The sequence below is a fragment of the Falco rusticolus genome, chromosome 9 (assembly GCF_015220075.1).
Source record: "Falco rusticolus isolate bFalRus1 chromosome 9, bFalRus1.pri, whole genome shotgun sequence".
In the NCBI taxonomy this organism is placed as follows: domain Eukaryota; kingdom Metazoa; phylum Chordata; class Aves; order Falconiformes; family Falconidae; genus Falco; species Falco rusticolus.
In genome coordinates, this window is record NC_051195.1 from 25,452,645 (window position 1) to 25,582,038 (window position 129,394).

Below are 129,394 nucleotides of genomic sequence, written 5' to 3' on the forward strand. Positions count from 1 at the left end.
AATACATGTGTAAAGGCTTGAAGTCTCACCTTACCTGCTCAAGACATGAAGTTTAAAACGGTAGAGAAGTGGAATGGTATTATCTACCATTTAACTGCTGTAAGACTAATGCTGCTGACTTTCTAACTGGTGACAGAAATTGGTTTCTTCATTGATAGATTTCCGATTCAGGCTTGAGTAATACTTTACTAATTAAGGTGCTTTGGTAGTTTGTTTTTAAAAGCAGTTCTCCGATGTTCGTGTACTCAGCTTTTCTTTTTTTTTTTTTTGTGTGTGTGTCCAGAAGTTGCCATCACTGTTGCCCATCATACACCACCACCTTCCTAGCATAGCAGGGGAAGTGGAAAGTTCAAGGACTGAAAGGAAACTGACTCCAAACGATCTTTCCTCCAACAGGTCTGCAAAGGGAAATAGGTTAGAAAAGGAAAAGCCGTTTCTTCTCTTACTCCTGTGAATAAGATTTTATTCACCGAGCCTAACAATCTCCATACATAGGAAAGACAGACTTCTAGTGTCTTCATATCAGCAGTCAATGGGCTCCACTGAGTAGTCTTAGTAACACCGCTTGTGTTCCTGCGCTGATAAAGGCACTTGTAATCCCAGGGTTGGTATCTGAGGACTTTTTAGTAATGTGTAAAAACGAAACTTTAAAAAAATTCCCATAATTCTGTGAAGCAGATGCTCATGGAAATCTGATAAAGAAGTTTTCTTAACCCTTTCAGGTAAGAGAGCCAGAACAGGGAGACATGTATCACAGGTTAAAAATCAGGCTCCTAATAGTGCAGAACAAGATCAGATACTGAAAAAAGATGTCTTCCTGACAAAAAAGCTAAGCTAACCTTGATGGTTCTTCCCATGAAGAAAAGGTGAATTAATCTGCAGGGGTTGATACCTTTTCTGCTTAGTTTGTGGTTTGTTTTTTTTTTAAGCAATTTCTCTTGTGATGAGAGCAATGAGTGGAGGGGAGAGATGACTTATGAAAGTTATGAGTATTTTCTGCCCTACCTGTAAAAGAGCAGCTGTGGTGTGAGACAGATTACGAGTCAGTCTGCAGCCATTGTCAGAAGCAGTTTTAGTTTCCCTTGCACTGACTGCTCTTCCCCTACAAAGAGGCAAACCAACGATGCACAGGCAAATCTGCTGGAGAGAAAACTTCAAACCTCCTATATCTGGAGAGAAGAGATAACTTGCTTTCTAAGCCAAAAAAGAAATGACTAAAACACTGGGAAATTTGGGAGTGGTTTTGGCTTATCTTGTAAATATTTCTGGATTTTGCGAGCACAGCCTTTTGTAGCCAAGTGCAATATGCTGAATGCTAGCTGGGTAACAGCATGCTCCATGCTTAGGACATAGAACAGCATGTATTTGTTTACTTATTCAAATAACACTAGGGGTGAAGTTGCTCAAAAAACAAAACAATTTTGCTAAAAGGAACTAAAATTTCTTTCAAGTACATTCAGCATTCTGTGATTCATTTAGCCAGCCAGCTTTGAAAATAGAAAAGTCATTTGTTCGTTTAGTTTTTTTGCATTAGTATACATTATTTTACAGATAATTTTAAAAAACACTAAAAGAGTGAAAATAATTTTCAATTACATGACAGAGTTCTCACACTCAAACCAAACTCAATAATGATTATTTCTATTTCCAGGTGCAGCCTATACAACCTTCTTGGAGGAGAAGCTTCTCGTAGCTTCAGTTGCTTGCCCACATTATACTACTGCATTTCACAAAACAGATGTTCACAGACCACATTTACTGTGCTGCCTCCGTTGCACACCAGGCTAAGGGTATGCTGGCAGTCAGGGTATTGATGGGTAATGCCAGCGGGAGGAAAGAGGGGGCAGATTCAACAGAGCAGGTAAAAATTCTACTATCTCAACACGGTATTATATCTGCCAGTCGGTAATGATTTACTGACTTACACAACAATACTTTGATTGCAGTCTTCCAACTGATGCAACTGTTACAAAAGCTTGTAGGAAGGAACATTTTGATCAGCAAATTTTTCCTATGGGCTTGAGGCATTAATTTCCTCATCCTTACTGGCACATAAATATGCCACTTCCACCCAGCCTAGCACTTGCATTGGTAACTCCTACGAGCCAAGACCAGCTGTTTTACTTTTGTGCAACTGGCTAACATGAATGCAAAACAAAACCCCAAACAACAACTAAAACCCCCAAGTTACATCATACCAGTGGCCGCACGATCTGGTGTTCCTGCTACAACAGTCTTCTGCGTTATCAAACCAGTGTCTGTTCTTGACGAGGGTCTGTCTTGCTCTAAGCCCTGTTCCTTGGTGCTTTTGATGCAGCTGAGAATACGTATTCCCTCACAAGGGAAAGTTCCTTTAACAAAAGAATTTAAACCAGAGAAGTATGTCGCTTGGAAAAAAAAAAATAATTCCAACATATTATGTGAGAAAGTGGTAACATCATTAGCTGAGGCCACGCCCTCACAGACGGGCATAAATGGGGATCTCGGTAATGGGGGTAAACTCAAGTCTCTACAGGCATTGCCAAGGCTGCTTTGGTATATCACAGCATTTGTTAGAGGGTGATTTCTGCTGTGTATTAGACACAATATTCAGATTTGCTGAAACTTTTAAGTTTGCAGAGAGATGGATGGGTCATCCACCCAAAAAGCTGAAAAACAGCGAAGCTGTCAAACTGAAGAGACACTTGTGAAGCTGGAAGTGCCCTGATCATCACAAAATAAGCAAAATGACTTCAGAACAGAGAGCGACACATTGCTGTTTCAGTACTACATGATGCCATTCCAGGCTGTTTGCCCTCCTTCATTGCCTTACATCGTATCTTTAACTTGGTGCTTCAGTTGCATCCACAGTGTCCAGAAACAAACCGGGCAGGACCCAAGCACAGTGCTCTGGGCTCTCCCCTGGCTGCACCACTCTGCCATTTGTAAGCAGCTCGCGATTTACCTCGGGGGAAGCCGCAGGAGGCTGCTGACCCCTTGCTGCAAATAGCTGCTTTGCACAGCTGCACGCAACTGCAAAAAAAGGCCTGCAGAAAAAAAAAGCCGTTTCTGATGATAGCATAGAAATGGGTTTGATTAAAAAAAAAAAAAATAAAAATCATAATTCAGAGGCCAGTACATCCCCGATTGTGTGTCTCACGTACAGAGACAAGCAACTGCCTGCACTGGAGGGCATATCTACATCCAGAGACCTAATGCTTCAGCACAAGCCGCTGGGTGATTTACACCAGGGTGCTTCAACCAAATAGTAACCATGAACTGCTTTAGCTCACTGATACCCAGCTGCACCCTTCCTCCCCTCTGCACCAGGACCACACCTGCCATTCTGTCAGACAACCTGACCCCCCACCTCTGCCACCCACTTCCCGTGGGCTGCACTAACAAAGACCTAGTTTGCTGCCTACCCCGCAGGGCCCTTCCCACCTTGTTCGTGTCATGCCCAGAAAGCTCTCGAGATGCTGCTGCCATGTCCCTCTCCCCGGCTTGGTAGCTTCCCCTCTTGTGAGCTTCAGCTTTTGTTACTCACTTCTCCTCCATCCCTCCAAGCACCAGCACCTCCTCTTGCTTGAGGTGAACCTCAGATCCCAAGGCAGTTGACAGGTTCTCCTAACCTTTACAACTAGCAGCACAATTTTTATTCTGCTTCTTTTTGTTGGGATTTTTTCAGGGGAAGGCTTGAAGAACACTTATTGCACAGTCCCTACACGTCTTTTTTTCTTCAAGCACACTAATAATCATGCAACTAGCTAAGTTTCAACCAGCACCAATAATACTTAGAGGAACAGAAACTGGATTAATTTTTTAGGTTTAAACAAGCACTAATTTTCCAGGATATCCTAGAGATCAGACGTCCTCTACCTCCCAGGTACTAAAAGGTACGATAGACAAAACAGACTGTGGTCTTCTTCATTGCCTGTATTTCATTTAATCCCAAATTCAGACACCTTTTACTTTAAAAACAGATCCCAGTAGAAGAGCTCATCTGACTGGAAACAATCATGTATGTTTATTTTGTCACTAGTTCAACCCCATACGGTTTTCCCATCTCAAATTCTGTTGTGTCCTGCCAAAAATCACTTGCAAGTATCTTGTGACAGTCTAACAGGAACGTAAGTGCTGATAACAGTGAAACACCAGGACAGCTCTGCTGAGGGTGGAATGCACTGCAAACACCCCACTTGCCCTGGAAGTCAGATTTTTGTACTGCCCGTGTGCTAGTCTTCTCTACCAAATCTGATCAAGCAAATACTCTTTGTTGTCTCACTCTTCAGTCAACATTAGCAATTTCCCCCCCTGACAATTCAGTCCAAAACCTTTACTTTAAAACACAGACCCTTCTTCCTATGGGATGTAATCAGACTTTTTGTCAAAACCTTTAAAAATTGGGGTTTCTTGGCATGGGGGGAGACAATGAGGAGAACAGCATGTGTTTCACAAGAACAAATACTTGAGTCCAAAAGAAGCAGATCACAGCACAAGCCATCACAACTGAGAGGAAGGAATCCCACTCATTCTGCTCCGGCTTACATAATTACCTGAACATGTTTCAGAATGAGAAACTAGATTAACATAGCCTAGCTTGTTAAGAGCTCTCATAAATTTATACTGAAACAAGTGTTTTGAATACATATTAAATCTGCAAACTCATGGATCTTCCTCAGGGAAGCCTGCTCCTTCATCCTCACCATTCCCAAAACAAAAAGATCCAAGTATCCGGGTAATTCTAGGTTCTCAATACAACTCATCAATAGTGCTGCAATAGAGCTTTGCTTGCTCAAATTTCCAGTTTGTACCAGTTATAGTAGAAATTCATCTATGCAGTTGAGTTAAGACTGTTTTCAGACTCCTCAGGTAGCTCTGGATGGTGAAGCAGGGCAAAGAGCCCTCCCATCAGGATGACAGCAATTGCACATAAAACCCATATAAAATCAGAAAAATTCATAACAGTGATGCTTAGAACAGTGCCAAAGAGCGCCCCTATGGCAAAAATACTGGAACAGTGCTAGAAATCAATCTCACTATCATTTGTCCATTACCTTAATTATGGAGGAGATACACAGGAAGAAAACAAAGGTTGGGACTAGCAAAGGCAGGCAAAGTCTAGAGGTAAACAAACAAATTACAGTACTAGCAGATTCATATGATGCTTCTGGTGGGGAAGGAGAAAAAAAGTCAACTGCAGATTTCAAGGCAACAGAGAAATACTTCTGCAGTAGGCTTTTCTCCTTCAGGAAAGGAAGAATTTGACTTACAGTGCCATTTTCCTCTAATTTCTCTTCTTTAGTGACTTCTAACTCTCCATCCTATTAATTTGCTAATACTTTTCCCAACCAAGTGTATTCATATCTGTAGTATACGCTTCAGAGTATTTTTTCTAGCCTTTTAACTACAGCATCTTACCTATTACGCATTTTAAATTTCAAATTAGTATTTTGAAGTTAACATTTTATTTTGTGCTTCTCTTACCACTGCTGTGATCAACTTAACCTGACAGGACCTGGAATCTTACAGCTAAGGCCAGGGCTACCAGAATTGTGCTTTCCTTCTTCAACCACACAGCTTCAATTCGTGCATCTTGCGTAGTCCATACATACTTTCCTGTATGATTTCCTAGGGTTTCAATTTTTTTTTTTTTTTTTTTTTTTTTTTTTAGGACTAGAGGATTTTAATCTTAAAAGAAGTGCTATTTCCTATTTGTTTACTTACCATTATATTACTATAAATGATAAGAACGCAGCAATATTTAAGTGACAGATATTCCCATATCAAATTCCCTTCAAAAACTGACCAGGGAGAAAAAGATGGAATCTTTTCTCTGAAACAAACCAACCCCACAAACTGCCCCGAGCTCCGCTGCTTCAGCAAAGCGCAGTTACACTGTCGATGTTACACTTCCCTCTACCGTTTATCCTAAGAGGTGCAGTTACCTCTTAGTCTTCCTTAAAAAAGCCAGCATACAACCCAATCTTTAGTTGCGGGCAAAACTTAGCAAATAACCTTAATGAAAGTTTCATTTTGTTCATGAAAAACCAAAGGCACTGAGCAGAACTACCCCCACTTACCTCAAGCCTAGTATTTCATACAAATATCAACTACAACATGCTAACTGTTGTAGTTTATAGTCTATGAAAATGTCAACTTCCAGCTGCCAAAAAGCTTTAAAGACCACAGCAATGCAATGAAGATTAAAAAAAAATGTCAAGAACCAAAGAATTATATGGAACTAGCTAGTTATATGTGTCACAAAACAGTGTTATGTATTTCACATCACTGATTTCAAGAAATTAATTCCACAGATAACATTAAAACCGTCAAAACAGTAGTGGTCTTTATTTCCATCAGACAAGTTAACACTTCAGTTAATATTAATTTGTTTTAACATTTGGGAGATAAGGAAATTAATGGATATTATAAAGTGAAATAAACCCCCTTCCAAAAATATACTGGATAATAAATGTCTGAATTTTATACGGTCCCTGTGATAAGCCCTTTACATTATGTGATATCACATACAGTTTTGCAAGACAAAAACATTTATGTACTGGTTTTCAGCCTCTGATTTGTGTGCCCTCATGGTGTTTAAGAAAAGCAAGTTTATACACGCTACTCAGTAACCTAAGTACATAGATTTCAAAGGGGTCTCAATTCAACTGGGAAAAAAACCCATCTAGAGGTCCACAAATCAAAAAAAGGCAGAAAATACCTTATTGGAATAAACATTAAAATCTTAGTGTCCTGGAAGAAAAGTTAACATTAGCTTAAAACCAGAAAATACATTAGTCAGTGTTTTTCTAAATTTAGAAACTGGGCTTTGAATAATGCAGTTATCAGTTGCTTTTGATTAAGAACAAGTTAAAAATTACAGACTACAGAAAAAGTCTTCAAATAAATGAAAACAAAGTCCTCCCTTTGTCATTTAATGCCAAGCATATACCATATAAATCAGATTTTCAAAAGACAGCATTTCATTTTAGTGTCAAGCCAATAATTTAAATTGTAGTTTGTATATTTTTAAATTTTTTTAATATAAAGGAGAATTAGTCCTGCAAAACCAGCTAGCAGTCTGTTTGTGTTCCAAGTCATGACTACTGAAAAACTACAATCTTAAACCCCCTGCGCCCATCAAGTCTTTTTGCAGTCTTGCCAAGAAACTCATGTAGTCATGAAAAGCTTGTAAATTTTTTTTTTCTTTTGGGGGGGCACACACACAGGGCAGGGGGATGTTAAATAAGAAAGTGTCTCATCTAATGAGGAAAAAAGGAAAGGCAAAACAATCAATGACTAGTTTTCACAGTAAAATGCATCAGCTTTGTAGTTTCATTTGAAACCAAGAACAAATCATGAAACGTCATGAAAATAAGATAAAAAATCTCCTAGAGTGATTACTAAATAAAGTTAAAATTAGGCTAATCAGTAAACCCCAGAAGAAAAGCAGATGCCTCATATCGCAGGTCCTACATTAAACAGTATCCACTTTTTAAAATAAATCCATAAAATCTGTATGTTTGGCCGCTTTGCACATTTTTCCCCTAAAAAATACAGTGTACAGAACAAAAAAAATCTCATTAATCCCAGTATGAATTCTGAAGTACAAGCTCAAAACCCAGAAGTTAAAGATCAGCTAAAAGGATTTTAAATTATTTACAAATCCAGCAGGTAGAACTACCATAATGGCTTCATTTCCATCCTTGTAGTGGCTTTCACTCTTATCCAGCAGCATCTGCAGTAGGAATCTCTTCAGATAGCTTCATCACTGATCATCTGTCATTTTAAGCAACTCTAGAAGAGCCCCAACAGCTCCAAAATAACCCTTTAAATGAGGCAAAAGCAAAACAAAACCAAATCAAATTCTACAGTAAGACATAAGCACGAGCATGTAAAGTCTTCAGTTCTGTTAAGGCAATTAAAAGACCTTTCTTGTAACATCAAACCTGCTGTGCCAGGTATTTGCTGTATCTGAATTATGATTTAATATTGCCTTGTTTAGGTCCAAGAAAGGGCCTTATACCGGGAGAAATCTTACACAGTTCTCCAAAACTGTCAAAACACAAGAAATGACAGAACCACTATAATGATGCTGTACTGAGGCAGGGCAGTTTCCATTACAAACATATTCATCTGACGGTCACCTCAAAATTATTTACAAAATAATTTTGTTTACAAAAATTAATTCTAGTTGAGATTTTTACATCAGACCACACAAATGAACATTGTTGGTACTGGGGTCACAAAGCAAAAATAAGAAATATGCAACGTTCAGCAACAAATTCTACAAGATTAGTCATCAAGCCAAGGAGTTAAGAAGGGGTATTTTCAAATGAATTTGTAATTATATTTATGTAGAACTTAAGTCTGTGCGGTCACTTCAAGAAATTCTCCGTTTTAACTTCACGACGTCAAGAATCACAAGATTTTTGTACTTACAAATAAAAGTAAGTTCAATATGTATTTCCTTACCTCATGTTCCAAAAACAGAGCTTTCAGCTGTCCTTTGGACCAGTAATCCATAGCATATGCTAGCACCTTCATAGAAATCATATTAATTCTGAGAAAGTTGCCAACAAATACTACCTTGTCGATATTCTGTAAAATTGAAAAGCAGACCAGCAAAAATTATCTTCAGTTGCATTATTTGTCTCATTCAACATGCACTTCTGCCTTCACTATAAAGTTAAACGGGAATTTTGGGTTACACAAACTCTCCAGGCTGGAAAGTCAACCCCCCGCCCCCAGGGTTACTGACTGCTAAGTAGAGGTGTTGCAAGGAAAAAAACCAGAAGTTTTATTCCAAAGGAAGAGAGAGGCTGTTATCACAGTTGGTGAGTATTTGTTTAAAAGCCTAGGCCCTTCCTAACATGAACATGATTATAAGTGTTGTTTTTTGGTGTTTTTCTTTTCTTTCTGTTTTTCTTTTAATCATATATGACATGGCTGCACTGAAGACAACTTTCTCCTCTGCTTGTTAAATGAAGCAACTTTCCAGAGATCACTATGATTATTAAATCCAGATGGAGAAGCTCTGAACTGTATCTGAGGAGGATTACAGTAGAGATGGGCAGAAGCATCTTTCACTGTCTATTATCTGGACTGTGGCTCCATTTTCAAAAAGCAAGTGAAACGTGGCCAACATCATACTTGATGTATTGCATTCCTTTGTTTCAAAGCTCACTTGAAATACAGAAGCTTAAGATTTCTGAATAATCAGCACTACACTATCTGTGAGAAAGCAATACGCTATCTTTACTTTACGTACATCAGTGCATGTAAGCAACAGTTCTAGTACTAGAAACAATGGCCATATCCACCTTATCTAGCCCCGTTTTGCCTGCTATGCATAAAAATGCTCTTCCGTTTTGGACTGGTGTACCATATGATGTTCACCATACACTAGAATTGGTCTAGAAGATTCAGCAGGAGAACAGATCTTTGAGACCTAAGCTTTTACAGGAGTCCTGAAGGAGCCCTAGAAATGTATCTTCTAGAGTCCTCTGTTGAAAACCACCGAAAATCTGCATAGAGGCTAGAATTACCAAGTGTGACCTCTCCACACTCTTACAGCTCTGTAAAGCCCAACACTTGGTTCTGCAGCAATCACCTTGCTACAGACCACAGTCCTGTTGTGTCCAGTACTGCGCAGGTGACATACCACAGAGAACATCCTCACTTGAATGCTCAGTATTGGAGAGTGCTGATACCCAGATGCAGTAATTAATTTACCCAGTCTCTGATGACTGAGTTACATGTCTGCTTGTCCTCACACCAAACACAACACAAGCTTTATTTAAATGATTATAGCCATCTATCTTAGACTCTACAGCTGTATCAGCATGCATTCATACTTGTTCTTAGGAACTTATATGGCTGAAAATAAGAACTTCTCGAATTGCAAAAGGCTGATATTAAACACAGCCAAGAACACTTTGCATCCTCTGGCAAGGCAGTTTTGTCTCTGAAGTAATTTCTGAATAGAGGGACAAACATGTATCTAATTAATTTCCTGTAATGCAACACCATCAAATTGATTAGAATCTACATTTGAACTTAATTTTCATGAAATTGTATTTTTTGCTGAATACACACAGAAAGCTACTGTTACCAGAAATTGAAGAAAGCAGTACTTAAGAGTATAAAAATTACCAAAAAAAATTAAATCTAAAAATACTGGTCATATCTATTAGCATAGCAGAGTGTATATCAACATGCAAATTTCACATATTTTTTTTCCCCCAACATTCCTTAAGAAGGTTAAAAAATATGTTAAAGATGTAAAGTTTCCTGGGTCTTTGAACTGAACTAAAAACAGCTTTAGAGTTTTCCAGGAGTTGGGAAAAAATGAAGAAATGCTACTTTTATCTCTTAAGTCAGCCTGGCCAATTTACTTTTAAATTGTTCATTACTGAAACATTCAAGACAGAAGTCTTAAGAAGTCTTAAACTGGTTAAGGGATAGTGACAAAATGCCTACTTAAACTAACCAAATTACAACATCCTGAAAAAGACATGCACTCTTTCACTCTGTGAGGTCTTGCTAAATTGTTCAACTACCCTGCAGTAGAAATTTGTAGTATAGATACAATATAGTATATACACCTATTTGCCAATATAATTGAAGAGAGGAATCTATACCAAAGATGCAATAAAATAACCTCTGCACCCATTTTTGCAAGAAGCCTCGTTCAGATGCAACTTGCATGTTCTGCCAGTAAGAAAAGTATAAACCAGGGAGATTGGTTTCTTGATGCAGTTCTGCTGTGCCTAGGACAGACTGTTTCAAATGATGTGTAGCCAAATGGTTCCAGACTATGGAATTTTTCTGCCCCACTGCCAACTTTGTGCAAGCAAACTTTGCTTTGAAGTTCTGCAGACAGAATATTTCATTTATTACCCAGCCGCATTTTTTCCTGCACATATGCAAGTCATTTGCAACACAATATAAAAGCTCCAATCACTGGGAAAAAAAACCCAAAACCACCCAACAACTTACCAAATCTCACGCTTCAGGGTATAAATTGATTTTGTCAAAGAACCTAGAAGTGAGCTTCACTGTAACTCTAATCTAATGCACACAAACTCCACAAAAGAATATATCATATTCAACATTTTTAATGCTCTTATTTAGGCATTCCATTCATCAACCTTGGTGAGAGTCAGAGCTGCATCTCCCAAAAGCAATTTAGGTGTCCAGCTTATTTAGCAGAATGATAGCATTACCTTCCCCAGCAAGAGCAAGCTATCTGGAGATTCGCTTACTTCCAATGATGTATCATGTTTGGAGTTTTTTTTAATAGCATGTAAAGCTACTAAATGTAGTTTTCACTCTCTAAAGCTACGTAATTTAGGTCGAGTGTTGGAGAAATTCTACTTTGACATTGTCTGTGAAATCCAGAATACTTCACACATCAATCCAGATTCCTTCACAAAATTCTATGGATCAAGTCCAGTTTTTAAGTAAACCTGCCCACAAAACAAAGATGTTAGGAACTCCTCCACAATGACTCAGAAGCATTAGTTTCATTAGTAGCCTATTCCCTCCTCTGAATGCATTGCACGTGGTCCCCTGCTGCAACTCTCCATGCTTTGATAGCCCTGTACAATGCTGCTTGAACTCCATGCCACAAGGCAACACTGTAAAGAAGCTGAAAGCAAAGAGAAGATTGAAAGAGAACCATCCTGACAAAGAGTCAAAGTCCCCCCCCCCCACTCCCCGAATGTCTGTAGCCGCTTTTCATGATGAAGGCAGGTTATCAGTGGCATTTGATAGGGACATGGACTAAGATTTGTGCTGTTCAACATATTTAAAAAATGGTCTAGAGAGGAACTTCAGCAACAAACATTATACCTATTGGCATACAAAGTTATTCAGGAGAGTCAGAATAAAAAATGAGCAGTATAGCAATGCTGAAGAGACACTCAGTGACCGAGTAATAAAATGGCAGATGGTTTAAGTTAAAAAAGTGCAATGACACAACAAACAGAAGGGGGAAGACACAGAGAGACTTCAGTATTCAGACAATGACAGGCTCCAAATTAGCCACTATCACTCAAGAAAGACTGTGGAGGGGCTGGTTTCTTAAAAATATGAGCTCCATGCTCACAAAAATAAAATATTAAGAACTGTTAGTAAAGGAACTCAGAACATTAAATGTATCAATATGCCATCACATAAATTCATTGTGCAACCACTGTCTGAATACTTCATGAAGATCTGATCAATCTCAAAATCAGAACCACAAAAAGATTAAAAAGACAAAATGAAACAGCAGAAAAGACGCACACAGCGTCTTCCACAGGAGAGGAGACCAAGTATTAGCACTTTCTGTCTTTGAAAGAACAACAGGGAGATATAAAGATTTACTAAAAAAAAAAAAACCCAAAAATGAAACGCACCACAAGCACTAGTGATGAATTATATTTGTTATTTCTCATAAAGCAAAAGCTAATAGGATCCAATAAAGTTTCCTTTATATCCTGGATATATCCTGGATAAAGTATCCTTTACATCCTGGATATATCCTATATATCCAGATAGCAGTTTGGTGAATTTCTTAGCTTTGTTTTGTTGGGGTTTTCTGAGCTGTGTGGGTGTGTTATTGAAAAAAAAAAAAAGCAGCACCTTCTTCTAACCACAGAATGCTGTGAAGCTAAAAACATCTATGCATTAAAAAGAATATTAAATAAATTCACCAAGAGCAGATAAAAGGGATTAGTTACCACATAATATAAAATTTGCAATTTGCAGCTCAAAACAAGTGCCTCATGTTTGGGGTTTTGGTTTGTGTTTTGGTTTTTTTGTTTGGGTTTTTTTGTTGTTGTTTGTTTGGGTTTTTTAACTGCTGGAAGCTGGAAAAGTGTATGGATGGAACAATCCGTTCATAATTATCATGCCTAAAGAATATAACAAGGACATAATAGGAGTTTGAGGCAGGATAATGAGCTCTGTTTTTCTTCCGTCTGACCTGATACAATGGATCTTATATCTATCAAACCACTGAACACAACATGCTATCAAAACAAGCCAAGAAAAATACTATTTAAAGAAAAAAAAAATCTGTCATGGTATACTAAGTTGTGTTAATAACTACAAGGTAATTGGGAGTATTAATTTTGATTACAAAGGTGTTAATATCAATGTATTACAGCTTGAGAGAAACCGAACAGCTCCAGGTATCAATGGATCAAGGAGATCTTTACAGCCAACTTTTCACCCCTCTTCCCTACCTTTGAAACTCAAAATACCTTACACGTTGCATCAAAGCACACACATAACAAATCACAAGTTTCAGAACACCATATTAAATATATGCATATTTAGTAAGGCCAGTTACACAGCTACTATACCAGCAATATGCATTGTTGTATTCTAATATCTATGTTGTTTCTCAAGGTTTTAAGCTCATAGTAAATACGCTATCTTACCTCATTCAATGCACACATGCGAGCAATAGAACCTATGTTGTTGGTGATGGTGACCAAAGTAGCTCTGGCCAAGTCCTCTTTACTGATGGAATCTCTCTTTTCTTTACTCATCATATGACCAAAGCTGTGTGAGGAAGATTATTCCTTTTAATAAGAGTTACTCAGGAGCGTTAAAAACCCTTAGAAATGTTATCATTTAAAGAGCTTTGCTTGGATTTGATATCCATTGATTTGAGGCAGATTTGAAATGAAAAGGGATTTCATTGGAAAGGCAGAAAAATGAGTGAAGACGCTTCTAAAATAACAGTAATTTAAGTAGAAGCAAACTACATCAAGAATTGCTTACACCTGCCTAAAAAAAAAAAAGCAAGAAGTAGGTGAGAGATCTAGACGAACCACATGATGAATTCTGAGTGACATTTCACATGGACACAGTGCATAGTCCAGGGCTTATGCACTCAGTTCAGCATGCACAGGAAGTTTCCCATGGAACTGCTTAAAACCAGGTCAATTAAAACGTACCTTGAGGCTACGGCAGACCCCTCAAGGCCAAACCGCTCATAGTCTCCTCCATAAATATCTTTCACCAGCTTATCCACATTGGTGCTGTCCCCTTTCGCGGCCATTTCTAGCGCTTCTTCAAACGTCTCGCAGCCAGTCAGCAGGCAGCACAGGCCCAGGAATGTTCCTCCTCCAAGACTGGAAAAGCACAGTTTTTTCAGACCAGCAGCTTGAACCAGCTTTTAGCACAGCTCTTCAGACTCTTAAATGCAACACTGTCTACATAGCTACCAACTGTATCTTGCAGCTCCTCCCTCAGAGAAGACAGACACTCTAATTTGTATTTAACACAAATGTCATCCAGCACGATTCTAACTGAACTACTCTTAAGTCCTTAATATTTAAATAGGACAAATGATGCTAAATAAAGGGTTAGCCAAGAATAAGGTCCAATCCAACAACACCGCAGATGGCTGTTTGCTATTTGTAGCACGCTAGCAAGTTTTCCTTGTGCAAGAATAATTAGCCAGCAGATCACTTAAGTCAGCAATGAAAGAATAAACAGAGATCAAAGCTAAATATCTACGCAGGGGCAGGCAGCCAAGACATATCTTGTTCCCCTAGCCAGTGGCAGGAAGCAGTCTGGTTGGTTCCTGTTCAAAGCAAGAGTAGCATCAGCCCTGAATGTCTCAGCCCTCCAAAGTACTCTTGAGCAAGGAGCAGTCACTATAGCATCTTGCATAGGCTCAACTACGGTATTTACCGACTATATTGATTCAGCAGGGAGTATCTGACTGTGTAACAGCTTGCTAACTCATTTCATTAAGATTCTACTTCGGACTCTTCAGCCTTAACAGACACGAACTTCAACTTACTAACCTCTACGTCCTTCCTCATTCTTTCTTAACCCTTGAGAAAGTTAGCTTATTTGCACTGATCAGAGTCACACCGACTGGAGCCATTGTAAACAAGAAGATTAGTGAGAGACCACACTTGCACTCCATGAAGCAGTACAGGAAGTCAGATAGGAACACCATTTAAGTCAGCGCTCTTGGATTATTAGGGAAGTTTTTCGGAACACGTCTAGTAGCACAGTAATATATTCAGTATCTGAACAGTAGGAAGCTCTGCACACCAGCCACAAGACAGTATTGATTTCATCACCTGTAACAAGTCAGCAACACACTGCAGTCATGTTTTTCCTTTCGCAGTGGAAACGATCAGAAGCGCATCTACAGGTATCAAAAGTGCTATGCTTGAAAAACAACCAGAAACGCAAGAAAACCAATACTGCTTCCATTCAAGTTTGTTCATCTGTATTGTATACAGAAAAATAGCTCATGGCTACCACTGTGGCAAAGATATGCCCTAGATAAGGCAACAGAAGACACATATGCAGTCATGTCCAGTATACAGGAGAAATTTTATTCATATGTAACGCACTAAAGAACAGAATACAGCTTTCCAAACAACTATAGCAAATGCAAAAAGCTTCTTTGATTGTTGTTTTGGAAAGGGATTTTTTTAGGTTTCTGTTTTAAAGATTACAAGATCACTAAAAATGAAATATATCAATTTAGTTTGCATGTAAGCGAAAAAAATGCGATATATTTATTGGTATTTTTACTACTAGTCTGGATGGACACATTTGTAACTGAAATGGTTTCCTGTAAGCACTGTTGCCACTTCTATAAAGTTAAACATGCCTCACACTATTTTTTTTGGCCTTGAGAACAAAATTCTGCATCCACACTACTGAACTTCTGAATTTCTAAACAGAACAGTCACATCTAAATCTCTTACTGAACATAGGCCAGAGACTGTTTCAACTCTGCTGTACCCTACAAATAATTTCAGAGAGCACTAGCTGACCTGGGCTGAAATTATGCTGAGGACAATTTAAGAATACAATCAGATTTTACATGCTGGCATTTCTCACCAGTATGGTCCAAAGACTAGTGCAAACAGCAAGGAAACAAGATCTAGTGAGATTCCTCTGCCAAAATTCAATAGTAATACTGGAGTTTTCCTATATCCTAGATATATCCTAACTACTAAGCAAGAGGTTTTTGTTTAGTCCAAACATTTTTATTTCACTGTTCTGGCTGTTCTGGGAAAAAAAAGCAGGGCATAGAAGATTAATTTACTGGGACAGCTTTATTGTGGTAATTTACAGCAAGACACAGGAGTAGCTATGAACACCAAGAATAGACCAAGGCAGCTCTGAAGTTGAAAAGATCAATGATTTCCCTGCTGTAGAACCCCTCTCTGAATGAATCCTAGGATATTTCCAGCCTTGCTACTGGTGGGCTTTTAAAAGCAACGGGAAGACAAGAACAATTTGGGGCTCCACCTAATAGTCACACTGTCTGGTTCTATCTGTTCGATTATTAAGGAGTAAAGAAAAAAAGAATTTAAATAACACAGAATTAAATTTACCTGGATCCTGTGACTCTCTTATAGTTGTCCTTAGAATACACAGCTAGGATGCTGACCCCTGAGCCTATGTTAACCAGCAGCATAGGATATGGATTATCAAGGCAGTAAGGCTTTTTCTGGCACTGTTCAGGATCTGTAGGATTTTCAAAATAATAGCACTCCGGCTGGCCATTGAAACCAACAGAATCAACATAAAGGAGGCCCTGGATCAAACAGTCCAATTCATCCAGTTTATGGAGTTGTAGATCAGCAATCTGGAAAAGAACAAGAAATTAACAAACATTTCCTAGTATAATACAACACTGGGAAGGACAAAAGGCTCCACTGAAGCACTTTGATCAGTTTAATAGTAACACATTATGCTACTTAAACAGTACAAAGATCTGTCTAAGCATGAAGTCCGAAATAAGAAGTTAGCTATCTGCCTCACAATGGGTACCTCACAAAACAATGACGGGCTGACCAGTAATATTGTTTCGTTCCTCTGCCTCGGAGATATTCCCTGCTCTGCAAGCAGGAAACATTTCCCACCCTCACCCCTATTTTGAAGCAATAGATTTCCTTCCCCTCATCCCCATCCCAAGACGAGCTGTGTTCTGCAGCTTTTGGACAGTATCTGACACATGCCTGCACAGCAGCATTCCTCGGGTTGCAAAGTGCTTTAACTCATCATCCAACTACATTTCCCAGCAGTTTAATTAAACTTTCAATAGAAGCATTATGATGAAGAAACTTCAGTTAAAGACAAGATAGTTACAAGCCTTACAAAGTGCACGTGTTTATGTTAATACGCATTAAGTACGTGATCAATTATGCTCAAAAGATTTACATTTTTTTTAGTATACGTCACCAGTAACCCAAGAGTGCTATTTATTTAAATTATGATGAGCACTTTAAAATGCCTTATGAAAAACAGGGTATTCCCATTGTTTGGTGAAAAACAATAGAAAAACCCCCTTAAAAAGAGCTTAAGAAGGACATTCCCTCTGAGACCTCACAGCTCACCCATGGCTGTACTTAAACAGACATGTCTACTTGCCACAGCATTCTGTTTACTAGAATTAGAAATCACATCTCTTGAAATAGGATACAGTGACAATCTGTAGAAAGTCTCCTTTCCAGATAACATTGAGCTAACCTGTGTTAGGGAGAGGGAGGAAAAAAAAAATACAATAGTAAAATGGCCTATCCAAACCCTGAGGTCATCTGCACTCTCATACCTACAAAGTAGGTCTTACTGTCCAGCAGAAAAAGCAACAGGGTATTAGGAACACAAGGCAGTTACACAGTACAGAGCTAGTTCTCAAACATTTGCATATTGCAGGATGTTTTTACAACAGCTCATGGAGAAGATTTACAAGGCTAACTACCTCCTATTTTTAATTCTGGAGGCTATATTAAGTCACTATAAAGAGGAAAGGTATTTCTGTGGAACAGGCACGGCCAATAGGTTACATTCTTTTGAGCTATTTAAATCTCTCCCCTTAATTTTTTTTCTTTACTTGTACATAGCTCTAACTCGTCTTAACTGAAAGCCATTCTACTCTTTGGATTTGCCCTTTTGTTATACTAGCTAGTCCTCAAATCCTGGAACCATAGAAAATAAACAAGACTAAATAACACCAAACCAAAGACCTCAGTATAGATAGTTATTCATAGGACAACAGAGACAGGTGGAGATCATCTCTTCTTGTTTCAGTATTTCTTCCTTTAACTTTTGCAATCCCTTCCTATTTTTCTTCTTGGTTACCACATGGCTACACAAATTACAGTTACAGAAATGCAGCACAAAAGACTTGAACCATTTGGCCAGCAAATAAACACAAATCAGGAGAAAAGTTTTTAAAGAAATATCACAAAAACGTTAAGGCTACTTTGCAAATATCTTGGATTTCAGCAATTTCTTGCTATTAGACTGAAGGGAAAAGCTCTAATCAAGAGATACACAATACAAGGCATTAACAAAACAAATGCTTCGTGCACACTTTCTCACAGTGGACATTGTATGAAGCCCACCAAGTCATCACCCATCAAAGGATTTATTTATTTTGTTAAAACTCAACTAACATTGCACATAGCTAGTCAGAATAAGGAAGGGTTCTATACTAACCATGATCTTTCTCTAGATTTTGGCTGTACAGTCTCAGTTTGCTCATCTTATTGTATAAGCTAGATGCAGCATGACCAAACACGATGTAACACAGATACAGCACGCACAACCACGCTACAAACCAGAAGCCTGCTATACAAAGACAAGTCATCAGCAGATTCATGGCCCCTACTGTCAAAACTTCTGTCCTCCCATAAGCCAAATAGCCAGCCACAAGCTGCTTTTGTCTCATCCACGTTAAACTTTTATTAATAGGTAAGCATGAGTGAGAGACTTTGCAAGACACAAGCAAGCAATACAAATCTAAGGGTAAAACACTGCTGGCATCAGTGCAAACACCCAGACAAAACCCTTGTTTCTCGTCTCCAGGCAGCTCACCAGTTTTGTAAGGATAGAACAAAAGAAGTAAATCAAAGGTTCTTTTTCAAGCACTAAGCATAATAAGCACTTATTAGGTCCAGCCCTCCACATATAAAAGACACACTAGATTTTGTTCTGGTTTTTATAGCTCTGTGCTATATTTAACAGCTGATACCCTATAAGCAGAAAAGCCCTATTACTGCTTTCTTTCATCTATGATATTCATAGCAGACTGAAAAACTATTCTCCTGCGCTGTTGCTGCAGTCTGGTTTTGATTTTTGGAAGGTGTAAGACTGGCATCAGTATTCCATGTCAATCCCCCTTCATTCAGAGAACTGTAAGCTCTGCAACCACCAGACCTCTGAGGCTCCAAAGAGCCCAGTGAGCCACCACTGTTCTTGTTTCTGAACACAAATTAGGGCTCAGTTGCAAGAAATGTAGTAATCCAGTCTTGTACAAGAAGCTGTGATAGAGCCAGGTCACAATTCCCAATCCCTTTCCTGGCATACAGAACTGCCTTTTCCCTATTTGTTTCTTTGCTTACAATGACTCAAGCAGCAAAACTGCATCACAAAATACATGTGCCCGTAAACATCCTAACTAATGCACAAGTAGGCAAACTTTTTTTATCTCGTGTCATCACCTGACCTACAACAGACTTACTTGTCCTCATCTTTCAGCTGGTTGAACCGCTTCTTCTCGCGGGAATCAAAGTTTATGTGCAAAAATGCAAAACAGAAATGGGAGCTGTATGCAGAAGCACATTTTAATTGGACCTTTTTCCTACAACTTTTTACAAAATGCATATGCAGATTATTTTCCAGCACTTTACAAGCCCCAAAGTGAGGGCAGAAAGAGTAACGGTCAACTTCCTCCGCTCTGCACTCTTGTAACTATATGCAGCATGCTGCCTCCCTAGAAAATTTTATGTCAGAAAGGTGTGCTATGAGAGAAGAACTGCAGAACGAAGTAGTATACAGGACCCTGGAGGGAAAAATTTATGAAGGTTACAGGGAAACCATATGTACATTTTTTTGTACAAAGACCAATTTTTCTGCATTATAGCCAGACAGTAGAAATACCTCTTTATTTTGAACTGTTTTTTAAATACCAGGGGAGAGAAGGGAACAAACCACTCTGAACCTCAAGGAACTCTTAAGTACCATCAAAAGGAGGGACTCGGGACTTGAACCATGCTTACAAGTGAGTGCAACACAGCAAGGAAGTTGTGAACATTTCCCCATGACAGTTCTCACCTGGCAAACTCCTGAAACCCAGCTGATTTCAAGGATCTACAAAAAGTCTTTTGTTGCTACATACAGATGCTACCCATTCACATTCAAACAAGGCAAAGTCTATGCAAATTAAGGGTAACCCCAACATCTGCTGACGCAAAAGAGAAGACAGACTCTGCACCAGCCTTTAAAAAAAGAACTAGTCTGGGATCCTCTGCAGAGGATCTGCCCTTTTGCCCAGCTAGCTGTAAGGATCTTTCCCCTCTCTTGGCAGGGAAGAGATGCACAACGCTTCTCCACGTTCCCTCCGAAGAGCTTCCTAGCTTCTTGCAGTAGTGGTAAGAGAAGGTATCATGGCTACTTCACGCATTCTCTGGATGCCACTTTCAGCTCTAGCCCAGTCTATGCACTACAGGCCAGCACCTACAGCCTGAGCAGCAGTGTCCAGCCTCCTCAAGCAAGTGAGGCGCAATGAGATTTTTGGGTGTCTTATGTTAACCTAGGGCTACACAGCTTACTCATCCCACAATACAGGACAGCGAGTTATTTGTTTTAAGATAAATACAATCTAAAAGTCATCCACAAGCATTCAGTTCATACCACAAAGTCAAGCCTTAGAATCTAATAACTGGCACAAGGAAATTACTCTCCAACAGCCAAGCTTACTCTTAAAGCATTTTCCTTACAGGTTATGGGGAAGGTCAAAGCCTGAGTTTAAGTTTGTGTTGGTAACACATTGCCTTCCTTCCCTGTCCCAAGTGTTCTGTATTAAGTGACTGAGTTTCGGCCCAGACCCTGCCACTACTGAAGACAGCAGTAAAATTTCTACCAAGACAGGTTCTTTAAGTGTCTGTTCAGGAAAGGGATACAAAGATCCCACCTTTGAGCCACTGCAACCGACAGGAATTTTACAATAGAGCAGGTTTCATAAAAAGATCTGAATAATCCTTTCTTTCCTCATCCCCTATGTATCCTTTACCTTGAGTTGCTTTAAAAAAACTAAGCAACAACCAAGGAATTTATTCCTCATTACATTAACAGCATACTTTTGTGCAAGTAATGTGCATGGGCTATCATGGAGGAGTCACAGAATACAGAGAGTTTTATGTTACAGATGCACAAGCAAGTCAGTCTATGTACTCCTTACTTTTACAGAAGTGACATTACTTGAGAATTTCCAGAATGGGAGGTGACAGTATGTAGTTGAGGAAAGGAGGGAGGATTATCAGTGAAGTTCAGCAACAGATTCATCCATGCCTGAAAATAAAGTCAGCCAGCCGTAAAGACCAGTAATTTGGAAAGGGGGTAAAATACAAAGAACAAAAAACAAGAACAAGAAACACACCCCCTAAGCTGGAAACAGTCCTTTTAGTGAATTATTTACTGATGCTCTTCAATGAGCATTAAGTATAACCATATGGTTGGTAAAATTATTTCTGCAGTCTAGTTTAATGAATAGAGTCAGTTTTCCTGCTTCTAGGGGAAGCATTCAGATTTTAAGAATCAATCAAATGATTTGCCAGGCTACTGCTATTGCCATCAGTCACCAAGCAGTTCATGGGGACTCTTCCACGTCTCCTCCCATCCAGCATTGTAGATCACACGAGAGGGAGGTCAGATAGCTAAACCTTGCTAAACCTAGCTAGCTTTGTAGATTTAGTTGCCTCTCTATGGCACAGAAGACAGGCTTAAGGTGAATAGAAGCCTCCCAATTTTATTTTATAATATACAAAAGCAGAAGAGATGTCTAGATCAAACATATTTAACTCATTTAGGGATTCAAAATTAAGACACTGGAGCAGGCAATTAACAAGAGGGTGTTTGCTTGTCTATTTTAAGGAGAAAAAGTTGTAATCTTAGAAGGATTCCTTCTTTGGGATTTGAATGCTGTTTTGCAATATGTGGGATCTTTTGTCCTAAATCTATGCAATCCTCAAAGTCCCATAAGCATTTAGAAATACCATCAGAGACAAGTAACTTAAATGCATGTACACAGGGAAATAAACAGAACAAAAGCATGTTATCTGTATCAGGTTCCTAGTGTTTAGCCAGATTTTTTTACGAAATTAATAACATTCACAAACTTACTTTAGTTTTTCCATATTGCTTCTAAATAACAGAAACACTTAAAGCCTCCTCCATATAAGACATTATACAATATGGGATCTTGCAACAGCAGGATTTTGATGACATGTTCTCTACTTCTACAGGTGCATTAGAGTGATCAAATATTTGAAACAGGTATTTCAATCCTTTGAGAGAGCAATCCTGAAGCTGTTGTCCAATGTCAATTTACAGTCAGCATAACACACTGAGGTAGCCAGCTGCTGTTACAACAGCTGATGAAGTGTGATAATTTAAGTGCCATTACCGAGGACACTCAGCCCTTCAAGAGAGATTAAGCAAGTAAACCTTCATGTAATGAATAGTATTTGCTTCTTTAATACTCTATGGCTGTTACAGCTTGAGCCAAGAAATACCTGCTGTAAAGGAAGGTGTGGAAATGGATAGCTGTAAGAAGGTGTCCAAAGCGCTCTCAGGTGTGAGTGCACTTCACCAGTTGCTCAATGCTACAAAACACTGCACCAGCCTTTACAGTGTTTTTCTTAAACTACCTATGAGTATTGCAGCACACAGAATGTTAACTAACACTGCAGAGAGGTGGGATTTCATGCCTGAGTCCACCAGTAACTTGCTATGTGACCTCATATTTTTGTACAATAACTAGTAAAACAGCCCAGACTTCAGCCGTGGCTTCCAGTGCTACATTGTATTGCAAATGAGATGACAGAGACTGGTCCCTCACTGCAAATTGCATGTTTACACTAGATAAAGCCAAAGCTACGGGGAGAAATGCCTAGCTGTGGTAGCCAGCGGGTAACTTCCAGTTCAAATGAACAGCTGTGGGAGTGAGGGACATGAACTTCCCTATTAAGTAAGCAACTCTAGCTGCTATTACATGATGCAGGAGAGATGAAGTTGGGAGCACTGACCATTCCAAATGGATAGTCAGCCTCTTCATAAAGTCCCAAAGTGACCTCCCATTGTCACTAGAGAATGAATCATCCCATGAACACGTGGAAGGACACTCAAAAACCTGAAATGAGGCCACACTGACTAGCACTAGAACTCACCTCCTACTGTGGTGCCAACACCCTTACATTATGCGAGACAAACCAAAACTTTTGAGGACTCTCTTATCATTAGGCCCTAACACATAAGGGACTTGCAATCAGCCTAAAGGACAAGAAGTCTGGCACTGGTAGTGGACTACTACAGCAATTCAGAAACTTGATAGTCCTTCATGAGACTAGCTGCTTCCATGTCCAGCGTTCACTAAAAAATGACTCAGAACAGTATCACAGCTGGAATTTACGTTGATCTCTTAAAACATCCTTTTTCCCTCTTAGGATCTTGGTCATCTGGTAGGTGAGGGGTATTTACAACGGAAAAATGTCTTGTACTGCAGGAATGGATGCTTGGAGTTAAAAATGAAGCACACAAAGCCAAGGACTGCTGTCAACGGCAGTTGGTAAATCAGTACGATAGCTCCCTAGACTGAAGCAGAGACAGAGGAGCAACTGATCTAACCTGTCATACCCAGCAACCATCCCCTACCCTCAAGAACAGCTCAAAAGCTAGGGACAGTCAGACCTGCCTGCCAAGTCAATAACATTAATTTTAGTCAGGCTGCTCTGGTACAGGCAGACTAATCATTCTTTTCCAGAAAAATGGAGATAGGTCCCAGTAGAGACACATACGTAACAGGCAACTGCCTCCCAAATGACTGTTTCTCTCTAACGCAGTTTGTACAACAGCATGCTCTGCCTCCGTTGCCACAATCAATTTTTGCAGTGCACCCATCTGGGAGCTAGGACTATTGCTGAAGTTTATACAAACAGCAGATCTACAAATTCAGATCTATATGAGCTTCCAGAGCTCCCTGCAGAGGTTATTTTTAAATGCTAAGGTATCTGGGACCTAGTCACCTCTTGAACTGCCCTGCTTCACATGACGTACTCCCAGAACTGAAATCAAAAGGTAGCTGCTATTGTCATGTTTCCATACACTGTTTCTCCTCCTGTCCCCCACTTGGTCTTACAGACTCTTGACTTAAGTCTGCTTGAAGATTAATACAAAAGGGAACCTGAATCTAATCTCCAGCCTGTATAGTTTAATTTCTGGTTTTCCAATAGATAGCCAGTTTGCAAGATGAGTACCTGTAGTCTCAGGCTTCTGGGTTGTCATAACACACCCTCAGTTGTTTATGAAGCATCTGATCATCACATTTGTACTCTAAAAAACCCCCATTTTCTGAAGACATCCTGCACAGTAATACTTCAGTAGAACACTCAGCAAGTAAAGTACCCTCCCCGGCCCCTGCCATGTTCTCAGTAATTCCAATTAACAAACAAACTGATTCTGGTAGTCTTAACCAGTTAGGATGGACAAACCCCGTAATTTTCTCTTCAAGTTTTAATAGAAGGACTCCCCTGATGTTTTACCAAAGTGCTTCCCACTGAACCCATACTAATTGTTCACATACCATTCTAAAGTCCTCCTCAAACTTGTAAGCTCCGCCTCCTGTGGCACAAAGCGTAGTGTGCAAACTGGAGAAGTTCTTTTCACTACCCATCTGTATGAACCTGTGCATGGCACAACTGGGAAAGCGGATGAAGTGCAGGTTTCCTTTGCGTCCACACATAGTCAAATTTTTCAGTTCAAGATGGACATCACGAATGCCAGTTTTACCATAGGCTGTATTGGAGGTCAAGTATTTCCTAATGCTTTTCAGGTTTTCCACCTCCTCCTGTTCCTCTTCTGCTGTAATGTCCTTAGGTTCGAAGTAGACCAGTTTAACCAGTGTTCCACCGATATCCATTCCGAACCATGGAAACGCTAAGGACAAGGGGGTTGGGGAGGAAGAAAGAGAAAGTCACTATAAATATACAGGTTAGCCATCACTTACAACATTTACTGAATGACACAATTCAGTGCAGTCACAGTAGCAACATCTGCTCCTGAAAGCTGGTGGTCACTTATATATCCAGTTAACATGTATTAAAACATCTCTACAAGTTAAGACTTCATAAAGCCTCAATTAAAAAAGAAAAAATAATCTCAAAATACTCTTCTATGGAGAAGCAGGTTTTAATAAAGGAAAAATATTTTTTTCCCAGGAAAACATTTTACTCTTCAGTCAGCAACTCTTGACAGAGCACATTTACTGCATTTCACCCAATCTGACTGCCAGCACCAATTCTTAAAATAGACAAGAGGGGTGGAAGAAGAAACAACCAAATAGGAGAACAAGATTTCTCAAGTCACATTCCTACTGCGTAACATCTACAACTGCCTTTCCAAGCCCAGCTGGAATTCCCAGTTACAAGGTTCTGCCTGGAGAGAAGTAATACGTAACTCTCTCATTATGCTGGGAGTCTCCAGACTTCAACCCACCAGAACTACCAGGTCTGTTGGAACTACATCACCTGCATTAGCAGAAAGACAATGAGCTGGTTTAAGTCAAATATTTACTACTGTCAGTCCTTTTTTTATTTGAGCACAGACTCCCTTTGCTGGTACATATGTTAGCCAATTATACAACTATAAAAGAAATGCCACTATTTGCTTCTTTGTGCATGTGTGTGTATATATATATATATATTGTCACAGGAAGCCTACATCTACTAAAGCCTCTGTTCTGTTAATAGCAAAATGACTATGTATAACATGCAGACAGAAGATACTAACTGAACCAGCCTGGTCTGCCTGCTCTGCTTATATACACCCATGCATTTTAAATAGTAAGCCAGGTAACTTTATAAGCTCTAAGAAGCAAGACTACAACACCTATACACAGGTACTGCAGGAGAAGGCAGCTAGTATTGTTTCCTGGAGAAATTAAATTAAACATACCAAGTATGTGGTTAACATCTAAGACATTTCTAAAACAGCAGTCACACAGTTGCCTCCTGGCTTTTTAGGGAGAATCAGGCAGGCTTGCTTGAAATGTTATTCTGCCAACTGCGGCATCCCATTTAGCATTGATACAAACTCCAAACCATGGATACTACCTGCATTACTGATTTTTCTGCCAGTGAACCCAAGTGTAAACAAGTTGGGACAAAGATTTTTAATAAGTACAGGAGGTACTGATCACACTGTTCTTCCTCGCGTAGTCACAGATCAGTATTAGGTTACTCAACTTCAAGCTGAAAGGAGCTTAGATTCTTCTTACCACAAGGGTCTCGGCACCATTCCTGTCTGGCTGAATAATTCAAAAGTCTAAATTTCACAATTAATATACCCTCCTCTCCCAAACTAATCCTTAAACATCAGATGTTTAACACTTATTTTGCTCCATTGCTATATGCCAAATAATTGAATCATCAGTTGCTCCCCACTTTCCCTAAGGAAAAGGCATGCATGAAGTCCCACAAAGCAGCCTGCTTACAGCTCAGTTTTTCTAGGAGCAGCTACTGTACCTGTTGTAAAGCCTAATTTCTTCTTCCATGCCCTACAAGCTACAAGACGCAAAGACACTGAAATGAAGCCTAATGTGAGGTTTGGGAAGATACATTCTATACAAATGCATAAGACCTCCCTGAAATGGGAAGAATTCAGAACAAGTGTTTTTAAAATAGGCTTTATTTTGAAGAGGAAAAAAATGTCCTGTAACTCAAAACAGTTTTGGAAGTACAAGGTAAGTATTTATGCAAAAGTGGTCTGATCCACACTTTACAACACCACAATGCAGTGGAGCTCAGGACACCAATCCCATTAGTGATTTACACAGATCTTTGAGTTACTGAGAACTTTAATCACCTGTCCCACTGGAACAGTAAGTCTCCTCCTTGGATGTATCTTAAGTAGGCACGCAGGAAGTTTAACTGTAAAAGCAGCATGGTTGGAGTGTGCAATACACAGCCAGCCTGTAGCTAAGTGTAAGCCAACTCCCAATATTCTATATTAAGGGCATAAAATCTGCTACAATATACCTGCGCCAACACTTGCTTTAAAGCTACAGTGTAGATTTAAACTTTACGAGAGGGCAGAAGTATTCCACTCTGCTATCAAACAATTCCAGCAATGAAAGTGTTAAGTACTAACAGCTGAGAGTTGTCCATAAATGACTGCCAAGACATTCACTTTTATATCCTAACATTTTCAGGAGTCTTAACTAAATCACTAACAAAGAGTAAGTACCATAGAAAATAACTATGAAGTTATTTCATGTCTGTATAGTTCTTAGGATAAGTACACATAATGCTCACATTTAAGAAGCAAGCAGAAATACCAAAGACACTTTCTTTTTTTAGTTCATTCTCTCTGTGAATCTAAGCTCTTTTCATTTTGTTGTAAGCCAAACAGAGAGCTACAGAAAGAACTTTGCTCTTAGAACAGCAACAGTTTCAACACAAAGAGCACAAGAGCAGTCCACAACAACCCATACTTCAGTTACACAGAACACCAGCTTAGTTTTCTTCACAGCTTCTAACACCAGTTATCTGTTGAAATCATTTGCAATTTTGACTCATTGACCAATTAGGCCAAAACCCAAGTCCCACTGAAATTCACGCAACTGCTGTACAACTGGAGTGACAGTAGAAACACTTCTGTATTCCAGTGATAACTTTAAAAAACTATGCACTGTATCTTCTGTTACTACCAGTATGCTCCAAAACAAAATGCACCACTGAAGCACCATCAGTTCTTCTCAGTATTTTTAGATAACCCACCTTAGCTGGTACCTATACACCTCAACCTCCCTGAGGCCACTGAATGTGGTGCTAATGGGAGCATGCATGCAGACTGCAAGGTGCTCCTGGGTTTTGCTGCCTCCCCGAATACAGGGAGTAAGACCACACAGAGGCCACCAAAATCATTAGGCCCCTCATTGCTACAACCAGGATGTATGAAGAAAGAAAGGTATTTGCACAGATACAGTCTCCACAGACTGGAGGGAAAATGGGCGGAAAACTGTGGAGGTTTTTTCTTTTTGTTGTTTGGGTTTTTTGTTTAAACTGGAAGCCCAGCACTTCATTGATAACCTGAATAAATGTCCAGTTTCTTGAGTTATTAGAAGCCAGGAAAGCAAGGAAGGGAAAGCGAAATCTCTCTCATCCACATCTTAGGCTGATAACAGTTATTCAAAATAGCGTGATTTACTATGAAAAAGGAAGACAATGGATATGTTGCAAAAATGGTTTCACAGGGTAAAAAATGCACTTAACTAAATTAGTCTGATAAGTCTGTTATGAACTGATTTCTCTCTTCTCAGCAATCAGTATGCAATACACCTACTGGATCAATGCAATCTATTACTGTGGAGAAAACAGAACTATTCTACTGTATTACTACACAGCAGTCAAAAAAATAACAACATATAAAACCTAGTTGTAGGCCCCACAGAACTGACACAGAAGCATCAAGACGAATCATGCATTCTTAAAAGCCTAACATAAATCAAAGACTCCACTTATCTTAAGAAAATTAATTCTCTTTATGTTAAACTGTACCAACTACTTACCAGTTTGTTATCTTGAGATAAAAATCTCCATTACTCCAAAGTTTAGCTGCAGAAGCATGTGACAATGCAAACAGAAGGTATCTACAGCATTGCATAATTAGGTAACCTGATGCGCACCAGCAGCTGTGCTATCTGGGGGAAAGGTTCACTCATAAATTCTATGATACATTTAACCTAGTTTCTGTACAGACCTTGAAACGTATGAACCCATAAGACTATTCCTGTAAGACATTATTACATTCAGAATTGAACACATTTGATTTTTAGAATCAAACTAGGTGTGAAGAGTAAATATCAAATCACAACCTGCTCCCACGGACAAGAGCTCAGGGGCAGCAAGAAAGAAAGGAACTCCTGGGTCACTGAGTAACATTTCCCCCCATTAAAGAAGACAACCAAGGGTAATCCTTTTCACGTGCTTAAACCACCACCACATAAGGTTAGCAGAATCTTTTTACTCTTCAACCTTTAGAAAGAGATTGTGCCTGAATTCTGTTGGTTAGAACTTTCTTCTTTCTACCTGGTTCCTAGATTTATTCATGGCCGATTTGTGGATTCTTCTTTTGCCAAAACCATTTCAGCTTGTGCATCTCTCTTACAAGACCTCTGTTCCCTCAAATACAGGTACAGTATCTCAATGTTTTATCAATAATTTGAATAGTGGTATCAATTCTTTGATATCTTAGTCATAAATATCTCTGATGAAAAATCCTAGGTTTAACTTTTCTTCCTGGATGCACATACGATTAAATCCTATTACTGAATTTACATTTTTCATTATTATTCCATTTGCATTGCTTGACACTTCAATGATCTAAGAACTTCCTGTTTTAATTGGGACTGGAAGAGGCGAGAGCATGCCAAAATTAGTAACAGGAAAAAAAAAATCAAAACAAGAGACATACGTAAGATGTGATAGTATCCTCACAGCTTCTGAAAGCTGTTTATTAGAAAAGCTGATAAGAGCTAACATATTTTGCAATAACTATTTTACACAGTTCTTTCGAGCAATCAAAACATGTAGTAAAACAGAAACATTTGTTTTCCTTGGAATAGAAATAGAATATGTAGCTTAAAAAATTAATTATATCTACTTCGTAATGGAAGTTTCTTCAAAATGTACAAGGCTAGAACTAAATAAATCATGCACACACATCAGGTGAAGCCTTCCAGTTCATTTTCAGCTGCAAGGGCTTATTGAATGTCTACCTCCTCACCAGGAAAGGAAGAAAACCCCCCCAAAGACAAAACCAAAAAACTTCAAGCCCGAAAGCACAGAGCTGTTTGTTAAACAGGTGTGATCATCTGCACATACATAGTCATATCACCACAAACTGATTTCTGAAGATAGCACTAGGAGACTAGGTCATTACCTAGCTTGTGTAGCTTCATTAAAAAAAAACAACATTAAAAAACAAATAAAAGCCAAACTTGCAAAGCTACAAGAAGTATTGATTAGCTATTGAGAATCTTATTCTTGGATCCAACGGCACTCAGCCCACCCAGCCTGACAGAAGTGATTCGCATGAGTTTCCCATTCCTGTCAGAAACAAGTTACCCTGTTGGTAAGGTGGATACGCAGTTTTAACTCAGAAGAAGCTGAACCACAACACACCAACTAAATCAGCTTGTTATGACCGGTCCTATTCCTTAGGCAATCCTCACTTCCACCTACACTAAAAGCAGCTGGAAACCTTCTTTAAGCAGCATGTCAACTGAAGAAATTCTTCAAAATTAAAAGATTGTGGGATATTCCAATGCCTTGGACAAAATTTCAGTAACAGATAATGTGTCACTTTTTCACTGCGTCAAACAATAGCAAAACCAAAACCATTTTCACTCTTGTACTCCTAACTAAAATATAGTATATAATAATAGCATTCCATATTTATCATCACCACAGATTAAAAAGCCTAGCTTTTGCACAGTTTCCACCTGGCCTCAGGCAGTACAACATAACCATGCCATAGCCAAACATCACAGGTCCAACAACCTAAATATTGGCCAAAAGTGTTCTTCATGGTGAAGCTACAATTTCAAGTGTTTAGAAATTAACCATGGCAATTATGATGCCTATTAGTTGTACACAGTCACACCGCCTCAAAACACACATTTTTTGTCTCCTAACAAGTACCAACAGACTCGGGGTGACATGCAAGATGCTGATTGGAATAGCCACCCCAAAGCTTTATCTTAATTTAAGAAAAGCAATAGAATTCAGATGTCCAGCTGGCTTCTTCCCTGTGTCTGATGTAGAATAATGCTGTGAAGCACCAGTCTAGTTAACTGCCATGCTGAAATCTTTGTAGTTACTTGGCTACAAAGCTGCTTCACAGGGATCGATGAAGGGATTTAACTGCTCTCTTTCCTTCTTCTGTTCAAAGATCACATTTAAAGTGAACAACACAAAACTAGCAGGCTTTTGAAATTTGCAGAATTCAGACTGCTTCAGTATTTTATTCTCTTCTGGAGCATCTCACAGCATAAGGCTTCATAACAGACACTCTTCTGTATTCATTATGCTGTGCTACAGAAAGGTAATGTAAACCCTGGTCTCACAAAGGGTCTGCACTAATGATTTGAAGCAAAAACTTGACATAACCCTAACAACCTTGACAAGTGGTCTAGTTCAACTGAGGAAAAAACAATGCAAAGACAAGCTTCTCAGCAGAAGCAGCAGGAGGGTGAGTCTAAAAGATCTAGAGTTAGTCCCCAGATCCTCTCTCACTGCATGCTAATCAGCAAACCACACTGGTTTCACAGGGAATCCTCCCTTCGCAGAGGGGAAGACGACTTGGGAATATAGAAGTCTGCCTCACTTTGATAGAAAGTAAATCAAGAAAACATATAATTTATAAGGATTTAAAGGAATAATTGCTGCAGGAAGATCAGTTTAATTTGTTGAAATATTGGGAAATGCCAATTATCTCATCTTTTCCACCATGCAAAGCAAATCCCACAATCAATATTGAAGTCTCACCTGCCATGGGGCAACTGCACTTCATTTTGCAATGTGTCCTTAAGCACAGAACAAACATCTGCAAAGTCCAAGACTAAATACAAAAACCAGTAAAACGGGACTGAATAGTATTCACTAGAGATGGATACAGTGGAAAGCTATGCAGTACCATTAGAATTTGAGTATAATTTAATATTTTTTTTAAGCTGGTGACAATGTACTACCATATTTTCCTGCAAGACTAATACTAAATAGCAAATTTATTCTTGTATAAGATAAGCCATATAAATTAATATGATCAGCAAGAATTCAGGTATTTTACTCAGCAAAGAAATTGCCCACAACATAGTTCTACAAAGCACTTACCTCACCTGCTTTTTTCACTAAAGCCAAAAACCCCACAACTGAAGACTCAGTTGTCATAGACCTTGGGCAATATAGCTAGTCACCTACACTCTTTACTCTGATGGGCTCTTTTTCCCCTCAAGATAGGAGGGAAATTCCAAATTCCTCACTCCTCCTTATTCAAGCGATTACACAAATCCCCGAACACCTTATTCTTTGCTTCAAACAAAACAGTTTACTATTATGAAGAGTTCAATATGCAAGTGCTGACCCTCAGCCACACCAAATCAAAATGTACACTAGCTCAAGTTCTGCAGTTCTTGTTCCTGAATGAAAATGTGAAGCTGGACAAAGACTACAAAACCAGTTTGTGACAGAGAATGATCTGGTCATCAATATGTTAAATTTGATAGAAGACCAAATTAACTATCAACAGATAGTGTTAGCCCTATGTGATGAATCAATACAAAGAACATTTTAAGGGAAAGTGGTACGTGTAGCTCAGCGAAAACATTTAAAAAGCCAGAAAAGGCACCGGCTAGTAAGTAGCCCTGTGAAAGCTGCAGCGCTTCAAGGCTGTTACTATTTTGCTCTGCTTACACACAAAAGATTTCTAAGTACTCATTTCAAAATTAAGAAAAAAAAAAATCCAGAGTAGCTGAACGCACACTGCTTTCTACTGAGCAGGAACATCTTTCAAGTTTTGGCAGCGGGTAGCTGTCATCCTGACCATCCTTGATTGCCCTTTTGGAACATGCTGAACTTGTAACAAAGCAGCAAACATTTGTTGGCTTTATTTAAAAAGCTAGTGAAGCGAGAGCGGCAAGGAACAGAATACTTGTTCCATGGGATTGCTCTACTTGTAGAGCTCACTATGGAATTCAATAGCTCTGTACTGACATGTAAAAAGTTGGCTATGATCTAGTAAATAAAAAATACTGTTAATCAACAAACCTTGTAGAATTAAGTACATTACAAATATGGATGCCTGGGACTCAGCCTTAAAACATGAAGCAGAGAGCCAGTTCACTAACACTTGGCAAACCAACTAACCAAAAGCCACAGGGGATGCCCATAGGCAACGTATTACCAATTTATCATGTTTGCAGCACAATTCCCCCCCTCTCCTACCCCCAGTCAGAATACTTTGCCCTCAGCTGCCAGGTCTACTTCTTTTCGGCATTCTGACACAGTCCGGGGATGTGTCACGCACCCAGCCCGCGGTCCCCCCCCAACGCACACGGCCCGACCCCCGCCCGGGCGTCGCTCACAGCGCTGCTTGGGCACGATCAGCTTCATGGGCGCGGCCGGGAGGCGGCGAGGCCGGCGGGACCCTGGGCGCCGTCCGACGCGGTGCTCGGCGCGGCACGGAGCTGGTGGCACAGCGCTGCCGCCCGCCGCCCGCGTTTGTGCCGGGCCGCCGCTCCCCGCCCGCCGCCGCCCCATTGGCGCAGGGCGGACCCGGCCCACGCAGCAGCGGGGCCGTGTCCGGGCGCCGCCGCCGCATTGGCCGGCACCGGGGGCCCTCGCTCCGCCCGCCGGGCGCGCCGGCTGTGGGGGGGTGGGGGGGGCGCGGGAAGGGAACGCCCGCGGCGCGGGAGCCGGGCGGCCGCCAGCCCCGGCGGGCGGCGCTCCGCAGGGGGCGCGGCGCAGGAGCCGCGGGCGCGGCGCCGGGCGGCTGCCGAGGCCCGCCGGGCCGGGCCGGGCTGCGGCAGCAGGGCGCGGAGGGGGCCGAGCCGAGCCAGCGCCGCCCCGCAGTGCCGCCGCGCTCAGCACTTACGTGGCCTGTGCCGCCGGCCCGAGTCCATCCTCCGGCGCAGCCTGCATTTCTTGGCCGGCGAGCCGTGGCTGAGCGGCGGCAGCTCCGGGCGGAGCAGCAGCGGGTGCGGCGCCTCCCCGCAGCCGCCGTTGCTCAGCGGCTGGCTCGAGGGGTGGAAGCCGTTCTGCAGCAGCCCGCCGAGCAGCGAGCAGGAGGCGGCGGCGGGCGGCGGCGGCCCCGCCGGGGCGGCGGGCTGGGCGCGGAGCTGCTCCCCCATGGCGGCAGCCGCTCCTCTTTGTCTCCCGGCTCAGCTCCGGGTGGGCGCGGCGGAGCCTCCGCTCATGCCGGCGCCCGTGCCCGCAGCTCGGTGCGCTGGGGATGCGGCGCCCGCCCCCCCCGGCGCCGGCGGCGCACGGCGCAGGCGTCCTGCCCGCAGCGCGCTGCAGAGGGGCGGCCGCCGCCCTCCGCCGGGGACGCGGCGACCCCCCCCGCCCCCTGCTACTGTGCGCGTTCCCGGCCGCTGAGCCCGGCACCTGCGGGGCTCCGTGGGCAGCCCCGGGCGAGTGCCGGAGCGAGGGACTCGGGGGGGGGGCACCCACTCGCCCGCTGCGGGCTGGCGGGGGCACGGTTACGCTGGAGCTGGCACCCGGTGCCGTTCCGGCGTGACTTCGCTCCCGTGACTGGGCCGGCCGCCCCCGTAACGGCCGCGGTGTCGCTTGCGCCGCGGGGCACCCACGGGCACACTCGTGTCACTCGTGTCCCCACGCCTCGGGGGCCGCCGTGGGCGCTCCCGGGTTGCCCCGTACCGCGCACAGGTACCTGCGCATCACCGCCCTCCCCCAAATTTCTGGCTGCCTTGTCACGTGTTCCCTCAACAGCTCAGAGGGACCAGCGTGACCTTGAACGCGTCTGACCTCATGCTTTTATAGTACCTTGGCTTTTCCCTGCGCAGCATCGATAACCTTGTGACTGGGATTGACTCTGTGACCACTGAGACATCCAAGCGTGGAAACATTTTCTGAATTAAATGTATTAAATATCAAGTGGACACAAAACAGAACTGGGTAAACTGTGCTGCAGCGTCGCATGCATACTTGAAAAGAAACACTAACTGAATTTTCCTCTGCACATGATGGTCATGTCTTTATACAAACTGCCAGTCACTGTAAGGATGACTGTCCTTAAAGTAAAAACAGGTCACATAATGGCTCCTCCTTACTCCTAAAATTAGCACAGGACACAGGCCCTCCGCTGTAAAACACCTACAAAGAATAAAGTCATTCTAACTGCCTCCAGAATGGGATACGGTACTAAGAAATTGCTTCAAGAAAGGTAACGCAACATTCTCTCCACTTTTCGGCTAGGACCAGAACATTATGTTTAGGTACCTGGGAGCAAGCCACAGAAAAACATGGGCATGCAGTTGGGGAAATGATGAAAGTGTGTTCGCAAATCCAGAACAAGCAAATTTTCTTCCTAAAAAACAGTACCCAATGTTCTGAAGATTATTAAAACGCTCTAAATTGTCCTCATGTTCAAATGCTTAAGCAACTGCTGAAATTGCCAGCCCAAAAGTGATTGCCCTAAGGAGGCTTCCTTGGAAAGAAGGCAGGCTACATACATTTATTTCTAGAAGATGTAGTACTTCCAAAACTGTAAAATTCTTTGAGAACTCCCTAATTTACTGAATTATGTTTAAACTATGTTTAAACTGGTTTTCTGGAAGGCTGCTGCCTGGACTGGTAGGGACCTTCATACCACTTGTTTGCAGTTCAGGCAGCTGTGGCTGGTTATGCTTCATGAACTTTCCTTGTTAATTTAGACCTCTCAGGCCATGAGGAATCCTTGATACTACTGTCCCCAGCTGACAATGGTTGTCCCCTTCTCCATCCCTGACAGAGAAACCAACTGCACATTCAGCCAGCCCGATGGAGAATGAGGGATCATTCCTGCAAACCTGTTTTTCTCTGCAATTGCAGCATAACTGAGAGCAGACATATGGACAGTTCCTGTACCTTGTCTGAAGGGTGGCAACTTTTTACCCTACTCCAACAAAAGCAAGACCACCTTTAATTGCACGCTTAAGACTCTTTGTGGCAGGATACCAGTCCTTCCACTGATTCTGCAATGGAATAATGTACCTGTTTCAAGTACTGTGCCCAATTCTAGGCGTTAAACTTTAAATGAAAACATCAAGTTTTGGTCTAGGAAATGAAAGATTTGAAGGGCTATTCAATTCTGGAACAGGTAATAGCAAAGGAAATACATCAGAGTTGCTGAGAAACAAGAAAGAATTCATACGTGATAACTGCAGTAAGGGAAATTCACTTTAGATATGAGGCAGACATTCCCTAGAATGAACTTAGACAAGCGTTAGACTGCACCAGACAACTCAACTGTCCATTACTGCAAGTATTTGGGAAAAGTTAAATATCTCTGAGGAACTGTCTAAGTAGAGCTGATCCTGATTTGGAACACTAAGAAGGCATGGCCTAGACACCTTTCTGAGGTTCTCTCCAGTCTTTTATTTCTGATTAAATATTCCCCTAGTATTTTACTGTAAATATTGCACAATTATGCCCAGGACAGAAGTGGACTAGACTGTGCTGAATAGAAGTAGTAGGTCAGGAAAATAGTCAGGATATGGTCCAAATCACTGACAAGTTCAGGAGCAGCGTAGACCAATACCATGTAAAAACAACAAATGTCACCTCAAATAATGCTGGATAAATTATAAAACTGGAGAAATGTTAAAGGCTGTACAAATTAATTGGCAGTTTAATATACAGGGACAGATTTACCTCTGAGTGTGCAAGTCTCCCTGTTATTCAAAGCTCTCCATCAGGACCGAATGAGAACACTTTCCAAACTTTGTGTTGTATAAAGATTGTTTCCAACCAATGTGCTGCTTTATCAGAATGATTTTAGACTCTTGTGCTGATGAGTATCACATGAACTGATTTCCGCACTACAAAATACCATCTTTTTCTTATTATTTTTGTTTACACTTGTTTAATTTTGGAGTGAGCTTTTAGAAAGGTATTGTATACCCTCTACATTTTTGATTTCAAATTCTTCAGCTCTTCCGCAATGTAAACTAAAACAAAGGGAATAAAATTAAGACTAGTTTTAATGTATTATGTGATCATCTGTACGGGTTTAAAATGAAGGAATCTCATGTCCTCAGGTGCATATAACATTGCTTATTTTGGGCACAAGCAAACTACAGTGCAATCCATTTGGCATTCAGGGGAAAAAGTCCTGGACCTTTTGCATTAATAAAGTAGAAAAAGAGAGCAGATGAACTGTTCATCCTGTTCTGCGTCAGCTGAAAGCCACAGGTAGAATCACAGCACCACATTTCAAGAACTCATTGCCTGATGTAGTGATGTAGACAGCCTGTGCTCTTCTAATATTCTACACAGGGACTAATTTGGTGATGTGAAGGTCTCACATTATACTCAGTATTTGAAAATCTGGAACATCTTAGAAAACATAATCCAGAAGAAATATGACAGAATTGATGATGTCACCTCCTCAGAACAGGACAAAAAGTAGAAATAAACTGTCCTGCTAGTCTCACAGTTGAGCAGTTGGCTCAGGACCTGCTGTCTGCTGGATTTTTATCGATACTATTTATGAGACTGCATCACAGTAAAACTGGCTGAAAGCAGGTATTGTTAAAAGGTACTGCACTCTCTTGCCTTCGTACCACATATACACATTCAGTGTGTTACTGCCCACTCTACATCCCTTTTATATTAATTTATGTTTATTTTATATATATTGAAGTTGTTGCAAATCAAGAACATACAACGTCTGTCAGTGAAGTCATGGCATGTATTACAGGTGCAGCTTCTAACCCTGTGGTGCAACCAAAGTAAATTTTTCATCTTCCTTTTATCCTGACTTTCCAAACAAACCCTGTGAGCCAGTTCAGTTTTCAGTCTAACTTGCAAGATAACAATCCAGCTAGAGGTGCAATACTGACAAACAACATGGAGGATGCTTCCAGTTCTTTCAATATAAACGTTTACTCAGGATTTCTTTCTGAACAGGAGTAGGTAGAAACTACTTGTTTATTTTGAAATATTTTCTTATGTATTTCGTTGTAGCGATCCAGTGGCAAAAGGACTACAAACACAGTACAGAACACAAACGGACTCAGAACAGTGAACAAGTCTGTTGTACTGACTCACTGCATATTACACATTGGCACGGCAAAGACTTCACGGATTATTCCATACCTGCCTGCACTTCAGACACCCAGCTTTCTATCACCTCTTATTTGTTTATAAGCACAGAGAGCCAGGCTGCAATTCCCTAACTCTGAGTCAGCTTCAGAAAACTAATGACTACCTTGTGGTTAAGATACACTGCCACAGGATGAAAAGTGCTGTGCTCCAGCCCTTACAGTTTCAAAACCAATGGGACTATAAAAAAAATAAATCCAACCAAAACCCCCCATCCTTTCAGGTATGTTATCATCAGGCACCTGGCCTGAAAGTTTTAGGAACCTATGAAGGTTAGCTCATCTTCCCTCATTCTGTGGGGGTCCTGTATCCCTGGTCTGAGGCTAAGCTAAAATAAGCATCAAACAGGTGCAGTCCACATGTAATTCCATTATCTAAGAACAAAAACAAATATCTTACACAGCACCAGTGGTGTTATTCTAATTTAAAGCCAGCCACCTATAAAGCTGTGGTCACATTTTGGAGAGAAGAGGTAACGAGGAGCATGTACACATCTCACATCTTCTCAAATTACACAAACTGTATTATGCAATGCAAAGAGTGTAATTAAACTTCTGGCATAGCTGCCTGCAGATTTATGTTCAAGGGGCTGCTGGCACTCTGCCATTCCTGTTTATATTTCTATTCAGGTTACTTCTATGTTCATTCTCTTTCTATATTACCAAACAGTCATACTTAGTTGTTATTCAATTTTCCCTCTTTGAAAATAAAGCAAATACAGTACAGCTTAATAAATGAACATAAAAATATTATTTTTTTTTATTTTTTATAAAAAAAACCACCTTGCAAAAAAATCAGATACTGTTGATTTGTTTTAGGTATATTCACATCTCAGACATACCAAAAGGAAAATGCCAAGTCTAGGAGTCCAGTATTTCTTCCAATTTCTTTTCAGAACTGGGAAAAAACCCCATACTTCTTTGGCATATGCAGGACCTTTGGTAGACACATGTTTTAAATGTATTTTAATGCTCTTTTTCCCTTACTTTAAATTGCAGGGTAGAAGACCAACAGTCAAACATAACTATATCATGACAAATTAAAGATGTGTAAATCAAATGGGACAAAACAGGTCTGAAACCACATAGAATTCTTATCTGGCAAATGCAATAACAGAGTATTTAAAAAGGGACCCAAAGGGCTCTAGTATTATCAGTGTGATCACAGAAAAGCTAAGCTTTACTATGACAACAGCTAGCCAGCATAAGAATTCTGCTTTCCCAACAGAGAGAGGGGAAACTGATTGCAGATGACAGAGGAAGTGAAGGTCATAAATTTAGTTGTATGCCTAAATCTTTGTCAAATGGAGGCCAAGAAAGATTGAGTTTACCAGTTCCTCCCTGCCCCACCCACCTCCTGGTGCAGGCCCTTTTCAATTATGCCTTCTGTCACACTTAAACATAACCTGTGGATTTAATGAAGAAAAGCCCTGCTCCCCTGCATAGGGTTGAAGCTTATCTCCCCTCCGCTTCTATCAAAGGCAAGATGGAGCAAGGCACTCTACCTAAGCAGGAGCTTGGCTTTGGCAGTTGAACAGCCCTTGAGGAATATTCTCTTACTTCATTTATTACAAGTAGGGCATAGGTAGATCTCCTGGCCTAAGCATGAAGCTGAGTGTCCAGGCAAGGCAGTATGAATGCTAACTGGAAAAAGTTGTCTGGACTAGGACACGACTTACGTATCTAACAACAATAGCCAAGACTAAGGAATAACAGTCAGAAGAGCACATTGGTGTAGTCTAGTCTTACCAGCCTGGCCATCCCTGTGGTCAGACTTTGCAGTGGCCCAAGTGGTTTCAACAGTTATCCCCTGGCAGTTCTGAGATAAGGTTAGAGATTGTGGTTGCCATCTTTCATCCCAACTGCAAAAAAGCACGGAGCAGTCACAAAACAGTGAGAATCTTTTCCTTCTAAAGCCTTCCCTGCCAATACCTCTTTCTCTGAGTCCAACTAGACAATTGCAACTTAATTCACAGGTGCATATACTCTCCACAACTTTAACCGATCCCTGGCAGAGCTGTTGGTGTCCTTCTTTTATAGGAAACAAACACCTTTAGTGCCTTAGTTCAGACATTTCAAATACAAGTCCCCAAATTAGTAAACATTTAAAATCTAGTCTTTGATTATTGCTTAGGAATACAAGTCAGTGAAGATAAAGTAAATGTTGGAGGTGAATCACTTTTTTTTTCCCCATGACCTAGCTTCTGTTTTGCAGAGGGTTTGTAAAAAAGGAAAAGCCAGGTAATAGATTCAAACTACTATGTATGTAAAAAACCTAAAAATCTCATGTCAAATAGACTCTCCTTTGCCCTCATTTGCCCTACCTCATGCCTAAATATTTGCCTCAGTGTACTGCTGCTTATCTTTAACTATTAAACTTAAATATACAAAATGTAATTGGAAAACATGTAAGTTCACAACCCACTCATTGATAAATACTGTTCATCATCATAAAAAATGGTTGCAACAAGTGGCAGAGCATTTAGTACAGAAAACAATGGCCTTTGCTCCTGACTGCTCCCCCATAGACAATTACCCTCATGTACGTATAAATACTGGTTTTGCTTGGCTGTAAATGTCTTCACTTTCTTTTCAACTCAGCATTTTTATATGCTGATACATAATGCCATCAAGAGGGAAGTGACAGTTTCAAAACAAGCACTTCAGACAACAACAGAATGGCTGACAAGTACAGAAGACTCTCTCTTCCTCATTCAGCACTGCCACATCTGAAGAGGAAGATAAACTGGTCCTCCTATCAGTACTCAGCTGCATGGAGATTTTTTACTTGCATTGGTCTGTACTCCCAGAGCTTAAATGCTGACATGAAATTCCCACGGATATCAACAAAAATTACTAATTAGGTAACAACAGGGAACCAGACTTTCTGTGACTGCATGTGGAAGAAGAAAAAAGGCATCTCTCTCAACTATTCTAGCTAGACACACATACCTCCAATGCAGACAAAACTGGCTTACACCTCTAACCCAGGAGGAAACACACAGTGTCCATCAGAGGGCTGAAAGGACAAGAGCTTTATTTTCCTTCTTCCAAACTAGTCCATAGATGGAAATCAGTGTAAAATGGAATCATACCACACCTTTGGTATTTCTCCTCAACCACCTTCAGTAGCAGGGAAGTGTATGTCTGAATGAGCACTGAAGCACAAGGCTAAGTCCAAACACTACAACTAATCTAGAATTAAAACTTCAGTACTCGAACAATATGACGTTGCTTTTAGACAGGTAAGACAAAGATTTGCTTAGGTTTTTGATGCTGAAAAAGCATTTAATATGTCCCTGTGAGATTAAACTGAAACGACAGACAATAAAAGTCAAATGCTAATCCTTTTAAAAATATCTTTTTTATCCATGTTTGCAAAGAATGAGAGTCTTGTGTAGGAAGGGGCCGTGCTGTAAGTGACAAATTTGCTCCTAAAGGCTCCAACTACCTAGTACCAAAGATGGGAAACAACCAAACATTATGCTAACATTGGGTTGGTTTGCCATAGTTACATCTTCTGTTATTTCTGGGACTGGTGACCTTTTACAGAAAATATTACAGTGAATGGTCTGTTCTGTGCTATGTATTTTGTTTTGTTCAAAAGGCCAATTTAGAGCTTTCAGCTTTTTACAAGGTCAATACAAACTATGCACACACAAAAAAATAAACACAGAACAATAATCATAGACATCTGTCTTCTCATTAGATACTTTGTGGAAAAAAAAAAACCCAAAACAAAACCCACCAAAACTCGAACTATAGAAAGTAACTTCAAGTATGTCTCCTGCATAGAAAGCAACTTACATTTCACTGCAGGAATCTTAGTGTCACCAAAATATTTGTTTTCTTGTAATAAAACGTAACTAATACAAACACACACTTGGTCTAATGGGAATTTAAGACTCAAAGAGACCGTCTGAGTCATCAAAACAAGGTCTTTGAATCAATGATTAACCTGAAAGGGTATAAGAAACATACATACCAAGTACCACTGAGCACAAAAGATTTTGTATTATCTCGTAACATATGCCTGAACACCTCGGGACAAAAGTATTATTTTGATACATATAAAGTCCTAATTAATACACATTTATTGTTCTTTTAAACTCAGAATGATAAATCAGACTCCTTGATCTCATAAACACTGCTAACCAAATTTGTCATATTTATCCCTAATTTTGACATGAAGTCAGATAAAGAAGCTACACAGTTACTTTTGGTGCCAGCAATTTCACACATGGGAAGAGAAAACAACAGCATTGTGTATCTCCTGTAAAACAGAGACAAAGATACCTTTTTTGCTTACAAAACCACTGTATAGCCACTGAAAACAAAACTGAAAGGGTTAAGACACCATCTCATACTTTTTGCCTAACTGCTCTAAAAGTAGCAAGCATAAATTAATTTGCTTTTCCTCCATTTATAAAATTTGCTTAAAATACCAAGAGACACGTATCTTATCTTCATTCCATCTCCTCTTTGAAGGGAGAAAAAAAAAAATATAACAAGCACACAAGCCAGAAAGGAAGGCACAGCCACCTCATCAGATGAAGGTATGAGGAAAATACTGCTGCAGTGGTTATAAGACATCAGTGGTCATGGACCGCAAATACCAGAATCCTCACTAATTATACAACATGATCTTGTCTCCATTCACAGACACAACTGCAATGTAGTATAAGCTGGAATTGGTACATCTGACCTAAAATCATAAACCAAGAAAGGTCATCTGATTTATGACCTACTCATTATTGCCAGTTTTCAGACCTTAGATCCTCCCAGAATATATAAAGCAAGCAATGCTTATATAAACCAAGTAATTTTTTGAGCGGATTGATTTCCACATTTTGAGGCAACCGCAAAGAGCACTGGATCGGCACATCATGACTGTTTTCATAGGATTAGCAAAGACTACCTAATCAATGAAAACATTTTTTAAAAAATTGTCTCTTTCCTGCAGAGGGAAATCAGGCTGGAACCCTAGTTTCAGTGAACTAGAAAGTCTGTGCTTAAAACAAAAACCCCTGATTCTCTGCCTCTATTCACCAACCAAGTTTAAATTTGATTATAAGCAGACTGATTTCAGTCACAGCACAGACTGGCATAAGGGAAAAGGAAGAAGACATAACATAGTTCTGAATTTAAATAATTTGCAGTTTAGTGCTCTGTCAGATCTTCAGACACTTCAAAAATTGTGAATAACTGCTCTTCTCACCTCCCATTTAAAGAAACAAAGCAACAATGCTAAAACAAAAAGTAGTGAGAGAGCCCAGAACAGACTTGCAGACAGGTCTCACCTGCAAAATGAAACCCACATTTGGATCATTTGACCCAAAATGGAAATTAAAATACCCATGCCCCACAACTGAAAAATTTATTTTCCAGTATTCCAGAGACATTCTCAGATTTTTAACTCATTTGCCCAGGCAGGGTCAGTGGTGAAACAGAAACCTGAAAGACTTCTGTTTGAAAAACATCCAAATATCTTGATCTTCTTAAAAGGAACTCCCTTTTTTCTCAGCCAGTCACAGATTAAAGAAACAGCTTCAGTTCCCCAGAAGTTGTATTCTCAGCAAAATTGGCTATTAATCTAGCAATGCTTTGGGTTGGTCGATTAGCAGTCAAACATTTCATTACGTTTCATCAGACAGAACATGCTGTCTTTATTTGATATGGCAAGGCCCTGTAAAGACTCCTTCATTCTGCTTATTGAAAACAGGATCCATTTAGGTTTTAAAACCAACCAAACAAAAAACCCCTTTGCTTGCAGTTTCAGCAAACTAACTCATCACTATTAGCTTCCTTTGTTGAAGCTTCTTGAGCCTATTAGAAACAAGAAACATACATTTTCACTCCTTTGACATTTTGCTGTTCTGCTTGTAAAATTCAACGAAAAGCTACCTATTTATCTCTGCATGTACATCCACATATGTCATTTGGCTGTTACCAGTGTGATCAAAGTTCTAGGCACACAGGTTAGTGACCTCAAAACATGCTGTTTGAAGTTCTTGTTTGACATGATTTGTGTTACTCTCTACGTCAACAGTTATTTCATCTGTTCTCTACTATATATACAACTGAGCAAAATAAAGATAACGGAAACTACTACTCAATGCAGTTTTCTTAAGACATTCTCCTGTCTCAGTACAGGAGTAACTTCAGCTATACTAGCAAATAGCCCACTTCTTAAGAATAAGGATTTTTAGGTATCTGCAACAAACACGAATAATTTCTAATGTTACTAGAAACTCCCAATTTAAGAATCATATAGTTGAGAAACATGGAACATCTCAATAAAATGTGCCAGAGTTTCCTCTTTGATACTTTACCTGAAAAGCATTTAGAACTATTACAATAAAATTGTGTCCCATATTTTCATTGATGAATGTCCAACATGGAGGCAACAGCTGACTTCTTTATAGAAGAATATATGTATAGCCAAACGAAATTGGGTTCCCAGCAATCAGGAACACTGAGCTACAATATGAGTTAATGACACAGAGGAAAGACAGCAATGAAGGGAACTGGGAGGGGGAAAGGGAAAGATGAGCAACGGACTTACCTAATCAGAGGCCAGAAATCCCAAGTTTGTGGTCTGTGTTCTCTTCCCATCATAGGCAGGCACCGGCATTAGCTGTGGTTTCATGAGATCAGGCCTGCATTGTGATACTACCTTACAAACTGCAGCCGAGGAAGGGGGAGGGCAGGGAGAGAAAAAGAAATAAAACAGAGACAGATGGTTACAGCCAACAATACAGTACTATATCCTTCCCAAGCAAAGATGGCATGGATCTTCCCATCACAGAACCATAGAATGGTCTGTGTTGGAAGGGACCTTAAAAATCATCTAGTTGCAACCCCACTGCCATGGGCAGGGACACCTTCCACTAGACCAGGGTGCTCAAAGCCCCATCCAGCCTGGCCTCAAATGCTTCCAGGGATGGCGCACCCACTTCTCTGGTGGCAACCTGTCCCAGGGCGTCACCACCCTCACAGTAATTTCTTTCTTGTATCTAACCTGAAGTTTAAAGACATTCCCCCTTGTTCTATCACTCCATGCCCTTGTAAAAAGTCCCTCTCCAGCTTTCTTGCAGGCCCCCTTTAGGTACTGGAAGGCTGCTATAAGGTCTCCATAGAACCTTTTCTCCTCTAGGCTGAACAACCCCAACTCTCTCAGCCTGTCTTCATAGCAGACACGCTCCATATCAACGTTCTCAATAATACTAATCAATTTATTAAGAATTTTGAGGTGAAAAGTTGATTCATAGGAATGTTCCTGTGACGAGGCTTTAATAAATCTCAGTCCCTGGATGAAAAGAAATACATACCACATTAGATTGTCCTTGTCCAAGTGCACTGCTAAGATTCTTGGTGGTCATGGCTGCTTTAGATACCCAGTAGGTAGCTACACTATCCATCTAAAACTGAAAACAAAACATCAGATAAAAAAAAAACTGGCATGTGTAACACATCCTCAAGCAGCACTGTGGCATAATTTGCAGAGCATAGCTACATTTGTTACACTTGAAATCAAGTCTTATGTTTATTTGTAACAGCAATAGCCATCTGATTGAAACAATAATAAAACTATAGCATCTATTTCTGAATTGCTTGTCTTGGATAATTAAACTGCCAAGAGTATGAGTCATCCAGTTTGAAATGAGCTAAAGAATGACTCACTTCTAACTTTATACTAATACTATCCTTAAATTAAAAGGATTTCTGCCTTACCCCTAAATTGTTGCATGTTTTGGTTCTTATCACAAAGCCAAAACCTGCTTTATATAGAATATTTGGATTAATTGTTGGAATAATCATCTTTTTAAAACACCATTCAACCAGAAAGATCTTATGGTGCTTTACAAATGTGTGTGTATTCTTCACTGCACCCACGTATATGATGAAGCTTGGTAGTATGACAGTACTTGGCAGCACTATACAAAAGCACCTGACTGGAACTGCAATCACATCCTGTAATCTGTCGAAACAGCAAGGGGACAAACAGCAAAGATGCACAAAACTGAATTACTAACTACGGCATTTTGCCATTTACATTACAGTTTCTGCAAAATGGGGTTTATTCTGACTAGAAGGTCAGATCAGCCAGTGCTTTGTAACACTCAACATTTCAGTGGAAACCTTTCAGTTTCTTCAGATTTCAGCTGTGAACAAACTTTCAGCAAGGGAGCCTGGCCTGTTTCAAAACTGCTTATCCTTGGCTGCAGCATGTTGTAATAACATCGGGCAGGGCAGCATCAAACTGAGAACTATACGCTGAACTGTGTTTGGAAATACTTTCTTACTCTGCAAGTCTGGATATGCCCAAAGGCTGCAATCCAGCCAGCCACCTACATATTTAACTCCTCGCTGAAGAATTGCCAAAGATGAAACTTCAGAAGCAATTTAGCCAATCTAAGACTACCTAAAAGAGAAGCAGCCCTGCCCTTTTGTCCCACCAGCATTTCTGCCTGCTCTTCTGCTGTCCCAGCACCTGTTTGACCAGCTACATCTACTTGCTGATTTGGCTGAAAATAATGGTGTAAGATTGTGTTTAAAAAATTAGCTGCTCATTAGTTCAGTCTTTCAGAAGCAACCGAGACTTCACGAGTTTTCATTATCTTTCATCTGCTAGTCCACTTTCAGGGAAGAAGGCTGTTTCTCTTCAAGGACTGCAAAGAGCACTGCAGTCTGATTGCATGGCATAAGTACAGGCTCTTCTTTTCAGAAGTATGACTTCATTCTATGCAGGGCAGGTATCTAGCGTGTATTAAGCTCCCTGCCTTCTGTTTTTCCTACAGGATGGGCAATGCCCAGCCTGAAATACTCAGAAAATACAAGCTTAAAGAAAAGAAAAGAAAACAAAACAGACAAGCTCAGACTAAAATAGGAAATGCCCTGGGCCATTTGCTATTGTCAAAGAGCCATTATTTTTAAGTCATTTAAAGATAAAGTCACTGCTTAAAAATATTTGTTTTCTAAATGTTAATTCCTTGCCTTTTTGTTGTGCTGTAGGATAACTGTGTTACCAAATACTAGACATTAATTTTGATATCTAAACTAACAGGCTAGTGAAGAAAACAAGGTTCCTACAGAGGGCAATTTGGTTACGGTTATATTGCTTAGCTGCACCTTGTAACGTAACTGCAAGAATAAGAATTTAACTTAGGCCTGAAACTATTCTGAGTGTTTCTCGCCACTGGCTCTACAGGAAGCTGAAGTTAAAACATCTGAAGGTCAATGGTGTGACTTTCCCACTCTAATCATATCTTCCCAAGTTCAAGGAGAAGCCCTGAATGCCCAAAGCTGTGATGACATTCTGAGGAATGGTACATTATGTCAGAGAACAACACTAGTCTCTGAGGTCAAGACAGACAGTTGACACTTGCCAAGAATAAGAGCAGCTCTGTCTTGGGTGTCAGAGCCAGAAAGATGAGTAATACTACATGGAAATACTGTAATGGCTACACTGTATCATATCCTGCTCCTTAGATTTAGCCCATGTTACATGAGCAGTAAGCTTCTTGCTCTTGAACCACATCTTTTTTAAGGTATCTTGTATTTTTGAGATGCCGAAGTCTCCAGTCTTCTGGCTTCTATGCAGAACTTTCATATACATCCATACACACACACACACACCCCTTTAGTGGAAATCTCTCAGTTTCTTCAGCTATCAGCTATAGATCTGATAAATATTTAGATATACCTTGGTATCTTAACCAGTTGCTCTATTTCAGAATTGCATTACTCTAGACAAGTATGGACTTCATGTTCCAATTTATTTATTTTGTTAAGTTTCTAGTAAGATGACAGAGCAACAGTTGAGAATGTAACAAGCAACAGAATGTCTTTAGTAAAATTTTCCGGGACTGTTCTGAGAGCTCTGGAACCATTAAGATAGCTATTTACAGTCTATATTTTATGCAATACTACAAAAGGAGAAACAGTATTCTCAAAAAAGTAATCCTAAGGACTAAAGCTTGAATTTCTTACATCACGAAGAATTTTCATAAGCAGCCTGGAACTGAAATAAAACTTCTGAAACTTCAATTGAAATAAAACTCAAACACATGTTTCATTTTAGGCAAGTCAATTCTGAGATTTTACCTTGAAATGATGGTTACTCATGCTGGTATTTATACAACTTTGTGAATGATTGAAAAAGAATCAACAACACATGGAGAAAAATAAAGTTTTACTAATAAGAACTGGAATTTATGCCCAGCCCTTAACCTGGAGGTTACAAGCTAACACAGTGTCTGCAAAAAAAATAATTAACATCATGTATGGCAACAAGTGGCAACAGGCCTAGCCCCAGACTCAGAGCTAAAAAGACATTATGCAAATATTTGCAGAACTTAAGCACAGGTTTAGAAATAAAGAAAAAAAAGAAAAAAAAAAGAGGGGACATCATTTCAGGATACCAAACAAAATCTGTTTACACAGTTCAAATACACTTCATGAAATATAAGCAGCATATACAGAAAACCACTTTCTGAAGTAGACAGCCAATGTTCCTGGACTCTCATCTGTCCTGTATCACCAATACTACCCCATTTTTATGTCCAAAGGATATAAGGACTTGAAATCCATAGAAAAATTAAGATGCAAAATCCTGGCTATGTGAAAACAGTGGTAAAACTCATACTGACTTAAGTACAGGATTCAGTGTATTATTCCATCTGTAGAGCTGTTTCTAAGAGTATGTCCTGAGACGTCAGTATAATGTTGACCAGGAGGGAAGACTATTGCACACCTAGTCAACACCATCAGTCTTCCTGCTTGCAGATTCTCTGTAAAGGTTTCCCGTTATGTGATTACCAGTAGCTCAAAAATGCCTGGTTTACATGATTCAGCAACCCAAATTGAGGCAGTGTACTGGGTCTGGCTGGAATGGAGTTAATTTTCTGGGGCACATCACAAATGCCCCAGAAACTGTATTTGGCAGGCAGTTCTACGGAAAAGCCACCTATGCAGACTTGTTCTTAAAAATAAGACAGCTTACAGTTTAAGAGTAGTCATCTTTTCTCAATAAATATACTTTCACCAAAAAAAAACCCCTTTGACTGTGTATGTTTTAATACTTTTTTAATAGTTTTACTACTGACAAACACCTGATAAGCAACTACACTATCTGCTACACGACTATGAAGCAGTCAGGCAAAACAGCTGATACATTTATAGGACAAATACTTGCATCACAGTGAGAAAACAGTTCTTACCATTTTCTCCAATGGAGGTCACTTTTGCTGTTATATAGCCTACTATGATATCGTCCTGTTTGGCCTGATCAGCTGTCTCGTGTCTAAATGCTTCAGCCCCTTTCATCAATAAAGAAGCAAATACTTAGTCATGACTGTCTTACAGCATCTGTTGCCAGTTACAGAAAGACCCTAGAAGAGGCAGAAGAAAAAAAAAAGCCATCTTTTTTTTTTTTTGCCTCCAGTTAGTAAAGGTTCAGTTTCCTTTGGTAGTAAAACATATATAAATATATACATACACACAGAGATACACAAAATATGTCTCAATTATTATTCATCTTGACAGCTATTAAATTTTACTCCAACGTGGCCGTTCAAATGACTAGCATATATCATAGAAACATTTAAGAAATATATTTTATCATTATTTATACTGTGATGATGTTAAAAAGCCCCTGTGAGGTTAAGAATCCTACTATATTAGGAAAACATGCCCTAATGGAAGGCCCTAATTATTCTACCTTGAAAAGCTTAGTGTTCATAATAATAAAAGTTTTAAATATGCATGGGTGGGTGAGGAAAATATATAGCACACTAAAAAAATCAACTGCATTACTAATTCCTCAGAATATTCAAGCCATTCACTTCCTTCAGTCACTAGAGCCAGTATAGAACGCTATGAAGCACCTCATTACACATGCTTCTGAAATAGCTGTTCAAATAAAAATAACATGAGAACCTAAGTATACTCATACACTTGGTAAGCGTAATGATCCAAAACACACAATTATGTCTTCAGGTACATTTTAAGCCTGTTGATCAGAGATAGAAGGTTCTGATTTCAAAATACTAGACCTGACCTTCAAAATGGTGACTACTTATATTACCATATTAGAGAGAATAATAAATTTTGAAACTTTTTTGTTTAATTACAAGATTTAAGAGTTTGGTTACAGCTGAAATGATCTCTTTAGTTCATTAGAGAATTATGAAATAATTTGAAGAGGGACAGAAGGAATAACCAGAGGGTTGAGGGAGAAGCAGGAAGAACTGGTGATAGCTTTTCTGAGTTGCACTCTTTCCAGAGACTGAAGTCTTGACTCATGCAAACTGAACAAAACACATCTCAGTAAATATATTTCAAATCTTCTCCTATGTAAGACAATACAGCTTCTGCTCAAGGAGTAACACTGTGTTTGCCATGCACAGCTTCATTTTCAAATGAAGCTATGAAGATTTAAGAATGATATGCTGAACAGATGAAACATCTTCATTATACAAAACTCTGACGTGGAACTAGGGGGCCTCACTGCACCTATGAGAAGCACACTCATGGCAGTACCTAAACAAGCCTTAACACAACCACATCTCTCTCTCCTCAGTGCATGACTTTTTAAACAACCATGACCCAGAGCACAGGAAACCCCAACACCTCACTTGCTGGAGGAGCCAGCTCTGGCCCTGGGAAGTTGCCAAAGGAGAAGTGTCAAGGCCCAAGTCCAGCACCAGGTGCCACAGCTTGCCTCCAGCTGCCTCTCAGCGATCCCCTCCTTCTTCCCCAGGCTCCTGGCTGACTATCTCACACTGGCACGTGCTACTCAAGCCCCCTCTTTGCTAGTGGGTCTATGATTCATTTTCCAGACTGTATTTTATACTCCCAGAGCTCCTCAGGTAAGTAACCTCTGCAAGCACCTTCCAGTGAAGGTTTCCTCCCACCCCACCCGCAATCCTGCAATTACTCAGCTAACCAAATCAGCCACGAAAAAGCCGCAGCATTTGCAGGACAGGGGCTAGCAGAAAGCCTCTGCACCCCTGGGAAAGGGCACTGATGCCCTGGCCAGCCCCCCTCTGCTGCCCAACCCCCCTCTGCTGCCCAGCCCTGCTGATCATCTGGTCTTGACACCGTATCTACCTTCAGCGTGAAACCTTCCAAGCCAGGGAACACCCACAGCCGTGCCCAGCTCCTCTGGCAGCCCGTGGGCCAAGCTAGGTGCCTTCTGCTAGGGGTTGGCCCAAGAACCTGGCAGGGTTGAGGCAGTGGAGTGCAAGCTGTGGTCTTGCTCCTAGCTGAGGCGGTTTCCACCAGCACTGCAGGGCAAGCGGGGCTGGGGGGGCCTTGCAGCAGGGCTGAGGTGCTAAGTCTGGACATTACTGTGAGCCTCACGCTCTGGGCACCTTGTTTCACGTAATCAATCTGATATACGTTCATGTCTGTTTGAAGGAAGAAACACTATGCTAGTCAACTTGCACAGGATGGCAATGTGAATGTTTGTTTGTTTCCAGGTGACTGCCTCTCTCCTGCTTGGTTCAAGGGAAAGCTTGAACGTATGCCCACTATAGCACACAAACTAGACTGACAACCCAAGCTGTTCTTAAGTTTGTGACCTTAAAGTTAGTCTTGCTGTTTCAGATAACATGACACCAACTTCTACAGAAAACCAACAAGACATGTTTTAGGAGGCACAAGCAGGCAACAAGCAAATAGGTAAAGAATCAAAAGTCAGCCACAAAAAAGTTATATTGAATGAACTGGGAAACATAAGACTAAAGAAGCAGCTCATTGCTTAAAAGAGATGATAAAGGAAAACATACCTATATTCCTAAAGAAAAAAAAAAAGCAAATGAACAGCCTGCAAAGTCATGAGTTCATAAAATCAACTGTATATGCATTAGAAATAATGTCACCTGAAGGCAACTGAGAGGAATGGGGCAGTGAGGGTACCACTGTATAGGTCCAGATTAAAGGAAGTGTGAAATGCATCCACAGAACTATGCAAATAACAAGATAAAAATGACAAGCACTGCCCTGAAAAACAGGGGTGAAAAAGGGCTGACATGGCAGACTACCAAGAAGATAACACAATGCACCATCTTCCTCCAAGACACCTCTGTGACAAGGAACAGGAGCTTCCTTGCCAGTCGGCTCCAAATGACCCCTGAAGAAGGACTTTGTCTCCAACCAGGACAGGAAGGCAACGCTGTCAGGGCATGGGGAAGCACAGTAGAAACACATGTGCTAAGGGGGGAACTGAATGAAGTACTTTGTTAAATCCCTGGGGAAGGTGAGTTGAGTACAAAGAAGCTGAAGCCAGTCCTGGTTTGGCTGCTGCTCAGATATGCTGAAGGATGATGCTGGGCCAAGTCCCAGCAGTGTTGACTGTCTCTCTCATTACTTGTGACAGCAATGTAAAAGATAGCTGAGATACGCTGTGTCGTGGGGCATCCTCTCACCACTCATATGAGTAAACTATCCACAGTTTTTGAATTCTGTCCCAAATACAAGGAGCATAAGTTTCTAAGGGTAAAGGTGAGAGTTCTAACAAGTAACTTATAAAAGAAACTTTTCCCCTTGGAGAGTGGCAACCTTGCTCCACAAGTTATAGAGAATTTAAAAAGAAAAATAATCAAATTTCTGAGATGAATGAGTTAACTGTTCTGGCAGCAGCTCCTTCTGTTGCAACGAATTGTCCTTGCACAAACCACTTTAAGGAGTATATATTAGTAGAAAGCCATAAAGGTTATTTACATAAATGGAGTTTCATCATCTCCCACTTCGAAACAGGCTGGATTAGTTATGCTGATCTAATGTTTTATTTGTCATGGTTTGTCTGAGGCTAGAAGTACATGTCAGATTGTGTTTTAGTTTGCTCTTTCGGTATGCTGAAGGTAGCCCTCTGAGATACTAGTTTAAATTATGCAGCATGTACTATATTATAAAAACAGTTTCATGTATCTAATATTCAAACAAAACCAAAATATTGATTGTACCATGAGCTTTCTTATGTCCTAAGTTAGCAAGAACAATTTTCTGCAGCCAATAGCTCCCAACTCTTTTAGGAATATACCTTGCAAAATATTCTCAGAAGATCTTCAGTTTTCCTTTACAACAAGTGGAAGAGAACAACTTTCAGGTCTGCTCCCAGACCTTTTCTCTTTTTCTCTTTCTTTGAGAGCCATCCTCAGTCCCCTCCTGGTATGAGAAAGGTGATTTGGCATTAGGTTAGTTCAGCAGTTGGAATTCACTGTTCTCTTCAGGATAGAAACTAAGATACTTTTCAGAAAGTTAGCAAAAGTCTTAGAGAATGTCTATAAGAGCTTTTCAGTTTTGCTTGGCAAACAATTTCAAATTCAATATTGCATCATTTTCTGCTGTTAAAGCAGACCAACTTTTGTAGCATGGCCTGCATCTGAACTGAAATCAAGTATACATCTTTTACTGATATGACAGCCTCAGTTTAAAGAAAGATGGGATTTGATCTTAAAGACAACCTCATCAAAGCAGCTGATCCAGGATCTGTGTAGGATTATTCTTTTACAGAATTGATTGCACTAGAGGGCATTCTTTTCTTCAAATGAAAGACAACATTTGGTTTTGGTAGTTACTGACTACTTTCAAGTTACTTTTCCTTTCATTTCAATTTTAAACAGGCAGACATTCCTTATTAAAGTTCAAAGAATTCCTGAGTCTAAACAGAAACTTATGGTGACTTTTCTTACCAAAACCTGCATGTTTCCACACGCTGTTCTAGAAAAGGATGAGCTGTTTGGCCTTATGACACTGTTTTGAGAATAAAGCCAAAAGATTTCTCTCATTGCTGTTTATGAAATTAAATCCCCATCATGTAAACCTGGTACCAAAAAATGGCCACCTGGAGAAGGTTTTAAACAAAGACACCTTACTAACTGTTTTCCACAGCTGTCACTCTATCAGTATTGTAACCCAGGGTAAGGAACAAGTATAGTCCAAACTTAAAACTGGAATTTCCCAATTCCATGGATCCCTGCTCTGATATAGCACATCTGCAGCTTGAGATGGTCACCTGGCCTCTTCCCTTTCACTAACTGCCAACACTGATTGTCCCGTTCATATACAGACTACAAAGCCTCAACTTGCTGCTCAGCCTGAAAAACGCCTGCAGAAATATCATCACTGTAATCACCCTGCGTATCGACAAGCTTGAACTTACATACATCCTTCTTGTCAGGCCTGAGGGCGGCAAGGCCCGGGCACCGCAGACGGCGAGGCGGGCAGGTGGGGCAGGTGAGGCAGGCCGCAAGCAGGCCGCAGGCGGGCGCGGCGAGGCCAGGGCGCCTTCCCGTGGCAGCCCAGCTCCTGCTGCCACTGAGGGGACAGGCCCAGAGGTTTCTGGGTGCGCGCAGTACGGGAGACCCAGTGCACACCCGCTCGCAACCCAGTGCCGTAGCAAAGCCCAGCCGCCTGCGGGCCAACCTCCCGCCGCCGCGCCCCGCGGGCCCCGCCCGCCAGAACTACCCTTCCCGTCGGGCCTTTCGCCGCAGCAACGTCCGCCGTCCCAGGGGGCCGCGCGCGCCGCGCTCTGCCATTGGTCGGATTTGAAAAGCAGCCGCGGGGCGGCGTGGCCCTGTGGCGGTTGTGCTGGGCCGGGAGCGGCGCTGCCTGCGCACGACGGGGGTCGGCGGCGGGGGGCGCCCGGCGAGGGGGAGGCCCTCGGGTAAGTTCCACGGGTGCCGGGGCTGCTGGGCTTTCGCTTGAGGGGGGAAGGAGGCGGTGATTGCCGCCTGGGGGCCGCGGAGTAGGGAAGCAGTGCGGGTGACCGTGGCGGGGGGTATTGAGGCTTCTCCCCTTCGCTTCGCCCTGCTGCGGCCGTCGTCGCTAGCGCTACGGGGCGGGGGGGCTGCGCGAAATCTTCGGTACCGCGGTGGGTCGTGCGAGTCGGCGGGGGGTCCCCCTAGGGCCGTGGCTGGCGGAGCCTGCGGCAGTGTCCCCTGAGAGCTTCGCGCCGTTGCGAGGCCTTGAGGTAAAAGGTTGGTATTTTCAGAGGGAAAACTGTCCTTCTAAACGCTTTTGAGCGTGAGGGCCGGTGCTTTGTGTGTTACGTAGGCTGGCAGGCATCCCGTGTGCTCCGGGGCCTCTCCGGCCCGTTGTGCCGTCTGCCGGCCCTCCAGGCCCCGTGCGCGGGCTGTGCCGCGCTCCGCTGTGCGCGCCGCGCAGGGTCGCCTTCCCTTAGGCCGCCTGCAGCTCTGGACTCTGTTGTCATGATAAACAGAGTTGTAATAACATATGCCGCTGTACAAGTTACTTTTTCGTGGCTACAGCCAGGCAATATACTAGTTTACGCTGAAGTATCTAAGGCAATCGCAGCGCTGGCCCAGCCCGCAGCTCGGGGTTTGCGGGCGGGCGGTGGCCCCCCTGCCCGGCTGCAGGGACACCTGTGGCGCCAGCTTTGCATGCGGGGCTTTGTGTTTATCTTCTGCCCCTTACCTAAAAAGGCACGCAATGAGAGCATAATCTTGACAAATCACACTTTAACATAAGCTTATACTTCAAGCAACAGAACTGTCAGTTTTCTAACAAATGAGTTTCCTGCCAAGGGCTGATAAGAGTTTTGCGCTGCGATTTTTCTGTAGCTGATGAATAGGACTTCCACATCGTGATAGCACAGGTATGTTTCTTTCCAGTAGTATCTTATTCCCAGGTCAGCGTTTTCTCAAGCTCTGGTAACATTTCAGGTCAAGCTTTTCCTGGTTTTCATACAGTTGCTTGACCAAAATAGAAACTGTAGATTAGAAGAAACAGAATAAACGTGGTTGCTTAGTTTACATATAACTTTACCTCATTTGCAGCTTGGTGATGTTTGTCTAGCTTCACAAAGTTCTGTATCTGCCTTCTACATGCTAGATGGGAAGATTGCACTATTAAGTGTTTTGGCACCGAAGTGCAGGCATGTTTCACGTTTTATGCTGGGGGGAACAAAAATGCTTTGACTGCTTAGTAAGCAACACTCTTCCTGAGCAAAGAGGCTTTGAACCAGCCCTGGTCTGTCCATTGTTTCAATGAACACTGTGTGTTCACCGTTAGTATTTAGAGAGACAATACATATGGGTCTCTGTAGCATTGATATGGGGATGTAGTATTAGAAGACTATTCAGTCATTGTGACCAAAGCTTCAAAACCGTAGGAGGCCATGTGGAATGTATCTAATTGCTAGAATGAATGCTTGCTGCCATAGGCTATGGATAATTGTCCAATGAGTTATTTTATATTTACTTAAATTAGTTATTTAAGTATATAAACTTAATCCTTAAAAATGTCCAAGTCACATCTGTAATATCACAGAAAAAAGCAATAGGAGTGTAAAGTGCAGACAAAATACTACTATTTTAAATAAAATACTTTTAAAAGCTTATTTCAAAACTTACCTGTCTAATATCAACACAGGATCAATTTGTTTTCATTTTCTATAGCAGCGTTTCACTGCCCAGATTGAGATGCACAAAAATAATTAAATTACAGATAAATAAATGAATTTCTGATCTGGAAAACGACTGGGAAAAGTTACTAAAAAACAATACTTGTACTCTGGTATGACATCTTCTAATTTTCTGGTGTCACCTTAATAGCTAAAACTATTAGGTTTTGGAATGTTTCTGAACTCTATGTTGCATTAAGCTACACTGTTATCTTTGTAATAGCAACTGTTTGACAGGTCCTGCAAAGGCAAACATGAAGCTTGGGTTGCTCTTGCAATGAGCTTTTATTCTAAAGAACACTATAAAGGGGTGATGGAAAAGTGGATGTGGAACAGTATGATTGGTTTGGTCTTTTTGTTGGTGTGTTTTTTTTTTAAATCCTGTGTCAGACATGGTTTTTAGCAAGGTTGTGGTCGATGTGTAAGGCTTTTCTGTGCTAAGCAGTTGCTTTTCATTGAAAGAAGAATGGATGTTCTTGTTTCATCATGATGCAAACCCCTCTGCAGACTCTTTCCCCAGCTATCAGAAACATGCTATGTAAATTATGACAAGGGTGAAGAAAGATTTTTCCTTAAAGAAATTGAAGCTTTCTGTTGCAAACTGACTTGTCTTCTAAGTGACTTCAGAAGCTCTACATTAGGTAGTCGGAGAGGAAAAAATAGTTTTATTTTATCTTTCAGGATGGAACCAACTCTGGATAACGTGCAAATTCTCAGACCTTCCTACATTGCTAGTGTTGAGCTCCTTGAAAGGACAGGACCAGTAAATGTGGAAGATATTAAAGCAGATCTCTCTGCTGACTTTTCTTTGGTTTCCTCAAGCTCAGACACAAGCCAGGTAAGAAAGCTTTAATGTTGGCATTGTTTGGATATTTTTTTTTTAAAAAGCTTAGTTCTTTCATCAGTAAGAGCAATCAGAATTTTACAGAGAAGATAAAAAGCATCTTTAATATGTTTCTAATTTGGAGGAGATAGATAAGATAAAGTTGTGTGGTGCTGCATTCGTACGTTATTGGGTGCATCAATCTTCTATGAATGAGGCTAACTGCCAGTCCAGAGCAGCTTAGTCATAGAATGTTGTTGTGGGTTTCATTCTCGATCTCTAGTTAGCCTGAACGTAGAGAGTGTGTGTGTGTGTATATGTATGTGCTGTAAGATTATGAACTCTTAAGTTATCACAGCAAACTTCTGCAGGGGCCTTGTAAAGCACTTTTAAAAACTGATATAGTAAATTACTTTTGCTACCCCTGTCATCAAATAAGTGTTCAAAGTAGCCTGTTGAAAATAAAACTGCCTTAACATGCTAATTATCAAAGAATCTAGTCAAATGTCTAACTTTTTTTTTTCTCTCCTTAAATTAAGAGGAGCAGTTTGGAGTCTAAGGGACACATAGAAGTTTGCTTGCGTATTAGGCCACTTACATCGCTGGAAAGAGAAAATGAATTTCAGGTGTGGCATTGCTACATTTAAAAATACTTGGAATGTGTGAGGGTTTTTCCCTTTTAAGTTGAGCTCTTCATAGTCTTTCCATACCTGTATTGATTGTGTTTCCTTTTAATAGGACTGCATCTCACTTGAAGACTCAAGAAGCGTCATACTGAAGCCCCCCAAAAACTCTTTGAGTCGGCTAAGTGAAAAAACTTCTGGACAGATGATGCAGAAATTCACTTTCTCAAGAGTAAATGAATTGTCTTTAAAAGTTTTTTAAATTTCTGGAAAAAGTTGTTCAACTTATTAAATAACCAAGCAAATTTTAAACTGTCAATAGTGTTTAACATTATAAACATACAGAACATAAAAGATTTTTTAAAAGTCTTTAATGATTGCTTAAACAGAATAACAATATTTCTTGGGTAATGCTTAGGTGTTTGGACCTGAAACAACTCAAGAAGAATTCTTTGAAGGTACCATGAAGCAACCAGTGCAAGATTTCTTAAACGGATGCAATCGTCTTATTTTTACATATGGTGTTACAAATGCTGGGAAAACCTACACGTTCCAAGGTATATCTAGAAATGAGTTCTCCTTGAATGACCTTCTGTTTTTTAAAGTGAGGATTCCTTCTAGCAGCAATATAACTCTTTGCTTTATTTAAACTGTAAGCCCTATACATTGTCTTCTCCTGAATATTAATAAAGAGCCTTTGAAAGGCTCCTTCCATAACAAGTATCACTAAATCGCCAACAAACAGTCGTTCCCAGAGTTAAAACATGTAGTGTTACTGCTTTGTAAGGCTCTAATAATTTCAACGTAGTGTGTGTGACTTCATTTTTTCCTCCAAGTATCTACAGTGTCAGGGAGAAGGGGCAGCTGGGGAAAAAACACTTTGTATATATCGGGATGTGAAAAGTGTAAGTCATTCTACACCAGACTAGCTTTTAATTTTAATCATTATGCATATGACTTTCATAATAATAATCTTGTATGCACCATCTTCAAATAAGGAATAGTATTTCAGTCTGTTTCAATTATTATAGGCAGAGATTAAAAGTTTTAAAACATGTTTGATTACTTCCAAGTATTTCTGTCTTGTCTCAAGCTTCTGAGCTTATCAGTAATACCCTAGGAGACTTTGTCTTCTGATGCCCTAGTTCTGTACTGTTAAGTCTCAATATCCCTTCTGGTCAGAAGATGTCATTTAATTATTTTTCAAAGCATTTTAACAAATGAGGTGATTTGTTTCGCATGGAAATAGTTTCTTCTCTAGTGAAATGGCAGTTCTAGATGCTATACTGCTCATTTTATATGCAGAAGTAGTAGAAGGACAATGAGTTTTGTGCCATGGGAAATTGATTTTTATAGAAGTGACATTGTCTTCCAAGTGATTATCTATTAGGTGGTTTATTACTGAAGAATACTGCCAGTACTTTGTTACCATTAATCTGGGGCAATAATGGGGATGATCTTTCCATTCCTAATAAATAATAGGTAAATAAAAAACACCAGAGTTCCTAAAGTGTATAAGCCCCCCACGCTTTACTAGTTTGGGGTATACTTTGTTGTGTGTGTTCTCAAGAATTTCTGATTCATGACTTTTTAGATTCTGGAGATTCTTTCTTGGTATTACATTTTTTAGGATTTAACTGTCAGCTCGTGATAAGATTTGGCAGGGCAGAATGTTGCTCACTGGGTGCCATGATTTCCTCTTCTGTTATTCCCATTACTGTCAATGTAGCCTTTCCACTTCGGCACTACATGGGAGTCTATATTCAGTCAGCGGCAAAGGACTCAAATGAAAGATGAAGCAGCTTTTCAGGACTGGTCGTTGTTTGCCAGTGACAGTTGCTTTGTTCATATTAAATTGAATTAATTGTTAAGTGGTGTTGCAATAAGCAGAAAATGGTTAGAGAAGAAAGGAGATTAGGAAAAACAAATGTAATAATATATTATGTGGTTACTAGCTTGCTATTTGAGTGCAACCAGATTTTTACGTAGGTTCTGACTTAGGTGACACAGGTAGGGCTGTCTGTGGTAAAAACCTGTCTTTCAGGAGTAGGAGGAATTATCAAAAAGCTGGAAAGTGATGCTGTCAGTCTGAGATGGGACAGCAGTTTCTTCCACTCTCCCTTCTCCTCTCTGATTTAGAAATCAAAGATAAATGAACCCTTTTTAGAATTGCAGCCCTAAAAACTAAGGCTTTTATTGGACTGCTTTTTGCCTTTCAGGTGCAAAAGTAGTATGCTCTGAGAAAAAGATCTGGGACAAGGAAAGGAGTGTCTTCACGAGGCTTCTAGAACTTTTTTCATAGGGTCTATGGAATTAGGACAGGACTAGAGCTGAGAGATCGGAATCAGTTGTATTTCGAGATTACTTGCATGAGAGAGTGTGAAGGCAGCCTGAGAGATGCAATTGAGGAACTGCACATATCTATTAAATGTCTGTTGGTCGTGGTTGGTTTGTTTTTTTGGTCCTTAATGCTAAGCTTATACAGAGTACCCCAGCAGTTCTTGTTTTATATTATGTGCCTTTACTGTCTAAGGGATACAGCATGAGCTGTTGCTGAAAGCCAAATACCTTTCAAAACACTCTTAACACAAATGTCATTACCCTGAGAATACAAAACCCCACTGTTTAATGCTGTAAGTTACCTCCAAATTTCTCATGTGTTACCTTGAGGTTAGAATTGCTTATCCTTCTGTCTTCATTTATCTGTATACCTTGTTCACAGTAATGATTAAACTTTCTTTTGTGTGTTGCTTTCAGGGACAGAAGATGATGCTGGTATTCTTCCAAGGGCTATGGATCTGTTGTTTAAAAGTATTCAAGGAAAGCTATACACAACAATGGATATCAAACCCCACCGGTGCAGAGATTATATAAAGCTGACTAAAGACCAAGTGAGAGAAGAAACTTCTATTAAAAATTCAATACTTGAACTAACAAAAGAGGTAAAGAGCACTTTTATTCTATACTGATAAGCACACACATCTTCAGATATCTCAGTGTTACCCTCTTAATTTTTCAATGGGCAAAGACTCTGTATTGGAGCATGGATGTATCTTTTTGCTGTCAGCCAGCTATTCAGATTAGCAGTAAAGTGAGCAACAGAGCTGATGAACCCTGTTCTGTGGATTTCTGTCTTGTGGCTGAATACTTAATGGAATGTAAACCCCAAGCTTTTTCCTATAGTGTGGACACCTAATAATTTATCCTCTGGGGTTGCTGGTGCTTAAGAAGGGCTGAATGCAAATAGTCTTCCCATCTCTAGAGGTGTGGTAGGTCTACTTCAAAGGCAGCTCCTCTAAACTATCTTTCAGGATACTTGAAAGAAATTAATGACTTTGAGGTTGAAGCAATTTTTTTTTTTTTTAAAAACAGCAGATGTGTAAAGCAAATATACAGAAGGATTTATAAAGGTCTGAATGAAAATGGTTTTCTACTGGACTTCATTCTTTAACAGACCACTGTTGAGTGGTCCAGAAATACGCTCCAGTTTTATGAGTTGCCTGGAATTCTAAAGCTGCTCAGTCCAGTTACAGATACAGGAGACGTGTATTTTGTATAAGCACTTTTTCTTGGGCTTTTAATTCTGAAATTAATGGAATAATATAAGAAAAACCCTGACCATATGTTAGGAATTGGAACTAGAAAGGAATTGTTGTGGTGTTTTTATTTTTAATGAAGTGGTATGATAGGTTATAATGGGTTGTTCTAGCTGTTGTGGGATGGAATGGATCTGTTACCTTGATTTTTAGCAGTTGGTTAGCTGGACTTCTCCAGTGTGGAAGGCAGGTGGCAGCAAAATGCTTCAAGACTTCAATTTAAAAAGCACAGACATATGTTAGATCTAGCTCTAGCAGTCTTTAAGGACTTCAGAAAAATGTGTTGTGTATGTGTGAATATATATATATGTCCCTCTAGTTTCTGGAACTGGTTATAAGAACAAGTTTGGTGGCAAAGTTCGCATCTGCTTCAACAGAGACAAGTTTGGGTGGGTGTTTTATACGTGTAAAGCTTAAATCTAAAAGCTTTGATTGTGTAAATAATTATTTCAGGAATCACTTTATAGGATCCTAGCTTTATATGAAATATAGTCTTGACAAAACATTTTAAAAAAAAAAACCCACACACAAAAAACTGAACCAAACCACACCTGTTCTTTAATCCACATTTCTTCTCTTAAGCATACTGAGTTTGGTAGATGAATTGCACTTCTCTGCAGTTCCATGCCTAAAAAACCCAACAAAAACATCCAACCAAAACTGGGAACAGAGTGTATGAACATTGTAAGGTCTAGCTGTAGGGATTTTTCTATTTGTATATATATGTGTTTTTAAAAGAGCTTAGCAGAAGAAATTTATCTTTCCCTTTCTAAAACCTAGACTCTTTCGACTGTGAAAAGTTTCTACAGCCTGTATCATAAAGCAGTAAGTCACTCACTTTAAGTGAACGAGTGTGCTATGTCTAGCTCTGTTTCTGAGGGCTGACCTAGTAAGCTGTAAGATATGGAATCCTGAATTAGCAGAACACCAATAATAAAAATTTTAGTCTGGTGAATCTATAGAGTCCTGAAGAGTAATGTGTAAACTGCAACTGGACTTCTGCAAATCATCCTGTTAAATCGTGCTGTTTCTGTGTTGGCTCCCACCCCTCTATTCTGTGACTAGTTTTCTTGTGGTTTAGCAAGCTGAAATGCTATATACTGTAATAAGGTCTGGTATAAGGGAAGTGTTGGGAATGAGTATTAAAGTAAGAGCAACCCTTGCAATGGGAATGTACAGGTGCATTGAACTAGGCGTGATGCGTAACCAGAATCTTTGTATTGGCACGTGCAACTATGCTGTATTCCTATTTAGTAGGACCATAGAGCTGTTACAAAGTAACTGGTGATGTACTGTCAACAATGTGTGTCTTAGAAACTCTGTTCTCTTTGGCAGGTAGACCATCAAAACAGCTCTAACAACAAAGCACCCATTGATTCTGAGGGTATGTTTTATATTAAATAATTGCAAATAAAGCTGGTAAAGATGCTTTCTTAAGGTCAATAACTAACTTCTGGCCTACGTTAAAAATAAAATGACTACATGTATGACTGAGTTGGATAGTGAGCAGGTTATCTGGGCAGAAAACCCAAGGATAAAATGGTTAGAATATCTGAACAGGCATTACAGGAGATGAAATTATAGCAAGGAAAAGCAGTACTAGTTATGCTATAGGCCCTAGTTGTATCCTAAGGGGCTTTTGGAGTACTTGTAAGTAATCAGATAAACTGAATTCTAGCATGTAAAAATTACCTAAATACTAGGTTTGCTTAAAAAAAAATCAGTGTGAAATATACTTGCTAGTTTAATTCTGTCATATTGAAGAGACTTGAATAATTGTAACAAAGCTGTGCATGTTTGATAGAATTTGCAAGTGGAAAAGGAAGTGGTAGAGTAGGTGTCTTACAAATATGTAGGGTAAGCGTGTGACTTTAAGATACTTAAGAAGGAAGGGGGAAAAATGAAATGGATTTTTGTCTGGGATAAGTGGTTTTTAGAAGGCTGCTGTGATATCAATTTTAACTTTTTTTAAAAAATAAATTCTATTTACTAGGCCTATATTGACTTGTAATATATCTGTACTTGGCAGATGTGGAAGAACTCTTAGACCTGGAACAATCTAGCACAACTCTGAAAGATTACACGAAGTTTTCTGTTTGGGTTTCATTTTTTGAGATTTACAATGAATGTTTTTATGATCTGCTGCTTCCTATGTCAAATGACAAGAAAAGAAAAACACTACGCCTTGCTCAAGACATCAAGGGATGTTCTTATGTAAAAGGTGATGAAAATACATTGCAAATTGCCGAATGTAATTTGAAAAGTCAATCTTCCTGTAGTAGTGTTTCTTTCTAGATTAGAAAACTCCTAACTGCATTACTGTGGCACAAGAAACATCTACTTTGAGTATGAAAGGCAACAATCTACATACACAGAAATAGCTGTATCTTTAATAGCCTTTTTTATTCTTGATTGTACTTTTTAAAGGCCTGCATGCACTCCACTGCCTTGATATTCCTTTGAAATAGGAGAAATATTGAAAACAACTGGCAAATTTGTTTGTGGTTTGGTATTTTACTTTTTTTTTTTTAAAAAAAAAAAACAAAACAAAACTCCAGAAGTTTCTAACTGTAGTTAAAATCTGCTCAACAGGTTTTTTTTGGGGTGTATTTTAGTATTTTCTGTAGAGAAACAGATTTCAGAGAATGTGAGAAAGTGCAGTCTGACTACAAATTACGTAGTACAGTACTTTTAGCTTAATCAAAACTGTAATGTAGTTTGTCTTGGTTTGAAGAGGGTGAGGAGTTAACAGAACTCAAAATAACAATTCAATGCTTGTTTCTGGCTATAGAAAAAAAGACATTTGAAAATACTTTGATTTGTTACTGATTCTTTGGACAATCAAGGCAGCAGTTTTAAAGGCTTTTTTGTAGGTGTTTGGCCTGCTGCTTTTATCTTTCATATGCCAAACTACATTAAAAACCTGAATTAGACAATAAACCCAACTCCTTCATTTCTTCAAAGAATAGAAAATGTAGGAAATAGTCTCCTTTGAGCTGTACTTCAGCATAATTTTTTGTATAAAGCTTAGAAGCATAAGGCCATTCCTGATGTTATTGAGGAAAACCGGCCAACAGTTTTCCTGGTTTTCTTGGTCAGAGCTGGTATTTTTGCTTGTACAATTTTGATGACCTCTAGATTAAGAAGCCACAATATTAATATTAAAAGTTCTATTAGTAGGATTGTGGGTCTTTAGCGCATACCCAGATGACATACAGTCATCATATTGCAGACAAAATTCTTAACTGAAAAAGATCAATGAAGCCGATGGTTTTGAAAGAGATCCAGATGGCATACCCCCGACCCCCTCCTCAAAACTGTAGTCTAAAGCAGAAGCTATCCATGTGGAATTCTGTCATGATGAATATGACCACAGGGCTTTCTTAACCATATTAGACCCTGCCTTTTTGGCTTTTCAGTGCTCAGGCTAAGGTTGCTCCCTTAATTTGGATGGAATATATTTCAGTGTGCTAATAGGATGAAATGATGTAATATTTGTCCTTTCTTTCCCATAGAAGGGGGAATCTTGATCTTATTTGTCATAATATAATTTGTCTGAAGCAGGCTTAGGAAAACATTTGTATGTCTTAAGTATATGTATTATTCTTGGTGTTCATACGTTATCCCCAATCCCTTCTTTCTATTTGATAATGATATTTACAAGATGATCATGTTTGTTCTTTCTAAAGATCTGCAGTGGGTTCAGATTTCTGATTCTAAAGAAGCTTTTAGACTTCTAAAACTGGGGTTGAAACACCAGAGTATTGCAAGCACGAAACTAAACGCTACCTCCAGCAGAAGGTGAGAAATGTTTTTAAAAACATTGGGCATAGGATGCTGTGTAGGAGGAAGGAGGAACTAAAATACGGCTTGTGGCTTTTAGGAGGGGAAGAGGGTTTAACAAGGTCTAGATATCTAGGTTTCAGTTTTGGCATCCTTTAGCGGTATGTGACTCAATGCTTTAAGCCAAAAGGATTCAATCCTTCAATAAGACAAACAGGTGCTAAAGGTAGTAGTGTTGTATCAAATACTGTCCTTCAAGCAAAACCACTTAGCTTTATTCCGTCTAAACATCTGAGGAAAAAGCAAAATAAGTGCTACATATATATCCCTTTAAAAGTTTGTATCTAATGAAGTATATGCTTAGCTATGTTAACAGATTCAACAATGATTTGAACAGATGTTGTGGAGGCTAAAAATATTTTGAAGGTAATGTTCTACTATATCACTTCTCTGCTGATTTAAACTTCTCCTTTTAGTCACAGTATATTCACAGTTAAGGTACTGAAAATAGAAGATTCAGGAACACCACGAGTGACCCGAGTCAATGAGTAAGTTCAGTGTCACCCCTTCTGTGATGTTGTCGGTTCTCTTCAATGTTGATGTACTGGTACTGCACTATACACCCAGTGCTTCCTGGTAGGGCATCATGCATGTATGGTGGTTTCCCCACCTCCTACACTCATACAGTACTTGGCCCTCTACCTCAATCCATCAGGTTGCAGTGCTGTTCTATATTTCGTCCCTCTTGTTCAGCACAAGGTTCTGCTAACCTGCTATATTCCTAAACTCACGTAAATTCTCAGAAGGAGGAGGACTGCAGGGGTGAAATAAGAACCATGTTGTGAAAGGGTTTGGCAGGAGGTAGTGTGAAATTTCATTGGGGAAGCAACATTGAAAGGATGGAACTGTTCATGCCGGTGAAAATCAAGCAATTCTTCCTCTAAGGAAGGTGATAATTTTAAAAAGTGAATAATTTGTGGATGTTCCTGTCCTGGTTTTGGCTGGGATGGAGTTGGGTTTTTTTTCTTTGTAGCTGGTACAGTGCTGTGTTTTGGATTTGGTGTGAGAGCGGTGTTGATAGGACACTGATGGTTTTGGTTGTTGCTGGGTAATGTTTATACTAGGTGAGGGACTGCTCAATTTCTTGGGCTCTGCCTGTGAGAGGACTGAAGGGGTGCAGGAAATTAGGAGGGGACACAGCCAGGTCATCTGAACCAAACTGGCCAGGGGAATTTTCCATTTCGTATGATGTCATGCTTGGTATATAAACTGGAGGAAGAAGGTGGGGACATTTGGCGTTATGGCGTTTGTCTTCCCAAGTAACGGTTATGTGTGATGGAGCCTGGCTTTCCTGGGGGTGGCTGAACGCCTGGCTGCTGATGGAAGCAGTGAATAAATTCCTTGTTTTGCTTTGCTTGTGCACACGGCTTTTGCGTTACTTGTTGGGTTGTTATTATCTCAACTCTCAAGTTTTACATTCCTTTCCGATTCTCCTCCCCATCCCTTTGGGTGAGAGGGGAGTGAAGGAGTGGCTGTGTGGTACTTAGTTGCTGCCTGAGGTTAAACCATGACAGTTCCAAGGCAAATGAAGTGAATTTTTCTTGTCTTCTTTCAGATTGTCAATGTGTGATCTTGCTGGATCAGAAAGATATACCAAGACCCGCAATGAAGGCGACAGATTGAAAGAGAGTGGAAATATAAACAACTCCCTCCTGATTCTAGGCAAGTGTATTAATGCACTCAAGAACTGTCAGCAGTCAAAGTAAGTCCTTTTAAAAGTTGCAAACTGGGTGTGGTTTTTAGCTATTGCTTACAATGTTTAAAAGTTATTGTTTAAAATCTACGATGTTAACACTGAGTTTTTGGTGAAAAGATGTATAGAATTGTAGAGTCTAAACTGTAAAATCTTGTTAATCTACCAAAGTTATCTTTAAACTTGCCTAAGTACTGCTAGTGTAACGCTTTTCATCAGTGGGATATTGCTGTGCTATCATAACTGTGCGCTGTTTGACAAAATTTGTCTTATTTTTTTCTAAATCTGGACATAACTTAAACACTCACCTCCTGATCTAGTTAACTGTATGCAGACAAAAGAAAGCCTTTCCCTTGTTTGTACCCTAGCTTGAGGATCTAAATAAGAGTAAAATAATACAAAAAGTTAGTTGTCTAAAAACCAGTACTATATATAGTAACTGTCCAGGAAATGCTTTCTCTGTAGGTTCTCATTTGAAGATCTGTCCCAGAAGTTAAATGAACTTGGGTTGAATATGCCTGGCTGTACTTTGCCATACAGCCTGTTCAGTCTTTCACACCTTAAGATACAAAAGCTTTGCTAGTGTCTGTTCCTGATTAAACCTGCATTTTGTGAATTTACAGTCTGTCTTGTCTTCCTGTTCTTTCCAGGGAGGAAGCTGCTTAGAGGACTGTTAATGTGTTCAGAACATTTTTTTTTTCTGACACTGCTAACTTGGATTTTTAACAATATAAAATAAATGTTCTGAGGCATGATCTCTTAAAGTGTTAATAGATGCCCCTTGCAAGTTGAATAAGAAGCAGTAACTTTCTTAAAGTGATTCTCATTTATCAGTCCTGTAGCAAAGCTACTTATGAGCTATATATGTATTCTGGAAGGAGTGTCACTATTTTGCTGAGTTCTGCAGCACTACTCCTATAACTGAATAGCTGTTGTGTGTCCAAAATGCAGGCAATATATTCAGTGGTGAGTGTGTGTTTAGCCATGTTTTAGGATTTCTTATAGAATTTCCTGTAAGCATAAAAAAACTACATCACCAGCTGTTGGATTCAAGGGCACAACTGGATTTAGGAAATGACAGACTGCTGGGGAATTAGGGAAAAAGTTCTGAAAAGTATCTCCATGTTTGGTGAATACTCGCTTTCTTGCCTAGGCACTTGGTACTGTCCACTCTCAGAGGCAGGATAGTGAGTGAGAGGCATCTCTGATAACGTTGGGTACTGCATGCCTAAACTAGATGTGTGTCTTTTATGAATGTGGAAAGGAGGAGGGAGAGGTGGGATATAGTTTACTGTAGCAGGAGGCTATGTGACCCACCTTAGGCTAACAGTTGAACAAGCTCTTGGTTTTAAGTGCTCCCATTGATTGTATTGCTATAGCCTGTGTGAGATAATGGCTACAGCAGCAGTCACAACAGCCATACAAGCTCTTCCAACCGTTGTATCTAGTCCAAAACAATTTAAACTGATTCCAAGACTACTGCTTTCTAAATACTTCCAAGTCTTCAGGCTGGATAGCTCTTGCACTGACGGAGTTATTAAACTTCTGGTTATTTGTTCTTTTGTCTTTAAAGGTTGCAACAGCACATACCCTTTCGGGAAAGTAAGTTAACTCATTTCCTTCAAGGATTCTTCAGTGGAAAGGGGAAAGTATACATGATAGTAAACGTAAGCCAGTGTGCTTCAGCATATGATGAAACACTCAATGTGCTAAAGTTCTCTGCTGTCGCACAAAAAGTAAGTGTGTTGTAGTTTATCTTGATCAGTACTTCTGATTTGCATTTAAAGAGCAGGTTCTCTCACTTCTAAGAATATGAATTTAGTTACTGGATTTTTCTGTCCCATATTCCAATCATATTTTCTAATTACTCCTAGTCAAGCTTTATTTCCTTGTAAAGCCTGTTTTTTAAAAAGGCTTTCTTGCAACTTTTTTCTTTGGAGTGTGGGCATGGGAGCATCTCCTGCTGAAAAATAAATAATTTCTATAAAATGTCCAGCCTAACAAGACACTTGGTATGTTTTGGAAGAAATTCCTTAAGATTTAGGTAAATGTTTCTTCTGTAGTCATAACATGACCTCACCTAGGAGCAGTTCTAGCTGCCCCATATACTACTGCTATCTTAATTTGGAATACTGCTCACTGGAAATATCAGTAAAATAGGTTGAACACCAAAGAGCTTGAAAGGCTACCATTGTGTCCGTAGAGGCTTCAGTGTGAAGGTGGAGGTTAAGCAGAATGAGTAGCAGTAAATGCAGTGATATAACTGTGGCAAAGTTGGAAGATGAAAGTATCCATGGCTTAATGAAGCCATGGAAAACTTCTGTTGACAGATATGTTTAAAGGACAATAAATCAAAGCCTTTGGAATGTGGGCTCATATAAGCAGTTAAGTACACCACCAGGAGGAGCAGACTGTAAGGATGATACAGCTGTTCAAGAAATAGAATTTGTAGGATGGCACTTGGATAATGGAACAAGAAACTCAAATTATAGGGAATACAGAAATCCTGGCGCATGAGGCGGCAGCCGTCTTGGAGGTTGTCGAGCTAGTGAAACTTGGTGTTCCTGGGATCCAAAGAAGGGTTAGGCTATAAAGTGACTCCTTTGGACTCTAGTTGGGAACTGTTCTACATAGTGACTCGAAACAGTGGATAGGCTGCAGGAGCACCATGCTCAGGAGACCTATAGGAAAGTAACAGGTATCTCTTGGAAGTGTCAGTAGAGGTTTAAAAAAAGTACTGATGACTTTGTTCTTTATTTTCTGGGTAGGTTTTAGTTATGGACACATCTGTTCTTCCCCAAGATCAGTCGTTTGGCCAGAAAGCAGCAAAAGAATCATTACGTAGTCATACTAAAATGCCAAGGAAAAGAGCTACTATCCTATGGGACAGGAGCTTAGAAGATGTGATTGAAGATGATGAGATGGAGGAACAACATTATACATCAGGAGAAGCAGCAGTGCAGAAACATGAAGAAAATAAAGTTCTTATTGGAGAAGAAAAATATATGGTATGTGCCAGGACTACGTTAAGAATTGAGCATTAAGAACTGAAAGTGGGATTACTCATAACTTGGTTCCTATTGTGGGAAAACGCTGTGAAATGTGTCTAAGTACAGACTGAGCAGTAAAGTAAGAGTTGCAGATTTAGCTTTCTTTCCTTTTGGTAACCTATGGTCAATGTGCAGCAAGTATTACCTGGTTTTTAGCAATACAGTAGACTGTTCCTTTGTATGCTATGCACAAGAAAATTCTGAAAACTTCTTTAAGGAACAACAGTTTTAGCTGCTTCTAGGGAAGACAAGGAGGAGGGAACAGAGAACTGTTGTGTGGGGGTTTCATTAATAGGGCCCCAAAAATTAGTATTTAGAAAACAAAAGCTAAATCCTGTGGAGCTTAAGCCTGGTTTTAAGACAACTTCAAGAATTCTTGTAAAAAAAAAAACAACAAAAACCCTTGATGCTCTTTGCAAATGCCCACTCTGTGTAAACTTTTATAAATAGTTGTGCTAGTACCAAACAGATATTTCAACCTATTCATGAATCCTCCTGTTTACAAATAAGTTAATAAAAGAATTGGAAGAACTTTTGCCACTTGGAAGAGTAAAGTGTTGTTGTAGTATTTGAGGAATAGGAAAGATTTCCCTTCTGGGAAACTTTTTTTAATGAAAAAATTAATACTAATGGTAATTCTAGATGCTGCTGAATCTCATAGAAGAGTTGAAGAACAGACTTATTACTGAAAAGAAGAATAAGTTACTGCTAGAACTAAAAGTTCGTGAAGAAGTGACACAAGAGTTTGCCAAGTACTTTGCTGAGCAGGAAAGAGATTTCAAGTAAGCTATCTTTAAGTAGTTTTAAAGTTACTGGTTAAAAATAAATTCACTTATTTTTTTACTCCTTTGGCCATAAAAGACTACACTTTTCTGGTAGACTTAGAGCATCTGTTAATATATTGGTTTGTTTGGACTATGAGATCAGCAAAAATGCTGTGTAGGAAAGGCTTGGATTTTGTGGGGGTGGGTAGGGCTGTGTATGTATAATCTGTGTGTTGGTTCCTGTGGAGCGCTCTTTAACAGAAGAGCTTTGTTGATAGGATGTCTATAGACAGTGTGACACTTGCAAGTTCTTTGGTTACTGCAGTCTTACTGATACTTCAAAAGGGTATTCTGGCTCAAGAAGCTTAGGAAACAAGCCTGTAGTTAAGTGCTATCCATAATCTCTGTATGTATTTGTCTCCCCCCTTGTCCCTCAGGGGAGTGTGTGGAAATATACTTTTATTTTGGTGTAGCAGCACTGTTTTGTTAACTCTGTTGTGCAAAAATAAAGAAGGAAACATCTTTAGGCAGCTGTACTAGTAACTTAGCATCTCATATCGGCTAGCTTTTAGCTGACTGACTTTTCTTCCTCTAGAGTGCGCCTTTCTCAAGAACGAGAACAGCTTGAAGAAAATTCTGAAAGACGCCTGGAAATCTTCAAGGAACTCGTAAATGGTTATAATAAAAATGCAGATGAAGAAAATAAATTAAAAGATCAGCCTTGCAGTGAGCAAGCTGGACCTCTGGTATTTTTATATCCCCCCCCCCCCTCTTTCCCCATAAGATCCCTCTTACTAGCTACCTGTTATAGTCATGGTATGTCCCAAGGATTAGAAGGATGGCTTCAAGGAATTGCATGCTGTGTAACTATATCCTCAGCAAGATAAATTTATCCCATTTAATAGGAGTAGGTGCTGACCTCAAGTATGCATTTAGGAATCTTTGGAGTTTTCTGCATTTCTGCAACAGAGTAAAAATTACAGTATACAAAGAAATTGGGGGGGGTGAAGCTGCAATTATGGTATACAATCTATTGCATTAAATGCCTTTTAAAAGGTATCTGAAGCTGACTTCTTGGGCTCCATATATGGACTGCACTGGTGTGGTCCCAGAGACTTTCCCTTGAGGCTATTGTAGCTACAACTGAAGCAATGAGAATTATATCTACAACTAAGCCATAACAAGGCTCTTAACTTGAGGCCAGCTTTTGTGAGTTTTGAACACTTTGTTTTTAAAAAAGAGGAAAGCTATAAAGTCAATGTTTTAAGTACAACTTAATCTGATAGGATGCCACAAACTTATTTGACCTCACAGACTTTTACTGATAAATGAAAATTTCAGATGTATTCCTTCTAAAAGTGTTCACTTGCTGTGTTCGTTGATTATTCTCATTGAGTAAAAAAAAAAATGCAAGTACCATTTATATGGCATGTGGAGGGGATGCTTTTGTGGTGATAGAAAAAGAAATGTGACAGTGGGTCATTAAATGTTATAAAAAATAAAGTAGCTATTACTTGATACAGGAGGCTTGTGTTAAGGTAGACAGCAACTGGCAATTAAAATGTATGTGAATTCACAAAATGGTTTTGAAGCCAGAATTAACTGTACTTCTATGTTTCCATTCATAAAGGTTTTTCAAATTTTCCATAGAAATAATGGCTGTTGTGTAATTATTTGCAATTTCTAAATGGATGTAAATTATCTTTCAGGATGAAGAATATGGCATAAGGTCAGGCACCCACATTGGTTTTGAGGGTATTATTGATTCTCTGCAGAATGATGTCACTGATCTCAGAAAGCAGGCAGAAGAAGCACACAAGTACCTTGTGTCGCTAGGGGATCCACAGGAAGCTATAGGCTGGCTTGAAGAACAGCTGGGAAAACTTACCACTGAACTGACCAAGACCAAAGAAGAGCTGACAAAGAAAACGAATGAACTAATAAAAACTGAAGAAGAGCTGGCAAAGAAAACAAAAGGTGAGCTGAGTGGGAGTCTGATGTGAAAGGAGGACGGAAAAAAAAAGAAAAAAGAAATGGCTGACTAGAATAGAAATGATAATCCAGTTGATCAGGGTTTTGGAACCAAACCATATGTATAGAAGTGGTAACAAATTGTTGTATGTGTTCAGGTTGAGCAATTCTGTGGGCCTTGGTTATTTCATTTTTAAGACAAAACTTTAAACTGTCAATTGCAGACTTTTGAGTTGAGGGGTAAAATGTCAAACTTAATGACCATGAAACCAAGAATCAATTTGTAATCCCTGCATTTCACATTTTGCTGGTGCAGCGTTTTCAGATATCCTGTGGAATATTCATAGAGGGAAAAGTAGCAATGCCTCATATTATTTCAGAAGTCACTTGACAGGATCTATATTTTATAGGAGCTGCAAGGCCCAATTCTTCTGTTCAATAAAACCCTAACCCACTTGTAAATTGTCAACAATGTCAATAAATGAATCTATGCAAAAACTACTGAAGATCTGGAACAATGGATTACTAAGTAAACTATGCAATGACTGCCTATTTGATGCAGGCTTCTTTTCCTGTTACAGACTTTGAAATGCAGATGGCTAAATTGGGTGAGTCTGCTGAGCAGCTTAAAGAAGCAACTGAGGTAACTTTCTCAAGGAAAAACTTCTGCAAAATTATTTGTTTTAGTACAAAATTCCAGTAGTTTAAAATATTACTGTAGTATGCTTCTAGCTTTTTTTATATCAAGCTTAGCTTAACTGATCTTGCTTCTAAATGTGTGGTATTGTTCAACAATTTAACACTGACAACTACTTTCTTTTCCAAGAAAATGAATACACAGAATAAAAGGATTCAAGAACTAATGGATATTGTGGAACAAAAAGATGACGTTATTAAGAGATTACAAGATTTGATATCCCATTTAGAAGAAACTGTAAAAGACTATGTAAGTCTTGGACATCTCAATTGTATTCATATAAAAAATCTAAATCCATGCTTGTAATGAGCTTAACTATTTGGGAAAACAGTTCTTTTCTATATTGTTGCTGATTGCTTGAAATGGTAGCAGTTGAGTTGTCATTGAAACTAAAGTGACAGTAAAATGGAGGAGAATCTGAAAAATAGGATTTTTGGAAGCAGTGATCTGGGGTTATTGGAGGACTGTAGATGAGACTGAAGAGCTGCTCTAAAGAAAGAAAACCTCCCTTCAAACTGGGAGGACTTGAGCAGCAGGAATAGAGGGATTATGTCACTACCTCCTCTATTTTTGCCTGGATGGAAGAGATTTTACCTCAATTAAGTTTGACCTTTTGCTGAAGTTAGAAGTTAATAATGTGAGAAGGACAGTGATTGTGCAAATTGGCAACAAAAATCAATGTGTTCCACCCGCCACCACCACTATGCACGCACACCTTCAAAGGAAAAGCAATAATATTCATATACTGAGCAGAGTTTGAACTAAGTGGATGGCCAGGGTATGTCTGCTTTTGATGTGATTAATAAAACTTGTAGCTGGCTAGTCTACTACTGGCTGCTGAATGCCAGAAGACGAGCTTGGCTAATTGTATTCAGATTAAAAAAAAATAAAACATGCAGTTAGTTTTGGTTGGTCTTTTTTGATTCTGATGGCCAGTAACCTGAAGTAGTTCTAAGAACCTTTTAAGTGAAACTTAGGCAGCACGCTGATTTCTCTCTTCCACTACAAACTTTAGGCTTTGACCATACTTAATCTTCTACTCCCTCTCCATGCTGCACAGTGACTTCACGTTCCAATAGTATCAATGCTCCAAAAGTGATAAGAGTTCTGATGACTGCTTCCTGTTACTACTACTTCAAAGAGCAAGTCTCCAACTCTGTCCAGTGTTTCTACGAGACTGTGGCATGAAACTTAAAACATGACCACAAACCTCAAGTCTGTTCTATGGATGTTTTTTTAATAAAGTAATTAAACATGAGTAATAGGTCCTTGGCAACCCGCATGGCTTGCCACTTGTCATCTGGCAAGTTAAAAAAATTGTTCTTAGTCGAATATGTAGTTTAAAGTATGTATGACAGAACTGATTAGACTTTAAAGTTGCGTCAGATCTGTCATGACAAAAATGATTTCTGGCTTTGAAGGCAGTTAAAACTATGATAAAGTGACAAGCTTGCAGAGCTGATCATTTGTCCTTTGAATAAATGGGGAATTTCATCAACTCTTTCGAACACTGGAAATTGGTTTTGGGTGGTAAACAAACTCATCTTACATGCAAGTCTTGCATTTTGTAGTTTCCTAGTCTCTTGCTCTGGTTTCTGTATAGTGCAAAGGATTGTGCTTATTTGTACCTGAGAGGTGTACCTGCTTTTGGTTTAAGTAACTGATATGTAACTGACTTGTTGCTCTGACAACCCCTGTACTTGTCACCCGGATAGTTTTGGATAGGATAAAAAAATATTTGTGTATAAAAGATTACTAAGCCTTGTAAGTCCTCACTTTGTAAAACTTCAAAGTGATTGATCTTATTTTAACACAGGACAACACTGTAACTACCATTAAAAGAAAATTGTCAGAAGAGAACCCTGACGAAGTGATTGAAAATGACCAGCTTGAGGATAGTGAGGAAACTGTATTGGAAGTGGGAAGAAAACGTTGCTTTGAAAATAAGCCTGCTGTAGAAGAGCCTCCTACAAAGAAAGGTACAATTTCTACCATCACTCAACAGGGGGTCTCCCAAAAAACTGTGATTGCTATTCCAGAACAGAAGCAAAAAGTTGTGAAGCGTAAACACTACATTGTGAGGAAAAAATCTGCTATGTTAAACTGTAAATTAAAGTAACTGTTATGTGTATATATATCATCTGTTTTGCAGAAGGTGTGATACTGTTCACTGCTAAATGCTTAAAATAAAAGTTAGTTTTCTAAAGTTGCATTTTGCTGCTTTTTCTTATCTGTTAATGTACTTGCAGACTCAGCTGTCATTCTTAAGCAATTTCTTAACAGTTGTTTTGTGCAAAACTTGCTGTTGCTGGACTTGGGGGGTGAAATAGCATCTCCTGCTCAAGCTCTTTAAAATTGTCTAAGCAAGTATCAAACATGTCCATGACTTACTGTGCGACTGAACAATCGGTATGTGCTGTGAAATTTGATGTTTCATTCCGTATGCATGCTGTGAACATGCCAGCTCTGGTCAAGGTGACAGCACTGGCAAAGGAGAACAGCTTTCTACTTGAACTGAAGTAAAATTAAGTCCATAGATGGCATATTTTATGCAGCTCTCACGTTTGCACTTCCAGTCTTTTTGCTTTCCTTTTTTTACTTGTGAGCTTGCCAGTCTTTTTAGAATGAGAGGAATAAACTAGCTGTGGTTGAAAACCTTCAAGGATAAGGGTGAAACTTACAAGGACGTCACTACTTCTGTTATCTATGTCATGTAAGTCTATTAGTATAGGGACTGACTTGTGCAAAATGCTATTTGTAAGATCTGCCTGCCTGTAATTTGACTTTGGGGCAGAGCTGGGCTTGTTTCTCACAGAACTATGGGAAGCATATGCAAAAGGAGAATGTAAGGTCTTCCCTTTGTGTCCCTTACTTTCTTGCCTTCCTCCTGCAGAATAGGTGCTAGTAAGAAAACCTTTCAGGCATTGTTTGGGTGAGGATGGGATAGAAGAAGAGAAATATGATACAAGAAGCAGAAAATACCTATCCTGATAAAGAGGGATAAACATGCTAAAGGGAGACTTGCCAAATTCACATGATCAGAAAACTGAGGATACAGATGGTGAATAAACTGAATGCTGGACTGTCATTCATCACATTCTACAGCGAAAGAAAAAGGGAACCTTGTATCTAGTAGAAGCTTAGCTTAATTTTCTGGAACAAAGCACTTCATGCAGTGGATACTAAACTTCTAATATTTGCTACCCTAGAAGGTGGGAAAGGCAGACAAGCTTAACCACCAACAGGTTCATACATAGATACTGAAAGGTTTAAGCAGGGATGTATAGTCTCGAATTCCTCCAACGTACCCAATTGTCCTGTCAGGAAAGGTCCGTAGGAAATGGCTGAGTCTACCAGCAGTAGCAAAAGAAGGTAAAATATTGGGCTAGTTCAACTGATGCTGTTTACTCCAGTAAGGAATTTCTGGTGTTTGTACAACTTGTTCAAATAAGTATGACTTAAAGTGTCTCGTAAGAGAAGCCTCTGTATCTGTACCAGACATATCTCTGATCTGTCTTTACCATCTTTGGTTGGGATGAATATTGGGTCCTAGCATGACCATTTGATGGTGCCATCTATATAAACATTACAGGAAGGGGGTGGGAAATGAAGCTGATGTAGACTTCTTGATATACTAGATAGATAGTGGTAGGTTAGTCATAATCTTATGACTGAAGCTTATTTAAACAAACAAAAAATAGAAAGGTGATAGCTCCTCTCAAACAAGAAATTACAGTGGATAACTATCCATGCTAATGTCAGCACTGAGATTTTTTTGGGAACAGGCTATTCAGTCATGTTAAATCTGTTTATTTTCAGATGTTGAGAATACAAGGCATCTGATTGAAAAATTGAGTTGCTAGATGCTCCATAACAATGACACTTATTAATGTATATACTTAAATTTAGTCATTCTCTTTAAACGTGCTTGGCACAATAAAACAATGAGCACAGCTGCATTATGATGGTTTTCTTGTGGAATCTAGATATGCCAGTGGCCTATGACCAAAGTTTATTTTGGGAGAAAATAGGTTATCTTGTCTGGAAGTTCAGGATTTTTGTACTTTTCTCTAGGACTTGCCTCCCATGTTTTGGAGTGAGTCTCTTTCTTCCTTAGTGCTTCCTGCATGAAAATTTTCTGGATTGAATATCAGTTATCTTCTTGCACTAATGTTTATCCAACTGTGCTGCATGATTGTCAATGTCCCTACTAGATCAAATCTCAATCCCTTTGTGAATGATCATACCCTTCTCACTATAGGTGTTGGACTAAGGTCTGATACTTTTTTCATCTTGCCAACTTAAACCACAAAATATGTCTTCAGACACCTCGGCACCTCTCCCTTTTAGTGAAGTATGTAAAAATTTGTGTCCAGTATGAAGAATGTAGTATTTTGTCTGATGTGTTTTCTTGGGACTACACAACTGGGCTATCAGAGAAAACAATCTCCCAATCCAAAAATTTTAATCTTGTAGGATTTAGGAGCATGGTTTTACAAGCCAAAGTAAAGCTGCTGTTGTGTCTGACCTAGCCAGAGCACTTGATGTGTTTATTTAGAACAGAAAAGAAAAGGTAAAGAAAAGCAGGAAGAAAAAAATGTCCTGTGTAATCTGATCACTGTAGAAAATAATCAAAAAAACAAAACCTGAACTGAGACGGAAAATGCTACTGCTAATGTTTCTGTGTGACTTTTTGTTAGTGACTCTATAAAACTTGTTGGATCTGTTCAGGATGTTTCCATGCAGTACACATGTATCTATGTGCTTAATGCTCCCAAAGTGAGATGACTGCCAAACTCTATTTTACAGTACTTGCGAGAATCCATAGGATCTCCCTAGACTATGTAGTTGTGATGACCTAATCCTTTGAGACAGGCTTGATTTTAAGACTAAAACAGCATGCATGTTACTAAATGGACACAGTTGGATTCAAACACATTTGTGTATAAAATACAGCTAGAGTCAATTTTGAAGATGGTGAAATGCATGTGACAAGTTAGAATCAATTATTACTTTGGGGAAAAAACAGTTTTAGGCTAACAATATATTTACGGAAATTTGGGTTTGTGTTGGAATGTTGCACGTATTTCTGGGAGAACATTACATGTAATTCATTAAGTGTGGGCATAAATAGTTATCCTTATATCTAGTTGAGAAACCAATGGAAAAAAGGAGAGGAAGGACTTGAACACAAAGGGAAAAACTGTGCTGCATTTTTAGCTTTTTATGAAGGGAAAAACTGTGCTGGATTTTTAGCTTTTTTTTTAAGGGGATAATGAATGTGAAAGAGAAGTATATGTTACCATTGTTTTTCTAAATATAGGATGAGTGACTGCTGGCTGTATTAAAGGGATTGTTGACTTGGTGAAGGTGGAAACTAGATATAGCTGTGAATGTTATCTAGCTCATAGGTATTGCTACGTGTTAGTAAAACTAGCTAGACTTTTCTACTAGTGGTGCAAAGTAGAAGGCTGCAATAAGGCCGTGGCAAAGTATTCTTCAGAGCTTCTGAATACCTCTTGGGGCAAACTATGTCTAGAAGCCTAAGAGGCACCTATTGTATGTTAAACCATTCAGAGCGCTTTAACTACTTCAAGAATCCAAAATGCTGTGTGATATGAGGGTGTGGCTTTCAGATGGTGAGTGTTCTCAATATAGTAATTGCTGTTTGGTGTTGCTAGTGATTTGTACCATTGATTTTAATCAACCTGAGCTGTATGGTATCTTTGGTTTGTTTTTTTTAGGAGATACGAAGGAGAGTTGGGAAGAGGACTCTCTAGAGCAAAAGAGAAATAAATACGTGAAAAATACTTCTGAGAACTATGCAGAAATACTAGCACTGAAGGAAAGAACTGAAACCTTGGAAGGTCAGCTAGCTGTACTTCAAGAACAATGCAGAAAAGAAAAAAATAAAAAAGAAGAGTTCAGTGGGCAGATAGCAAATTTGCATCTCAAGCTCTCCGCTTCTGAAGAAAGGGCTTCTGGCTTAAGTGAAGAACTTCGCCAGTGTCGAGCTGACTATCAGGAGATTGCTTCTGAATTGGACAAACAGAAAACTATAAATAGAGAACAAGAAGAAAAGATTTTTCAGCTGAATAATGAGGTAGAAGGTGCCAAAAAAAAAATAATTGATAAAGTGTTACAAATTAAAACAATGCAGTCCAAAGTAGATGAGTTGTATAAATGTCACTTAGAGTCTTACGCTATGGATGTTGATTTAGTTAATTTAAAAGATTCCTTAGACTCTCAAAAGGATGAACCAGAGAGAGCTCAAATGAGTCTTGTATGCATGCAGTCCCAAACTGCTTCTACAGCAGATCTGAGATGGGAGAGCTCCTTTCACTACAGTGTTGAAAGCATTTGGGAAGAATGCAAAAATATTATAAAGGCTTCTTCACAAAAAAGTCAGCGGATTCAAGAACTACTTCAACAAGTTGAAGACTTAAAGAAGGAACTTGATGATACTAAGAATTATAATAATCAACTAAAAAGTAAACTAAATGAGATTGAAAATCAGGATCATCAGTCCATAAAGGAAAAAGATCTTGTGAATCAGTTACAAGAGCAAATCCAGAAGAAAACCGAAGATTTTGAAAAACTGGCTGCAGAAGATCACAGAATAATTGCACAGTTTGAGGAGGAAGTTACCAGCTACAAGGGAAAAATAAGAGAGCTTGAATGCCTCTTGGAGGATTTTAGAGCTAAAGATGACAGTGTAACAAAGTTAAAAGAGGTACTTAAAGAAAAAGACTCTATTATTTTAAATCTGGAAAGTAATGCAGTAGCTCTGCAAGAGAAATGTGCCAGTTCAGATGAAAAACTGAAAGAATTAAATGACCGAGAGGCAAGTCTGAAGGAGGAAGTTGTGCAGTTGATGAACAGCTTGGAAAACATGAAACACTGTCTTCAGGAAAAAGACAAAAATGAGGATGAGCAAATACGATCTATAGAATTGTAAGTAAATAATGAGAACTCATTGCCCTTTGAGAATAGACTCAAGTTAAAACTACCTTCTGTGAACATCAGCTTATTTTGACATAACGTATTTGCATGTTTATCAACAAAACTGTTTCTTTAAGGAGTTTTAACACACTGGTTGAGTGTTATATTGCTTATTCTGCTGGCTTTGTTTTCTTTGCCTGTTCGTATATGCCCTCAAAAATACAGATGTAAATAATGTGGAATTATTGAAGGGGGAAACAGGAGCATGCAAGGAAATGAAGAATTATTTGAGGTTTCTAATAGGTTTATGTTGCATACCCTATCTGGAAGAAATTACAATTTGTTTAATGTTATATCCTGTAATGTATAAAAGCAGGCAAAGTTTTCTTTGGAAAGAACTGAAAGTAAAAGGGAAAAGAAGAAAGAAAAAAAAAAAAGCCTGGGGAGTTAAGAGCTGTTGTTAATAGCTGTTCCAGGTGAAATCAGTATGCTGTAAGAACTTGAAGGAATAATGGCTGTAAGAAGGCAGAACCTTTCTGAGCCCCCTCTACTTTTTAGAACTTTAAGAAATTAAATGTGTCTGAGGGATTATATTTACTATATGGTAAGGAAATTGCAGTCATGTAAAAATAGCTTTAAGACACTGTGTAACCCTTCTCCTGACTAGGGTTTCTTCAGTGCCATATCTGTGTGTACCTGCATATATTCTAAACTATGTTTTAGCATGAAGGTCTGGAGATCCCTGACTCTGCTTGTGAAGTTTTGAATGGTTTTCCTTTTGTGAGGCCGTGTTTTGTGGTGTTAGCTACAGAATCTAAAAAATATTTTTTTTTAGTTAAAGTAAAAATCCAAGATGTGTTACTGTAAAAGTTTTAAATAATCGTAACCATTTTAAAATAAACCCATCAAACTTTTTAATTACTTAGTAGCACTTGTAACAGCAGCACTTGTTGCAGTGTTACTGATTTTCCATTTTCTTTTGATTATTATTTACTTTGATACATACAAGGTCTGGAATGAAGGTATCAAATTTAAACTTACTTGATATTAATCTTGTTCCTTTTGTTACTTTATAAGGATATGTAATGATAAAAATGGTTGCTCTACTGTGCTTAAAACAATTAAAAAAACCTGCAGTGTTGAGAAGTAAATTTAAGTGGTTTGTAACTTCAGGATCATATAATAAGAAGCTGATATCCAAAAGTAAAATTATGAAGTTTGTCATTGGTCTGACAGATCTGAGATGCTATTAATGAATAAAAACAGCAGTCAGAGAGCCTGAATTAATGTGTAAAAGCTACTTCTTTGAGATGTGTAACACTAATGTTATTTATGTCTCTTAATTTCTAACACAAGGTTACATAAAGAACTTTCTGAGAGCTCTGCCCTTGTACAAAGTTTGAAAAAAGATTTGCAGATGAAAGAGGAAGAATATACAGATATGAAAGAGAAATTTTATGATGCCAAGAAACAAATTCAGCAAGTAGAAACAGAGGTTGGTAACCATAGTCCAAATATTTCTTCTGCAAATTTATGCTTGGAGTTGTGTTACTAAAGCCTGTTTTTCACAAATCTCAAGCTACCAATATTAAAAGTGATTCATAATAAAGCTATTTGGAGTGATACATTTAGAGTTACAGTGAATCTTAAGTTACGTTGCCATTGAAGCTGTAAGCTAAAGATAAGATCAGATGTCAAAACATGGATTGGTAGAAATATTGGGTGGGGTGGGGTGTAAAACTTATTAATACACTTGAAAAAGGTTTGAAAACTATGGCTAATCTGGTTATGGAGAAGGACTTTATAATATTTATAATAACAGTAGCCTTACATTGTTATTTGTGCTGACTACAAGGCCTCAGATTTCAGACTTGTAGAAAGTACTGATCTCTAGGAGGAAAAGATGGGTTAATCAGAAAAGTACTAACTTTTAGAGGCTTTAAAATCTTAGCTATGTTTTCTATTAAGGTTGAGAAGAAGAAATGAAAAAATGGGATAATTTTTACTAGTTAGTTGTTAGCATTTAGTTATCAAGCAGTAGGATTTCTTAGAACCTCATGGGATCTCAACAAGACTTTAAAACCCAAAAAACTACCGCAAGAGTTTGGGCTTGAAAGTTACACCTTAAAGTATTAGTGTCTTACCTAGGAGCCTAGCATTTGAGGACCTTTTCCTAGTCAACATTCAGTGTATAATCCTATCTTTGAGAAGCAGCAAGGAGCAGATGGGATCACATGTCAGAAAACATTCTTTTGTGTGTTTCTTTTTTTGTTTGTTTGTTTGATTTCGGTTTTGTTTTTAAAAAGGACAACTGACACTGCAGCTTAATTAGGCTATTTCCTGGTGGGTTTTTTGGTTTGGTGGTGGTTTGGTTTTTATCCCCCTGCTAAATGTAATAATTATATGGTGAAAATCCTTACCTAGGAAGGATATACAGTATAGTGCACCTCCAGTCCCTGAAATTCAGCTAAGGTGCTTGCCAAAATTTGACTCAAAAGTATTTTGTTAGCTTACGGAGATTGTAAAAGGCTAAATGTTGGCTTTGCTTGCTGTCTTTGTGAATTGTTACAGGTATGTACAATGCGATCTGAGGAGAAATCCCTGAGGAACAAAGTTAATGAACTTCAGAGAATTAAAAACCAATTTAGTGAAGAATTAGAGATCAAACAGCGCACAATCCTACAACTTAAAAAGGTATTCTAGGTTTTTAAATTTTACTTGCTCTTAATTTTTTTCATTAATCCATTCATGAGGCAAGTTTTCCAAGCAACAGGAGAAAGCTTACAGAAATTGGGTAAAAACAAGAGTAGCCAGCTGAAACTAGTTTTAATGGATGAACGAAAGATGTTTAAAAACTTTTCACTGCATGACATCGTCAAATCATTTTAAATAATCTGCCCAGTAAATACATACTTAATACCTGCTGATATTCTGATTAGCGACACTTAGATATACTAGTAGTAATGTCTTCCTCTTAAACATTTTTCTTAATCAGCTTGAATGCTCCTTTATACTATATGAAAAACTTACTTATTCTGGACTGTTTGTCTTAAATACTTCATTTGTTACTTAGTAAAGCTCAAAATGAAAAGCTGCTCATTTCTAGCATGTATGTTTGTTTCTTTAAACATGCTTTCTTTAATTTGCTTTTCAATGTGATATTTAGGAGCAATTGAATAATGAGAAGTTGGAAGAAATATCCAAGCAGTATGAGAAAGCATGCAAAGGTCAGGAAAAAAAAAACATTACTGTTCTGTTTTTTTGGTGTGAAATGGCGACATAATGAGTTGTTATACTGTTAACTAATTTGGAGAGCTTTATAGATTTGTATTTTAAAATACTGAGAAACTCCAACTTGGACATCAAATGTTACAGTCTGGAACTAATTTTTGTGAGTTGTTAGTAGCAAGTATATTTGAAAGCAATGAAACAGTCTCAGAAAAACAAACATAAGCCTCAGAGGAGGTGTGGATTTGCTGTATTAGTGTAAACTTATTAAATGTTGGTATTTATTTGCCACTTCTGTTGGTCATTCTAACAAAACCAAACACTGAAACATGAACTAGCACCATAACAGTTTCTGCAGGTTTGATAATCATTGTTTAACTGCAAAATGTTTCGTTTTTATACAATACAAGTCATAATCTGACTGACGTTAACACAGAAATGCTCACCTAAATCAGGCTGAAGAAAATCAGTCAACAATTTTGGATATGGATAGTTGAGTAGAGATATTCTATTTCATTTTAATAGAGCTTTTGATTTCAGGGAATGGGGAAATGATTTGTACTGAAGGCACTTTGAGAGAGAATGGTGGGAACTTGGAGGGTGCTCAACTGTAAATTTATTTTCAAATCCTCAGATCTGCGTGCAAAGGAAAAAATAATTGAAGATATGCGGATTACATTAGAAGAACAAGAACTGACTCGGACTGAACAAGATCAAGTGCTTGAGACCAAATTAGAAGAGACCAACAGATTAGTTTTGGGTAATTTCTCCATGAAAAGGGAGCAGGGAGGCAAAATTGTTTTGGATGTATTGCGATGTCTGCTTTACGTTTCTGTTTTTATTGGTTGACTGGTATTTAGGCATTAGTTTCATGTAGTACATCACAAACTTCTAACATTAAAGGCTTCTGTCCCTTTGTGGTCATAGCTGATAAATCCATGTAACTTTAGTAGGAGGATGTGAATGTGGTCAAATATGCATTTGTAACTCTATTCTATGTAACTTCATTTTGTGTACTGACCAGAACTGGAAGCATGGAAGCAGAAATATGGAGAGCTGAATAACCAGAGCAGTAGTGACTGGCAGCAAAAGATGAGCAAAAATGAGGATAAAAACATAACTGAAAATGAGGAATTAATAAAGCTGCAAAAAGAACTGAAGGTAAAATATGGTGACATAATTCATTCTTAGTTTCAAAGCCATAACTTTCATTTAGGAGTCTAAATTTTCTTGTGGTGCTAACTTTAAAGAGCTGCAGCATGATATGGCAAGTTGTTAACAGCAGGAAAGGAAACCCCGTCTAAAAGCTGCAGTGCACCAGTGCAGCGAAGTGTGGCGGCAGTATCTTTGTACTGGATGGCATCACTGAGGCCCTTTTCCTACATCTGGGTACCGCGGACAGTGCTTCTGTAGGTGGGCTCCTCTTAGAATTGTCTTAACCAGCCCAATTCCTGATAGCCATTTTGAGCCTCTTTCCTGTCAGTTGCGTGGGCAACTAAAGCAGATTCTTTCAAGGTCTTGTGCTTGCTGTATGACTTGTAAGCCTTTCCTGCTAGGTTGAGAACTTGCCTCTTAATTCTCCTTGGATTAGAAAGTAGACTTTTTTTCCAAGCAGTTTTTAAGATGCCTTCTGTTTTATGTGGGAGAGTGTCTGACAAGAGGTTTGATTGTGATAGAAAAGGAGGCAAAGTTGCTGTGAAGTGATGTCCTTAGGTACACACTGTCTATACCCATCGTTCAAACTATACTGCATTCTTTCCCCTTCATTCTTGAAGCAGATATAAGTTTTCTACCTGTAAGGCGACATAAAGATTGGCAATTTTTAAGTTAAAAGGCTGTCTTTACTGTTACTCTTAGAGTGACTTTTATAGTGTTTGTAACTTACCCAGAGCATTTTTAGAAGAAAATTTGTTCCATGAAAACGTGCCAGGCTGAATAAGAAGTGCTGAAAGTTGTTAATTTTTTCCAATAGAGAAGAACAAATGAGAATGTAACACTTGCACTTGGGAGTATGCTGGAGTAAATCTATGCTATTTCTGTTATTTTTCTGAGATGAATCCATTTGATGGTAAGATTTTAAGATTTTGTCTGAGTCTTTGCTTAATCTCTGTTTTTATTTCTGGTTTCCTTAAAATAGGAAAATGAAGCAAAGTATCAGAATGATAGAAAGAAGTGGCTGGAGGAAAAAATGGGGCTCATAAGTCAACTAAAAGAAGTTGAGAGGCATCGCAACAGAGAAATGAGAAAATTTGCAGAGGATAGAGAACGTTACGTAAAACAACAAGCAGAAATTGTAAGTGCCTGGAGGCCTTTGCTGAGTCCTCTAGTGTAAGTCTTTTAGTACAGAGCAAGTCTCATGTCAAGTGTTAACAGCATGGGTGCCTGAGGGAAGCTGGCCTTTGTCAAAGTCCCCTCACTTTATCATGTGGCAAAGCTCAAATGAGATCTTCTCAATATGAAAAGGGAAGAATAGAAGGGTCAAAAAATGAAAAAGCTTAGTACATAATGGAAGTTAATGTGCCTGTTCCTTTCAATTCTATCACCACCACCACTGCTCTATGAAGCCTTTAGACTTCACAGTGTGTGTAAAACACCAGTAAGTAACCTACACTTAAATGAATTGCTACTTAATGAAGCTAAGAAAACATATTTTGAACAACAAGATTTGTTGCTTAAGCTATAAGGCTTTAGAAGGAAAAGGACAAAACAAGAAGTTGACAAAAAAAAATAGCTTCTTTCCAGATACAGAGTAAAAATACTTGGTCGAAATTGGTAGTGGTTTTGCTCCCATATTGCTTTCAGAGTAGAGTGACTGATAGTTAATAACGAGGTAGATAACTTGCCTGTTCACTGGATTGCATCAAGGTTGTAATTTCTTAAGTATATGAAAGTAGTATATGAATCTGTAAAATCTAAACCTATATTTGAGTCTAGAACTTGTTTGTCATGACTTTCTGGACCTACAATCAGTACAGGAGGGTGTTAGGAGCTTGGGACTGCTTTTACTTTGTCTGTGACTATCTGAGACTTGTTAGTAATAAAATCACAGAGCAAGCAAACAGGAATGATTATTCTTACCAAAAATTATTTTCATAAAGACTATAACTATAGATACAGATTTTCTAATTCAAGCATGGTTTGCTTTTGCATATTTGTAGTGAAACTAGCTCTATGTGAGGTTTAAGATCTACACAGGCTCTCAAGTTTACTAAGGCCATAAAATAGTACTAACTATGCAAAACCAAACTCTTACAGTAGTTCAGATAGTGTGTAGAAGTGATGTTCAATTCTAACCCATCTTTTCTTCATTTAGGAAAGACTTGCTGCACAGCTGGTAGAAAAGGACAGCAATCTTCAAAAGTGGCGTGAAGACAGAGATAAATTAGTAGAAGCTTTAGAAGTACAACTCAAAACTTTGGCTTCTGACAACACACAAAAAGATAAAGAAATAGCAGAACTGAAGCAGGCTACACTAAAGGATTCAGGAAAGGTCATCTGTATCTCTTTCTTGTTCCTGTGTAATTTTTTTTTTAATCCATTAATTCTGCAAAACACTATACTTCTTTTTGCATTTTTGCTCTATTTTTTATTTCTTAAACACTGTTATATTGAAACCATTTGCAGCTAATTTAAAAACAAAAAAGGTTTATTTATGTATGTTTGAAGCTGAACTTTGTAACTAACTGAAGCTTCAAAATACTTAGTGGTCCGAATAAACACTCCAGTCTATTTGATACTTGTATTGCAAAGTTGGACTGGAAATCTGAAACAACTATCACATTTGCTGCCTTTTCCACAGCACCGAGGTGGGAGGTGAACTTCTTATAACTTTACATATGTAGAGTAAAATAAAACTGCATTACATCTTCCCAGGCTGTTATATGACTTGTCTTCACTTTAAATAGTGGCCACTCATACATGAAACTATTGGCTTTCTGTTGGGATAGCTGATTGCTTTAGCCTGCAATTCTATAACTGATGCTACCAAGTAATTGTAATGATGCTTGTGTATATATTAATTTATTTTGCTAATCTTGTAATCTGTGGCAATTTTTGCGATGTTTATTAGGATAAGGAAACTGATGTAGAAGAGCTAAGAAAACAGCTGGCTGAGAAAGATGACATTATAAAGGAGCTGAAAAAGCACGTTAACCATAAAAGCGTTCAGTCTTTGGCAGAAGTACCTTTACCTGAAGAAGAACAAGATAAAATAGATCAGTCTGTAAACAAAGAGGTATGTTTGTTCATATTTATAGGCAGTATGTATTAATGATACGTTGTTATAACCTCCTCATTTTGTTATTTTCTCAGTATATATTTCAGCAATACTGGGAACCTCCCAATTAGTTTTCATAGTTCTTAGTACTTGAACTGTATCTCCAGTTGTGAGTTCTTGTTCATTCTTTCTCTCCCTCTTTTGCTCTTGCTCTCAGAAAAAAGGTACATTAGTTAATACAGTGTATAGAGAGGTGGTATTCTAGAACTTCTATACCTGAAAGAAAAACTAGTTAACTAATCCAGGTTCTAGAGATTTGAAGACATAAAGTTAGTAGTGTTACGTCAGTGTTAACAGGATTTCTGCTCAAACAACTTTCGTATCATCACCTATAGTATGGTAGTAGGGATGCCTCTAACTACAGCTGCCAGCCCATACTGGACATCACAAGAACAGTATCTTGCATCCCACTTCAAAATAAAACAATATTCGAAGCTTACGCAAAGAAAAGATCAACTTTGCATATTTTCCAAACTAAAATTAAAAGGCTTGCAACTGTACTGAGGCTCCTGATTCTGACTGAACCTTTGTGTGCTATATGAACAGTATTTAATGAGGTAGGCCTCCTGCTAAACTGAATTAATGCTGTGTGGCTCTGTTGCTAAATAATGACACGCAGGGCTGAACATGGGTTTCCTAGTAGTCCCTCCCCAGCTGCTAGATGACTTGGTTCTCCTCTTCCTGCAGAACTGGACTGAATGCCAAAATGCATCTTTTAATCTCTTTCCTGTCTACTGCCAAATAAGACTTTCCGGCTTGTTTCTTTCTACTTCATCAGTTTAGCTAGTGCTGTATCGATAAAGCTTGTGATATATGAGGGAGGGCAGAATAGCTCTCAGAAAGGTTACTGCTTTTTATACAGCTTTGTTCATAGCAGCTAAGAGAGCACGATAAAATTAGTTTTTTGCTATGAAATCAGTTATAGAGAAGAATTGTTGTTAATAGTTGGTGGAGTATTTACCTCAAGCCGATAGTAACAATACTTGATGATATTAATAAGGAGAGGCTGCTAACAGGATTATCATGTAAGAAACTGTTATGTTGGTATTGAAGTGAATGGGGTAAAGTTTTGGGGGAAAGTTCTCAGGAATCACATAGTGGAAATAAAGAAAAACTGAAGTGATCAAGGTGATATGTATTGCCTGCCTTGTGAGGAGAGGCCAAGAAGGTGGCATCGATTGGGAGAGGTTAAGCCACTAGAGGGTTATGGAGCTGAGGCTTAGAAAATCATGGTTGTGGCAGGTAAACAGAAGGCAGTACTGTCTTTCTAAAATCTTGCAAGAACTTGGAAGCACTTGATGAAGCTATTAAGAGATAACTTTAAAACAGTTAAAATAACATATTCCTATATGAAGCAGCTAGTGATCTGGAGGTGATGGAGATGGGTACTTTCAGCAGGGGTTAGAAAAATTTGTAGTAAAAATCGGTAAATATATTTGTAAATGGATACTCTGAGGATTAAGTAGAGGTTTTGCCCTCTGACACGTCCAATGCAACAGCTGAGAGTGCTGGGAGTGTATGGAGGGAGCAGTTGACAGGGTGGCTGGGATCACATGTGTTATCCCCAGATAGCATCTCCCTTTGCCACTCTTGGAGGCAGGATATTGAACCAGGTGGACTGTTGGTGAGACCCAGCAGAGCACATCTTATGATCATGTCATGAATAGGTGTTACTGACTTAAACCTGTTTTGCCTTCTAGCCCAGGAGTTCATTAGGTTTCTGCACTTGAGCTTTTTATACTGTAACTTTTGAAAACTCAAAATATTGTGAGGTTTATGGTCTAGCATAATCTTTACTCGTTCTAAATATTTACAGTTTATGGAAAAACAAAGCAAGACTAATCCTATAGCTGGAGAAAGTATTCCAGTAAGATATGAGGGAATTAAAGAGAATTATTCATTATCTTGATGTCCTAGCAGTGCCTTCTCATTAAGTAAAGTTGATAGAAAACTTTAAATTTGAAAATTCTATGCAATTGTATGAATTTTGCTAAATCAAGAATATGGAAGAAAATGTTGCCTGAAGAATTCTAAAGTTTTATTCTGCAAATGCCTTGATGATCAAATCACCTGATTTAGTGCCTTTGGTAGAAATAAAAGCTGTATAACATAACCATGTGAATAATTGTATCTGACTTCAACTGTGTGCTCTTGAAAACTTACCTCTTATGGATGCTTATGAAGTGGCTGATCCTTCCCTGAGGGGGAAGAAAAAACCAAACCAAACCCACCTTTTAAATGGAGGAGTAACAGCAGGGCAAATTGGATTTGCTTTCTCCCAAATGTAGGATTGCTATAGGATTCCTTTGTGTAGCTTTGTTAGCTAATGACACTAACCATTCCTATGTAACTTTGATTGCAAACTCTCATGAAGTAGCAGTTATAAAGAAAAAATATTTCTATTGACCAGCTCCATTCCTGGGAATACAGTGGTGCTGATATTCCCACTCAGAGTCCCAGCAGAGCCGGTTGAAGAAGGTGACTACTTTTTGGCTTTCCATAAGCTTTGATTATTTTCGTTTTTGAGAAGAGGGAGGTACCCTTCAGGGTGAACCAGTGTAAGAAGCAACAGCACCTAGTTTGCTTGGGACCCTACTAGCAGCAGCAGCAGCAGCAGCCATCTGCCATTTATCACTACCAGTCCCAGCAGCCTATCTGCCATGTTTCATTCAAACAGCTACTGAATTGATTTTTGTGCACTAGCCAGCAGCTGAACTGCTGCCATGGAGATGCAGGAGCGGAGGAGACCACAGCTCTGTCTTGATGGTTTTGGGAAGGAGGACAGGTTTGGCTGGAAGGTGAAATGCTGCTGGTGAAGAACAGTTGTGCAAACTGAGCTTGCCATCCCACCCTCACTGTGCAGTTCTTGCAGTTTGGCTGTAAGGAGGTGCAACGCAAAGTCTTCATTCAGCGTGTGGGCAAATGTGCTGCCTGAATGCCTGCTGCTCTTCCAAAGAACAGATAGTGATGAAGTGTCTCATAGGTTGCATTTGGCTTGTAGCTTGTCTGTTGGACCCTGTTACTTACACAGTTAACTTCTTTAGTGTAGAAGGGGAAGAGAGTGCTCCCTAAAGATAAGCTAGAGAAAGATTATGCTTTTCTCTCAAAAGCTGCTGTTACTGCCTAGTTCCTAAGGAGCAGCAGAGTTAAGATGAAGAAAATCATGTCAATTCTACTACTGTTAGCTGTGAAAACTGTGACTAACTGACTGCCCTTGAGGAAGATGACTTGGAAACAAAGTATCAGGCTAAGTTCAGCAAGGAAAACTTTAAGTACTGTGATCATAGATAGACATGTCTAACTTTCTAAAATGTGACAAAAAAGTATTAGAAAATAAGAGTTAAACTCTACTGTAGTTGAAATAGATTTCTTGACTTTGGAGTGTTCTGAAAACTAGCAGCTGGAAAATGGAATGCTTGCATTGCGATACCCTGGGGATGGGTAAGTATTATAGTACTTAGCTGATAGCTATTTTAAAACTTGTTTTCTTAAAATTTCCATATGCTCGTAGGACCATTCAGAAGTTGTCCTTGACTCTTCTGAAGTGTCCACAGAAGATGGAAAAACCAGTCGGTTCCCGAAACCAGAGATGGAAATCCAGTTCACACCTCTGCAACCCAACAAGATGGAGGTGAAGCACCAGGGCAGCACCTTACCAGTTACAGTTAAAATGCTGAGGCCAAGAAAGAAAAGGAAGAGCGAAGAGATGGATAAGGTATGACCTAGACTAACTGACAAAATATGTTGTGCAGTTCTTCAATGTATTACCCTGCTCATTTGTTAAAAACCTGTCCTTATCTTCCGATTCTGAGTTGACATCCTAAGGATGTGTCTAGGGTATATTTAAACCTCCCCACTCTGCACGCCCCCCCAGCGGTGGATCTCTGGCCTGTGTTGAAGTCAGTCATAGACCTTAATTTATCCAGACTCTGGCCTTTTGCCCCTGATTACACCAGAACCTCCCTGTTTTCTGTAGACCTTAATTCCTCTTTAATTTAATTCCTCTTTGATTTAATTGTGTTAGGTAATATGCTCCAGCTGCCTTAATGTGCTGTGGTGTTTATATGCGAGACTAGGGCTCCACAGCAGTTCAAGGTGCTAAAAATCTTCATTGCTTCTACCTGAACTGCATATCCCTTTCTTCTGGCTTTTATCAGCGTTAGCACCAACACAGCTGTCTCTAAGACACAAAGACTATGAAACCCTAAGACCACATTTTGGTGATACTTAAATCTTGTAATCCTACTTGTGGGGCTTATGACTCTCTAGACTTCTAAACACTTTTGAAGCTGACAGATGAGTATGAGGGAGGTGACCTGTGGATGATTTGGCTAGGTGGTAAGTGATTTCTTTCAGTGAGTGAACTTGTCTCAGCTGGAGAGTTAAGTATCTGATTCTTTTCTAACATTTCTCACTCAAGTGTTCCCAAGTAATATGTTTTTTTAATCTCTTAGTAAAAGAGTTAAGAGAAATAGTGTTCAACAGTACTTCAGTAAACTCATTTTGTTAAACCTGGATTGCAAAAGTAACTATTAAAAACTGTGCAAGCTTATTAATCTGGAAATCAACACTTCACTCTGGAATAAGGTCCAAAATTGATTGAAACTTGTGTTGAACTGATTTCCTTTTGAGTAGTATTCCCTCAGGCTGCTGGAAAAGTAGGCGTAAAAATAACCACCCTTCTGAACCGCACTGAAAGTACCAAACCTTATCTACAGATAAATATATTTCATCTAATGTAGTTATCCATGTTTTTAGAGAAGACGGTTTTACTAATTCATTTAAATCCTTTCATAGTGTAGTCATCTGTGTTCATACCCTTATGGAATGATATTTAGCTAAGTAACTTTAAATAACATGGAACTAAATTTAAAACTATCTTATTGCAGTTTTATTCACCTGAACGTTATTCTTAAATATTATTTTCATGTTAATGTGCCAAACAGAAATAGATTGTAAAACGAATCAGTAACTTTAACTGTCACAAGGCTACTGAAGACACAAGTTATTTTTTTAATTTCCTAAAACAGAAAATCCCATTTTCAGTGGTAAAAGTAAAGATTGAGGGGAAACCTGTGGTGCAAAAAATAACCATATACTGCTCATCTCAAATTTATTAAAAAAAAAACCAAAACAAAAACACTAAAAAAACCTCCAAAGCCAAAACAATGCTTGCCTTTTTTTTTTAGAAACAAACAAAACCAAATCTTCTGCAGAGACTCCCTTCTAAATAAACAAGGAACAAAAACCTCTTTTTTCTGACACTTATCGGTCGGTATGGCTATCAGTTATCTGAAATCTCTTGGCACCCCTTCACAAGACAGAAGAAGTCTTTTATTGACAGCTTAAAATGGTACTGTGCTCCAACCGCTTTTTGTAGTTGTCAACATAAATCAGAATTTACATTTAGAATTAAGTTAATTTTGATTTCTGTGTTTGCTTGTCAAATCTCTTAAAGCCAAAAGTATAGAAAATTATGGAGAGAAGAATAGTATGTGTCAGAATGGTTTGACTTACAGGTATTTCTAGTTCCTTTCTACAAGTTTGTTTTGCATTTAATTCACATTTCAATAGTTACCTCTTCAGTATTAGCCAATGCCTTCCCACTGTTAGTTGTTGCATTTAAACAACTGTAATTGTTTTTCCTTCTGTAATATAAATACTTATTGTCCTTTCTGCAAGAATCCTAGTTTAAATCTGTCATGTTTATTTTCTTAGGATTTTGTGAAAAATGAGAACAAGAAAAATGAAAAATCTGCTATGACTAATTCACCTTCTACAAGCAATAAGAAAATGGTGCGGTTTTGTTATGTTTTTGAAGTTAATTTGACCTTTTCTGTAAAGGTGGACTTGTGAAAGGAGCAAACACTTTTATGTAGCAGTATCTTATTTTAATCAAGTATATAGATAAGGATTCTTAAACACTGATGTTGTCTTCCTACTAAACTCTATTAGTCAACCGAAGAGAGTAAGTCTATTTGCCAAGAATGTGTAGTAGCTGCAGTGTGCAATGATTCAAAGGGAACGATGTTGCATATTGAAAAGCTGTGAAGACTAGTTTGAACATACTGTTAGTATAGTTGATGTTAAAGGCAATGCCTTTGAAGTAAAACTGAGGTTCGTGTTGTCTATAGGCATGACTTATGAAAAGATGATTTTTAGGCCTTAATAGTAAGCTGGGTAGGTAGTAGATTTATTTCCCCATCAGTTTCCTCCTGTTTGATTAGACGAGCTTTTCTTGATGTAAACAAAATACTCTACAACTTTGAATCTACTTTTTTCTTTTTTAAAGAAACTATTTGTTTCCTGTATTACTGACACCTTTAAATATATTCTATGAAACTTTGTCAATTTTTTTTCTTCTGGCTATAAAATGGTGTAGTCTACTTGCTGTGGTAGTATCATTAGTATAATGGACTGAGGGGTCAGAAGCAAAGCTCAAAATGTCAGCTTGAAAATAACACTGAAGTCAACTAAAATGGAATTAAACCTGAAGTTTGATTTTCAGCTGTCAATTGAAATTGACAATTCAGTTTTCAACTTAAATTATGATATTGTATTTCTGTGCAGATGTCTACTACACAGTCGTTTAGAAAAGACTTAAAGCAAGAATCCACTTCAAGTAAAAATTCAGCCAAAAAGAAAGATGGAACACTACAAAAAATTGGAGATTTTTTCCAAAGTTCTCCTACTATTATTCACTCTAAAGGTTTGTACAGAATAAATAAGGCTTATTCCATGTTCTCTGGGCACTGTAGAATGGCCTTTTTCTAATGTAATCTATTAATGTATATGTTATTAAAGGACATGTCTGCTTTGTTAAGTTGTTATTTCATTTGAAATAATGGAGGCTGAACTGAGGCCTGCTATATTGAATCTTGCAGAGTAGTAAAAGGCTGTCTTTATTGCAAGGACCACACATTCTAAAGTTTAGGTTCAGTGTGAAAGGTAAACCAAATGGAGTGAAAGGACACAGTGTGGAATATGTGCATATAAATTTATTATAAAAGCAATGATAACTTTAAGCTCAAAATGTCTGAGTTATTTTTGTTCTTGCTTACAGCCCAACAGTTAAAGACAATTTCAGAAACTTGCCCTACTGCTCTAAGAAAAATCAAGAGCTGAATCCAAACTCCAAATCTTACCTTGTTCTATAAGTAATCCCTCTTCCCCTCCCCTGCCCCACTTTGTTTCTGTGGAAACTGTATTAGTGCTTTTTGATGTATATATGTGGGAGGTGAAGATTAGTTATACAGAATCTGAAAGCTGGTGTCTCATGAAAATATTTGGAAGACTTCAATAAACTGACTATGAAGCAATTAATGGATTTCATTAAGTTTAAGCATAGTCTTGGGAAGATTAACTGCTAGGAGGTTGCACTGAAGAATATATTTTTATTATTTCCTACAGTAAGACATGATCTCTGAGTTAATGTGGTTTAAAAAAAAAATTAAATTAGCAGAGGGCACAAGGAATCACCAGTGATAAATTCTAAAAAATGCTGTTATTTGGTTAGTTAAAACAAGGTCAGTCGCTTTTCACTGTGGACAGTTAAAATTAAGATCTTTGTACCAACTTTAAAACTTGATGTGCTACAGAGCACATCTTGCTTATCTGCTGTAAGATAGTCTAGAAGATGATAGTGACGTTTTTAAATTTCCCAGGTTTGTCAGATTGGTTCTATGAGGACAACATATCAATATCAATAGAAGCCAAATTCAGACCACTCAGTTTCACCCTGAAAATAGTTAATTTGAGCAAATGAGTTCTAGTTTGTAACCTTTTGTTACCATGTCCTCTATTTTTTCCTCTTTCACATAACTTAGTATTGTTTGGGATTTCTTCCTTCCTTCTAGCTCATAATATGCATACATTCATTTCTTTATAGAGCTAGTACTAGCTTGATAATACTATACAAATACCTAGAGAAACTGGCTCTACTCTTGTGCTTCTGTCAGCACAAAGCAGTTAAGCCTGTTGTTCAAATACTGTTGAAGTGTTTAACTTCCAGTGAAGTCTGAATCCTAATTGATTTTTAATGTGCTGTTGAAATGTGTCCTTTAAGCTTTTGCATCTGAAGCTGTAGAAAACTGTGGTAGTCAAATACAACTTCTGATTTTTTTTATATTTAAACTTCAGGCTGCATCTTTATTAAAAAAGTACAAAAATGGAACAGCTTTCTTTAATTTTTCATTAATTTTGAGGCTCACAAAACCAGTAACACATTGATTTACAGTAAAATTTTTCTTCTAGCAAAGCAGCTGATAGCTACAATAAGCTCTCCCAAGTCTGCAGAACCAGAAAGTGTCAAAGAAAAGGAGCTCAAGCCAAAACGAGTTAAGAGAAAGCTGTATTCAACTGACATTTCCTGCCCTCTTGATATCTCTGGTTCTCCGGTAAGTGATTACAGGTTACTGTTCTGTCCACTGTAATCTATTTCTGTAATCTTGGCTTAAAATAAACTATGTAGGCGACAGAACAAACCTGAAGGTCTAATCATGTTGCAGAAGAGGTTTGAAAGTACTGACTTGTTTCTTGATTCTACTTAACCATGCCTTTTGGTCTTGTCTTCCTGCTGTTTTACTTCATTTTTTCTGTTTTCTCACCTATCTTCTCTGTGTTTGGCTACTGACTTACTGTATAGGTGGTACAGCAATCACAGAGATATCTCTAAATTTGGATTCATAAATATCTTAATCGTGGTATGTGGAGGCTTACTTTTACTACAGCAGTTTCTTAATTTGTTTTTCCAATAGCTGGTGTTCATTTAAGTGTAGCATAAAGAAAGAATATAAATAGAGACTGTTAAGGGATCCACAGTTTTTGAATAGCGTGATCGAAACACTGAAGTTAAAGGTCTGTATGTACAATTAACTTCACAGGGCAAGTGAGCACCTAAGGTAATTTCCAATTCCATTTATGACCAGCTAACATTCCAGCTACTTTAAGATGTGGATGCATCCATGCTTTTCCAAGCACCGTTTAGGTAGCCTTCTAGGTGTGCTTAAATTATGTTGCCCTGTCTAAGCCAGCCTGTAAAGAGTCGTATAGGCCATGGCTCGATGTTTTGTTTCTGAAATCCAACTTTAAAGTTTTGACCGTAACTATAGTGCTGAGCATACTCTTGCTCTCTTGAAAATGTATTCTTCTTTCTGTTCAATCCTTTCTTCCCTTTGCTATGGAGAGCGTTTGCCCATACTGAGATATTTGATTTTTCTGTAAATTGTATTAACGGGAGCAGCAGAAACCAAAAAGCTGCTCATAGGAGGTTGAGGAAAATGACAGAAATACAGAGCAAACGCAGCTAAAATGGAAATGAAAGGAAAAGTGAAAGGCTGAATCCTGGCAATGTCAGAGAAAGCTAAAGGAGTTAAAACTAAAAATGTTTTCTGAACACCTATTGTTTCACGAAATGAGTGTTAGAGATCAGAAGTGAGACCTGCTCTCACATCACGTATTTCTTGGGATTTTGGTGTTAGTTTCAGCAAAACCGGAATTTTATATGTTCCCAGTATTTGTCGCTTATTATGATGCACTAAAATCATCTGACCATCCTGGAGACCTCAGACTAAAAGGCAATAGGCAAATTTCATTCTGGAAACAGCTTCTGGGAAGAAACATGTTGGTTTTGTGGATCTAGAATTGCATGTCATTTGTCTCTAAAGAAATATTGAGTAACTCAATATATTGGCTTTTTTAGATCTTTGTAGAAGAAAAAAAGGAAAGTGATCATCTAATCATCAAGCGACGGCTAAGATCAAGAACAGCTAAATAATCTTGAAAAAAACCTGTTTATATTTCCTAGTTAGGGCACATTGCCATCCAAAGTCTGTATGTAGTTGTATAAATTGTTCTGATGGTTTCCAGTTCTGACTTCATTAAACCTGAAATGCTGTTCAAGAAAACTTGTGTCTGAATTTATATTTTTTTTCTTAAATGTCTTTGGAAGTGTTCACAATTTACCCATTGTGCAGTAAGAACTAATTCTGTGTGGAATGGTTTAAGTTGCTTTTTTCAGGTGGCCAGTATACCTACCATAACTTTCAGTAGGAAGGAAAAAAAAAATAATACACATCAAAACCTATATAGCCTTAAATTCTTTAAAAGGATCCAAAAAGAGGTTCTGCGAAGGGACAAAATTAAGGTGTTGGCACTCTGTGGAGGAATATGTTTTTCATCACTTGTGTGATTTTACCTGTTTTCTATTTACTCTTCTAAAGTAATTTATAAGCATCATGTTCTTTCAGGATTATAATATCCATAAATAATTATAATCTGCTATTAGAAGTGACCCACTCTCAGGTAGACATTTCATATTTTATTCAAGCTATCTAGTTCTGCTCAACTAAACAGCTACTTTTATATAGTAGGGTTTCAGCTTATCAGTGACTGAGTAAATGTTTAAAACACTTTTGGTTTCATCAGTGTAGCATTTACTGAAGTCACAGGCCATGACTGTGTTTCATAGGATTTTGCATTGTTTGAAGAACAGTACTGGTCATCTTTCAGAACGAGCTGAAATGAACTTTTACAATGACCTGCTCTTGCCATGGATGAAGCAATACAATCCCAGTAATTGATCATTTACCCTACCTTCTTGCTCTTATAGCTTTCTTATTTTCTTCAATAACTGCCAACCATACAACATTGTTTTTAGTCTAGACTATTGGATTATTTCGATTATTACCATGTTTTGGTGTTTCGGCCATCATAACTATAACCCCATGATGTTATTCCATTTAAAGAGTTCCTTAGCAATCTGTTTTGCACATACATAGTGTTTAGCACTACAGGAAGATTATCTTGTTTGCAAGATTGCATTTTGAGGTTTGGTATTGGCCTGACCACAAAAAATCTTTGGTTCCCTATCGATATCCAGTCAGATTTATTTTTCTTTTCTACCTTCCTCCAAGCCATACTGGTTCATCAGCCACAATCAGTTGGTCAGTAGAGGCAGAAATATTTTGCTCATATAGCCAGATAACTTCTACTCATTTTTGATAGTATATCCACAACCTTACTGTCCTTCAGAAATGATTCCATGATTTAACAGTTAAAAGTGCTTTTTTGTTAGCTTTTTTCTTGGACTGCTTTTCTGTAGTGCCTTTTATTTGGTTGAAGAAAAAAACCCCAAACTGATTGATTGATTGACACAAACAAGCGATTAAAATTGTTTTTCTTGAGAGGAAAAAAACCCTTACTTTAAATACCCTTTGCAGTTTAGCTTTAATAACAAAAGAGGTCCTTTAAAAAAAAAAAAAGGCAAATAAATATAAAAATGGTCATCAGTTATTTCTTTAGTAGAAGTATTTTCCTTTAATTTTTATGTGACTATAGCTTGAATGTGAACAACGATGCTGTGGGTCAGCTTAGTTCTCACTGACTCATTAAGGGATTGTCCAAGCATGAAATGTCTCTTCATAGGGGTAAAGCATAGTTCATTATCATAGTTCTGTAGATCCTGACTTGTAAGATCTGGTTCTCATACTAAGCTCATTCTCTAGTTTCCAGACTGTAAAATGGAGTTGTACCTCTATACTCTTCTATATCTTGTCCTTAGAAAGAACAAAACATTAATCTTTTTTTGCTAAGTTGAAAGTGTCAGTGAGCCTCATTCACAAATCATTGAGCTCTTCCATTGGTTCAACTTTTTGTTTTCATCTTCTGTGTGAATTGAGAATTTAAATTTCCTTTTCATTAGCTTATACTTGGTATTGCCATTTTCTCTCTTCCCTCTTTTTTTCTGGTAGAAAAATGTAAAATCCAGCTGATGAACAGGTAATTCTAAATAAAAATAAATGCCATGTCACTTAATCTCTTCACAGGTAGGATTTTATACTTTACACCCCTTTGTCCTTCTCCAGTTCTGTTTTCTGCTATCTGTAGTCCAGATATCTGGACTGATCACTGCTCTTCAGTAGCCATGAAAGAGAAGATTCTTATCTTATGCAGGAGCAAGCTGCTTATTTTACAGAAGTCTTATAGCTAGAGACAGTAAATATACAAGATGAAGTCATATAACAGTCTTAAACTGTGGGGCACTACTTGGAATACGTATTCTTTATTTTAACTTTTTTGGGGGGCTTTTTTCCATTTTTAGCAGATGTTCTGTCAGCTGTTCATCTTGACCCTTAACATGTTTTCTTTCTGAACAGTTTCAGTTAATTTTAGAACCCATGAGCACGTGCCTGTTTAGCTCGATTGTTCCTTCCAGTGTGTATAACCTGGTACCTGCCTGCAGTGAAATTCGTATGCCATCATGTTGCCTTGAATGACAGTTTGATTGCTTACCATTAAATCATCAAATGGCCTTATAGTTCTTATTTAACCGAAAAACATTTGCAAGGTAAATGCAGGATTAGAAGGATGCTGAATTACTTGATTGTTGCATATATGATTTCTTTACTGATTCACATGTGTGGAAAGTAAGAGAAATATCTTCAGCCATTTGACATCTCTGAAATTGTAGATTGATAGCGTTTGTTATTCTCCCTATCAAATTAAGATTTCATAGTTTCAAATAACTTGTGCTTCTTTCTGACTTTGTGGGTAAATAACAAGCGACTGCCTTAACAAATTACTTACAAACACTTAAGTTTATTTCAATTACTTTGGTAAATTGCAGTTTAGTTATCAGTGCAACTAACTAGGAAGTAATCTCTCAGCTTAGTCAAGCCACTATGGCATGCAGGAATGCTCTGTACTTGAACTGTATTGCCAATTTGCCTAAAATTTCATTAGTGTCGGTGAGCTATCGAGGCTATAGGAAAAGCTGTTTTTTCTGGAAGTCATCTGAGTAAATCTAGCTTCTGAAACTAGCTGAAACAGGACAACCCAGTTTAGTATCAGTCTCTCCTATACATTGAAAACTGCTGATACTTAAAATGAAGTTTTCTTTTCCCGAAAGAATAAGCTTAGATCCTTATAATTTTAATAACAGACTTTAAGACTTCTTAAGGCCTCACTTCTTTGGTGTTTCATTTTCCCACCAGGAAACTCTTCCGTAGTAAGAAATGGTTCTATTTCGGGTGTATCACCTGAGTCCTGCAAGTGCCTTGTACAGCAACGCCATTGTCTTTGAACAGTTCCTTTCAAGCATGTCGTGCTGTGAGGTGTAATTCTTAGAAAATAGCCTATGCCATACTTGGGTCGAGCTGCCCCATCGTTTCCAATGGTGAAGCCTCGTCTTGAAAAGACCATTCCTTGCTTAACTTCAGCTCGTCTGGGGAGAAAGCTTTTTCTTTTGCCATCTTCATGGCACTCCAATTACAGAGATAATGAAGGCATCTGGAAGGAAAATATGAGGATGCTACTTCATATAGGTCAAGCTTTTCACTTTGGCAAAAGAGAAAAAGGAGGAACAGTGACACCATTTGATCAGACAGCTCATGAAGCGAGGGTAACTTTCTGGAGTTGAAGTGAGAAAAGCGAGCAGGATATTTTTGAGATGATTTTTCAGTAATAGGCTAATTTTCCACAGATAATGCAAGTACTTGAATGTTCTTGAAATAAGTCTTGATTAGTGCTGTGAGAGAATAAAAATAAAAACACTTTATTAAAACATGCCTACTTGAGTCTCAGCGAAGCCAGCTGATGTCTCTTCAGCGACAGCAAAAATCCCCAAGAGATGGTGCTGAGACACTGCCTGGAACCTTCAGTCTTGGCACTGAGGACCAGTTTTTATCCCATTTAGCCAAGCTTCATAAAAAGTTTAGAACAGGGCCTTGCTGGACTATATTCTAGCAAAGTCCTAGTCCTCTAGATCTTTTTTCCAGCTACAGTGACACCACCCATGCACACAAGCAATCAGCAGGATTTTGTTTCTTGGGTTGGCATTCTGGGATGAAGTATTAGTTTATAAGCACTGATGTCTAATGTAACCTGTTCATCCATTGCTGCACACTAACATTTCACAGGAGTTTTATATAATTTTTCTCTTTTAATCAATATAAAGGATACTTCCATTGAAAAATTCATTAGGCAGAAGTGGAGGTCCTGCAAGACTTAAGAAAATGTATGAGGTCAGATTCACTAAGGAAGAATTTGTTTCTGCAGTTGCTGGATGTAATATTTCTAGATCGTTGTATTGATGAATCAAGTTGAACCTTTTTTCCTTGGAGATGTTTACTGGTTTTGTATAGTGTCTTCTGTTAGGGGGACTTAGAATGCATTTTGTGTAAGTGTTACAACATTGTTTTGTATTTGAATGATCTATGAGAATAAGGAATATTCTGAGGAGCAAGTTTGAGCTTATTTTATAACATGAAAATGTCAAATTGTACCTTTCTTGCTGTGCACTAAAGCCTCGATGTGCTTTCAGATTGCTGCTGAAAGGTGAATTCTGAAACTTATCTGGGAACACATAGTTTTTTTGAATTTTAACTGAAAGACCAGCTTTTTCAGTTCATTTCCAACTGTTTTGTGTTTTGCTTATAAAAAGGAGTCCTATATTGCTAATACTGTTTCACATCAGATTGGAGAAAACAGAAAATTCTGGCCAAAAAAAAAAGTGTATAAAGGAGAGACAGCATGTTAGACAAAATGCTTCAGTATGTTGAACAGCGTGACCATTTTGGAGGTCCTTAAAGTATTGTACCTTATGAGTAGGTATACTTCATCATCTTGGAGACCTCATAGAAAGTGGGTAATTCTGTGCATGTTTGGAGACAGCCATCTAGCTATGTTTCTGTGCGTGACTAATCGGGAAGATTTAAATGTTCTTTCCTTGTCATCTGTGGTCAGTAGCCCTTGAATAGTATTTCTGCTCTGACATATGTTACAGCCTCAAAGCAACGCCAAAAATGATTGCACAGGCTCTGTGCAAAACCCCAAATACTAATCCTCCCCTCAGTGAATTTAACAACTTCGGGTGTAGTCAGATAAGGCAGTTGAAAGGTTCTTGGCTTGCAATATGTCCTCATGCAGTCTCCTATGGATTCAATTGATTAGAGGATAGACGTGTGGAAGAGAGCATTTGACAGGAGTGAATTACCTTAAAAGCAGCTGGCAATGGAGCGATATAGTTTTATTTTCTGAAAAATAACAGTGTGTGTTGCTGTACAAAAAAGCTTTTTCCTCCCTTGTACACTGGTGATATCCAGGTTTATGTTCTGGAGTAAATGACTGGTGAAAAAAAAATCATCACAGAAATTGTGTTTATATTTAATTACCTCATTAAAAAATTGAACTTTGGAAGTTTAGCTGCTTGATGTTAGCCAGACACATCCATATGTGGATGCCAGCATGGAGGTTAGTACTAGTCTGAAGAGGAACCCAACATTCATGACTCCCCCAGGAGAGGCAAGCAGCTATGACACGTTAATTAAACAAGGAACATATAGAAGTATATGTATTGGAAATCATTGTCCCTATGGTTTTTTAACCTCTTCAGCGTAACAGTTACAAGATAACATTGTTTGAACTTCAGCCGAAACCTTTTTTAAAAGTTTTATTTGACTTAGTGTAAGGGGATGTGTGCAATGTCTTATTCCACAGGGAAATGTGTGTACTACCTGTATTCCACAGTACTTGTTTTGGTTTGGGGTTTAGGATAGCGGGGGGGGGGGGGGGGGGGGGGGATCAACATGGGAGGCAAATGTACCTGGAAAAAAATACTCCAATCAGATAAAAACTGTTATCTTTTTCTATAGCAATGAGACCTTGGCAAATGCTTCTAGTAGGCAGCAGAATGCCTTGGGATCAGATTGCAAAATTAAACACTATAGCTTAAAATGATCTGTGAGGCCATTGAAGCTGACTCTGATTACATCAGTCTGCAAGTTACTTAAGTAAATATTTCCATTCCAGAAATTTGCAAGTTACTGACCATATGATATTAAAGACAAAAGCATAATAGGGATGAGAGTGAACAACTTGAACAAGCGATGTTAACAGAGCTTTCATCCATATCAACATTTCATAATATGAAATAACATCACAGAAGCACTATCTTTTTAAAACAGTGTTTTATCATGAGAACAGCCTAATTGCTAGCTTACACTCTGTGTGTGTGTGTGAGGGGAAACAAAAACCAGTAGTGCGTTTACTATACTAACTTTGTGCTTTGTTGTGACAAAATTGACCTTTTAGCAAATACCACTTGTAGTGTTTGGTGAGTCTCAGATTTACCTGTCAACAGGCAGGGAAAATAAGCTGCTTCACTTGGAAAAAAAAGAAAAAAAAAGAAAAAAAGCCAATTGAAACATTTAACATAGTTTTATTAGTTTGACAACCTCTGACATTAAACTGCTGTGACTTAATAGGGTATCTTACAAAGTTATTGACCATTTTTTGAGACACTGCGTTGTCAGTGGGTTCCATCTGGGCTGAGGCTTTGCAAGGTGATGAGGGCAAGAGATGTTACTGTTATACAACATCTTTTCAGCAGTGCTCTCTTGCTACTCGGTGCTCCTAATAAGATAGTGCAGGCTCCTCTCTCTCTGCTACCCTCTGGGATGCTGCCGTGCATTGCCCGGGGCTGGCCCATGGGCACTGTACAGCAGTTAGCTAAAGTACAGGAACTCGCTGGCTCATCAGTTCTCTGAGTCTCTGAGCTCCCTGTTGCCCAGTGATAAGTGGAATGAAATGACTTGCATTTACTTCCAGCTACACCAGCCTCTCAGTATTTAACATGATGATACTTTTTGTGTGTTTGATTAATTATTTAGACCATGTCACTGATGTCAGAGGAACTGGAATGTGACTTTTCAATCAGAAGTTGTTTGGAGGTCTCAGATTTTGCTCCACAGGCATGAAGTCACAACCTCCTCCTCTGAAATGATGCTGCGATCACAATCGAAGTGTTTTCTCATCAGAAGAAAGCTTTGTGATCATCTGTGCGAACAGGTTTCAGTGGCAGCTGAGAAGCTGCTGCACAAGTTGGCACCCTCCCTTTCTCCCACAAGAAACTCTATAGCTTTATGACCGTGCTGATTTGGACATATTTTATTTGTATCTTTGTATCTGGGAATTGAGATGTTGATGAGAAAGAGGCATTTGGAAAACAGATGAAAAAGCCTGTGCCTTTAGTCCCCGTAGAAGGAACAGACTGCTTCTGTAATAAGGAAGTCTTTGAAAAGTGCTTTGAAGCAATCTTATGCTTTGAGCATAGCTGGGATTTCAAGTAAAGGCAATGACTGAATTTCTGAGGAAAGTAGTTTTACAGAGACACCTCTATGCTCACAGGTATTTGAAAAAGTCATGTATCTCTTGGCAGGGGGGAATGTCACTAGCCCTGATCTGATGTCATTAATTATGAGGCTCATGTGGATACTTAACTAAGATGTATTTCTCTTAGGAAAAACACAACAGGAACATCTGAGGAAATGCTTCACCTGGACATATTTCAGCTTTCTGATTAAAGCATTTCTGTTATTCCTTAACTGTGGTGGGAGGTCAGGAGAAAGAGTCTACTTTCCAGTCACCTGTTTAAGTTTTCCCCTTATGAAGTGTAAATCACCTGGTACGCAGCTTTTGGAGCATTAGGCACTCCAGAGTCCCTAAGAAACAGTCTTAGTTTGTTTGCTTTCGGTGGTTCGATGAATAATTCTGAAATTAGTGAAGTGATTGCGTTGTGGAAGGTCTGCGTGCAAGATGTTCTGGCTGTCTCTCTTTCCAAGCAGTTTAGCCAGCTAAAACATATTATCCAAGTAAAAAATTTGAATAATCCTTGTTTTTCAAACAAGAATTTTAACTGTTTTGAAACAAGTTCTGGAGAAAATGCTTTGAGTTTTATGTCATCTTTTTAAGCATATGATATCAATGTGTGAAATGCCACATGTCATTCGTTTTCTCTAACATCTATTTGTAATATCAAGATGATTATGTAGATGCTTTCATCAATAATATTGACTGCTAAACTTCTTGTTTATGAAAAAAGGCCCAGTGAAGTACTTAATTTTGCAGACACTGCTTGAGCAAAGCTGGAACACTGAGTTCCCAGCAGGAAATCTCTTGGACCATCTCACACAAAGTTTTCTTCCTTGTAAATTATACTTCAAAAACATAGTCAGACTCTAGTGATGCAAATGAGTAATAAAAAACGAAATAACAAGTACAGTCAGTCTCTTTGACTCTCATGACAGCATTTCAAAGAAAAACTCTGAAGCTGAATTTCATTTAAGGAGCGACTCCTGTTTGCTAACGCAATAAATGTAACTGATGGAAGAGCAAATTTCTGTTATACAGATATTGCCAAAATACTAAGTGCTTCATAACTTAAACATTTCAGTGTTGTGGGAGATAGAAAACTATGTGCCAGTAAAAGATAAATATATAATATTCTGATTGATTCAAACACATTTATAATATTTAATTCCCAAAGATGTTAAGATTTCATTTTTGCTTAGGGAAAAAAGTTCAAAATCCTGTGTAACATGACCTCCTTCATCTCTGCAATGCTTTAATGTTATAGCCGCTAGGGAAATACATTGTTTGTAGGTCAGTGTCTACAGGTAAAAAGCAAGACGGACACTAACAAGTATGGTTACGGACTCCCTAACCTCGCCAGCAAACAAGTGAAGGTGGCGGGGGGGTGGGAGAAGGCTTTTTAATCATGTGATATTTCAATCTAGCCAAGAGTACTATATTAAAGATTGGTTTGCATCAAATGCTGTCTTTTTCAATCACCTTTTAAAAGAAGTAATGATATCTATCTCTGTCTCACTGCCTTTCGTTCTTCTGACTTCTGTTTTGCATCTTATGTCGCTTTAATGGTTAACATTTAAGCCTTGATGTCATGTATTTTTTTAATGTCCGTCATTCAATTTGTTCTCCCTTTCCTAGAGACTGAAAGCACTGTGCTGTGCACTGTGTGTAAAGTAGTTTTATTCTTCCTCATACTCCAGACAAGCTGAGCAACTTGTGTGTAGAATTTGAGGATATGGTGCCTGATTTAGTCACAAGCGTGAAACCTTGTGCTGCTTTATAACTTGATAGGAGTTATAAAGCTTCTTTTTTCGACTATATTAATAGCTCTTGAGTTTGTATCAGCAGTTGTACTTCTATCAGCAGGAACATGAAGGGTGGTTGGGGCCCATTTGCCAGTCTGATACCGGGAACAGAAGCTGGCTCTTCAGATCGCTTCTTCTATTGAATGTTACTGTATCGTAGTGTTGACAGTAAGGGTTTGTTTCTTGCGTTAAGATTTTAAAGAAAGCAGCAGTAGTGGCATTAATTAGGGAAATTAATAAAATATACCTTTCTATAGAGCTGATGGAACAGCATTAAGCAGCCGGTTTCAGTATGCAGGTTGATTTGTCTGTCGGCATTGCTAAATATGCTGTCTGCAAACTGCTTATCTTGGATCTAGAACTGGCACCAGGGTTGTGCTGTATTCACCTTTGCTGACTGACGCAGTTTCTGAACAGAAGTATCGCCAAACTCACACGGACTGTTCGTGGAAAAGACTGGAGTGTTTCCTCTCTTGTTAAGGGTTTCCCATGGGGACACCACTTGTTTGACTGCTGAAAAATCAGTCCATGGCAAGTTAAACTAGGACAAGTGACACAGAAACCAGTTCTGGTAAACACTCCTAATCTGTTAAGAGTTTACAGCCTGATGTATTTTTTAAGTAGCAGCCCTCTGATGTTTGTTTTTCCACTAACATGGGAGGGCTGTGGTCATTTAGGATGAGATTTAAAGCTTCAAGAAATCACTTGTGCTGTCTCCTACTCCCCTGGAGTGTTTTGCAGTTCGCCATCAGAGCGGGAAGGGTGCCTCTATGGGAATGGACAAAGAACTCTCTCTTTCAACAGTGGGAAAGTTGATCCCAGCTATCTAAAGCTGAGGATGGCCTGAGCTACTTTTCTGACTTCCTCTGTAAATTACATAGCAAAGGAATTAATAGACCTGTCTCACCATGGTGAAGAGACCCAAACAGCATCATGGCAGAAATCCATCAAACAAGTCCTCTTAAATGAGGAACTTAGAGGGGCAGGGAGGAGGGTAGTAAGAAGGAAGAGGAGGGGTCCAAATGACTTGCAGAGATGAAGAGAGAAAGCTTTAGGGAGAGGGATGCTATGAGCTGCTAAAAAGTGTGTACTCCGTAAACTGTGGAGGCTACTGAGTGGGTGACATTGACTTGAATAAGACTATTTTGGTGTATGTAAACCCCCACCTCTGCATGTAGGCATTTCTCTTTTAAGCCATTGGGAAGAATGCCCAGAATCAACCTTGATTCTCCGCTTTTTACTTCTGCTCTTTCCTGGGCATGGAGCTTCAGTTAAGTTCAAGTAGCTACAGTGTGGTCAGTACCTGAATTTCTGCCAGCTGAACGTTTGGTTCAGGAGCTCGCAGGACTGTTTTTTGATAGTCAGAGGGGTCAGCCCACATGAAACTAGGCTATGGCTGTGCTGGTGAGTGTGCGGCTCTAGGCAGGACCAACCGCCCGCTCAGAGCTGCGCAGAGCCATGGCCGTGCCCCCAGGACCACGTGCTTGTCTGATGCTAACAACAAATTCACGGAGCCGCTCTTCAGATCTGTCCTGTGGCTTAAGGTGTAACTGTCTCACCAAACACAGCTCCTGGCCTGAGCTAATGATTTTTGCCTAGCATCTTAAATTGCCACAGAGAAGCTAACTAACTCCACAGTGTAGAGGCTCTTCTGCTCTTGTAGATGGGGTGAAAAGAAGATGCCTATAAGGTGCTGAAGTCATGCTATCTTGAGAGGAGACAAGTATCTCAGTAGAGATCTTTCCTACCCCTCTACCCTTCCTTCTTTTCTCCTCCTGCTTAAGAAAGCAATATGCCACAGCTTTTGAAATACGGGGAGTGTTATTCCACAGCTCATTCTGTTCTCTTATAAAGATTTATGCTCTTCATCAGTATTTTGATTTTGTAGTTCAATAAAATATCATCTACAATAAAACAGCCCTGGACGGTCCTGTTTACTACAGTTGGAATCGGCTGGTGACTCTTAGTTCCCTTCTTTATCTAACATTAATTTACTTCATTCTTTTTCTTCCAGCCTATGTGGAGAATCAAAATATCACCCCTTTATAACTTTTATGTATTTAAAGGTGGCCTTTCATTTTTTTCTGATGTTTAGCCTTTCTTGAAAGGCCATGTTTCATGGAAAGAAGGATCTCTGCTCCTTCCCTGTGCTCTCCTTTGGTTATCTCCATTTGGGGGAAGAGTCCTCTTTCCCCTGGTCACTCTCATGCCCCAGCTCTACCTGCTCTGTAGCTACCTTCTGCTTATGTTCTGTGGGATCTGGAGCCTGTGCTAAAACTCGGGATATTTTGCTGTAGCTGTGATGGACCGAAGATACATGAAGGCAGGATCTGTAAATAGAGGTAATGCCTTAGAGATACTTTTTAGACCAACAGATATTTCTGGAAAGACCAGACAAGCTTGTGCCCACAAAAACTCAGACTGCTTTTTACTTACTGTTTCATACAGCAATTTTTTTTGTCTTCCATGCTATATCATGACATGGAGACATCCAGCACATATACCATCCAGCATACAAGATTTGTGGTAGCCATGGTGGTCTAAGGATGTAATTGTCCAATTGTCCTTACAGTATCAAGGAGGGCTTACATGTTTAAAGGCTTGTCTAAATTTTCCCTTTGTACAAGTCAGTCTAATAAGTGACACTTATGTTTGTAATCTCATCCTGCATGAGAATTTAGAGCTTTAGTGCCCTGCTGCGGGCACTTCATAAATTTATCAGATCCATGGTTGGGGAATGGCTTCCTGTTATTCAGTTATATGGAAATTACTCTTAACACAAGCAAAATTAAGGTAAAATATAAACAAAGCATCCAAAATAGAAAATATGGGCCTGATCTACCCATCTCATGATTAAATTGGAAGTTGCTGAACCTCCATTATTCAGGAACTGGTTGTAGGTTTTTCCCCGACGTGGGAATGAATGTCCCTGATGTTTTCTCAGAAGTGCAAATGTCTCTTCACTGGCCAGGTGTCACCTCTCATTCTTTAATGGCTGAACAACAATTCCTTGGTTGAGAAGTGGGTGCATCTACCCTGCTGATCCAATGCACGCTTCGTCATCACTCTGCTTGGCTGTGCCAGAGGACGGGATTCAGTGATGAGGGTGAGCTGATCCTAGTGGCATGTTGCTGTCAGGCACAGAAGTCCTGTGTCCCTGCTGTCCTTCTGGCTCCCCTTTCTAGTGCTGATGCCAGCACCCCACAAACCATTTGCGAAGCCACAGAAAACTGCCCCCGGTACAAAGCAAATTGATCTTTTTGTGGTTTGAGGAAGGGGGAGCAGGTGGGTGAGGGGGCAGACGGCTCCCACAGCTGCAGCAGGAGCGCGGGGGGGACATGGCTGGGTGTGGAGCAGGAGCAGTGGTCCATGGGGCCATGACCCTCTCCATCAGCTCAGCTGTGCCGATGAGCAGTAGGTACCCTGTGCTCTCTTTCAGCCTGAACTTTGACAAAAGAAGCTGACATATTTTGTGGCGATAGCTGTCAGCAGCTTATTACTGGCTCTTGCTGGAGACCAGGCACGCTGGTGACTGATTCAGAGGTGACTGCTAGTATCTCTCTTCCCAGAGTACTGTAATCCCTTGCCGGACACTGTGGGCTAGAAAGGATGAGTAGGGGTAGGGGTCTTGGCTCCGAGGCAATGTTTTGCCCTGTGGTGCGACAGGTAGCCAAACTCAGAGGGCATGAGAAGCATCATCCATTTCATAGGTGACTGGGATAAGCTTAGATGTCATTTAGGATGTAGTGGAACAGCTGCTTCTGTTATCTCAGGTGTATTTTAAATGTTTTCTCTCTAGAGACAAATATTTACTACATGGAATGAAATCTATGTAAAGAAAAAGCTAAGAAATTAATTTTAATCTGTTTTTAACTATGAGAGCCTAGGCTCTCCAGGGATACATAACAGTAAATAAAATCTATAAGTTAACATTAAAATTCTCTTGATCAAAAGGTAGATTTTTACTTTGCGTAAACTGGAGCATAATTTTATTCTGTAGAGAGAATAAAAAAGAATTGTTGTGAGATGTGGTCCAGCCATAGTTTTTTCAATATTAGCAGATAAAACTTAAGGTAAACTTCTCCATTAGAAAAAAGTTTAGTTCTCAGCAAATGCTGTCACCAGACTCTTCTAGGACAGAGCAAGGTTATTCTATTAATTATAGTCCTAGTCGCTTGCCTTACTCATGTCAAAGCCTTTTCTACAAGATTCCACCTCAATGAACAACTTGAGCTGAAAATGAGTGATGGAGCAGCATTATGATCTTCATGTCTCTGCTTTCAAACACAGAATATATAGCGAGTTCAGTATGGATGTTTCTGGGCACCTGTAGTATGCTCCTACAAAGCTAATCCTCATTTGTCACACCTGAGATTCAAGATGTTTCAGTTAATAGTCTGCTGTGGGCTTTGTTGCATGAGCTGTGGGTTTCTCCTGATTTAGTGAGTAGGATTAGCTGGTGACAGGCCCACAGGTGACACAAGAGAACAGAGGGGCATGGCGAGGTGTGTAGGGGAAGGAGGCTAAGATGTCTCCTTCTGTTCATCAGTACTGAGCTCTGCTTCTGATATAAAGCTAGAGTTTCACGAGGATTGTTACGGTCCGCAGCAGAGGCACATCTAGCCAAATGTATCTAGTTCGATGAGGGCAAAAAATGGTATGAAATATAAAGAGGATGAGAAAGCCAGAGGGGAGGAGGAATGGGGGGGTTATGCTGTGAAAACTAACGCTCCCCTCTGCAGTGTCACCAGCCTTTTCTTAGCATGCACCAGGTATATTGAAGACAGTGGAAAGAACATGGCCTTGGGAAGCTATTCTATGATCTGCCTGTTACCTGTGCCCTTTCTCCTTTAGTCAGGCTGAGCTTAATTTAAATTTCTGGGTTTATTTTTCTGTGTGTGTGTCACTATCTAGATATCTGAATTGACCCACGCTAGAATTTGAGCTATGGTTTCACGTAAAAAAGGCAACAAAAATTTTCAGTCTTAATTTCTTGGCGCTGGATGACTAGTTGTGCCCTTGGTAGCTGATGAGTTACAGGAAGTGGGTTGGAATTACGGACAAGAATTCAAACTGGGTGCTACAGAAGGACTCGGTGCTGAAACTGTTAATAAAGCTAAGAGCTAATGTGCTCCTGGCTCACTTGGAGCAGCTGATGCCCTGTAACACTGCCTCTGAGATGGAGGTAGATAACAGCATCCCTTACGTTCTTCAGGTAAGCAGGTAAGCGTTGACACAGTGATAAGTCTGTAGAGACACTATATACATAGAAATCTAACTACAAACAAATGAGAACTATAGATTTGTGGTAAAAGATACCTCAGAATCTTCTTTGGGCAGTTTATTGTGAGTGCACCATTTGTACTGTCCTTCATAACTCTGTTTTGGGGAGAAGTCTCCCTGAATTCTTGAACTTGTGGCTCACTCAGTCCTTGCAGCGTGCTGAAATCTCAGAATTGATACAGCTTAAGCTTGTGTCCCTCTCAGACCCCCCATGGAGTTAATCTGCACAGTTCTGTGGAAACACAGCGAGCAGTCAGCTGTTGATAGTCTCTGAATATTTATCAGTGCTGAAGGCACGTTCTTGTCACTATGGTAAGGGAGAGCTGCTGATCTTCTAGTGTTTAGCAAACTCTTTTGGGGATCCCAGACAAATTAGGTTGTGGGTAGTCTTCTTTGTGGCCCCTTCTTTGATTTATACTGGCCATAAATCAAGAGCTGTCTCCTGAGCTACTTTCTACACAACCATGCAGAGAGAGGGAGGAATGGCACTGGCCTCTGCAAAGAAAAGCCTTTCCTTCAGATGCAGGTTTTGCTTTAGTTGAAGTATGTTGGAAGTATAATCCTGCTGACACTGCCTGATAACGTTTGGCCGAGTGGTTGCTCTGTTACAGTGTTTGGGGGTGGCATAGATACCCCTTCTTCTACCTGGTTACAGGTTATGCTTCTCCGTGGTCGTACCAACAGGTAGCTGGAGCAGTGGAAAGGACAGCTGAGGGCCTTACTCTGAGGTTAAGCCAAGGACTGTCCACTCTACCCAGATACTGATGGATGTTGGTTTACTTGAGCTGAGGATTTCAAAGGCAAATATATTCGTGCCCATGGAACAGTGCTAAATTAAGGGCCTATGTGGATCGAGCTGTCCCTAATGTGGACCTTGGCCACTTGTCTTAACTCTGCAAGAAAAATACTCCAGAAGAGATCATATGGCTCTGCCTTCACCTCAGCAAATTTGATCTCCCTTTTAGAAGCTTGTGTTAAGTGATCTACAAATAAAACAGTTATGCAAAGCCCTGCACTGGTAAAGGATATGCAGTTTGCTTATCTCTGTCTTCACACAGTTTATGTATGAAGCATTTTCTTGGCTTGAATTCCCTTACAGTCTGATGTGTGCCGAGGTGTGCACCTTGGAAAACATCTTTCTCTTAGAAGACTTACAAAAACCATAGGAGAAAATCTATCTTTGAGTCAAAAAAATAGAAAAAAAGTGTAGTGTAGTATAGCATCATTTGTTATCTTTGGCAGTGTTTGGATTTATTTTAATTTAATTAAATATAGATAAAACACATGAGACTATCTGAAAACTCTCAGCTAAACTTTCTCCTCCACAGAGTTTGGTGTCCTGATTTCCATTAATGAGTGGAAGAAAGGATTATTGGAAGGAGTTAATCTGAGGTAGTTTATGGACAAGATTTATTGGCATTTTCTTTAAATTCAGATTTTTATGTAACTCCTTTTCACCTTTTGGGAAGTTTCAGCATTAAAAAAAATGTAAATAAAGTGTATGTGTGTGTGCATTTGGGGAAGAATAGTCTTTTAAACCTGAAATTCTATTATGGTAGCGAAATCTTTGCTCTGTCTGGTTTGTTAGCATAATTTTACATCTGTTCTCAGTTAAGCCAATTACAAATCTTTTAAAAAACCCAGTCCTGGAGCACAAATCAAGCTTTCTTTCATTTAATTATAACTACTATATGTTATGATTGGATCTTCAGAAGAATTTCCCTCTGTGTCATGGAGGATAGGAAGAAGCTTTCTGAACTCAAAATCGGGTGTATATGATTAGAAAGGGGCTGTAACTAATGCCATAATATATTTTAAGACTCTGAAATTTATAGATTCTTTCCAAACTGAGTACTTTTTTTTTTTTCCTTCATGGTAACATCTAGAATTCCTATGTTATGCTATTTCACTGTTTACTACTGAATTTGAGAATCTTGGAATTGAGTTGGCCTTATGTCAACAATGCCAAGTACAAGTATTTTTCTAGAAAGTAATTAGATTTGAACGTGCCACAGAAGAAGTGAGTCCCCTGTGGGAGAGAGATGATGAATGCTGGTGTGATATTGCTCATGCAGACTTTTGCTGGCTTTTATATCAGAACTATGGACACTGTCATGTGGAGTTTTGGCCAAAGCTGGTTACAAAGGAGTCTTGCACGTCTTGTCAGCATGATACAATTACACGTGCAGGGAAAGGAAAAAACCTCCTTCCATTCACTCCAAGGTGCCTTATTGCAAATTATATTTTTCTTGTCAGTGTTGTCTCTACCTCTGACAGTGTCTTGGTGCTATTGGAAATGGAGATCAGAGGATTAAGTGAAATTTCCCTCACATTCCATTTAAACAGGCAAACTACAATTTAAGCCATGCAGGAATGCAAGGAACAATAGACAGAATTTTTTATGAAAAAAAATGGTTGTTCAAAGGCACAAATAGCGCGTGATTTTTCTCCATAGTGTAAGATTGGTTTTGTTGCCTCTTCTTCAAACAGTCCCTTGAGTGCTTTTGGATTTGCAGAAGACATGTTGTATTGGTTTTGTTCTGTATTTTCTGAGGATTTTAGCCTGTTTCTGTGTCTCTTTTTCTCTGAAGGGCACAAAGTCTGCACAATGACTGCCATCAATGAGGAAGTACCTGAAATGGCTGTTGTCCTGCATTGCTGCTGATGCCCTCCCACCCAGGGAGGGGACATGCCTTCTTCCACTGAAGCCCTCAGTGGGGCTGAGGGTGCAGAAGGCTGTTACATTCTGGCTCTGTCCTGAACACCAAGGAGTATCTGTAATGTAAACCAGCTAGTATTATACTTCTTATCACTAAATATGGGGGGAACAAGGCAATTTATAGAAGCAGCCTGCACCTTGTATGTGACATCATCTGATACACTTGCAAAGCAAGTTCTCCTAGTAGAGGAAAAATTGCATCTGAATCTAGCGTTCGATCAGCCTCCAGTTTCTCTTTGCATTGAGAGACTCAAACATGGTTGCCAGAGCACATTATCGTACCAGGCAAAGCTACCCTAGCTTGTTTATGGAGCAGCATGTTATCTCTCCTATAGCCAATGCTCCAGCCTTGGGTTCCCACACTTGTATCTCATTCTGCTAAAGTCTAACCTCTCCCAAGGAAGCCTGATCTTGCCATGCTTGGGTAACCCTCGCTGACTGGGGTGGTAAACTCCTGATTTTTGTGCCAGTATGTTAAGCACAGAAATTCAGCTGTATCCTTGTGCACTGATTACTTTTCCTTTGTCATGAAACTGAAATCATCATCAAGTAGAAAGTTCTCTGTTTAAGTGCCTGTAGAATGTGTGGGATAATTTCAGTCCTAAGCGGCAGGTCAAGTGGTAGCAGCATTTAGATGCTGAATGTTTTAATGAAGGAGTTTATGGATGCCCCTTGTTTATACATTTTGCATCATAATACACCCACACACTTATATGAGAGAACAGCCTGAGAAAGAAGCTTTCTTTTATGGACTGTAAGAGCTAGAGATGCTATTCAGTAATGTTTCTCAAATGCATCCCAGTGATTTTAAGTATCTAGGGACTTCACTGTGTCACTTAACAAAAAAACCCCAAACCCAACAAACTATCCAAACAGAAAGAAATAGCACTATAATAGCAAAGCATAAGAGAAATGGTGTATAGACTGGCAGATCCCCAGAAGTAGTTGTTAGTGGAAAATCATTAAACAGCAGTATTTCCAATGGAACTGTAAAGACCAGTGTTAGTTCTGATACAAGTCAGTGTTCTTTTCATAAACAGAGAAAGGTAAATGAAGTCTTTTACAAAGGTTCAGGTTGTTAAGTTACGTTGAGAAGTAAATCACAGAGTTAAGCTAAGCCCATTCAGCTGAAATGTGTTTTAAACACAAAGTGCAGCATCTAGCAGCAGTGCGTGCAAGGTCACACAGAAGGGAGGAATGCTTCTGGAATATAGTGTCTCTGCATATGAGTTGCATATGAGACACAAATACTTTGAGTTTAATGAAAAATGCAAGATTCGAATCAATATTTAGGAGTGCAGAGACCAAGGCAATTCCAATGGGAAACTAGGCAAACCTTAGAAAGCTTAAGCATTTCTAGTGTATCACTCCAGGAATAGGTAAACTCACTGCTTGATGGCCTCAAGCCTTTCTGGACAAGGTGTTTTAGCCAAACAAAACTTACTGGGTTCGGTTAAATACTCTGGCCTCTTCTAAACAGTTTCAAAGAAATCTGAGACCGAGAGGAGAGCAGCCAGTCTCATCTCCATATCAATCCTGGCCTCAGTTCCCCTCAGCCCTGAAGCAGACAGATGGCAGGGTGCCTTTAAGCAAAAGCTGTTGGTAACTGTGTTCCAGTTGCCTGCAGTGTCACCACAGGACAGGACGTGATGCCACCTCAGGTGCTCCATGAGAGGAGGTAGAAGCCCACGGAAGATGTTCTGTGACATGAAAATATTTAGAAACGATCCTACTCAGCAGTCCCTGGGTGGCAGTAAGGAAGGCAAGCGGAATTTGCAGCTCAGTTTGAAAAGGAGCTTTGTCAACACCCAGAACAGCATAGCTTAAGTTAGTTCTGGAGTGACCGCATTTGGACATGGTGTTGACTACCCGTGGCCAGTTCCAAAGAGCTGAAATCAGTTTAAGACATTCAAAGAGCTTGTCTTCTACAGCCATGAAAGGTGGAAAAAGCAACACATGAAGCATCAAAGCTGGGAATAAGTGATTTAAAAATAAAGCTATTTGATTTATTGGAACAAGGGTATACTGTATTAATAAGCATTTAAAACCATTTTTATTATTCTGCTGTGTCTAGCTTGGAGGGCTTGCAAAGGGCTTTGACCTTCCTTTCCAGTCTGCATATGACGTGGCTACCTGTGTGTGGGGAAATAGTCTGAATTGGCAGGCAGATGCATGAGCAGTAAAGAAGCTCTTCCCACTCTGTTAATCCTATGGTCCTGTAATTATTCAGCATCCACCTGGTCTGAACTTCATAGCTTCTGAGCAGCGACACTTGCCATGCATGTCTTCTCTGGCTCATTCTAATTTCTGTTCCCTGCTTTTGGATCTTTCTCATACAAATCAAAAACTGGTTTAAATGGCCATGGTATAGAGCTGTTACTCATGTTTTATTTTGGCTGGGAAATGCAGGCTTAACTGTATTAGCCAGTACAGTAAGCACTGGGTGCTAAGGTTCTCCTGAGAGGCGTCATCTTGTATTAAGAATGCTCTGAATTCTACTTTGAATGAAGGGTGTCTTTGGGTGCGTCTGAAATAGCAGCCGTTAGCGGGTAGGTAGCCGTGCCTTCAGAGGGCTGTGTTCCCACAACCAGAACGATGGCAGGTGGCTGTTCCGTGCTGCAGTCAAGGTATCACCAAGTATAGCCTTCACAGAGACTTGATTTTGTAATGAAGCAAACAGTTTTGGCAAGTGCTAATAAAAGAGATTATTTCTCATGTACATCACTTTATCTCTGTGCTAATGATTACATTATAAACTGTCTGTATAAAGTCTTCCCTACTTAAGGAGATCTGCAATTAGCATAACTGTCTTTTAAAGTAAATTTGTTTCAAGAGCTTTTGTGGCTCGTAGTTATAAACAGCTTTACATTTATATTTACAAATATAGATTTACATATAGGAAAAAGAAGATACAATTGTCGTCTTCCCTACTTTTTTGTATAGCTTGACTGTGTTATGCTTAAGCCAGTTCTAAGAATCACTCTGTTTTTTCAATTCAGGCCTTGATTCGGTCACATACTTGCTTGAGTTTAAGCAAATGAATATGTGGAGTGATTTTTAACTGAGCTGGACACTCACAGAGAATATCTTCGTGAATCTGCACTAAGCTTGCAAGACTATTGATGTAATGATAATGTGGGGGCTGAATTGGGGAAAATTGACCCCCAAAACTGACCTTGAAGATCAATATAATATGATCACCTAAGATCAGCTTTGAGTTTATTGATTCTGGAATAAACAAGCACATATATTATTCTGAATAGAATAAAATACTTTGCTTGATGCAAAACAGAACATCTTGATTCGGCAGCATTTGTAATAAAGCCAAGGAAACAGAAGGCTAGAATTACAAAATAAGAGGCACCAGTGGAGATTTCCTGCCCCAGATCACCTTAGCTAACACTTTACCGGTGGTCATGGCTTCATTAGTTTTCTCCATTTCAAAACAACGCAGACCTAACTACCATACCCTTCTCAGTTTGTCCTATTGACTTTTTTCCCCACTTTGCAAGGATGGTTCAAATTCTTACTGGGAAGGGTGGGGGTAAGAAGGAACAGGCAGATGGGCAGGCAGCCATGGGTGGTGGCTAGGGCAGTGTGCAGGGCATGTAGGCCACCTCCAGATCTTCATGTAGATCGTTGCTGTGAATCACAGTAAGAGTTGCCTTCCAAGCATAGTGGTTACGTATGGTTTGAAATGTCCATGACAGAGGACATCATGCAGGTATCCAACGATGCTCTTTTGTAACTACTCTGCTTTTTTAAGTGCCCCTGTTTAACATCGCTTTCCGCTTCTGGTATGAAATTGTCAGAGCTAGAGTTACTCCCAGATCTTTTCACCCACCAGGTAATTACCAACTGCATAGTGAACATACTACTTGACAGTAAGATTTACAAGTTGCTGCAGTAACCTTTTCCTATCAGTTTGTGTCTTCACATTTAAATCATCATCACTATTTGTCTGGCAGCTATGAACCTGGGGACAAATGCCCTATCGCTCCATGATGTTATTAGAGTAGGACCTTTATGTCATTAAACATATCTTGAAACCAGCAGGAAAAGGTGTCTAAAGGAGGGCTAGGGGTGAGAATGTTAAAGTTAGAAAAGCAATGCTGGCTGCCCTTGCAGTTTTGCTGCTCTCTTTGGGGTCACTGTAGGCACACCCTTCGGTGACACTCCTGTAGGAACCTGGTGCAAATTGAACTGGTGACACAGAACCAGATGTGTTTCTGCAGAATGGAAGCCCTCTGATGTGTGTTGTGCCTGGTACAAGAGAAGACTTGGTGATAAGTTTATGTGCCCTCCCACTTTCATTATAATTTTCTTTTTCGGAACAGTATGATGGTTTTCTCTTCTCTCCCAGCTGGCTCTGGCAGGGTGTAGCTAGGGTTGGGGATGCTGGCGATGCTGGGACAGGGCCTATCACACAGGATGGTGTGGGACCAGGTCCCAGGGGAGGCTGGGCAGGGTTCTAGGGACTACTGGTGTGCCCTCACAGGCTCTTTGTTTAAGTAAGGGCAAATAAAAACCATACCAGAACTATTTTACTAGGTAATCCAAAGAAGAGCTAGGCTTTAGTGTTCTGGGAAATGGTGGAAAACACGGGTGGAAATGTTCACGTTTCCTTATCTCAGCTGATCCTTACTTCCTTCAAGATGTTTTGGGTAAGCTATGACAGGTTTTCTTTATTGGAGGCTCTGGCTCTAATTTTTTATTTTATTTTTATTTTCATTATTTTGCTCTGGCTGAAACTGAAACATTCTATACCTTTCTACTTCTCCCTAAAGAAACTGCAAGACTAAAACCAAAGCCTTTTGTCTGATGTTTTTTCTGGGCTTGTTTTTATACAAAGGAACAGAGAGGAAGGAAAAAGATGTCCTAAAGGGATTTTCATTATAAAGGTGCCACCAAGAATAGGGCAAAGACATGTTTTCCCAGGTTATGAGGTTGTTAGTCTATCCTTTATTTCCTACCAATATATATGAATAATTATTTATTGCCATTGGCAAGTGGCTTTCATTGATAGTGAAGTAAGTTTTTAAGAAATAGGTTTTGCAGTTGTGAGTTTATTCACATGCCTTTCACCTTGGGGTTGAGCCTTCAGCTTTTGATGGAATTAAATGTCAAAAGAAATTATTTCAGACTCCATGTTGCTGCTTCTTACAATGTGATTTGTGCCTGAATATCGGTTTGGAGGAGGTAGTGGGGTTGTGAGTGGGGAGTACTGTGAGGCAACATCAGGATACACTGATAGAAAGGAAGGCAAAGCTTCTAGCAAGTGTGTCAAGACATCTCCAGAGATGCCTCACACTGCTGAAATTGCCTGTACATGAAATTTAATCACATTTTCTCTTTTCGAGGTCTTTCTCTCTGTTTTTGCCTGAAAGCTTAGTTTGCCTTTTGAATAAAAAATGCTTTAAAATTATTTTCATCAGAAGGAATAAACAGCATAAAATGTGTTGATGCCTACCTAAGAAACAATTAAATCCTTCTTGTTTTCTTCAGTAGGCCAAGTAATTTGAAGTGTGAAAAGATCCCATATTTGCAAGTCAGTGTGTCTAGATCTGTGTGTTTCCTGTGACATCTGAAAAACCTTGGAAGTACAACTATAGCACCTTGTCAGGGACCACTCCTGGGCTTTCTTTGGGCTCAAAATTTAAAAACATGTGCCTGGTAGCTTGGAGGGCAGCCCAACAGCCCAGTGTTCGGCAGATGGACGTAGGGTGACTGTGGCAGTCACATCCATTTGCCTGGTGCCTAGATTTACACCTCCACCTTTTTAAAAGAAGGATTGCTCTGGTCCTGTGTGAGTTACCCACGGCTCTTCTGGGATACAGTCATGGCAAAGATCAGCTGTAGGCAAGTTATGATGTCTGCAACCTGATACAGCAGATGGCGGGTGGTTTTTTCTTGGTTTTCTGAAGAGGCAAGGCTTTATACAACCATATTATGTGAGTGTGTCCACATCTTAGCTGTTTGATCTGTAGGCAGACATATCAAAATTATTACATCCTCACAGGTATCATGAAAGTAGGCAACCAGATAGAGGAAAGAAGAAAAGACTGCAGGACGATCTCATTCCTTACCAGTTAACCCACACTGATGAATGCCACCATGCAATAAATCATATGAATCTTATCCCCGCAATTAATAATACTTGAATAAACAGTATCTTGGTAATAAGATAGCTATGCTGCTTTTTTAAAAGGGAGAAAATGGGCTTCAAACCCATTAGAGTATCTGTTAGCCAAAATAATGTCTTGCATTAGAAACAATGATTTAAAAAGTAACTAAACTACAGAATCTTGCTATACATATCTATACTATAATCCTGCCATCATAAATGCTTCAGCAAATTTTTAAGAACATTTAAAGATGATTTAATTCAGGAAAGCAAGGTGTGATTTTACTGCAGCTGAAGGTAAGACTCAGTCTCATGCTAGATGTTTTTCTCTCTTAGAGCTACTAATGTGCCATGTTCAGAGCTTGCTTTTCTGAGTAGCTACCTATCAGTCTTCTCATTGAGGAGTTCATGTGGGCAAGATGTAATTTAATGGCAATTAGACACAGATGAAACAGGTTTTTAAAAGTATCAACCTTTACTGAAGACTGACAATGAAAAAGCCTTCAATTCAAAATAACTACATAGAATTTGCAGGATTTTGTTTTTAAACAAAACGCAAGAAATAAAATCTGGCTTTTTTACTAAGGAATAAAAACTAATTGACACACCACAATTTGAAGTATATTAGAAGTAGAAATGTTCCATGGCAATTCAGCTGGCCAGTTTCTTTAGGACCAAGTGCTGAACCTCTAGTAAAAGATTAGGATGAGATAAGGATGTAAGAATAACGAGACCTATGGTCTTTTTTTGCTCTTGAGAGAAAACATCTCAAAATGTTTAAGGAAACCTAGTGATGTACGCTGTACTGTGCTGGGACCTGCACTGGCTTCCCTTCCAAACTGTGGGCAACTAGCAACAACCTTCACCCACAGAACCAGCTGAGGGCATGGAAAACTGATAGTAGGTGCCACAATTGGGAGAGAAATAGTTTATGGTGGTTTTTTTTTAATTATTTCAAAAAATTCCTTTTGTTTAATTTATTCAATTTATTTACGTTTATTCAAAACAGGAACAGAATATCTTAGCTTTGACAAAACAAACAGCTCAACTGCCTTAAAGTGTGGCTTACTTAGAGATTAAATTGTGACTTTGGAGTCTTTCTGTTTACATGTTTTAAAGTGAAAAACCATATAAAAGTTGAAAAAGTCCTTTTTCTCTCCCCTCTAGGCAAAAAAGATTCTCCTCAGTAATTTCTGGAGGCAAGCAGAAGTTTTTCTAGCATATAGGAACTGAGCTAGGCTCTGCTGCTGCTTATGGACTCTCAGCAGAATTATTTGCTGAGCTAAATTCATTGAAGCTGTGAGAGTTCACAGGTGTCTCTGCAGGGTTAGTTTGATGACTAAGTTGGTCAGGCATTGCTGATGACGACTGATCGAAGATATTAAGGACAGCTGAAGCCAGTAGCTAGATAGGTTTGCTGGGGCTGGAGAGAAGGAATGGGTGGTGTGGAAGGATGTTGTGGTGTCTGCTCTGTGTTGTGAGGGTAGAAAAGACAGACTCAGGGAAGCACTGCTGTGGGAGCTCTGCCCTGCTGAAGGCATCAAATGAACCAGTGCAAGTTCAGTCACCTGCTAGGTAAGGGTTTGATGCTTAGTTTCTTCCTTACATCCTTCATTAAATTTTCTCCTTTTCAAGAGGTTAATATTTTTCCTCATCTGTAACGTGTTGATGCTGTTTGTCTAGGAGGCTATTGAAGTGACATCTGATGTAGGCTTTATCTTCTGTGGTGCAGAAAGAGATAAAAATGCCAAAGGTTTTTCAGGTTCTCTGATCTTTATTTAGTTTGTGTTTTGTAAAACTCTATTTCACTTCAAAGAATGCTCTGCTTATGTAAGAAGTGAAGTGCGTGGTCTTAAAGGACGGGTGTTTCTGTAGCAGTTTAAAAGACCTAGTGCTTTTCCTAGCGTGTTGGGCTGCCTGTTCAGTGCTGTGGAAGCAAATACTTGACTAAGAACTACATTAAGCTGGTGTTAATCTCTGGGCTTTGCAAGTGCAGTATGTTGGTTTTGTCTGTGTTTCAGCAAGCAGATTTTTAAATAAATGTGTAGGTGAAGGGTGCTGTTAAGACACAAAAGGATGTGAATTTAGCCAGATATTAAACAGGGCTTTTTATTTTGCTTTTTCTCACATAATTGTAAGTGGAAACCAATTGCGTGGTCACTCCAAATAAAATTCAGACATGTGTTTTAATGTGAAAAATGTGATTTTTTTTTTTTTTGCAGCCTCACTCTAAAGCTGTAAATTCATTCCCTCCCCCACCCCAGATAACTTTGCAATGTTTCTATTGGAACACTAGGCAACATAAAGGACTAATTCTATTTTACTTAAAAGCTTGAAGTCTTGACTATAGAGGCAAAAATCAAGCCCTGCAGCTCCAAGTGATTACCAAATGTTTCAAATTTCAATATTGAAACCCAAATAATCAAAGCTGCCTTCTAGTACAACAAAGCTCTGCCGTAAAATGGCAAGGCTCAGCCACGATCAGATTGATGGTGGGGCTGTGAGATCGTGCTTCTTGGGTGGTGCTGAGTTTGATGAAGGTGTAGTGCCGATTAGTTGTTGAGTTTTTTGTATACTGCATAGACTTTTGCTTTCATGTCTAGTACTGATAGTAAGAAATAACGATGAACCTTTTTTTAATAGCTTGTTGTGCCCGTTCTCCTAAGGGCTCAAATGCAGAAGCTAGAAGGAGGGGGTAGGGGCTGGCAGGCTGGCCTGATGTCACACAGGTGGACTAGTGAGGTCAAATGATGGGCTGTCGGCATCAAAGTTGACCCTGAGGTTTGCTGAAGCAGCTCCTGGTGAGCTTCAGTAGAAAATTACGTTGTGTGTTTACTTATATAGAGACTGGCTTAAACCAACAAAATGTAGGGACACACTTGAAATGCTTTTCTCTGGGAAAAATACGCTCGAAACAATTGCATAAAATGTAAATGACTTGAGGAATTGGGAGGATCCATAGGTGACTTTGTGGGAGGGTGGTTTTCTGTTAAGATTTGTCAAACTTGTTTTATTTTGTAATTCCTTTGATTCTTGCTGCAAGTAGCCCAAGAGAGGAGCAACAACAGTTTCCCCTGAAATACCAAGCTGTTGGCTGAAACACATAAAGTTTGCTTGAAAGAGGATTCCTCTGCCACTTTTCTCGTAAAGTGCCTTAAGAACTTAATTGAAAAGTAGACAGCAAAGAGCTGGAAATAAAACTGTGGGGAGGAAGGACAGCTCTCACTGTCAGTCAGCTACATGCAGTAAGCCATGATTGCTTCTGTCAGTACGAGCCCTACCGATACAAAATCAGGTGTTTCTGTTCAGAGTCTAAACTTCATTAGCTGCGTTTCCATCGTGACACCAGTCATACTTTCAGCAGATGGCTAAAGCAAAACCTGAGATGTTTGGTAGTACAAAAAGAAACAAATACAGCTGAAAGCTGTAGCATGTGTTTGCTGAAATCTGTCTCCCTGTGGAGGGACAGAACTGGATCTGATGGAAGTTTGGTGTTGTTTCTGTCTACATGTACGTGCAAAAGACTTCGTTGACTAGATCTGCCTTAATTCTGCCATTAAACATAGTAAACGTTGTTTGGTAAGATGCTTATATTTATTCACGATACTGGTTTCAGCAAGAAGCAAACATCTGAAAATCCCGAAGTACACAGATACTCACCCAACTTTACCTAAACCCTCTGAAGCTGCTAGTAGCCAGTGAGGATGCATGGTGGTAATTCGGTTTGCACTGGGTGTAACTGTGCTACCAGATTGGTTAGTGCTGTATAGCAGTGCTGTGAGGCTTGGATAAAATGAGATGCTTCAGGTTCTCAACATAAATACTGTTGAGCTTGTGTGCTTTGCATCTGAGATGACCCAGTACGTCTTGTTTAAGCACCAGTTGCACGTTCTTGGTGCTGAGGTATGGAGGTGAGCCTCTTGTAGATCCTCTTCAGTGGTTAAAGTGGAGATCAGTAGGGCTTCAGGTGTAATGGAGGTAACAGGGAAGCATTTGTGTAAAGTTTTCTGATGACACTGGGAATCAACATGACTATGAAACTTATGGTACACGGGCTTATTTCCACGGGTAGAGGGAGGTGAGCAATAGAAACGCTCTTGGATATTGCTTAAAGAGAACAGAGTTGAGAGGGAAATCAATTTTTCTAGTTCAGTACTACTAAACCTGCCATCCTGGAAGAGTACTAAACATCACTTGGCAGCCTTAATTTTTAGTTAAAGCTGTTTGTCTAAACTCTTCAGGGAAAAAAAGTGCTTTAAAATGGAAGATCTCATACATTTACAAGAAAATACATTCAGTGTACATTGCTGTTTGAGGTTAAAATGCAACTGTGACAACGTTGTGATTTTTATGTAATTCTGAAGTGTCCCACCTTGCTCATGCACACTCCCACCTTTAACAGCAGCGGCTGACAACATCTCCCCTCTGTTCTGACAGTAGTAGTCTTATATGTTTGCTACACCAAACTGTAACTGCCTTGGCCGTGCCTAGCTGGTCCTGAGTGCTGTCTGCTCATTCTTGAGGGCTGGATAATTTTACATGTAAGCACAAAACATTTTAGGTGCAGCTGAAATCCAGCAGCTGGATGTTTGGTCTATATAGATGTAACTTCTGCCTCTGAAAGGTTAAAAGACTGCCCAAGTTGAAGCACTGAGTTTTCTTTGGAAGTAACTGGAGCTCGGTGGTTTACCAGAGCTCAAGGCAGCCGTGGCTTATCTTTAAGCTGTGGGTTAAAGCTGAATAGTGAGCAAAAGAAGATTAGGAAAGGCACAGAGTGTCTGACTTCAGATATTGCTGTGCTTGTTGTGGTGGTTCTGATGTGTTTTCAGCTGATGCAGCACACCTGCTGTGGGGAGCAGGGTGGGGAGAAAAGGGCAGGTGGGTACCTTCACCACCTGGCTCACACTTCCTTGTCTATAGGCTTTTGGTCACTGGGCAAAATTGTTCCTCCATCCCTCTCCAAGTCTCCTTTTCCCTCTGGTCCACTATGAAAACAAATGTTAAAGCCACTAGTTTTTCCCTAAACGGAACCCTTACTGCTGTGGCTAGTGGGGTTTTAGCTGACGGTGTTCTGGGAGGAAGCTGCTTAATGAAAGGTCTCGAGAAAATGAACAGACCTGCTGAGGAAAGGCTTCCTAAACTCTTCATTTTTTATTTTTTTTTTAATAAAAATCTAAACAGGTCATTGGTCAACAAGCAGCAAACTATGGAACAGGGCTAGAGGAAAATGATTACAAGCCTATTTCAAAACCATAATTTGTACTTGGGTAACAAAAACAAGGTATCTTTTCAAAGAGATAAAAAGGACAGGTGTGTCTTTTCATAATGGCAAAATAAAACCAGCTCATAGTGATTGGGCGAAGGCTTCCATAGTCTCTAATTTGGACATTATGAATAATTGTCTGGTTGTACTTCTAAACCTTAATGAAATTGATTATCCTGGATTTAGGATATGTACAGTATTTATCCAAAAGGGTTGGTATCACCAGCCAAGTTGTTATCCATTTTTAATATCGATATGGAATTAGCTGCTTCTATTTTCCACATAATTGGGGAGATTTTGTTATAAATTTATACAGTCAAATCCTTTCTCTTGCCTTCCTCCGAAAGCCCACTTGCTGTCCTGTTCATATGCTCTTCAGGATCACAAAGTATTGCTCAAGACCAGGTTGGAAATGAAATGGGAAAAATTAACAGGTGACAGAAAAAATACTGATTCTTATTTTTATTGCTTGACCATGACAAGACAGCTGTCCTTAGTGAACCTCAGTGACTAATTCACCAAACTTACTGAAGAATTATGTCCTCGGTATGTTACATGATCCAATTAGCTCAGTCACTTTCATTTCTTGAGAAAATGATAGTCTAATTCCTTTGTTTTTCTTGATATTTTTACAAGTAATTTAACATCCTGTGAAGATTAATGTCTCGGAAATGTCATTTTGTTCTTTGCTCCAATCTGATAACTATTTTGCAGCAAGAGCAAATTAGTGAATTTCAATTAATGCAGTAATCTGTCTTCCTGGATACAAATCTGCCTTTCATCACTTTCTTTTTAAGCTAAAAGATGTTAACAGTAGTAAATATACTGCTGAAGGAAACCAAATTCAATCATATAATTTCTGTGCCGACCTGAGTCCATTACACGAGTTACAAGAAGGTTGCTGATTTGATCATTCCATTAACTCTGAAAATTTCAGCGTGTACCCCATTGGAATTTGAAGCTGAATAGGTCTTGCCAGTCTGACACACTCTTGGATGCTCTTAACAGTTTTTCATGATGTAGTAATCTTATTTCTTTGCTTGGGTTTTCTTTGTTTTCAGAGAAATCTAAAGTGTCAAGAATGAATAAACTCATTCATGAACTATCTTTAGTTATCCAAGACACAAATCATTCAAATGTTATTTACTGTATTGAAATAATTTTTGTGGCTGTTTTGGCCTAGGCATTGATTTAGATACTTTAATGATTTTGTCATTTTTAATTGTGAATACTATTTTAGGCTTTTAAAATGCACACTTTTGTCTCAAATCTGACATTTGACCCTTAAGACAATATTTTTGTACATACATACATACATACTGGCTTCCATTAGAGACCTTAATGATTTCTGAAAATGCTCTGTTACTTTTTCTCACACTTTCCATTGATGAAAATCTAAAGAAAGAGAAGCAGATGTTGCCTAGGTAACTGCAGTATTCACAGCTCTGATTCTAAATAATATTTGACCTTACTGTTGCTACGTGTTTATCTATGCTTCTAATTGGCTCTTAGAATTAGCATTTGACTTTTTTTTTCTCATCCTCCTTTTTTTTTTTTTTTTTACATTAAAGTTAGCCTGATCTCTCTGCTTATGTCCTCTCCTGTTCACCTGGATGCCCATATGCATCTAACTTTGCATGACAGGAGTGCTAATATGACTGATGGGTTTAAGAAAGGTGTCTTCAAGCGTGCTGGTGGGGTGGAGGTAGACACACCATTTTAACTTTCTAGTTATCACATGCTAATGTATGGATTAATATATGTATGTTTTTGCTGGGGATTGTTAGATAATTAAGCAGGTGTGTTTTAAAAAATACTCTTATTGAACACAAAATTCATCTAAGTTTAGGAAATGGAATTATATTGACTGCGTTTCTTCTTGGGATGAATTTTCTCACATTCGTATTGGTAATCCCTTTCTTGACTCTGCAAATCAGTATTACATAAGAGCACTCGTTTCTTCACCTCAAGCACCAGCACTGCTTGCAATATAGCTGGAGGAAAAGCTGTAACGCGTACCAGCTGTTTGAGGTACAGGGAGCTAGGGAAGGCTGAGTGGCTGGTAATAGCCTGACAGCAATGACCTGAAATGGAGCAAGTCTGAAACTTTCCAGATGAGGAAAAACACTTAACATGCAGTCGCTGGGGCATAGAGGATCACCTTGTTTCTCCTGCTTGTATCTTGCCAGTATTTCTTGGTCCTCTGCCACATCGCAGAAGACCGCATACATGCGTTAGCCTGTTGAGGAACTTGTAGGGGTACAAGGCAAGAGAAATCGGTGCTCCTAGGAAGTGCTTGGTACTCCAGTCTGGCATGGAGGCTGCTGGGTCTGGGTGAGGGGGGAAAGCTCCATTGGTGCTGCTGCTAGGGTTTTGTTTCTTTGAGCTACTTCAGCCAAACTTTATCTTCTCAGCAAAAATCTCACATTGAAAGTGAGCAAGCAAATATGGTTGGGGAGTTTCACTGAGATAAAAGTAACTGCCACTGTGTGCCATATAACGTTTGACTGTGGAGAGTAAGACAGCCTGCTAATACAGAGTGTATGTGTACAATTTTTTTCTTTAACACCAAGTGATTGCTCAAGTTTTATAATTTGAATATATACGTCATTCAGTAAAGCTGTTACATTTGTGCTTGAAATGTTGATAATGTGTTTTTATAAGGCGTGTTTCCTGGATATTGCTGGATGAAGTGCACTCATTTTTCTGTGCGATTCCTTTGATTAATCCTGTAAGTAAATAGCCTATTTAGAACCACTCATTTCTGCTTTGTTGCTATTTAAAGAGCTTCCCATCACTGGTATGTTCATATGTGTCGTAGGTAATACTGGTGGGGCCGGCAGGGAGGGGAGAGTCTATCATCTATTCCAGTCATGTGTCTCTATGAAATGTAGTGAAATTAATAGCTACAAATTAGTAGAGGATCCACCATGTCATTCTTCCCCCTGCCTGCAGCAGCACTGTGCCTTTGTTCCAAGACACTAAGGTTGGTGTCTTTTGAGCTGCAATAGCTCTATAATGCCCCTGAAACTTTTCTTGTTAAATATCTGTCTTTCCCCCTAAAACTAAACTCTCAAAAATGACAGATCAGAGTTTTTGTTTGCACTACATGTTCCTGGTTTGCAGGTCAGGCAAAAACTTCAGTTTTGCCTTGCTCTCCATCCTGAGCAGTGTTATGGTACCTGACAATTCTGTGTAAGCATGCTACTGAAC

General features: G+C 39.3%; 2 protein-coding genes across 8 annotated transcripts; one reads left to right on the forward strand and one right to left on the reverse strand.

The window, feature by feature from the left end:
- Positions 1–6,297: 6,297 nt before the first annotated feature.
- Positions 6,298–53,072, reverse strand: PANK1 (pantothenate kinase 1). 6 transcript variants are annotated; one of them, XM_037400796.1, is made up of 9 exons: positions 52,953–53,072; positions 45,238–45,333; positions 44,472–44,590; positions 24,608–24,960; positions 16,356–16,609; positions 13,938–14,114; positions 13,416–13,539; positions 8,458–8,583; positions 7,229–7,810 (listed from the first exon to the last, which is right to left on the reverse strand). In XM_037400796.1, exons 4-9 carry the CDS (start codon positions 24,941–24,943, stop codon positions 7,751–7,753), a joined length of 1,077 nt encoding a protein of 358 aa, XP_037256693.1. In that variant the 5' UTR covers positions 24,944–24,960; positions 44,472–44,590; positions 45,238–45,333; positions 52,953–53,072; the 3' UTR covers positions 7,229–7,750. The 6 variants fall into 6 exon arrangements, with proteins under 6 accessions (XP_037256688.1, XP_037256694.1, XP_037256693.1 ...); XM_037400795.1 differs by lacking the exon at positions 52,953–53,072 and adding an exon at positions 49,129–49,144; XM_037400791.1 differs by lacking the exons at positions 44,472–44,590; positions 45,238–45,333; positions 52,953–53,072 and adding an exon at positions 33,676–33,946 and having other exon boundaries at positions 6,298–7,810.
- Positions 53,073–54,079: 1,007 nt separating this feature from the next.
- Positions 54,080–97,747, forward strand: KIF20B (kinesin family member 20B). Of its 2 annotated transcripts, none has more exons than XM_037400774.1 (33): positions 54,080–54,578; positions 57,018–57,174; positions 57,699–57,785; positions 57,898–58,014; positions 58,201–58,339; positions 60,540–60,724; positions 62,714–62,762; positions 63,408–63,599; positions 65,068–65,179; positions 65,638–65,709; positions 66,777–66,923; positions 68,488–68,650; positions 69,683–69,922; positions 70,607–70,746; positions 71,324–71,474; positions 72,504–72,705; positions 73,281–73,342; positions 73,526–73,645; positions 75,213–75,375; positions 79,141–80,350; positions 81,695–81,833; positions 82,910–83,032; positions 83,505–83,565; positions 84,201–84,326; positions 84,591–84,727; positions 85,704–85,859; positions 86,880–87,056; positions 87,636–87,800; positions 91,354–91,557; positions 93,561–93,638; positions 94,413–94,551; positions 96,096–96,238; positions 97,543–97,747. In XM_037400774.1, exons 2-33 carry the CDS (start codon positions 57,019–57,021, stop codon positions 97,615–97,617), a joined length of 5,430 nt encoding a protein of 1,809 aa, XP_037256671.1. In that variant the 5' UTR covers positions 54,080–54,578; position 57,018; the 3' UTR covers positions 97,618–97,747. The 2 variants fall into 2 exon arrangements, with proteins under 2 accessions (XP_037256671.1, XP_037256670.1); XM_037400773.1 differs by having other exon boundaries at positions 54,493–54,578; positions 72,438–72,705.
- Positions 97,748–129,394: the final 31,647 nt, after the last annotated feature.

Coding starts and splice junctions, on each gene's coding strand:
- PANK1 (XM_037400791.1), bottom strand. CDS start 33,931: ATGGGGGAGCAGCTCCGCGCCCAGCCCGCCGCCCCGGCGGGGCCGCCG. Junction 14,115..16,355: donor AAGAGAGTCACAGGATCCAG/GTAAATTTAATT, acceptor GTGCTTTTCCAG/TCTTGGAGGAGGAACATTCC. Junction 7,811..8,457: donor CTCTGTTTTTGGAACATGAG/GTAAGGAAATAC, acceptor CCTCATTTAAAG/GGTTATTTTGGAGCTGTTGG.
- KIF20B (XM_037400773.1), top strand. CDS start 57,019: ATGGAACCAACTCTGGATAACGTGCAAATTCTCAGACCTTCCTACATT. Junction 71,475..72,437: donor GTGAGCAAGCTGGACCTCTG/GTATTTTTATAT, acceptor ATTATCTTTCAG/GATGAAGAATATGGCATAAG. Junction 96,239..97,542: donor TTGATATCTCTGGTTCTCCG/GTAAGTGATTAC, acceptor TGGCTTTTTTAG/ATCTTTGTAGAAGAAAAAAA.